Source organism: Arvicanthis niloticus, chromosome 20, assembly GCF_011762505.2.
Source record: "Arvicanthis niloticus isolate mArvNil1 chromosome 20, mArvNil1.pat.X, whole genome shotgun sequence".
Lineage (NCBI taxonomy): Eukaryota > Metazoa > Chordata > Mammalia > Rodentia > Muridae > Arvicanthis > Arvicanthis niloticus.
In genome coordinates, this window is record NC_047677.1 from 12,612,001 (window position 1) to 12,737,691 (window position 125,691).

The 125,691-nt window shown below is 38.6% G+C and overlaps 1 protein-coding gene across 1 annotated transcript; it reads left to right on the forward strand.

The window, feature by feature from the left end:
- Nucleotides 1-24,409: 24,409 nt before the first annotated feature.
- Lin28b (lin-28 RNA binding posttranscriptional regulator B) lies at nucleotides 24,410-115,375 on the forward strand. Its single transcript, XM_076916553.1, has 5 exons — nucleotides 24,410-25,326; nucleotides 32,484-32,665; nucleotides 72,579-72,763; nucleotides 74,120-74,191; nucleotides 112,733-115,375. Exons 1-5 carry the CDS (start codon nucleotides 25,290-25,292, stop codon nucleotides 113,097-113,099), a joined length of 843 nt encoding a protein of 280 aa, XP_076772668.1. The 5' UTR covers nucleotides 24,410-25,289; the 3' UTR covers nucleotides 113,100-115,375.
- The last annotated feature ends 10,316 nt before the right edge of the window (nucleotides 115,376-125,691 follow it).

A 125,691-nucleotide genomic window follows, 5' to 3' on the forward strand; every position in this document is an offset into this window, starting at 1 on the left:
TGTAGCAAGCAGTTTCTTTGGCTGCTCATCAAATCCATCTGTCTCCTTTCTTTTCTTTCTCTTTTTTTGAGTCAGAGTTTCGTGTGTTCTAGGATGGGCAGGCCTTGCATTCACTATTTTGCCAAGAGTACTTTCTGGTCCTTCTGCCCCCATCTTCAAATCCCTGAAAGTACAGCTGCACACTGCCACGCTTGTTTTAGACAGTGCAGAGGGTTGAGCCCAGGGCTTCCTGGGTGCTTGCTCCCCACTGAGCTACTTCCCACATTATTAATTTCTTTCAAAAGTTTTTAAAACAGGGTCTCATGCAGCTCAGGCTGGCCTCAAACTTAATGTGCAGCCCAGGCTGGCCTTGAATTCTTGATCCTCCTGCCTCTACCTCCCACGTGCTGGGAGTACAGGCATGCCCCATATCATCCAGCTTCTGTAGTTTTTACCAAAATAAATAAGTAAATGAATAAATAAATAAATAGCATTTTACCAAAAAAAATACCACTTATACTTCGAGACTTTACAACCCTGAACTTCTACCCATAGATGGTGTGTGCTTTATAAATATTTATTAAAAGGACAATGGATATGTGAATGTCCTAACTAACTCTCTTTTGTCAAGTCAATTCAAATAATCCTAAAATTTTAGAATAGAGATTGTCCCTATGCAGAGATTTTTTTTAATCACTTCAATAGTCTACTTTTCTTTTTAATCCTTTATGAAAGTGTGTTCTATCACATTGAATTATAATTGTCCTGCGACATACTTATTTTTCTTACTTGATAATTGTTTAATCACAAGAATTCTTTCTTTGTTGCTAGGTCTAGTCTGAGAAAAGCACATGCCAGGGAAGTGTGTTTTCATTTTCAGTGTTATAGTCACCCAAATGGGACTTCCAGGAACTTCCAACAAATTTAAGTATTACTATCCAGTGATGCTGTCTGTCTTTATACAGACAGTAAAGAAAAACTTTAGATCCAGTATGGTTTAGTTAGGGGGTATGTGGCTCAGTTGGCAAAGTGTTGCCATGTATGCACAAAACCCCACCTTTTACTTCTAGTACAGAATAAACCAAGAATGGTAACAGGGGCCTGTAATCTCAAGTACTTGCTAAGAAGAAAGAAGAAAATCAGAAGTTCAAGTTGACGGACCTTCTTCCCCCCAGACATCAGAATATGGAAATATCTCCCATGCTCATGGATTGGGAGGATTACATAGTAAAAATGGCCACCTTACTAAAAGCTATGTGCAAGTTTGAAGTAATCATCAACGTTTCAGCAGAATTCTCCACAGACCTTGAAAAGACAAGTCTCAACTTTATATGGAAAAACAAACAACAAACAAAAACAGTTAAAACAACCCTGAAGAATAAACAAACCGCTAGAGGTATCAACATCCCTGATCTCAAGCTGTAGTGATAAAAAACACATGGTATTGGTATAAAAAAGCATTCAAGGTTATCCTTACCTCTAGAATGGTTGAAGGACAGCCTGAGATATAAAAGGCCTTCCCTATCTCAAAAACAAAAATTCTTGTTTCAGGGACAAAATATCTATCTCCTGGGAATTCCCACCTTTTTTCTATGCTTCTACTGAAATCCAATTATATATTTCAGGATGGTACGATGGACTTGTAAGTGGAACATACACAAGGGGAAACAAGTGAACATTTGGGGGTTCATGTGTATCTCAGTGGCAGTGTGCCTGTCTAGAACATGGAAGGATCTGGGTTTAAATCCCAATCGCACAGAAAAGAAGAAAAAGAAAATTTTGGTTTATTTCAAGGTTTCAAAATTATTGTCCCTAATAATTACTTGAGATGTATAAGATTTCATATGGAGAAATAATAATACGAGCTAAATTTAGAAATACCTTTTACTTTCCCAAAGATAAGAGAGACACAGTTTTATCAGATGCCTAAAGTATGGGAGTATTAGATGAACATGCACGTGCACACACAAACACACACACACAAACACACACTCACAAACACACACACACACACACACACACACAAATATAAGTTTGTTGTTGTTGACAGTGTCTGACTATGTAGCCCTGGCTAACCTGGTACTCCCTATGTAGTGCAGGCTGGACTTAAATTCCTGAGATCAGCCAGCCTCTGCAAGGATTAAAGCAATGTGTCTCCACTTCTTGCTTAGTTCCCTGTGAATTTTGTAATCCATGTGTTGTGATGCAGCCAGATGAAGACTATCTGAATCAACAACTAACAGCAACCACTAGATGTCAGCATTTATGAATTATAATTTCAACAATATCCTTATGTTGCTGTAGTCTTTTATCAAGGTTTAAATCAAGATTATGGTTTATGTTTTTTTTAAAAGGCCAGAGAGCAAACATGACTTGAAATAGATGAAATATTTAGATAGCAATAGAGTAAACCCAATTCAGTGACAATTTTTGTTGTTTTGTTTGTTGACACAGGGTCAGCCAAGGCTATACAAGAGAAATCCCAGCTCAAATAATAATGATAAGAAGAAGAAGAAGTAAGAATAATAAATAAAGGTGTGTGCCACCACACTTGGCAACAACTTCTGTAATACAGATGACATTATTGGACTGGCAACATGGCTTAGTGGACAGAGACACTAGTCACCAAGCCTGAAAACTTGAGTCTGATTCCTGGAACTAGCATGATGTAGAGAACCAACTCATACATGTTGACTGTTCACCCCCTTACGTGTGGCACTTCACCCATACATCACACAAATGCATAGAGTGAACGCATGTAAAAAAGAAAGAAAAAATAATTAAGATCTCATTTTAAGCAAAAAATAAAACTTGGGTTTTCTTTGTTGTTGTTGTTGTTTTTAAATCACCATTTTTGTAGGAGGTCCATCTACAAACTGGTACTTTGTCACAACAGATCAAGGACAAAATTCTCTACATGAGGGTTCTTCATAGACAGTGCTTTATCTGAAAGGCCAAATAAGTAGATATGGAATCTATGATTTGAAATATTCTTCACACCGCCAAAGCCAGGCATTCCTCTTCTCAAAAGGACCACCATGTGAGCTCTCTATGCTTTCTTCCTCGTGTGGGTTATCATGTTGGAGTTTCTTCATTTAAATAAATGTCTTTGCTGTGTCGTGCATTGGATTTAGGAGGTTGCACACTGCACAGGAGCTCCACCACTGACTACTGTTGGGGTCCAGGAGTCGCCCCACAAACCACACAGACCCCAATCTCAGTCAGACAGGGATGGTTTGTTGAACACACACCTAAATACTGATCAACCAGGGCAACAGCTCAGGCTCGAGAACTCAAAGCTGGATGCTGGACATTTCTCAGGGCCAGTTTATAAAGGCTACAACAGCAAAAACCACAGTGAGTTTACACTCAGGTGCTGGAAGTGCTGCCTAATGGTTAGTCCCGACTCAAGACATTTTAGACATAACAGTTCATACTGACCTTCAATTTGATGGGTCCTATATGAATCTTATAGTTGTGGAGTCTCTTAAGATTAGCAAACCTTATAACATACAAAACAGTATATGACCCTGCTTGGAGTCAAGGTATTTTTCTGTGTCAATGGCTGACAGGCGTGTCAGAGAAACACTATGAAATAGCTGGTGGGCATGGAGTCAAATGACTACAGCTAGACCTCAACAACTACATCTCCCAGCTCTCATTATTTTTAATTTCTTTCTTGAGATAGGACTTGCTACTGTCTAGGCTGGGCTCAAGCAAACCCTTGCTTCAGTTACGCAGGTATCCTGAGATGCCGACACCCAGGCTTTCCTTCTAGATTTAAGCTGTGGGATTACTAGCTTCTATACTACTTTATATTGAGGCGCTTTCAGCAAAACAAATAAAAATCAATGACAGCATGTCTAAATTACAATCTTCTCTCGCAAACACAAGTATCCCTCTAGTATCTCTGGAGAGTAGTCATTGCGCTGAAGGATTTCTACTGGGTGGGGTGGTAAGCATGAGGCTGCGAGGACTATAAGTCTAATTAGCTACTTGATGCACAGTTAGGAAGCTGTCTGTGTTGCAGGAGGAATGTACACGCTGGCCTCATTTTCATCAGCATGTCAAAGAAATGACGTGATTTGTTAAGCCACTAGTTACTTCCATAGGTAGCCATGTTGCCCATATCTGAGGGTTGTTAATATCCTGAGGCTAAATGGCTTCAGTTTCTTCTACCACTTGAACTTGGGTTTAGAATAAGAAAATGACTTTTATTCTGATTTTTTAACAAAAAGCAGTAAAATTATATCATGGAGTTGTGATATCCGTGCAAACAAAGGGAGAATTAATATTCCTTTCCCTTGCCCCCAGCCTTTTTTAACTCCCTCAACTTTTGTTTGAATGTTCTGAGACTTTTTTTAGACTATTAGTTGGAATGGTTAAGATTAGCATCAAGATTCTTCTTCAGCAGTTACAGCATGTATATTCTGCTTGCTCACCATAATTAAAAGAGCTAAATTCTGCTTAAACGCATCTACTATGTACTACTGATCTGATCCTGTATAATTCAATTATTTCCTTTGATTTCATGACAAAAAAACTGTTCGTAAATGTTTCATTGATTTTCTTCTTTCAGAAAAGATGATATGAATGAAAATGATCAAAATTCATTACATACATGTATGAAATTGTCCAATAATTTTCTGAAACACATGGGGCGGATCACTGGAGGATGTTTGTACTGTTTTAAGGTCCTGCTGACCTCCAACTACTAATATTCTGCCTCAGACTTTCATGTGCTGGAATTAGAGAAGTATCTCACCATGCCCAGCTAATGTTACATTTGTTTTGTTCAATAACATATGTACAACCGACATTTCAGATCCCTCTAGAGAATTTCCATACTTGTTTAGTATGGTTCCTCCCCCCAAAAAATGTTCCAGTCTCATCTCCCCTTGCTTCTGCTAGATACAACTATAAACCCTGGGAACCCTGAAGATAAAGTGGGAGGGGCAAACTGTCGCGGGGTAGGAAAGAGGAAGGGAAGCACAATGGTCAAGCATCATAAGACTTGCCAACCAATAGAGGCAGCTCACCTCTCATTTCTCCTGAACCTTCGTCTACTAGAAAATTCTTTCTACAGGCTGTGGCTATAACTCAGGACAAGAGCAAAGTCTCTGAGATCCTATGTTTAACCCAGAAGACAGGGGAGGAAAGGGGTAAGCTGAGGCAAGAGAAAAGAATCTTCCTGTCACAAATGGTAGGAAAGAGCTGGAGAGTTGACTCTGTGGTTTAGAGCTGCTCTCCTGAGGTCTCAGGTTCGATTCCTAGCATTGATGTGGCAGCCCACAGTGGTTTATAGCTCTAGTTCCAGGGAATCTGATGCCCCTTTTCTGTCCTTCAACAGGTACATATAAGGCTCTCTCTCTCTCTCTCTCTCTCTCTCTCTCTCTCTCTCTCTCTCTCCTCTCCCTCTCTCTCTCTTTCTCTCTCTGTCTCACTCACACACACAGGCAAAACATCTACACACACAAAGATTTTTCTTTTTTCAAATTTAAAAATAAGTATCAGTAAAACTGCAACTTAGATGAACCAAGCAATTAAATGACATCAGTACTGAGATAAATCAGGTGTTGAAATTGTCAGATATGAGTTTTAGGGCAGCCATCATGATAAAAAATATGTCACCAAGCAATTATGAATTTACTTGAAATGAATGGAGTGACAGGAGGGGGAAAAAAGACAGCAAAGAAATAGAAGTTTCAGCCGGGTGGCAGTGGCACACACCTCTTGATCCCAGTACTCTGGAGGCAGAGGTAGGCATATTTCTGTGAGGAAAGAGAGAGAGAGAGAGAGAGAGAGAGAGAGAGAGAGAGAGAGAGAGAGAGAGAGAATATAAGTTTAAGAATCAATGGATGATGGTTTACAAGTGTAATCCCAGCATGCAGAGGCAGAGGTTAGTAGATCTCTGTGAGTTAGAGCCCAGCCTGATCTGCATAATGATTTCTGGCCAGTCATGGCTATATAGTGAGACTCAGGTAGATTAGATAGATAGATAGATAGATAGATAGATAGATAGATAGATAGATAGACAGATGGATAGATGGATAGATGGATGGATGGATGATGGATAGATGGATAGATGGATAGATGGATGGGTGATGGATGGATAGATGGATGGATAGACAGATGGATGGATGATAGATGGATAGCTGGATAGATAGAGGATAGGGAGGGAGGGAGGAAAAGGAAAGAATAGAAGAGAAGAAGGGAAAAGGAAGTCAATATAAAAACAGAAAACTGGAAAATATAGTAACCAGCCTAAATCAAATTAAACAAGACCAAAACAAGCAGCATCACAGCAAATACCTCACTGAATTAGCTCAATCAGAGCAGAGACCAGTAGGCAGAAGAATTGATCTTGAAGACAGAGAAGATACAAGTTATGGCACTTGAACAGCTACAGAAAATAACCCATTTCCTTGCTGACAACTAAGAACTCCTCTTATTGTACAGCGAATTAAATCCCATCTCCATCTTCTATAGCGGCTGGGTGGGTTTTTGATATAACATAGTAAATGAAAATGAGGATGGCCAGTCCTAGGTATGGTTAAGGAGGTTTGGATTGTAGATATGAGGGACAGAACAGCCAGAGGCATCTGAAACAGTCCAGAGAAGAGAGAGTGGTAGGCTGAACATGGCTAGTAGACTGGACATGGCCAGGAGACGGAGGGGAGCAAGAGAGGAAAAGAAGGAGGAAAAAAGAAGGGACCAGGAGAAGGAGAGGAACCAAGAAAGGAAGAGACAGAGAAGAGACAGAGAGACCGAGAGAGGTGGATAACCAGGAGAGCACATGGCCATGTTACATAGAAAAGAGAAGCTAGAGGGAGGGAAAGGCATCTCAGGAGCTGGAGGAGTTTAGGGCTGGGGGTGAGAAGAGCTGAAAGGAGCCAGGTCTCTGTAGCCAGCATTTGCAATACTGTGAGAGCCTGGGGGCCAGTGCCTCCTTTGATATGTTAATAGGAACTTCAGTAGCCCTTTGTCCTGAGTTGTTATTGTTTCTTCCTCCTCTTCCTCCTCTTCCTCCTCTTCTTCATCTTCCTCCTCTTCTTCATCTTCCTCCTCTTCTTCATCTTCCTCCTCTTCCTCCTCTTCTTCTTCCTCCTCCTCTTCTCCTTCTCCTTCTCCTTCTTCTTCTTTTTCTTTTTACTTATTCACTTTACATCCCCCTCACTTCCACTCTTCTGTTCATACCTCCTACAATCCTTCCCCCATCCCCCCTTCCCTTCTCCTCTTCTGAGCCGGTGGATGCCTGCCCCTCCTTCATATCCTTGGCACAGCAAATCTCTATGAGGCTAGGCATATCCTCTCCCATTGAGGTCAGACAAGGCAGCCCAGCCAGAAGAGTATCCCACAGACTGGCAACAGCGTTTGGTATAGCCTGTGCTCCAATTGATCAGGACCAAGCTGTACATCTGCTATATATGTGTGGAGAGGCCTAGGTCTAGCCTGTGTATGTCCTTTGGTTGGTGGTTCAGTCTCTGAGAGCCTCAAGGGTCCAGGTTACTTGATTCTGTTGGTCTTCCTGTGGAGTTCCTATCTCCTTAGGAGTGCAATCCTTCCTCCTATTGTTCCAGAAAAATCTCCAAGCTGTTTGGCTGTGGGTGTCTGTATCTGTCCGAGTCAGCTGATGGGTGGAGCCTCCCAGAGAATAGCCATGTTAGACTCCTGTCTGCAAGCATAAGAGAGCGTCATTAATAGTGTTAGAAATTGATGCTTGCCCATGGTATGGGTCTCAAGTTGAGCTAGTTATTGGTTGGTCATTTTCTCAGTCTCTGCTTCATCCCCCATCCCTGCATTTCTTGTAGACAAGATAAATTTTGGATTGGAAGTTTTGTGGGTGGGTGTTCATATCACTCCACTGGGGGTCCTGCCTGGCTACAGGAAGTGACCTCTTTGAGTTCCATATCCCCAGTGCTGTGTGTCACAGCTAAGGACACCCCTGTTGGTTCTTGGATGCCTCCCTTATCTCAGGTCTCTGTCTCTTTCTGGAGATGCCCCACCACCTTCCCACCCCCATCACTTGCAGGTTTCCATTCATTCTTATAGCCATCTGGCCATCCCTCCTGTCCCTCCCCACACCTGATCCTGAACCCCCCTCCATTTCCCTCCCCTTCCCTTCTCCCACCCAGTTCTCTTCCCCCATCTGCCTCTTCTGACAATTTTATTCCCCCTTGTAAGTGAAATTCAAGCATCCTTGCTTGAAACACTGCTTCATTACTAGTGGGAGTGCAAACTGGTACAACGACTTTGGAAATCAATCTGGCAGTTTCTCAGAAAACTGGGAATAGTTATACCTCAAGACCCAGTTATACCACTCCTCAGCATATACCCCAAAAGATGCTTCCCCATCGCACAAGGACACTTGTTCAACTATGTTCATAGCAGCTTTATTTGTAATAGCCAGAAACTGGAAACAACCTAGATGTCCCTCAACTGAAGAATGGATAAAGAAAATGTGGTACATCTACACAATGGAATATTATTCAGCTATTTAAAAAACAAGGACATTATGAATCTTTCAGGCAAATGGATGGACCTTGAGAATATCATCCTGAGTGAAGTAACCCAGCCCAAAAGGACATGCATAGTATGTATTCACTGATAAGTGGATATCAACTATAAAATACAGGATACACCTGCTATACTCCACAGACCCAAAGAAGCTAAACAAGAAGGAAGGCACAGATGAAGACGTCATGAGTTTCTGTGGGACTTAGCACATAGTAGGTCTTGCTGTCAGTCTCAAAGCTTTATCTGCCAAATCTTAAGACTCAACAAGAACAGTTTTGTAAGCTGCCTTGAGCTCTTCATTAGGTATTTTAAACACCAAAACCACTGGCTGGAGAGATAACTCAGCATTTAAGGGCACTGACTGCTGTTTCAGAGACCAATTCCCAGAGTTCAATTCCCAGCAACCACATGGAGGCTCACAACCATCTGTAATGGGATCTGATGCCCTCTTCTGGTGTGTCTGAAGACAGCAACAGTATACTCACATACATAAAATAAACTTAAAAAAAAAAAAGATGCCAAGACTACTCTACATGCTTCTATCCCTCAGTTAACAGATATTTGTTTCGCACGCGCACACACGTGTGTGTGTGTGTGTGTGTGTATTTTGTTTTTGTGATAGGGTCTTACCATGTAGCCCTGGGTTGTCTGGAACTTTTATTGTAGATCAAGCTGGCCTCATATTTGTGGTAATCCTCCTACTTTCACTTCTGCAGAGGTAGGATTATAGGCATGCTTACCCAGGTCACTCGGTATTTCTTATGGTTCCTCATATAAGCTAGTGCTACTTTGTTCTATTGGGACCTGGAATTATAGCCTCCAAATTAGAATCTGTTCATTGTAAAAGAACCCTAGATCTTACCACAACTGACTCCATGACAGAAGTACCATTCAGGCCATAAAACTCAGAGTGTAGCAGTACCACCTGCCAAAATGAAAAACGAGACCTAATCCATCAAAGTGCATAGTTCTGAAGGTCTCTAAATATACTAACTTTGCTTTTTAGCATCTGTAGTTCTGCTTCTGGGTACCTGTTCTTGTGAACTGAAGAATGTCAACCCAGGATATGGTTTTTGGATTTAATAGGTCATCCTGAGAAAGGCTTGGAGCTACACTGGGATTCTGAGCACCTCATATAGTTGCTGGCCAGTTTAAACCCATGTCCAAGTCATCTTCTCTGGTGGATACCTTACAGTATTCATGACAATCCTTTGAACTTCTGCTACTCTGTCAGTTTTGAGAAAAAGTTTTATTATAACTGTGTAATTCTGAATATAATAGTTTACTGGAATTCATACAAAATGGAAAACATCTTTTGAAATGATTTTCTTTAAAAACCATCATTTTAAAAGCCCAAGTCACATTCCTGTCAGAGTAAATTAGAACACTTCACAATGACTAGGAAAAATAGAAATCTCCTGCACCTTCTTGGACCAGTTCACAATTATATTTTTATGGTTTCAATTTGTACACTCTACTTTGGGAACAATTCTGATACGTAAAGTCTTAGTTTAGCTGCTTCAACTACTTTGCAACTTTAGACTTCCAGTGTTTAGACTGTTAACTAATTAGTTTAAGCTAATTAATCTGCATATTCTAATTGCCCTAGCCAGCTATGCTTGGATACACACTAATCTCTAAGACCTGGGTTTTGGCAGGTCTTTCTCTTGGCGACATTGCTTCCCTGTTTTGTAACTTGGCTGCTAAGGCCCCTCACTTTAGACAGGACAACAACAGGACAAAACGCCATGGTTACCACTTCCTCCCCGTGGACTCCTGAGCTCATCGTGACTAACCCATACACAAACACACACAACCAAATTCTAGGCAAGGCGCAACCTTTGAAGAAAGGTAATTAGCACTGACCACACTTAATCAGCTCCCTCAGTTGAGTCTAATATTTTGAATGTTTTTCTGAGTATAAATTCTAGCTTGAGGTCATGCCAGTTTTCTCCATGTTCATGAACAAGTTATTTAATATTCATCTTTCACACAGCCAAGTCTGAATTTCTCCATATAAGAATTATATTAATGCCTACATTAGGATTCTATGGTAAGAAGCAACTGCAATGTTCAATAAATATTGACAGTTGTCATTCTTATTTGTGTGTGTGTGTGTGTGTGTGTGTGTGTGTGTGTGTTTGACAGGGTTTCTCTGTATATCCCTGGCTGTCCTAGAACTCACTCTGTAGACCAGGCTGGCCTTGAACTCTGAAATCTGCCTGTCTCTGCCTCTCAAGTGCTAGGATTAAAGGTATGCGCCACCACTGCCTGGCTTTATTCATGTTTTTAAAATATGTTATTTTCATCTCTCTTACCTATTAAATTCTGCATGGACAAAATAACCTTGTTAACCTTTGTGTATCATTTAAGGGGGCTGAAAGTGGCTGATTCTGTTTCATAGCTGTGGAGATTCTTGAACAGAAAAATGAGGACGTGACAATTCCAAGGTATAGTTGAAGAGAAGGTCTTTACTGTAGCTAATAAGACTACAGCCAGAGGCATCTGGAAGAGTCCAGAGCAAGGAGAGAAAGTGGTAGACTGAACATGGGCCCAGACTGAACAAGACCATAAGAAGAAAGAAAGAAGGGGGTGGGGGGAGAGGAGAAAGAAGAGAGCCAAGAGTAAGCCAAGACAGAAGCCAAGAGAGAAAGACAGAGAGAGAGAGAGAGAGAGACAGACAGACAGACAGACAGACAGACACAGAGAGACAGAGAACCCTTGACTCCAGTTGCAACTTCATACTACCCCTACCTCAGCCTACTCCAACCCCTGACACACACCTGAAGACCGTGTGCTATCTTTCACTGGCCTCCAAATAGATACCTCCACTTTGGCCACCACTTTATCTTGCCTAAGGCTATAATAGGATATAGCCTTTTCCAGAGAGCCCTGCATTGTCCTGAGCTCCATGCCACCTAAGGAGTAGCTGGGAAGCCTGGGAAGCCTTCCACAGGATTCTGAGGATGGGTGGTGACAATCTTCTAACTCTACAGAAGGTGTGCTCCCTGGCTCAAAAGCTGCACCTAGCCTTAACTGAGCTAGGATCATTCAGATACCAATACCGAGGACTTGACAGGAGTTCTACAAGTTCTGAAAGACCACAGACTATAAACTCAACAAAACCATCAGTCACTATTGCAGAAAAAAGGAAACTCCACAATGAAGACAGATTTAAGGAATTTATGACCACTAAAACAGCTCTCCAGAGGTTATTGGAAGAAATACTTAGGTCCTAAACCCATGCACATAACAGAGAGTACTAAGTGGATTCCCTTTGTTTAGAAAAAAATGGAGCACATGAAACTGGGAGGTAGAAGTGTTGGAGGGCATGCGGAGCAGTTGCAGGAGGGGGAATGGGGATGGATTTAGGCAGAACACATTATGTGTATGTATGAAAGTCTTAAGCAATAAAGGAGAAAAAAATAAACAAACCTCACAGTCACAATACTCTCATAACTTTGAGGAAAACCCCTAAGTTCTCTAATCTGAGGCCATCAAGTGGAACAGGAAGTTATAGAGGTGTCCCCGAGCTCTTGTGTTTTGAAGATCCCAATTGAGAGAGTCAATGAGGGTTGGCAGTATAGCCTGGACACCTGCATTCCAACTAGTCAACATAAACTTCTGGAACCATATTATTATTTCCCATTGATTAGGTCTCCAGAATTAATTCATACAATTAATCATGCCTCTATGTGATATAGTGTATCTCTTCAGGAAGGTGAATTCTTAGTAAAGTGAACAGGGTAAGGAAGCTGCTATGATGTTATTTTACCTGTATACCTACTTATTATTATTGGGAGAGAAAACAGAAATTAAGAGCAGTACCCAGAGATACATACTGCTTGTACATTTATTCTCCCTAGAACAACCTTCCTATAGAACTAAAGTTAATCTAATTTAGGTGCTCTTTTATAGAAATAGTGACTTCAAACACACACACACACACACACACACACACACACACACACACAATGTATAGGTGCACACACACATGTATAGGTGCACACACACATGTATAGATAGGTGCATGCACACAAACACAAACATACACACACACACTTTCCTAGTCATGTTCTCATATACACTAATACCCCTTGTTGTAGTAATTATTAATTTCAATCGGGTGTTTCTATCCTAACTTTGATCATTCAGTTCCCAGATAAAAGATACACAACTTTTATATTTCTAATAACCTTTAATGCACCAGAGTTTGGCAGAGATCTATCCTCTAAGCTATTAAAGTCTACTTCCCCATCAGGAACAGAGTTATAACTTGCCATATTCAATCTGGGCGTCTCTTGTTTTGATTGACAGAAAAATTTCCCCACATCTGAAAAACTGGCCAATTAGAGTTAAAAGCTTGTTGCTCTTTCAGAAGATCAAATGCAGTTTCCAGCACCCACCTGAGGCAACTCAGATTGTTTATAATTCTAGTTGCAGGAGATCTGATGCCATTTTTGGCATCCACACACATGTGGCTCACACAAATAAAAATAGATACATTTTTAAAAATGTAACTTAATTATATTAAACAGCATAGAATTATGATTCAGGTAGTTATTACAGGAAAATTTCACCAATAAACTCTTATTACAATTCTAAAGTTGGGGCTGGGCAGTTGTGGCACACACCTTTAATCCCAGCACTTGGGAAGCAGAGGCAGGTGAATTTCTGAGTTCCAGGCCAGCCTGGTCTACAGAGTGAGTTCCAGGACAGCCAGGGCCACACAGAGAAACCCTGTCTCAAAAACCCAACAAAACAAATCAATTCTAAAGTTGAGATGCCAGGTGTGTAGTGCATGCCTTTAATCCCAGCAGTCAGGAGACAGAAGTAGTTGGATCTCTACGAGAGTTAGAGGCCAGCTTCTTTTTTTCAGTTGGGAGACTTTTAATAACTGCTTCTATTTTGTTAGGGGTTATGGGACTGTTTAGATGGTTTATCAGATCCTGATTTAACTTTGTTACCTGGTATCTGTCTAGAAAATTGTCCATTTCATCCAGATTTTCCAGTTTTATTGAGTATAGGCTTTTGTAGTAGGAGCTGATGATTTTTTTTAATTTCCTCAGTTTCTGTTGTTATATCTCCCTTTTCATTTCTGATTTTGTTAATTTGGATACTGTCTCTGTGCCCTTTGGTTTGTCTGGCTCAGGGTTTATCTAGCTTGATTTTCTCAAAGAACCAGCTCTTGGTTTTGTTGATTCTTTGTACAGTTCTTTTTGTTTCTACTTGGTTAATTTCAGCCCTGAGTTTATTTCTTGCCATCTACTCCTCTTGGGTGTATTTGCTTCTTTTTGTTCTAGAGCTTTCAGGTGTGCTGTCAAGCTGCTAGTGTACGCTCTCTCCAGTTTCTTTTTGGAGGCACTCAGGGCTCTGAGTTTTCCTCTTAGCGCTGCTTTCATTGTGTCCTATAAGTTTGGGTATGTTGTGCTTTCATTTTTATTAAATTCTAAAAAGTCTTTAATTTCTTTCTTTCTTTCTTCCTTGACCAAATTATCATTGAGTAAAGCGTTGTTTAGTTTCCATGTGTATGTAGGCTTTCTGTTGTTTTTGTTGTTATTGAAGACCAGCCTTAGTCCGTGGTGATCTGATAGGATGGATGCAAGGGATTATTTAATCTTCTTGTACCTGTTGAGGCCTGTTTTGTGACTGATTATATGGTCAGTTTTGGAGAAGGTACCACGAGGTTCTGAGTAGAAGGTATATTCTTTTGTTTTAGGTTGAAATGTTTTAGAGATATCAGTTAAATCCACTTGGTACATAACTTCTGCTAGTTTCACTCTCTCTCTCTGTTTAGTTTGTTTCTCTGATCTGTCCATTGGTGAGAGTGGACTGTTGAAGTCTCCCACTATTATTGTGTGAGGTGCAATGTGTGCTTTGAACTTTAGTAAAGAAGTTTCTTTTATGAATGTGGGTGCCCTTGCATTTGGAGCATAGATGTTCAGAACTGATTCATCTTGGTAGATTTTTTTCCTTTGAAAAGTATGAAGTGTTTTTCCTTATCTTTTTTTTTTTTTTGGTAACTTTTGGTTGAAAGTGGATTTTATTAAATATTAGAAGGACTACTTCAGCTTGTTTCTTTTAATGTAAATTACATACCCCACTGACTCATGGGAGAAGTGGACAGCCATCCTGGTTATGAGTTCAAAGGAGCTAATTGGTTAATTCCTAGAGGAATCACAATAGGATTTAGATTCTGATCAGCTTTCTGATTTATCTCACCCTTTAAGCCAGAAATGCCCTTTCCTGGAAGGCAATGCTACAATAGTTGAACTAAGCTCTGAATCCTAATCCAGACATTCAAAGACTATCGCCATCTTTACATAGCAATGCTGTGGTGATTTAAGTGAGAGTGTCATGAAGCTAGACAGCCTTTGTTGTCATTTTCAAAGTTTCACAATTTTAGTTTGCTGCTATATCCTGTAATTTTAGTTTTGAACAAGACTGGTTTTGTGAAATATTTAATCTCCCTTTTCCCCCCTTAATTCCAACCAAACGTGTATGGTTTTTGCGGCTGGCTATCACCGTGAGAGCGGAATGAGGACTTGTTGACAACAGAGAACTACAAAATACTAGAAATAAAGCAGGAGCGACAGCAGTAATGTGGGAAGCATTACCCGGACTACACCGACAGCTTCGTTTCTGCCCGCCGACGTCACGGCTTATTATGGGACAATTATTAAGTCTAACCGAATTTGGGGTCGAATATACATTTTACTAGGCACAGCGGATGCCAGGTCCCTCGAAATTGTGACATGCTGGATGCAGCTCATTGGATTCAGATGCACTTTCCCCTTGCTGCCCCAAACTGCACGGTTAGGTAAGCTCGCGGCCGCCCCTGCGCAGCCGATCCGAGGCGCCCGGCCGCAGCCAACGCACATCCTTATTCCCGGTGCACCAAGTTCGGGGCTGAGCCGGAGAGCTCGCCGGCCGCCGCCATCGCGCGTGCTCCGTGCGACTCACGGGGGCGCGCGACCGACAGGACGCGGAGAGAAAGGCCGCGGCCCTGGTAGCCTCGGGAAGAACTGCGGAGCCGCGGGCCGTGCGCGCCCCAGGCCCTCGGGGACGCGCCCGAGCGGGTCGGAGGATGGGATGGAGGGGGAGGGCGCGCGCGCGGGGGCCGGAGTCCCCTCGCGGGCGGCGCGCGCACGCCGGGCCCCAGGAATGAATGGAAGGTTCAATCTCGCGCGCTCGGCGCGGGCAGCCAATGACGCGGCTCGGAGCGGCGGTGGGCAGGTGTGCGCGAGCCTCCGCCTGACGCAGGGCTCGGGGCGAGCGGCTCGGGCCCCCACGCCGCCCGGCCCCCCTCGGCCCTCGGCGTGCACAGCCCCTCGGGCTTGCGATGTGCCGGCCCTCGCGGCCGAGCTCCGTCAGGAAGTGACAGGCTCGCGGACGCCGCCGCTCGTCTCTCTCTCTCTCTCTCTCTCTCTCTCTCTCTCTCTCTCTCTCTCTCTCTCTCTCCCCGCCGCCAGCACCGCCGGGCGGCACGACCATGAGGCCACGGAGGTAAGCAGCCGGCCGCGCGGGCGCGGGCGCGGACCGGGGTGCGCGCGGGTGCGGGTGTCGCACGTGAGCAACGTCGAGCGCTGAGCTGGGAGCTGAGCCGGGCGCTGAGGCGCCAGCGTGGGGAGGGAGGGAGGAGGGAGGAGGGCGGACGGGCGGCGCGGCGGGTGGGACCGGTCCCGCGACAAGTTGCCGTGCGGGACGGAGCTCCGCAGCCCTCCGCCGTCCGCCCGCTCTCTCGCCCCAGGCGCGGGCCGCGCTTGTACTTCCGGGTTCACACCTTGGGGGTTCCCCGCTCGGCGCGCGGGTGGGCGCGGTGCGGTCAGCGCGGCCGCCCGGGCTCGCCGTGCGCGGCTCGGGCGGGCTCGGCGCGGGCGGCGCGGGCGGCGCGGGGGTCTCGGTGGCTCGCCCCGCGGTGCGGGCGCCTGGGTTGCGGGCTCCCGCCAGGGGGCGAGCGTACCTGCCCTCCGCGCTCGCCGCACGCCCGGCCCGCTTTGTACCCGCGGGCGTCCCGGAGCCTTCCCGCTCCTGCGGTCCCGGTGACATCAGTTTGTGACTTAGAATTCAGGATATGGAGAGATCCGAGGAAAACAGATGTCGGTGGTGTTTGAGAAAGGATAAAATCGGGGAAGAAACGCGGCAGCGTTAACTGCGAGAACTGGATGCGGGTTCTTGATGACGATTTGTACTCTGAAAACTTTTTTTTTTTTTTTTTTAAATTGAACGTTGATAAATATTAAGGGTTTCCGAGCAACATCTTGCAATATGTATTTAGTTCCTTTATTGGCAAATATCTCAGATGTAAGTAATAGCAAGTCCGCCATTTTGGATTGTTTCACGTAACAGGATGAAATCTTACGTGCCAGTGTTTCCTTGAGGTCCTTTCTATGGATTTGTTTTTATATGTAGGTTTTAAGGCTGCCGTTCACAGGCGTAATTTCTCCCGTAAGGATTTTTAATGCTTAGAATTGTAAACGCAAGAGAAAATACATCGTGTTCCATTATTGTAGGGATTTTTTTTTTTTGTCAAAAATATTGTAGTAGTCAGGTGACAATGACATCTGGTATTATAATGATTTAAAACATTTTACAATATTGCCGGAAAACTAAAAATATTTTTTTTCCTCACCTTTCAGGAAATTGTCATGTTTTATTTTTGTGTGTTTAACATTTAGCTGAACACTAATAAAAAAATGGCCTTTTAAAACAAATTTTCAAGTCTAACAGTAAATTATAAAATGTCACAATTTTATCAGATCTTTAAAGGAAACCTTTAGCAATTAAAATCAGGTCCTTGGAAATGTGTCAATTTTGTAATTTCAATAAATGTTAATTTGTGAGATGACATCTTCCTCCTGAGTATTTGAGAAGATTTGATAGAGCTGAATTAGTCTGTAAGTTAATTCATTTCAAAAGAATGATATAACAATCTCCATTTAAATTAGTAATATGTTTCTATTCATCTTGGGAGTTCTGAGAAATATTTATTTTTATTAAGTATTAATATTTACTTTTTATGGGTATGAACTCCTGAAGTCTAATGTGCCTGGTTTCTTAAAGATCTTGATGAATTAAAGTGCCACAGGCTTTTAACAAGGGAAGGAAGAAGATTCCCTTGAGTGAGGAATTTTAGACTTTCCTTATTTACAAGTAGGATCAGCTGATTTGTTTCTTGATAATAAAATACCTTAAGTGTTTAAGGAATTTAATATATTTAGTGCAGATTGCTAATATGAACGAACTGTTTATGAATACTTAGCAATAGATTTGGGACCAATGATCTGTTGATTATATGACCACAAATTATATTTTCAAATAAGAAGAGTGTATTTTTGTATATGTTCTGTGACCACACTTCTTTGAGAAAGAATGAAAAATTAGTTGTGAAATTAAACTTGAGGTAAATACAGAATGTACTGGGCCAGGGTCTTCGTGAATAAAGCACACTGAGATTTGAAACACGTAGGCTTAGTTTTCAGGATGATTTATTTTAAAGGGCATTGCACATGTAACTTCCCAGCCCCACCAAACTTTGAGTAAAGCAGTGGATAGAAAGTATTGGTTTTTGTATTGACTCTAATGAAAGAAGAGGTCAGTGGGTCTTACCTGTTGGAAACTTTAATATTGATTGGTATCTGATCTTGTCACTATGATTCTTTACAATACATTAATAGAAGAGAAAACATGCTCCTAAATTAAAGGTCTATACATGGCATTCTATGGTGCAGGGACTGGGATCTTTAAATAGTTGAAGTCATACCACGTTTTCCCAGGCTCTGATCAGGAGATGATTTATATACATCTTAGTTCATAGTTGACTAAGATAAAACTAGGAACATGGAGATGAGTCAACTTAGAAGTAATTAAAGCTCCTTATCATGAAAGGAACATTAAAGTATTTCAGTAGGTAACGAGTTATTTGGTCTATTTTAGAATTTTCTTTTGTTTTAAAATTGCCAAATGGTTAAAGATGTTGTATTTAAATGCTTTAGAACAAATAGTTGCTTTTCTTGCCCTTTAAAGGTAATGTATTTTCTTTATAAACAATCACTGTTTCTGATGAATTACAAGTTAAGCAAGAATTTCCTGCTTGCCAAGCAGAACAATGGGAATTCTTTATATCCAGATACATAAAATTGATTTACTCATACATATCTAGAAATGTGATTTATAGGATTATATTGGTTTGAAAACTTAACATGCATATGCTTAGTGGTATTATGCTGGATCTCTGACAGGATTAGGCTACGAAGTCGCTGACCACAGTGCTGAAACCAGACAGCCATATTGGTCCCCATTCAATTTACCTGAAAACTGTACACAGAAATTGTGGGGAGGTTCAAGGAGAAATTTGTATATTTGTGTTATATATTTTCATTTAATTAATTTTTACCCAGTTGTACTAAATCATTCAGAAGCTATGATAAAGAAAACTTATTCCCAAAGTGTATTAATTTACTGTTCTGCATTGGTTTTGAATAATAGTATAAAATAAATAGAATCAGTGCTAGAGATTTTCTCATTTTTTGAAAGCTGTCACTTCTTGGCGACAGGATTCAGCCAATGAATTTAACCCCAAAACTGTGATTTTAGTTGATGCTGATGCAAGTTGATGATGTATGTCAGTTTTTATTTGTTAAGTTTTGATTGAGGTTTATATTTTGACATTATGAAAAACTGTATCAAAATGTGTGGTTATCAAATACCAAATTATGAACTACATGTGAAATAAATTCTGTTTAGAAATAACAATATGGACAATTTCCAAAAGAATATAAATTTTGAGATTGTCTTGATCTAGCACTTTGGGGAGATTTATGTTGTTAGAGGCAGGACAGAACATCAGGGCTTAAGTGTTCACAGTGAGTTCTACATTGTGAGGCAGGAGGATGGATGTAAAACTGTCAAAATTACCTGAAGAGGATTGTGTAATGAACACATTCACCATTGTAGTAAGAAAAGTACTATTTTAAGCATAGAACTTTGACATTATTTTCTAAAAATAGAATGGATTGATATGCAGGACCATCAAATTAAGGGTCAAAGGTGACAAACCAGAACAAAGGGCATGTGGCTCATTTTCAAGCATTCAGCTTCTAGGTTTTTTTTTTTTTTCTTCCATGTTTGAACAAAAGCTTAATTATATAGAAAAAAGACCTGGTGTTGGATGGCTAGTTCCAATGATGGCAGACACATTTCAAATTGTTCAGATATTTCCAATTAGTTGCTTTTTACTTGTGAATGTCAGAGCTACAGTGCTACTTTTTTGTTTTTCAGGTAATCTCTTTATGCAGTAGTGGTCAAATTTTTCAAAAACATTTAAATTACAATGTTCTGAACTACATATGAAGGTTAAAAAATATGTTTTGACAGACTAAAAATTTTAGAAATCTGTAAAGGAAGAAAAGTAGTCCTGGTTTCACCTCTGTTAATTAAAATGCTATTGATTTTTATATAATGTCTTTTTATATAATATGACATTATTACAACATTAGTTCATTGTCAGTGATATAACCACAAGCATGTTTTTATTAAACTAGAATGTCTCTAATAGTCAAGCTCTTTAGAAGATGCTAAAAGTTCTATTCTAGTATTTAATTTTGTCTCTGGTAACATAAAAGTTTAAGCATTTACAATGTATATTAAAACTAAAAATATGTCAAATAAAATGTTGTTAACATTATAATTTCTTAGGGCCATTCAGTTTTACTTGGAATCACCCTGTTTACTCCATAAGAAGCTATTTTAAAGTCAATCTGAGCCTTCTAAATCCTGTGATTAGCTTTATGAAGATAGAAAGTTTGTTACTGATTTTCTCTTTGATCTAAAACAAATTTTGCTATTTTTTCTTCTTTTAATGTGACTTTTGAGTTGTTATATGAAACTATTACTTCAAGTGTTAGAAAGTACATACATTTGCATTAGAAAAACCATTATGTGATATCATATTTCTATTGTAACTCAACTGTATTGTTTACATTTAATTTAAAGTTAGCATTTAGCAATTAGCATTTGTGACATGACCCTACCTTTACGTAGGCTTGACAGTACGCTGGTTGGCTGAAGTTTTAATTTCTACATTGAATTGTTTATTTATAGCATTTGAGGAGGTGGTGACATGAAGCCAGTAAAGTTTCAGATTGCAAAATAACTGAAAAATTAAATTCACCTTTCTGATTTAGCAATATTATAAACATTGCTCTCATGTGAGTTAACTTGGATACCTTTCATATTTAAAAAATAATGTGACTAATTTTTTTCAAAGGTAACAAAATTCTCTACTATCAGCTTAATTTTTAAATGTTTCTTAACATTTTCTTGTCCGAAGATTTCAGTAACCTAAGATTTTTTTAAGCTGTGAAACTGCATGTATTTGTGTTTCATTTTAGAATGTTAAAGTCTTTACCTTTGTATGATTAATATATAACATAAATGATGTGTCCAATTATTGCTAAAATTAGAGTAAGATATTTAGTTGAGTTACAAGGTAGTCTATTCTGATTTTAGGTAGGACTTGAATTTAGTCTGTTAACTAAATTTGTAACAAATTATTAAAGTATGATTTTCACTACTATTAAACATTTTTAGGAGTATAGCCTAAGAATATTTTGATAGAAGTACATCTTGATAAAATTCTTCCATTTTACATCTATTATTTTGTATGTATATGTTGTATTTGAAGTTATTGTCAGTAAGTATTGTGCTTTAGATTTTTCTCTGGTGTTACATGCTTGCTATATTCTTTTTACCAGTGTTGTTTAAAAATGTTTTCTGAGCTATTTTAAGAAAAATCATTGTTGCCTATTTTGCTTTGTAGAAATCTATTTGATGCAGTAAAATAGACTAATTTTTGTTGTAAGATGTAGGTTGAATATTTACTGTTAATATCTTTATATCAGTTTAGTCAGTACCAATACTTAAAAATATCTAGTATCTCTTAAAAGGTTGGGGAATTGTGGAATAATACCTCTATGGTGAATATTCTTGATTGCTAAATCACTTTTTGCTGACATAAAGCTAATTAGCATTAGGAATAAAAGTTAACAAGAAATAAAATTCAGAGTAATATGTTTTATACTTGTATTTTTAAAATCCATTACTTAGTTTTGTAGGCTTGTTTGTTAGTATTTGAATGAATGACTTAATTCAAAGTAAGAATCATTTTCTTATGCAGTAAGTTACTATAGTGGATTTTAACATATAATAATATTTTTATATATTTTAATGAGAAACAAAGTTTAGGAATATTTGTAATACAGAATGATTATAAGTAAGGTAGTTTAAAGCAGAAGTGATGTATGTGTGTATATGTATTTGTCTGTATGTTTGTCTATGTCTACATGTAGTGCTGCGTACTGAACCCAGGAACTCATGCATGCTAGGCAAAGTCTACCATCTAAGCTACATTCTCAGCCCCTGTATATTTAAAACAAACAAAAGTTGAAATTACATATGAATTTTATAGGTTCAGTACTCACTAAACTCACTTTCTTTTGAACATTTTTTTTCTTTTTTGGTGAAGTGTTTTTTTTTTCTTCCTGTCATAAAAGCCACTCTAGACACTGTTATAGGAATTATTTTTTCAAACTACATATCAAAACCAGGTGGTGGTGGCACATGCCTTTAATTTTAGCACTTGGGAGGCACTTAGGAGTTTGAGGCCAGCCTGGTCTCTATTTTTCAAAAAGGTTCCAGGACAGCTAGAGCTACCCTAGAGAGACCCTGTCTCAAATGAACAAACAAATCCTCAAAACAAACAAACACCAACCAACCAATCAAAAACCAACAACAAAAACAAATTAATCACTAAAGTCTAGAGGATGAGTCATAATGAGCTAAGTATCTTACAGTCTCTGCTGCCAAGGGCCAGGGAAGCTGGGAGAAAGAGCATCTTTTCATGAGGCTGTTCCAGGAGGTTACAGATCAGTATTCCATGGTAGAAGCATCGGACTGATAAGAAGTATAAAGGAGAGCTTCAAGTGGAAATCTAAAAGAGTATTTTAGAAAAGTCAGATATTAAATAAAAACACCCATATGTGAAATATAGATAGCTATCTTTTGTACTATTACTGTACATGCGCATTTAAATAACGTTTTAAATTAATTGCATGTAACATTTTGTAGTGGAACACTAAAACATTTACCCATCAAATTCCAACTGTAGTCATTCAGTAAATAGTATACGGATTGATTGTAATCCATTTTAAAACTTCATTCTGTTTACTAACTCGTAATTTGGAAAAATCTTACGGCATATTTGTAATTCCAGCAGCCCGAGTGAAGAAGATAGCAAATCCCGGGCCAGGATGAACCACAGAGTGATGCCCTGTCCTCAAAACAAAAGGAAAGAAAGAAAAATAGAGAGAAAAACTGAAGCCATACTTCCCTTCTGTGAGCATGTAGCTTTGAGGTAGTGCCTTGTACAAGGTTCTGGTTCTAGTACAGCAAAACAAACAAGACCCAAGCATTAGTCAAATATGTGAATTTTATGTAATAATTTTATTTCCTGTTGAAAGAATGCTAATATATGAAATTTATAATCCAAAATTTCTTATATGAGTTTGCATAATGCAAAATCCAAGTATTATTCAACTTGCTTAGCTTCTTTTTCCTTTTTGGTTAGTTTGAACTCTGCATCCTCCCATCATAATTGAGAATTTTTGTTTGTTTTTCAGACTGGGTCTTATGTAACTTTGACTGTCCTGGACCTGGCTGTGTAGTCCAGGCCAGCCTTGAGTTTACAGAGGCAGGCTTTCTCTCTCTCTCTCTCTCTCTCTCTCTCTCTCTCTCTCTCTCTCTCTCTCTCTCTCTCTCTGTGTGTGTGTGTGTGTGTCTGTCGTCTGCCTGTCTGTCTCTGTTTCTCTAATAGGGTCTAGGATGTCTGGCAGTTTACAGCTGCCTATAACTGCACCTCCAGGGGAGTCTGACACCCCTTTTTTTGCCACTTCAAGATACTGTATGCAGGTGTGCACACCTACATTTAGACACACATAAATAGAAAATAAAATAAATGGAGTCTTGTTTAAGGCTGCTCTTGAAATCAAGATTCCTGTCTGTGGTGTGTGTGTGTGTGTGTCATGGCCCCCCCCCCCCCCACCACCACCACCTGAGTGCTAGGATTAAGACATACCATTATGTCTGGTTATCATTGTAAGCCAAGGCTTTACTGAGATAATAACACATACACATAAATCAGTTGAGAAAAAAAGACCTGAGAAACACCTTATGTAAAAGAGAGCCAATTTGAATAACATTTACTTAGTTTGTTAAAGTTATGACCTGTCATTACCTTGTTTTTGTTGTAAACACAGAATAGCTGAAGTTGTTAAAGTGCAGACGTTTCTGTATGTTGAATGAACATAGAGTAGAACCATGTACCGGGAAAGCCTCCACTTCCTTTGGAGAGGACAGCAGACTGTACTTCAAGTATGTGCACCTCTTAGGCTTGTTTTCCTTTCTCTTTCTTTTGTTCATTTGTTTGTGTTTTCTTTCTCCTCTCTCTCTCTCTCTCTCTCTCTCTCTCTCTCTCTCTCTCTCTCTGTGTGTGTGTGTGTGTGTGTGTGTGTGTGAGTGAATTTATATAGTAGCTACAGAATTTTAAACTTAGGTAGGGAAAGACATTGTTTTTTCAAGATAGGGTTTCTCTGTGTAGCCCTGGTTGTCGTGGAACTTGTTTTGTAGACCAGGCTGACCTCAAACTCAGATCTGCCTGCCTCTGCTTCCCAAGTACTGGGATTAAAAGTGTGTGTCAATACATCTGATTTAATACTTAGATTTTCTTTTACAATTTGAGTTAATAGGAATTTGATGTCTTTAAATATAGCTAATTTTTAATTAATTAAATATATTACTATTCAAGTAATTTTATCTTTTAAAAGTATTTGAAATTGTGTGTTTGTGGCACCCAATACTCCAGAAGCAGGCAGATTTCTGAATGCAAGCTCAGCCTGTTCTATAGAGTGAGCTCTAGGACAGCCAGTGCTCCATAGTGAGCCCTTTCTGCCCTCACCCAAAAGTATTTGAACACAGACACAATGAATCACACCTATAATCCCAGGATTTGCCTGTAATCCTAGGACTTGAGAGACTGAGTCAAAAAGATTCCTCTCTGTTTGAGGCTAGCCTGGGCTACATAGTTGAGACTCTGTTTCAAAAAATTAGAAAAAAGAGTGTTTGAGTTAACATATCTATTAGTCAGTGGTATAGGGTTTTAATTAGTTTGTCAGGAACATGATTAATTTCTTACGATTTATCTTCTAAAATATATCTGACTAGATAGTCAATTTTATCAAGAAGCATTGTAAGTTAGCTAGATTTTTGAGTGAAAAAATTGATATCCTTGAATTAAACTATAAAATTCAGTATTAAAAATTTAGCCATATTTGGTGGCTCCCCCATTTAATCCCAGAAGCATTTGGTTCTCTGAGTTAGAAGCCAGCCTGGTCTACAAAGAGTCAGGATGACCAGGACTATTACACAGAGAAACCTTGTCTTGAAAAAACCAATACAAACAAAATATTTAAAGCTACATCATAAAATTGTGATTACTACATCTAAGTGTTCTTGTTCTATTTTTTTAAGCCAATGTTCCTTGATAGAAGTAATAGATAAGTTTATGGCAAGTGGTTATCAGATCATCGAGGTGATTTTGTAAAGACCAGTTTGCAGGTGTCTTCACAGAGTTTAAATATGGACTCTATTGTTTCTAGTATGTCGTTGCAGAAGCAGACATTAAGTAGGCGACTGCCGTAGCACTGACTTGAACTCTCTGATTTTAGGTTCTTCAGAAGATGATGAGGTCATTCAACCAGGGTTCATCAGCCCCAGGTTAGTCTGTTTTTTAAATTAAATGTTTTACTTAACTTAGTGCCTTAAATGATCAGTAGAGGCATATGAGAGGACTTGGCTGTCCCTAAGGATTTGTCCATTTTGAATTTTCCACACGGGCAAAACTGGCTGGCATTGCATCCTAGTGTACTCCATCCAGAATATCCCATCCATAAAACCGCTCTTCCTACCACAGTTGTGTGGGTGGCATGCTCTACTTACCACGACCTTCTGTTTCATAGTTTCTGGCTTTGTGATGTTCTTTTCCATAACTTTTCCAATGCAGATAGCACACTTGAACACTTACAGAGTCAAATCCATTGCTTACTTATTTCTCTGATTCCCAGTAGGCACTACCAGTGTCTGTTGAATTAAGTACAGATGTAGTAGTGTTTTCAAATAATTCCCGATATGTAGAGTGGACTTTTGAGGAGCTTCCACTTCACTGATGCAGGATGGGTAGTTTATACTGCTCTTCACTATGGTTACTAAAATCTGCTCATTGTCCTACTGTAAAATGGAGTTGTTTGAAGTTAACCTAGACTTCAGAGTGGACTTTTATTATTTATAGTATTGATTTTTTTTCAGTAGTACTCTTATTGATAATATGTTACTCTGGCATCTGCCCTAATGAGTTAAAAACCTGTCTTGTTTTTTGAGAGAGGGTCTCACTGTGTGGCACTGCCTGGCCTGAGACTTACCGTGTAAACCAGGCTGACCTGGAACTCATAGAAATATGCCTGGCTCTTAAGTTCTGGAATTAAGTGTGTGTGCGCCTCCACACCTGGCTCTGACTGAGTCTTAGATTAGTGTACCTTTGAGAGCACTCTGTAAGAGTTGTGAGCCACAAAATAATAATGATTTATAATGAAATGATACTTTAATGCTAACTTTACTAATATGGATTGTATAACCAGAGTAAGGATCATATATCTTAATGGAAAAGCTATAGTCAGTGCTGCCCTTTGGCAGGCACTATTTTTGTGGAATTAAACTTAACATGTTGATGATACTCTAAAGTTTCACTGTTAAAAATTGCTACAAATATTATTATATCACTTTTTTCTTACTATTGATTGCAGAGTTTTTCTGGAAGTAAATTGGCATTTTTAGACATTTTTTTGGAGGGGGGAGTTGGAAAAGATGTTAACACCAATGTGTTAAATGACTGCAATAAAGTTTCTTTTCTGTTTCTTCTTGATGAAAAGGAAATTGGAGAAGAGAGGTACCATTTTTTTTTTTTTACCAAAGGGAGGTTGTTTCTGCAGGCTGGGCTTTAAACAGAAAGGCTCTGGCTATCCATGGGAACTTCATGCCCTTGTTGAGGAAAGTGAAGCCCCAGCCATTTGGTTAGGAACCAGAGACTGCTAGCCAGGTTGGAGGTGGGGCTGGAGCCCCAGTCTACAGATTTGAGCTAGATGATTTTTTTTCTCAGGATTTGTTTCCCCGGCCTCTTGTTTTCTGTTCCCCACCTTTTTCCAGCTTCCTATTTCTGTTATGACCAGTAAACTCTTCAGAGTAAACATTGAAATAATCCTAAGAGGTAGAACATACTCTTTTCATCTGATTATTTGTTTTTATGAGATGAACTTTTAAATAATTAATCTAAATGATTTTATGGGAAGGAGAATAAATGTGTACATTGTGTTTTTTATTCTATAGATTCAGACATTTCTATTTACTGTAAAATAATCTGAGTTATGAAGCATACACATACAAGTAACACAAGTGAAAATAGTGCCTATTATTTTTTCAAATTTATGTTCTTTTGTGCTATTCTGAATAGTTATGTAAAGCTTATTTATTACTAGATGATTGTTTACAAAGTTACCATCTTAACTAAAATAATTTACACAAATATTTGTTGAACATAGAAAATATGTGAGAAAAAGAATACTCAATTTTTATTTTCTTTTATTGCAAGAGAAATGCTATAATGGAATTTTGCTAGATTTTCAAAATAACATTTTATAAATAGTGGCTTTAAAATAATGCCTTGTTTATGACTTCTATTCTTCCAAGTTTTGTTTTACTGCAAAAGTACCTGACTAAAGCCCAGATACAAATAGCTTGTTTTTAAAATGTAAAAGTGATTTAAATGAAAAATTTCAAATTTATAATAAGTTCCTCTGTTTCCACACTAGTCTTCAAACAATATAATTCAGAAGGCGTCTCAAAAATGTTTTAAAGAGATTTTTGACAACTGAAGAATTCTAAGAAGAAAAATTGCTTGAAGTCAGGGTATTTTTTGTTTCCCTTTTTTTGTTGTTTGTTTGTTTGTTTGTTTGTTTTTTTTAAATGAACGAGACCGGAATTTTGGTTTTGGAAACAAAAACAGAACTCCTTCATTTTCTGGGTACCTTTGCTAACATGCACAGACTGGGTCTCATTTCTATGACTCCCTGTTTTAATCCACCAGGGAGTACTTCTCCCAAAACACAGGGAATGGCTGGAATCTGATCAGTTTCCCCCGACACAGGTCGATAGCCTTTGCCGGTGTGCGGGAACATACAGGGTCCCCAAATTCACAGTCTCCTCCCACCCTCCGCTTTCTAGATCCTTCAGAGAAAGGCACTGCTGATGTGTTAGCTACTTGCCAAGCTCCCAGCTGCAGGCTCGTAGCTTGCTGATTCTAAGCATGGCTGGTGGGGGCGGGGGCAGTCACTTTCTGAGTTTCTCCTTGCTTAGATTTAGGACATTCTGGAATCTCAGAGGTAAAGAGATCAAATTATAAATGAGATATGCTTAAATTAAGTAAAAAAGGTCTAGATCGGGGCTAATGTTCTGTCCCAGTGGTGAAGATAACGGCTTCTTTTGTTTGTTTTAAAGAGCAAGATGACAAATGTTTAAAAGTCCCTTAGTAAGACAACAGCCTTCTGTGGGATGACCGAATTTCTAGAGGGAAGATGGTGGAATAAGAGGTAAAGGGTAAGGGGTAGGAGACAGAAAGGTGAGGAAGTTGCTGGACCAGAAAGAAAGGAAAGGGCCGGTATGCAAACCCCAGAATCCGAGACTGGGGGCATTGGGACGTGGGGCCCTGGAGCCTTGGGGACTCTGGGGGCAGAAGCTGCACTGGAAAGTGCTAGCTGCTGACCTCTGCTTACTTGCTGCCTGAACAAGACAGGTCGGGTCTTAGCTGTGCTACAGCTCCTCATGGTTTTCACAAGAACTGAAACACTGTTTCTGCTTAATAGCTTCTACGGTGAGCAAGGCGGGAGGTTTTCACAGAATGCAGTTTCGGAGCGATTCAGTTGAGAAAAACGTGACCACCTTTAAAAAAAACTGGGAAACCCAAGCCTCATATCCAAAGGGCTTGGGATAGATTGCTTGTCATCCCCTCCCTCCGGTATTAAGTTGAGTCAGGGTAGGACTGGGCTAATTTTAAAGACATTTTGGAAGAGCTATGATAAATCAAGCTATGAAACATTTGGCTTTTGAAGGTTTAAAACATGCATTTTAGTCAAACGCGGGTCTTTCTGGCACTAAAACCAAGTAGGAAATGAGAAAAAAATTAAAACCAGAAGACTTCAGAAGGTGACAAATTGGAAAGCATTGTAGGAGACTCCTAAGAACCATTTTATGTGTTAGAAGCACTCTGAGCCTTAAGAGCTTATGGTCAGTTTATAAAAAGGCTCAAAAGATTTGGGGAGGGGGCAGAATCTATTTAAAAGGCAGTGCCATAGCCTTGAGTTGATGAGAGTGTGTCTTCAACTCCCCCTCTTTCCAACTTCCTTCTCTCCTTCCTTCCTGTTTCTTTCTAGCCTTCCTTCGCCGCTATTTCCCTTTCTTCTCCCCACCCCCAAGGTATGTAAATGCTTGTGCCTTACATTCTTTGTCAATGAAGTTTAGAGATTTTCTCAGGGTTCCCAATTGGAAAAAGCTCTATAACTTGAAAGGCTGATGTCCCTCTCAGGAAATGAATGAATTGATAACCTCTGACACCAGTGACCAGCCTGGTGAACCCTACCTTAATACTTTGAATCCCAGAGGCCCCTAATCAGGTACAACTGTGAATCCTATCCAGTGTGGCTCAGCAGCAGCAGTCTTCCTGTGTCACACACACTGAAGTCTATGTGAAATTTGTTAGATTGAAGAAGACAAGGACTCAGAAATACATTTACTGTGTGTCTGATTCTTACTAGTAAACTTTTATAAAGAAAAACAAACTTGTAGGTAAAATAATTCACCATAAACCAAAATTTACAGACGGGTTAATTTTTTGAGACTTTTGCATAAATAACCCACAAACGATCCCAATTTACACGAATACTTTTCTAGGTTATTTGATATTAGTTTTTTTTAAAGGTAATTTTTTTAATTACAAAAACTATCATTTAGAATTTTTTATCGTTTATACTGTATAATGTAACAAGTGTGGTAGTAATCCATTTCTACTATTAAGATAATGTTTAGTAAATGCTTGGTTAGCAAACAGCTTCTTTAGAATGTGGTACTTGTTACACTTGGAAAATCCGTTGGATTTTAAGTTTTTTTTTCTCTCCACCAGCTGGCACATTGTTATCCTTCTCAAAATAAATAAAAGCTTGCCTCCTTTCTGGGAACAACAAAAGAAAGAAACAGATGAAAAATCTTTCCAAATTGATCAGTTTTGATTGACACCATTTATCACAAACAGCTGAAAATAATTTATTTCTTTATGCATTCATTATTTTTAGATCTGAGCCAATTATTTTTAGGCTTTCAGCATGAGAAGGAGTGTTAATAGGTGTACTGTGTGGACTTTTCATAATCCCAGCATTTTAGTTCCTGTGAAGCACTGTGTGGGCTGGCTAGAGAGATGGGGTGAGGGGTGTGGGGCATGGTGGGGGAGGGTCAGCTGGTAGCTTTGAAGAAGGGAAGTGGTATCTACAGTTTTTCTGTAAACTGCTTGTTTAAGAAAATGGGGGGATGGGATAGTGAAAGACTGGTGGAAGCCTTAATAATGTTTCAAAAACAGGTAATTTGTTTTAAAGAAACAAAGCACTTCTAGTTAAAATATAATGCTTTTTAAAATATTCCATAAGGTGGTTAGTACCCACGACAAAAACAATTTGAAAGGCAAAAAGTGTCTTGATGCAGAGGGCTAACAGGAAGGGACGGGAGGAGCCCATTGCGATATTACGGTCTCGTGTGTTTCACCGACTTGCTTGCTGGCAGTAGACTTCCAAGATGTCAGGGTCCAGTTAATACTACGCGGATTTACCTTTCCCCTACGTGCCCTCTCTCCTGACCCCAGCAGTGGAGGCTTTTTTCTTCTACAGTCGCCTCCTGCATCCCTCCCTCTTCACCTCCTTGCGCCGCTCCCCTCCCCCCACTGCGCTGAGTCTCCTGCTCTTGGGGAACAATCGCCACTGATTGAGGTTCGCTCTACGTTAGGCTGGAAAACTGGGCTGTAATTTAGGAAGTCATTAATCACATCTCCTCCCCCGGAAAGAGATGGTGGAGAAACCTGTGAAGTACAAGTTCTTACTATACCTCTCAAAAATGTTCTGGTACGAGCAACACTGTTTGATAGGAAATTAGTAGGGATTTTTTAAAAGTAGGATTTTATTTCAACTTTAAAAAATTCAGGTTGAAATTAGATGTGCTTTTGCCTTTTGTTAGGTTTATGTCACCAATATCTGAAGTTAATTGTTATATAATTAAATTTATATTTGAATTTAGGAATTGCGTATTTTCCTCTTCAAATTAAATATTAATGTCCCTAAGGTGGTTTGGTGCCCTATAGAAAAATCCCTATGGGGTGTATGTGGAGAATCATAACATCAGTTGTTTTATTTAAATGGCTCCCGTATGAGATTAGAGAAGCTTGTATTTGTAGAGCAGGCGTGTGTACATATACTGTCTGTCGCCTTTCTAAACCAGCGAGTCACAAGGGCCCTTCGTTTAAATAGTACAAAATCAGCATTCTGATTAATCATAAAGAAGCGTCCCAGATTGTCTTTAAGATAACGTGCTTGAGTTTTCCGTGCTCATTCATAAATTATTTTGATGTCAGCGCAGATGAAATGGCGATTGGTTATCTCTTCCTCTTGCCAGCCCCTTAAGGATCCGAGGTGAATTAGTAGCAAGAAAGCATGTAATTGACAGAGTCACGTGTGCTCAGGGGCCAGAAACCGGAGAGAGAAGAGAAAAAAAATCAAAAGAAGGAAAGCACATTAGACCATGCGAACTAAATTTGTGATCGCACAAAATCAAGATGTTAGGCTGATGCTGAAGATCACTCCGGTCCACAGGGAAAGTTTTCATCTCTGGAGTTGGAAGCTGAGGGCCGGTGGGGCAACATGGCCGAAGGTTAATTTTCTTTTCTATTGTTTTACTGTGATTCCTCTCTTCTTTTTTCCCCTGCTTCTCCCCACCACGCAGTTTCTCACCCCTTCTCTCCTGTCCCCCTTTACCCTAATACTGGGCATTATCTCCCCACCTCTTAGAGTGCGGCGGGGCTTCGCCACTCTAACCTATTGTTACAGATCTCCAAAAATGTTTTGTACCGCCCACACCGATTCACAACTTGGAAGGCTTTCAGAGGGCTATTGTTTGAATTGTGGTGATTACATGTAGTTTCAGTTAGTGAGTTTTCTTGGACTCACTTTTATACACCTGCCCCCTCCCCCATTCTACCCTAACTTTAATTGAAAGTTAGGGGGAGGGGAATGCACATTGCAAATAACCCGGGATTCCTGTCTGCCGCATGTGTATTAACCAGCAGCCAGCCAGCCTACGGACCTCTCCCTTTTTCTTTCTGCTTGTTAGAAAAATCAATCTCGCTGAAAAATTACTCTTTGTACATTGGAATAGTATTAGGTCAGCAATCTGTGCGTGAAGTGTCAGAGCTGTAACTGTAGAATGTTACTGAGGACAGGAGCCAGATGAAAGAAAAAGTGTGCGGATGTGCAGAAACGTGGAAGCTGGTGTGAGCGGGGCAGCAATGTGGCTTCCCCTCCCTGGCTTTGCTTTTAACCCTTTTTGTTTCTGTTTCTCTCTCTCTCTCTCTCTCTCTCTCTCTCTCTTTCTTTCTTTTTTTTTTTTTAGAAGAAAATGTTTGCCAACCTTTTGTTTTCCATCTTCATTTCTTCTTTTCACAAGCAAAATTTTTTGTTTAGATGAGCACTGTATAGAAATACAGGCTAACTGACTTTTGTCCTCTTCCATGTCAGGCGGGGCACGCAAAGGTGAAGAGCCAGAAAACCTGCCTGAGCTGGTAGAGGATGAAGCCCAGGTTCTGCATGGAACTGGCCACTGTAAATGGTTCAACGTGCGCATGGGATTTGGATTCATCTCCATGATAAGTCGGGAGGGAAACCCCTTGGAAATTCCAGTGGATGTATTTGTACACCAAGTAAGCCAGACTTTTAAATCCCCTCTTTACCCATTTCCATGTGTGGGAGTTTGTGTGTAGTTATGTTAATAGACAGAAAAATGTGCTCTTAAGTATATTGAAATACAGAAATATTCCATAGAATCTGGTGATTGTCCAGTTTTTAGATGTGTCCCTCCTAGGATATATTTTTCTAAATAGAAAGTGAAGTCTGGTACTTACTTCACTGACTGGGCTTGGGTTGGTGTTACTTAATAAACCTTCCCTTCATTCGACAAGGAACTGGCATTGAGAAGCGCCCCTTACTATTGGCTTACATTGCCTGTACTTGGTGAATGAATGGGAAGTGCAGGAAGAAAGGCTGTGGATCCTTGAAAGGTTTTCAACAGCCAGTCTGCTTGTTGTAAGAAAGTATAGGCAGCCTGTATTTTGGATATTTCTAATGACAGTACCACCTGTACTAGTTTATCACTTTCTGTTCTATAGTCATTGCAGGCTTATATAAAAATAATTTGGTTTTATAGTAAAAATGAAATATAATGTCATTAATTAAGAGTGGGTTTAAATCAATGCCAGAGAAGATTCTTAGTGATCAAACTTTTAGGAACTATTTCTTCTTAGGTCATTGATTCAGGGATATTGTCTCTTTTAAGAGACCCTTTTTTTTTTTTTAAATGCAGCCAAACCCGGCTGTTTAAAGCCTGATAGTTGGTTACTTGGTAAATTTCTACAGTTGCTTATATTGTGTTATAGTTTTAAAAAAATACTTAAATACCAAATGGACAGTTATTGTTTTCCATTTTAAAAAAATGTCCCCAGGAAACAATAAATACCTTTCCTCATAAATCCCTTTCTATTAACTAATTGCTTTAGGGTTAAGAAGAGTTTACATTCTGCAAGTAAAGGAAATAAAAATTTTCTAGTGAGTTTCTAGACATGAAGAGGCTCATGAGGAAAGAGGGTTATTTTGGTTTACTAAGTTAAAAGCAGCTGAGTGAGTTTTATCTTGCATGTTGACTGGCATGGTCCATGTCTGCAATACTGAAGTTTCTCCGCTAAACAGTGTGATGCCGTCTTACTTGTTCTTGGTAATGTTTACACGCGTTCCCCAAGGAAGGTCATTTCACATTAGGTCTGTAATAGGAGGAACTAGGAAACCATTCTGTTTTCCTCCACTGCGCTCTGGGGCTTGCTAGCTCTCTGACTCTGCTGTGGGGTTTGCATTTGTCTTTCCTAAAGGCCTGGCTGTCATCACTGGATGTTCACAGAGGAAGGATAAGTGTCTGTGAAATGAAACAATGTAAATAGTAAATAGGTACTTGGATAAAGCCCATTACATTTATGTTGCATATTCTGGTGTATTTTTTTTTTTCTTTTTTAAAATTTCTTAGATTGAATGACTAAAATTGAGAAATCTATTTTCTCAGGGCTCTTGCTTCCCTTTGAACCTTTTTAGGTTGTTAAATTGTTCTTTACGATGTCATAAATTTGTTTTATAGATGATAAATGAAAAAAATAGAACCTTTTTCTTCGTTTGATCACACCTTGTTAAAATTTTGTTGTATTTGGGTTTTTAAAATATACTTTAGAAAGCTAAAAAATACTGAAATACTAGCTATTTTACTAACCAGTGTTAGTATTTAGACCTATGAAGCATCTACTTTAAACTGCTTAATAGAGATAAGATTAATAGTCCTATGTATACTGAATTAAAAATATATTGTTGGTAAATATCATATAACTACTGCAGTTTCTATAGTATAAACATTGTTTTTTTAATATTCCCTTTATTCTCTGCACATGTGATTAAAGGACAGTGATTAAATGAAGGCTCTTAGCTTTTAAATTTGAGATTGACAAGTAAATTATGCATTATGTGATTATTACATGGAAGAAGGCAGGGTTCCTGCTGATTCTAGTCCAAGTAAAAGTTAGATGGTTGTAAGGGAGGTATTTAGGGGTCTTTGAACATCTCTGTACAATCAGGTTTGGTTCAGAATTATTCTATAACATTTTAAAAATGCTTTTTAACCTAGCTATTATTTTTACTTCATAAGCAGTTTTGCAAGACACATACGTTCAGGTTGCTTATGTTAAATGTCTTTCATTATATTTCTATACTAGTCTACTGTAAAGAATATGTGTAAATCATAATTAGAAAATTGAAGTGTTCAGCTAGGCCAGTGTTTGTGAAGTATATGTCAGGTTGGCTTTTTAATGTAATACATTATTTTGTATATCTGGGGTGATGTGTGTATGGTTGTATGTGTTGAGTAGCTCTTGTGCAGACTAGAGGACAACTCTGTGGAGTTGGCTCTAGTTCCACCTTGTAGGTGTTGAACTCAGAGGCTTGGCTTGAGGGACAAGTGCTTTCCCTGTTACATCGTCTTGCTGGTCTTGTTTGTATCCAAAAGTACATGTGCCATAGAATTCCAAGCATTTGGGGTTTTTTCAAGGGTTTTTCTGTATAGAGCTAGCTGTCCTGGAAGTCAGAGAGATCTGTGTGCCTCTGCCTTTGGAATGTTGGGATTAAAGGCATGTGTGTATGCCTCCACTACTACCTGCTCTGGGCACTTGTTTTCCCCCAAGATTTTTTTTTTTTTTTTTTTGGTTTTTTGAGACAGGGTTTCTCTGTGTATCCCTGGCTGTCCTGGAACTCACTTTGTAGACCAGGCTGGCCTCGAACTCAGAAATCCGCCTGCCTCTGCCTCCAAGTGCTGGGATTAAAGGCATGCGCAACCACCGCCCAGCAAAATTAATGATTTAAAAAAAATAATTTATTTTTATTTTATGTGCATTGATGCTTTTTACCTGAATGTATGCTGTTGGGGACCGACTTTTAGCAGAAAGCGGCTATCAGCTTTGCAGCCATCTTGAGCCATATACCCTGACATGAGACTTGGATTACAATAGCCTACAACAGCTGAGAACACTCCGATAATCTTGGTTTAGATACCTTGAGATTAAAGGTGTGTGAGATTAAAGGTGTGTAATTTAAGAGTATGATTTAGAAGTATAGAGATCAGAGTTAGAGACAAGACCTAAGGGCATGATTAAAGGTGTAACTTAGAGGTGTGGCTTAGAAGTAAGACATATAAAATGCAGAGGCAGACAGTAGGCAGCAGACATTTGGGAGACACAGCAGAGAGAAGACATTATTGAGACGATAGAAGACAGAACCAGAGATCAGAGAACATAGACGGAGATCAGAGACTATAGAGGGATCATCAGAGACGAATCTCAGACATTAGGTAGAATCTGCCGTCACCCTCGCTCTTGCTGAACCCCCGACCTGAAGACCGGAGCGGCAGCTTGGGCCGGGCTACAGTGGCCTCCCAAACGTGGGTCGGCCCGGGCCTCAACATTTTGCTCAGGCCGAGACATTTTTTGGCCACCCCAACGTGGGACTAGTGCGGTCCCCAACAGTATGCCTGTGTGAGGATGTCAAATCTTGGAGGTCTAGACAGTTGTGAGCTGCTATGTGGTTGCTGGGAATTGAATCCATGTCCTCTGGAAGAACATTCAGTGCTCTTAACTGCTGAGTCATGTCTGTAGCCCCAGGATATATTATTTTCAGGGTATTGAATATTTAAACTTATGCCAAGGGACACACATAGTTTTTCTTTCTTAGAGATATATCCTATAAAGAACTGCATATCCTCTTTATTTCATAGCAATTGAGTTATTTTGATAGGTAGTCCTTTGTAGTAAATTTTATATGTAGCTCTGTGTATTGGTTATATGATTGTATTTAGAATTTGGTGGCATTAGTGTAATTAAACTTTGTTATAGTTTTGGTGATATCTAAGTCCTCAAGTTGGACATGTGCTTCCCCTGTTTTGAGATTACACAGGTAAAAGGGATGAGATTCAACTGTTGGAAATAGTGACCATTGCTGGTTTAAAATGACAGTCTTCTTGTGATTTCCATTGTTAGTGTGATTTAAGTGATCATGTTTTTATGGTCAGAAAATCAACATGTATTCTGACCCATGTTGTTAATGACTTAATGATCAGTGATGATGTTCAGTAATACACATTTTATAAAGAACTACTACATTTATGAATTTTGTCGTATTTCTTTTAGCTTATGCATGCTAGGTAAGCATTTTGTTACTGAGCTCTGTATGACTGCACGTCATAGGAATTGCTCACGAATCCAATGCAATGGACAAAGATGTGTCCCAATTGAAGTGCAAGTATTCCTGGTCAAGGGTCTTACCAAAAAAATTTCAACAATTATTTTGTAAGTGCTAATAACTAATTTTCCTGTATTAGTAACTTAAAACAACTGTAGCTACAATCAGATTGTAGGTAGAAACAATCTGATTTAGTTGAGGTTCAATGGCTTTTTTTTTTTTTTTTTGAAATACAAGTTTTTAATAAGAATTATATACAATGGAAAATTTTTAGAAAAATTATATACTATTTAAATAATTTTATATTGGGTATGTACATTTTTTAATATAGGTTTTGATACTAAGACTTTATCTTACTTAAGAAAACAAGGTATTTTTTAAATATGGCAGACAGTTCTCACTGACCTCTTTGTACCATATTTGCCTGATGATGCTTTTTCATACTTTGTGTGTTTCTATGTTTGGGATTCTTTGCCATTGAATATGACATAAAACATTTTAATATAAACTTTTTGTTTTTTAGCTGGAGACATGGCTCAGGGGTTTTGTTTGTTGTTTGTTTGTTTGTTTGTTTGTTTGAGAGAACCTGGGTTCTGTTACCAGCACTTACATCAGGCAGCTCAAAAATTGCCTGTAACTCTAGTCCCAAGAGGATCTGGCATCCTTGCAAACACATACAAAATAAACCAAACAAACAAACAAAAAATCTGGGCTGCAGAGCTGGCTCAGCAGTGAAGAGCACCGACTGCTCCAGAGGTCCTGAGGTCTTTGCAATTGCTGGTCTTTTCCTTTATAGAATTTGTATTTTTGTCTTCACAAAGAATACAAATATCTGAATTACAAAGCTTTTATATATTTCATGTTTCTTTTTATTATCTTAGAAAATATCCCAAAAAGTAATGGGAATACAAAAATTAAAAGTTATTATGGCTGAGTATATGAGGCACACCTGACATCCCAGTTCTAGGAGCGTCAAGAGTTTAACATCAGACAGAGAATCAGCATGAGTTATAGGCTGTCTAAAACAAACAAATAGAAAAAATTATAGTCTAAATTTAAAGTTATTAAATACTATTAGATATTTATAGGTAACTACTATTTAAATAAATGAAACATTTAAGTATTGTGCCAGGTTAGTTAATATTTTATTTCTATTTTCAATATTTACAATATTTTAATATTAAACTGTTGGAGAGAGTGCTTATGTGTTAAAAGAACTTGCTATTTTTGAAGAGGATACAGGTTCAGTTATCAGTATACACACAGAGGCAACTTTTACAACCCATCTTTAACTCCAGCGTCAGGGGATCAGACAGTTTTTTCTGCCCTTCTGGCCCCTGTATGTGTGCATGCACACACAAATAAAAATTTAAAAAAACCAAAAAAGTAAAAAAAAAAAATGAAAAATTAATAACAAGCTTGGCATGATTTCATCTCAGAAGCAGGAAGGTCTCTGAGTTTGACTCCAGCTAATACTGCATAGTAAAACCGTGTCTCAGTTGATATTAATAATATGTGAAGATATTTACTTCAGTGTATTCCTATTTCAGGGTGTATTCCTATTATTAGATTGCTAGCGAGCCATATTTAGCTTTTATCATACACATGTTAGCATGATCGCATTCTTCACATGCTGAATATATGTGATTATTATTGTTCTCAAGGCTATTTAACATGCTCTTTCCCCTCCTGATGAGAAGGATCAAATTCTGACCTTTGGGCACACTAGGCAAACTCTACCACAGAGTTAAGTTTCCAGCCCTAAGTACCAATTTTAAAAACAGGCTTGTGATCCCAGATCTGACACAGGGTGATGGTAAGCTTGAGGCCAGCCTGGCTACATAGAGAAACTGTCAAAAAAAAAAAGTTTAATTTTCCAAAATTTTAAGATGAATTTTCTTAGTTTAGCGATTGAGAAAACTGGAGTAAGCTACAATTCCTTAGAGCTGTGTAGTCATAAAATTAATTTAAAGGGATTTAACTCAACATTGGCCCGTTTTACATTTAACATGAAAGATACTGAATACTTTCTTTTTGGTTTTGAAATAGTCTTAAAATTTTTAAAAAGAGGCTGTTAGTCATTCTCATTTTAAATTTAGAAATAAGTCCCTATTTAAACCATGCTTCCGTTTCTTCGTTTTTTTTTTTTTTCTTTTTGTTTTCCCTCCTTTGCCCACTGCCTGCTTCCACTTTCCCATCTCCCATCTCTTTTAAACGAACTTGTGCATGCCAGGCAGGAGGTCAAGCACTGAACTACAGTCACTGTGTTTAAGAATGTCTGTCTTCAAGAGCAGTTTTAGGTTCACAGCAAAATCAGGAGAAAGTACAAGAACTTTCCTGTATACCTCCTTTTCCTCACATTCATAACCGAGCAGTGATCCCACCGTGGCACTGCTTATGGTAACAGCTGATGAGCCTATATTGACTTTAACGCCCAGGAATAGGTGAGGCTTAGTCCTTAGTATTATCTACTCTTGGTTATGTTCTATCCAGCTAACAAAACAACAGTTCAGAACAAATGAGGACAATAAATATTTTTAAATTAGGTAGATAACAACTGACTTTATCTAGTAGTGTCTAACATGCCTTTCACTTATCTATGAGCTTTTGGATTTCATGAAAACTTAACAACTTTAATAACACATATTCAATATAGTAGTTAAAGAATACAGTGTTTTACAAATCATAGTGGTTCATGTCTGTTAACGCTATACTCAGGGGCAAAGGCATGAAAAGTCATCTCTCCAGCTCCCAGGTTAGTCTTTTTAAACTGAACATTTTTTAACATTTGATAAAAGTTGCATAATATTGATAGCTTAGTTTTTATTACAGTGAACTATAGAAGTTTTAATTATAGTTTTATGATAAATAATATTGTTTAGTGTATAACACACCTATAGGCCTAGCTGTTTAAGAGGCTGAGGTAGAAAGATTGCTTGGACTTACAAATTCAGGCCTAGCCTGAAACCTTATCTAAAAAATACATAAACTGTCAGAAGTATCAGGGTGTAAACTAAGGTTTGGGAATAACTTGGCATATAAATATTCTTGTTTTAATAATTTGTTGTTCTGTGTGAGGTTTACCTGTTTTTCAGGTGTATATAATGTTTATTCTTTAGTGTAAACTAAGGAAAGATACTGTTTTAATCAATATATTTTGATAATGCTGTTAATAATTGTTTAATTTTGTGTGTGATGAAAACATAATAGAATGCTATAGACTCTGGTTAACTAAATTGATTAATCTTTTGGGGAGGAAGTTATTTGTAAATGTAGTATAAGTAGGGACACAAATGTACTACTTTGTATGGCAATATTATGTAGACTCAATACTGTCATGTATGAAAGACTTAATAGTTTGACACATATGAAAGGACCCAGCACATGTTGTTTATTGTGTGGCGTAGTAAGGGGGATCACTGAGTTTTGGAGTCTTGGGTCACTTTCAGTCTTTTGGCTAGTCACATCTAGAAGTTTCAGTATTCACACAATTAAAATATGGTTGGTGTGATCTATTTTAGAGAGGTCAGGTTAAGTCCATTGAAGTTGACATTGTATCTATAAAAATAATTTAAAGCCTGTAAACAATGCCAGATGACAGTTTTGATCTGTATTTGAGGACTATTTTTTGAAAGCTTATGTCATGAACTTTTTTTGTTTAATCATTGTCTTTGAACTGCAGTTTATATATTCACTATATTTATGGATCCTTCCCTCACAACTAACTAACTCTCTCTCTCTCTCTCTCTCTCTCTCTCAATCTCTCTCTCTCTCTCTCTCTCTCTCTCTCTCTCTCACCACTACTCCCCTCATAATATGAAACATTGTCCTCATTTCGGGGAGGCCTCTTTTGCCCATTTACAATCATTTTTGAAGAGGTTCAACTGACCAATTGTTCATCTCTGTGTTGTCTTAACTGGCTAACTGACCAGGTTCTTTTAGCCTGTATATGTGTGTGTGTGTGTATATATATGTATATTTATATATTTCAGTATCCTTTGTCTAAGAAGGTCATATTGCCTTTCACTTTTTGCTTAGGTATTTTTCTTTAGTTCAATCTGCTTGAAAATTACCATCACATGAGGAGCTTTTGCTCTTGGAAAAGGAGAGATCAGTTGTATGCAGTTTACTGATCTTCCTCTTAACTGGCTTATGTTCTTTTCCTATACAACATAAACTCACTTCATTAACACAACTCAGGTTATTATTAGGCTTATTCATACTGAATTAAGAAGATTGCTGTGTCTTTGTTACAGGCATGTATTTCCTTTTTAGAAAGTAAGTACTCTATGTGGTGATTGGAATAGGAATGGCCCTATAGGCTAAGAAAAGATAGTTGAATGCTTAGTTGCCTGGAAGTGATATGATTTGAAAGGATTAGAAGGATTAGGAGGTGTGGCCTTGTTGGAGGAAGTGTGTCACTGGGTGTGGGCTTTGAGGTCTCAGAAGCCCATGCCAAGTTCAGTGTCACTCTATCACTCAGTCTGAGGAACAGAACTTATCCTGTAGCTACTGCTCCAGTACCATGTGTGCCTCCTGCTGCCTGCCATGGTAATAGTGAACCAAATCTCTGAATTGTAAGGAAGCCTCTAATTAAATGCTTTTTTTTTTTTTCATATGAGTCACATGGGGAAAGTGGGATTTGAACCGGGAGAGAGAGAGCAAAGGGCGTGGGCTTGCCCTCTTCAGTCGGCCACCTAAGCCCCTGCACCACCGCTGGCTTGCTTAAATGCTTTGTTTTTAAGAGTTGCTTTGGTCATAATGTCAATTTATAGCAATAGAACAGTGACTAGGACACTAGGACACTGACAAAACATTGTGATTCTTTAATTTTTCTATTCCATAGTCTTTTCTAGTCAATAAATGTAAAGCATTCACTGTTGGGTGATGTATTAAAGGATTCTGTTCTCCTTTTTCTTTCTCTCTTTCTCTCTCAAGTTTTAGCACATTTTGGGGCTGGAGAGATGAGCTAGTAGAACAGGGTGCTTGCTGTGCAAACATGAGAGCCTGAGTTCTGATTCCAGCATACACTTAAAAAGCCAGGCATGGTTATGTGCACCTGTAAGCACAGTGCTGTGGGAAGCAGTGTGGGAAGAGGATCACACTGAGGCTTACTGGCCACCAGTCTAGCTCCGGGTTCAGACACAGACTTTGTCTCAAGTAAGGGGGATGTTGACATAGCAGGATACCTCAGATTCTTTTCTGGCCTCTGCATGTTTACATATACTCAACACACATCTACTATAGTCTCACCCATACATGCACACATATAAATTTAGCACACTTTTCAATAAAAGGATTTTTTTTATTATCGTTACTCATAAATGACAAAAGTTTATTTTTTTTCCTGTTTACTATTTATTTTGATATTTGCAGAGTCAAATTATAAGGCTCTATTAATTTTATTTGGGAATAACTGATAGAAAATAAATCTTAGGATAAGCATATTAGTTCATGCGTATAATCCTAGCACTTGGGAGGCAGAAAGATCACCAAATTCCAGGCCTGCCTTGAATACAAAAATGAGTTTTAGGCCATTCTGAGATGATACATAGTGAGTTCCAGGCAAGTCTGAGTTATACAGTACAACACTGCCTAAAGAACAGAAACAAAACTAAAAAATTAAAAAAATATATTCTTTGAAAGCTGTCTACAGGGGCTGGACTGATGAGACGGCTCAGTGGCTAGGAGCACTTGTTGTTCTTCCAGAGGACCCAGATTCATTCCCAGCAGTCACATGGCAGCTCACAACTTCTTATAACAATAGTTGTAGGAAGTCTGAAAGATACAGACTCTAGGCACTTGGAATCAAATACACACACACATACACACACACACACACACACACACACACAAATTGTGTTAAAGACACGCTTCTTAATAGTCTTTTAAAGTATAATTTTTAGATTTTGCAGAGAAACTTGCTCTTGCCAATTTATTGCCAGTATATATGCCAATATACATTTAAAAAAAAATATTTTTGGTTGTGAGCCTAGCCTTTAACGGCTGAGCCATCTACTGTTTTTTCTTACCAGTTGCCTTTTAAGTCTTTTGTTATGACATTTTACTTTTAAATATCAAATTTAACTTAAATTTGTGACTTGTTAAAAGTAGAACTCTATTTGAAATATCATTAATTTGCTGCTCACTCTAAGATTTGTTTTTATATTTGTAGTTTGTTTTATAGGATATAAAAATTTCATGTAAATTTCAAATTACTTTGACTTTGGCTAGACTTGTTCATGACCTTTTCTTTCCTTCACTTAGCAACGAATTCCTTCAATTATTAACAATAATGACGAAGATGTTTATAGATGCTGTAATGCCTAAATTCTTTCATCTTTACATACATTAAATGGATTTTTGTTAGGTCAGTCAATAACAAAAGCGTGCCAACATAGGTTGTTATCTACCATTTTAAACACTTGGGTCAGTAATGCAAAGTTTATATAAGCATTCTTAAGTACGCGTTCAGTGCAGCATAGGAACACTGGTGCTTACAGAGTAGTTATGCTTTTCAGCAACTACTTTACATTAAGTCTTCCTGACACATACCTGACATAGTGCTTCTCGGTAAATCATAAATGTTAAAGTGAATGAGTCCTTTTCATTTAAAAAGGAAAAGATTTCTTTTTAATAATTAGGTAAAACTGTAGTAAAAATTCACTCATAGTGGTGACTTATTTATTTTTAGGTGTTTGACACAAATTTCCTTTGTTACTAAATCTAGGAATTTGCACATTTCTCCTTTTAGCTGTTTCCTCCCTCACACCACTGAAGGTTTTGTATGTCGAGGAATTTGTGCCCTTTGGCTCAGGTTGCAGGCCACTTGATTGAGTCAGAAAAGCCTGGGTCAAGACTATTCTTTGCTTATCTTTTCCTGGGGCTACTTGTAAATCCTGCTTTCTGTCCTAGGAAAATAAAGTAAAACAAACTTTTTCTATTGGATTTAGTATTTGGGGCTTGATTGTGACTTCACTGGATTAATTTCACTGTCTTGTTTTATTGAGTCGCGGTTTATTTGATGCATATAGTCTTATTTAAATAACTTCTGTTGGCAGTAAAACATGTTGTAAGATATTTGCATCTTTGAAATGTAGTGACAACTTTTGGGGAAATTGAGTTAGTTAATTTGGATTATAAAAAGGCCCAAAGTGTTTTTATTGTGTGAAGTATTTAATCTCTAGCATCTGTCCTGACTCTTCTGCTTTACCCAGTCAACGAGTGTATGATTGGTGCCAGTAATGGTGCAAAGATTTTTACATCTAGACTCAGATTTAAACAAACACAAAACACTTTGTTCTTATCTCAGCATCCCCTAAAAGTATACAGCTCTGGTTCCAGCTCAGGACCACCCATTACCCTGGACATTGGATACTCCTATTTATTCAAGAGGTCTGTGAAGTAGCTGTGTGCAGTGGGGGATGGGCATATCTCTGTGCAGCAATCACAGTGAGGCGGTTTTACCCCAGCAAAAGCGTCAGCACTGCTTATAAACTGCAAAAGTTTGTTCTGGTAAATGTAATTTATAGTAAATGCTTGTTATTTTATGTTAGTGCTTGTTGTATTTATTTTCTAAACTTTCAGAAACTTTTAGTGACCTATTTGTAACCTCAGTCCTGTTTAGCTTGTAGCCCATCCATTGGCCTTGAGAGTTAATACAAAGCTTTTGTTTCTCCCTGCAGAAAAGAAAAAGAGAAAAAAGGGAAAAAAAAACCCACCCTTTCTTTCTTTTTGATTGCTTAAGTTTAATGATTTCTCTCTTAGTTGGTCATTGATTGCACTGAAGTGAATTTCAAAATGAGTGAGATGTCAGAGTTTATAGGAAGTGTTTATTGAAATATGCCTCTTAATTTACTTGTTTTGAGTGACTGTATTCTTTAGGAGGACAAAATATTTATTTAAGAAAGTAGATTTCTAAAACAACACTTAAAATATTTATTTGTGTGTGTGTGTGTGTGTGTGTGTGTGTGTGATGCAGTGTGAATGGAAGTCAGAGAGCAAGTGTGTAGAGTCAGTTCTCTCTTCCCACAATTATGTGGATACCTGGGCTGACACGCAGGCTTGTGTGGCAAAGGCCTGCTGAGCTGTCCTGCTGGGCCCTAAAATAATACTTTTTAATTGCTACTAGCATATGCACTTTTCTATCATTTATCTTTTGGCATCATTTGAAGTTTCTAAATTGCAACTTATTTCTCAGAACTTAAAATGAATGATGATAAATGGAAAAAAATGACAACTTGATACAAATGTAAAAATAAATGTATTAGCTATCTGTTGTAGCCAGGTGTTTGAGAAAATGCTATCTCTTTCCGCATCAGCATTTTACTTTTGAGTTAAAAGAGAGTCACTGCCAACCCTAATGTGGTGGCTTACTCATGATCCACAGTTTACCGTGAGTCATTAAATATGTAGATTTTGAAGCTGGTTTTGCTTATATTTAGAGTTTAGATACTTGAGTTGTATTTTAAACATTATCATTATATCACCAAATAATGCATGAAATTTGTGAAACAATAATTTCATTTTTAGAGACAGGATTTCTCTGTATAGTCCTGGCTGTTCCCAACTCTATCTGTAGACCAAGTTGGAACTTCACCTGCCTCTGCCTCGTAAGCGCTAAGCTTAAAGGCACCACTACCCATCCATGAAACAACAGTTTCATAAGAGGTACCTATTGATTTTTAAAATGTATTGTTTTTTGATATTTCTATGTAAGTGGGTCCTTTTAAAAACTTCCAAGAATGGTAAGATTTTAAAGTTGAATATGCATTTCTGTTTAAAGTATTTTGTCTCAATAAAACATTATACAGTCTTACATAAAAAATTTCCTAGTATTTTTATAGACCTATAGTTGTTAAAAGACAATGAATGATATCTGATTGAGTGATTTTTGTTACCAGATTAACCAGAGTTTAAAGTATTTGATTTTGTGTGTGTGTGTTATTAGGATAAATAGGAAAGAAAAATATCCTATTTTTACCACTATGTTTTGTGATATTAGATAAAAACACCTTAAAAGTTAATGGATAGATTGTTATGTTACACAATAAGCTTACATAAATGTCTGTTAGTAAATGGATTATTAGGTTTTTGTTTTTTGTTTCTTTTTAAAAAAAACTCGGATCTGGGGTAAATTTTGTAATTAATGCACTAGTTAGTCAGTGACTTCATCTGCATTGACATTCAGGAAAATGATGTGTATTTTTGTGTTCTTTAACAGTGTATCAGTTTCTATTAATTATATCTTTGTATAATTATGTTCCTAGGGTTGGATTTTTTTGTTTTTGGTTTTAGATTTATTTATGTTTATTTAATTAGTGGAGGCTTTTTGTTTGCATGTGTTTGTACCATGTGCATGCAGTCCCCATGGAGGCCAGAAAAGGGTATCATAGCCTCTGGAACTAGACTTAGAACTGGACTGTGAACTTTCGTAATTGTGCTGGGAACCAAACTCTGGTTTTCTGAAAAAGCAGCCAGTACTCTTAATGTCTGAGACATCTTTTCAGCCACTTGGATTGAATATTTAAAAAAAAAAATTCTAATTTTAAAAAACTCATAGTTTGGGGGCCGTGTTCAGGCCCTAATATACATGTTGGATGGCTCACAAGCTCCTAATAACTGCTGCAGCTCTAGGGGATCTAATGACCTCTTCTGGCTTCTGTGGGTACTTGCACACATGTGGCACACACACAAATAAAAGTCAGTCTTAAAAAAGGAAGTTAGCGTTTTCTGCTAAGTGCTGTTAAAAAGGTTTTAGTGGAGAAAGGGGTATGGGGCAGAGAATATGAGTGTGGACATAAAAGTGTCAGTGAGTAGTGCGTCTGATGGGGCAGGCTCCGAGTTGTACCTTCACAGGAAACAGATGTGGCTTCTGTAGAAAGGCCTAGACTCCAGGATTCAGCGATGGGGACATTTAGGAGAATGTCTGTGGAACGTAAGTTCTTACTTTCATACCTTTCACCAAGTGGAGAGTGCTCTGAGGTAATACATGCTTTTAAGATGGAGAATTCCTGACCTAGAACAAGGGCTATGTGAGCTTGTTTGTTAGGTGCTGACTACACTTCCATCCTGTCTTCTTTCTGGTCACTACCGTGCCATTGTGTTCCTACAGGTCATTAAGAATTTGTGATAGATATTCAAAATCCATAATGGAATAATGCTTTCAGAGTAGAATTTAACAATTTAGAATAAAGGTATGTGTTGTATGTTTGTGTGCTTGCATGAATTTATATGTCCGTCTTGCTTGAAGGTGCTATCAGAAACCAGAGACATTGGATCTTCTAGAACTGGACTCCTAGGCAGTTGTGAGCTATCTAATGTGCATACTGAAAGCTGGAGTTGGGTCCTCTCGAGCACAGAGTAGATTTCATACCGAACAATTGATTATTTTAGTTTATATTTTCAGTTTTAAGTTGTAGGGTAAAAGAATTATTTAAATTATGAATTCATTTTGCTGACTCCCAGTTATTCCCACTTGCTCATTCTGATCTGACCTTCCACCAGGACTTACTTCAGCTGAGTGGTGTCACTTATTCTTTTCTTTCCCTGCTTTCTGTGAGTTCTGAGAAGGAAGCCTTAGGTCCAACTGTAACCACTCAGAACCACAGACCTGTCCTCAGCACACATGCTGCTGCTGCTCCTTAGACAAGAGGTTAGCAGCACATAAGAAATCTGATCAAAACTCACTTACAGTTTACTTTTGATACAACTTCTAATTGCTATTAAGAAAAAAGAATCTTTGTTGTTTGGGTAAGCCCTGTGAACTCAAATCTGGTCCTTTCTTCTTCCCTCTTAGGTTTAGCTAAATAGTTTATTTCTTTTCTGAAGTCTGTGGTCAGTGGCATAAGGTGATGACCGTGTTGTTGAGACTTCTGAAAGGTCCGTTCTTCTGCTGTGCTGCAGGTGTCCCAGCTGAGCAGTTTCTCCTCACATACATCCACGCCCTTAGTTACTTCAGTTGTCCTTGGTGACAGTAGTGGGAGAAACTTAAACAGTATGATCTTGTAGTTGTACAGTCAGCTGAAACGAGATTTTAGATGTAATTTATGTTTGAAAGATAAACGTGAGTACATAATGTTTATTTTGTTAGCAAAAAATATTGGAATTTTTCTTTCTTGTTTTGATTCTTAATCTTGTTAATAAAAAAATTTAGAAACTGACTTGTAAACTTGAAGACAATTTTATTAGAATTTGAGAGAAAAACAACAGGGCAGGCAAGCTGTAAATTTTGACAGCTGCCAGGAAAGGGGAGGTGGATCACAGGAAGAAAGAAAGCTACACCTTTTATTTTACAGTCCTAGAAAGTAGGCAGGTTCAGTAATGGAGGTTGCAAGCAGCCACGTGCTGGAAGGTGAGGGAAAGCTTCAGAGAAAGAGTGAGACAGTCCAAGGCATCAGGAAAAGCAGAGCCAGACTACAGAGAAGAAAAAGAAAAAGCTAGACTCTTCTGAGTCAGACGGTGAACAGACTCCAGAATGCTCGGTGGGAGTTCTGCAGATGGCTACATGGAAGAGGGATTTATAGGAAGGGCAAGTGCACTATCTCATAAGGAGATGATTAGTCCCCCCTCTCTTTAGTAAGGCTTTAGGTACACCACCTTTCCTGTGGGATATAACTTCTGACCAGGTGATTGACAGGCCGAGCTGGAGTAACTTAGGAGGAGACCTTAGTATACCTTTTATCGTCTAATCTTTGGACCTAGCTGATCAGAATCCCTTGTCTCCACCCAGGACCATAGGGTTGATAAAACTGATGTTTACTTTCTAATAAAAGGGAAACTGGAGATAGGGCCTTGCTGATCTGAGGAAGGACTGCTTCCTTAACAGCCTGTATGGCTGCTACACATGGAAAGAAACGGCAGCTTATAGGCAAATAAGTGACAGACAGCTAAGTAGATCTAAGGCAATGTAAAGATTATTGTGGTTCTGGGTTTGGGCCATACCAACTGTTTATAATTGTGAGTGATCTTTTAATAGAATCATAAATAAAAGCATAAAAAAAAAGCAAATTGCAATCTTTCCTAACTAACTCACTCACTACCCCATGTTACTAACCACCAACATCAGCAAATGTGACTTGCTGATCTGGTGTCTGTTCTGGAGTAAGTCACCCTAAAGTTACAGCCAGCACATACTGGGTAATGCTGATAATCATGATGTCAGTGATGAACAATACAATAATAATGGCATGTAACTTATAGAGTGCTCATATATGCATTTTCTTTTTTTCTTTTTAATTTATTTTTATTGGATATTTTATTTACATTTCAGATGCCATCCCCTTTTCTCATTTTCCCTCCCTAGAAAACCCCTCTTCCATCTCCCCTTCTCCTTTTTGCTTTATACAATTTTTTTTAATGTTAATCAAAGGCTTTATAAGTTTGGTAATGATGAATAACAAGATGCCCATACAAACAGAAGTGTAACCCAATACCAACCTACATATATCAACTATCTTTGACTGGCAGAGACACACAAACGTCTGCCTCCATGTTCCCCCCCAAATTCCCCCCCCATCACCTAGCTCCTCCTCTCCTTCTCCTCCCACCTTAGCTCCTCCTACATATCACCCTTCCTGTTAAAATAAAACTTTTCTCTCAAAATACAATTAGAGCATAACTATGCCAATTTGTGTCAGTAAGGTACAAGATAGACTTAATACCCATCATTTTGTTGACTAACCAGAACCTCTGTCATCCCTCCTAACTAAAAGACTTAGTTCTGAACCTGGCTTTTTTCTTGGTTTTAGAATGAATGTCAGCTGAAAACCATCCTCTCAAATCTTTTCTCTCAAAGTAAATAGCCAGGGTTGGCTATTAGATTATAAGTCTTCAACCCCATCTGAAATCCAGAATGACTGAGTTAACTGAAATTATGGGAAGCACAAAGCATAGCTTCTAAAACTTAGCCAATTTATAGAGACCGCTGAACACCTGGACAGTCCCTATACTATAAAACATTGGAGCATCTGATCTTCAGCCTTCTAGCCCAGGATCATCTGACAGACCTAGTGATGCAGAATTATTAAGGGCTGAGTAATCTGTCTTGGCATATATCATCAGTCGACTATTCTGTAAGTGTGTCCTTTTCTGGATAATACTTTGTCTGTAGATGAAAAGAGGCAATTCTTGCCTAGTGGCTGTCTCACCACAACTGGAGTAACTCTAAAGATGCTCAATTTCTTCTTAGAATCCAAGACAGGAAGCTGTCAGGAGCAGACAGGTCTCTAATCAAAATGAACACTAATACAGAAATGTTTGTAACGTCAATTCTGTGGACTTCTGAGGTTTTGAAAACCAACTATCCATGAAAGGCAGTCTCGACTGTTGTCTGTTAATTCCTCTCAGCTATTTCTAAATAAAATATAGAAAACACCCTAACAATAAACTCAGAGCCATGAATTTGCTATAGGCCCTTAACTCACAGGCTAGCCATCTCAAATCTCACTTTATATCAATAATCTCACTTTATATCAATAAGAAGCTCATACCAATGAAAACCTTGAATTTGAAATCAAAGTCAATTTTGTACTCTTTAAGAAATTATAGCTTCATCTTAATAACACTTATACATATTTCTACCAATAGGTTGCGGCTATGCAATAAATCCTAGCTAATCCTCCCTGTTCCAATAAAACCACTAGTTTTCCCTAGAAAGACAGCCCAATATTAGCCACCTGAGTCCCCAAGCCCAGGGAATAGGGGCACCAACTCTTCATAAACTTCTTCAAGCTGATTATGGGTGTTGAGATATTAGAAGAGGGGTGGGGGGAAGAGTAAATTGATAAGCCTCTGACACTGTGTCTTCACTGCATCCAGCTGAAATTCCAGGACATCAGAGGTTCAAGAAGATCTGCTCAGCTTGCTTGATGAGTAGATACACCAAGGCTGTGTATTCTGCAATATACAATTCTTAAAACAAATTTTAGTATCAAGATAATTTTTTTTTTTTTTGAATTGTGGAATCTAGTCTTCTGGCAGCCTGCCTTTGTCATGTCTAATCCATATGCTTCTGGGAGTTTCAATGAGGGTGTGCTCCCACCATCCTCCCATTCCCACCTCCCTGCTCTGGAAATTCCCCAACACTAGGGAATCCAAACTTTCAGGCACCAAGGCCATCCACTTTCACTGATGCCTGGCAAGGCCACCCTCAACTATCTATACAGGTGGAGCCATGAGTCCCTCCCTTTGTATTCTCAGGCTGGAGATTTCAGAATGGCTACTCCACCTTGTTTCTTAGGACCATTTGCTTGAAAAATTGTTTTCCAGCCTTTTGCTCTAAGGTAGAGTCTGTCTTTGTCACTGAGGTGGGTTTCCTGTATGCAGCAAAATGCTGGGTCCTGTTTATGTATCCAGTCCATTAGCCTATGTCTTTTAATTGCGGAATTAAGTCCATTGATGTTAAGAGATATGAAGGAACTGTGATTGTTGTCTCCTGTTATTTTTCTTATTAGAGGTGGAATTATCTTTGTGTGGCTATCTTCTTTTGTATTTGTTGGAAGAGGATTACTTTCTTGCTCTTTCTGGGGTATAATTTCCCTTCTTGTATTGGCACTTTTCTGCTATTATACTTTGTAATGCTGGGTTTGTGGAAAGATATTGTATAAATTTGGTTTTGTCATGGAATATCTTGGTTTCTCCAACTATGGTAGTTGAGAGTTTTGCTGAGTATTGTAGCTTGGGCTGGCATTTGTGATCTCTTAGGGCCTATATGACATCTGTCCAGCATCTTCTAGCTTTTATAGAATCTGGTGAGAAGTCTGGTGTAATTCTGATAGGTCTGCCTTTATATGTTACTTGGCCTTTTTCCCTTACTGCATTTAATATTCTTTCTTTGTTTTGTGCACTTGGTGTTTTGATTATTATGTAACGGGAGGTATATCTTTTCTGGTCTAGTCTATTTGGCATTCTATAGGCTTCTTGTATGTTTATAGGCATCTCGTTCTTTAGATTAGGGAAGTTTTCTTCTATCATTTTGTTGAAGATATTTATTGGCCCTTTAAGTTGGGAATCTTCACTCTCTCATCTATACCTATTATCCTTAGGTTTGGTCTTTTCCTTGTGTCCTGGACTTCCGGGATGTTTTACGTCAAGAACTTTTCGCATTTTGCATTTTCTTTGACAGTTGTGTCAATATTTTCAATGGTATCTTCTGCACCTGAGATTCTTTCTTCTATCTCTTGTATAGTGTATATTGTATCTTGTATATTGTCTTGTATCTATGACTCCTGATTTCTTTCCTAGGTTTTCTATCTCCAGGGTAGTCTCCCGTTGTGATTTCTTGATTGTTTCTAGTTCCATTTTTATGTCCTGGATGGTTTTGTTCAATTCCTTCATCTGTTTGGTTGTGTTCTCTTGTAATTCTTTGAGGGATTTTTGTGTTTCCACTTTAAGGGCTTCTACCTGTTTACCTGTGTTCTCCTCAAATTCTTTGAGAGTGTTATTTATGTCCTTCTTAAAGTCCTCTATCATCATCATTAGAAGTGATTTTAAATCTGAATCTTGCTTTCCTAGTGATATGGGGAATTCAGGACTTTCTTGTGTGGGAGAACTAGGTTCTAGTGATGCCAAGTACCCTGGGTTGTTGATGCTTATGTTCTTATGTTTGCCTTTTGCCATCTGGATCTCTTTAGTGCTACCTGCCCTGTCTCTGACTGGACCCTGTCTTTCCTGTTATCTTGGTTGTATCAGAACTTTGTGGGGTGGGTGTTACTACTGTGGTTAGAGCTGGGGCCCAAGATCTGCTCAGTGCTCAGGTGCAGACAGGAAGGAACCAGTGCTCCTGTCCTGGAGTGACTTCCTGGGTCCTAGTGGGTCCCAGTTACTCCCTGTTGGGGCGGGCGTTGCTGTGTGCTTACCTAAGATACTGCCTGGGTTAGAGTTCCTGGGAGTCTGGCTTTTTCTGGGTTCTGCAATTCCATCGTATTTAAAAGTTTTAATTTTATGTTAATGTGCTCCCTTTGTTCCAGGTTTTGGATGTTCATTTGTGAACACAAAGCAGGGAGGGGACTGAGGAAGGTGGCTCAGGAAGTAAAATGTTTGCTGTGCTTGAGGGTCTGAGTTTGGATCCCTAGCACCCACAAACAAAGTCAACTGGGAGCCAGGAGGTGGTGGCACGTACCCAGGACTCATGTGGGGGGTCAGGGAGTGGTGGATATCTCTGAGATTGAGGCCAGCCTGGTCTGCTTGTTCTGGGTCAGGCATATGTAGAGAAACCCTGACCTGAAAAACCACCACCACCACCACCACCACCACCACCACCACCACCACCACCACCACCAAAAAAGTCGTTGTCTTTGTAATCTTCCTCCTCCACTACCACTACTACTCCTTCTCCTCCTCCTCCTCCTCTTCCTCCTCCTCCTCTTCTTCCTCCTCCTTCTTCTTCCTCCTCCTTCTTCTCCTTCTCCCTCTTTCTCTTTTTCCTCTTCTTTCTCCTTTCTTTCCCTCCATCTCTCTCTCTGTCTCTATGCCTTTCTCTCCCCCTCCGCTCAGTTCTCAAGTTTCTTATCGATCTCAAAGAACTGTCAGAGGCAGATAGTTCAGCCACAATGAAAACAACATTAACCCTGCTATAGTTTGACAGCAAGTCACTACTATCCTCTGATAATAGGATGGTGAGGGATTTAAACTAGTCTTTGGCTAAAAAAAGACTTTATTTATTTATTTTGTTTATTTTTTTATATAGCGTCTCATGAAGCTCTGGCTGGCCTGGAACTCACTATGGAAACCAGGCTGGTCCACTCACCTCTGGCGTGCTAGGATTAAAAGGATGTGCCACAGTGTTCTTTTGGGAGCACAATATTTATGATGAGGGATGAAGAAAAAGGGAAAAAGGAAAGGAAGAGTTGTGAGCAGGGGCCCTTGGCAGGAGGAACTTAGACTATAGTGCTTGGTAGTTGGTTGAATTTTACCAAAGCTTGTCTATCTATGGAGATGAGATAGCAGTGCTCATTCCTAGGGTTGTGAGTCATCAGAGCAAATGTATTTCAGGCAGTGCCTGGAAAAGGAAAGAAAAGATATCCTATCTTTATTATAATTAAAAAAGGGTGTATATGCTACATTCAATATAACAGAAACGTATGGTAAAGGAATGGCAGAGCCAAGACTTTAGACCAGATAGATATAGTTTAATTGGACCTACAAAATTAAATTTAATGAACATGATCCTTTTACTTTTGTGATTTTTAATTGTATCTGCTTTATTCTGTGCCTACTAATAATGATTTCTTGTATGTGTATTGATAACCAAACTGAAGGGTATGCCTGTACTTCACCCTTCCAGTCTCAGCCTTTCCTAAAGATTCTATTTTTTAAATCTCAAAATACCTCCTAACATGTCATGCATCCTTGAAACCTTAGTGATAGAAGCAGAGCTGTGATTGTCAGCTTCAGGATCTGACCAGCTGGGACCTGAGGTTGAGGCAACTCAGATAAAGAAGCACCTGTGTTACAGGAAGGCATAAGGTATAATTTGACATTGAAGGTATTTAGGTGGTGAGCTGGTAGGTAGATGAGTTTCTGAAGAGTCAGGCACTCTCCAAAGACTTAGCCCTGCCTGTTTCCTCAACAGGTAACCACTGAGCAGCATGTATGTGTATGAGCAGAACAGAATGAACGGAATATATGTTCTTATGCATCCTCCACCTCTTATTTTTTGTGTGTCTGGTGTTTAATAAAAATAGGAAACTAGACCAAGTAGGAAACTATATAAAGTGCAGCATCTTAAAAAGAAAAACTCAAACCCAAAGCCTAAAAACCTAACATTTAAATTCTGTAGCCCAGTCTCAAGTGTATTAGAATATGAAGAGTTTTATTTATTTATTTATTTATTTATTTATTTATTTATTTATTTAAGTTCTTTTGATATAGAGTATCTCTATATAGCTCTTGCTGTCCTGGAACTCATTGTGTAGACCAAGCTGACCTCCAACTCAGCTTTGCCTACATCTCCCTCTGGAGTGCTGAGATTAAACTCATGCTCTACCATGCCTTGTCTTCCACTATGCCCATGAAGAGTATGTTTTAAAGGAATATAATTTTGTGGGAAGGATAGACAATTCTAATGCATTCTAAAAATTGTAGTTAAGGTACATAAAGTGGCATTTTTTATCAGAGAGAAAAGTAAGTTAACAATCAGAAGCAGGATTGACACACTGGGTCTTCTTAGACCGTTTGAACCAGATAATTGTGAGGGCTGTCTTGTACCTCGTAAGCTACGTAGTGATTTCCCACTTGTGCCTTAATATGTTGGCAGCACACATCTCCAGCATGACACTCTTACCTCCACAGAGGAACCTCGAGTTTGTAATATCTTTAATTATAAAGATATTAGATCTAAGTATAGTAAAAAATATTTTTGGAAGGTCTAAACATTTAGAATAAGAATTACCATGAAGTTATTTAAGATGTAAGCAGTGGGCCTTGGAGAGATAGCTTGGCATTAAGAGCACTTGTTCTAACAGAGGACCTGAGTTTAGTTCCCAGCACCCATAAGTTATTGTAACCTCAGCTCTAGGTATCTAGGACCCTCTTCTGGCCTTTGTGGGCACTGACTCCTCTCCATGGCATGTACTTGCTTGGACACATACATATCCATGAATATGTTTTTTTAAGAAAAGAATTAAGTAACAGCATGGACTTCTTAGTATGAAACATTTTAATATTTCAATTTTTAAGATATACATGATATTGTTGTAATTGATAAAACCAATTTAAAAAAAACCTCAGTATTTCCTCTACCCAAGAATATCCTTATTCTTTTTCTCCTCTTCCTAACTTTGAAAATAAATGCTTTTTCTCAAATTAGTTGCATACTTTTTTTTTTAACTCAAATGGAGAAAATAACTTTGAATTCTCTTAGTCAAATGATTGTCAATTATAAATTAGAGGAAGTTAAATCAGTCAATCTGATAGGAAAAATGTATATGAATTAATTTGGAAGTTGAAAGATGAAAATATAAAGAAACATGCTGTGCATTTACATCACAGACTCTAAAGCATATGAAGTTTAAATTTTTTAAAGAGCAAACCTAACATTATTTCTTATTTTATGTACTTTAAATATTCTTAATGTACTTTTTTCCCTTCAATTTCACTACTCTGAAATATATGAGCCATATGTTATCTTATTGAATTTAAACCCATGGGTAATAATCATCTGGGTAGAGAAAAATATTAACAGGTAAGTTAATGTCCTCTTCTCTCTTTCCCTCTTCCTGTGCTTCAGGAAGGCTTGTGACCTATCTCCACCCGCTGTTGTCTTGTTTTTATTGTCACATGAATATTTTTGGTATTTTTTTTTAAATGTTGAGGTCATTATTAGCTCTGCAGCTAGCTTGTACGTTTTATTGACAAGTTAATACTTTTCTCCTAGGTAATAAGAATTGAAGTCTGCTATCATTTTTGTTGTTCATTTTGTTTTGTTTTGCCTTTAGTTTTTTTCAAGACAGGGCTTTTATATGTAGTCCTGGCTGTCCTGGAACTCAGAGATATGTGTGCCTGCCTCTGCCTCTGCCTCTGCCTCCTTGTGCTGGGATTAAAGTTGTGCACCTGGTTGAATTCTGCTATCTTTAGTGATGACTTTAACTAGTAAGATGTTTCAACCTCTAATATATAGTTGTTTGTGGCTCCATAAAATGTGGTGAAGTAATTGTTTATCGGCTTTAATGACTTGATAAATCAGTGGATGTAACCAAGACAACATAAGTATCTTTCTGTGTTGAGAGAAGTTTTGTTTAAAGAAGGAAGATAATTTATGTGACTGTAGAACAAGTGGGGAAATGATGCAAGCATTGTGAACTAGAAACAGTTTTTGATGTTGAAAATGTTATATGACATGGGGGAATTTCCAGAGGCTACTGTCGACTTCATCTTCCTAAATTGATTTCAGTGTACACAAGTGTATGTCATCTTTTCCATGGCTGGAAGGTCCTATGCTGGTCTGAGTATAAGTTGCAAGCATATTTTATATTGTCCCCTGAAATATAGAATTTCAAAACCTGTTGAAAGAATAGTCTCCTTAATATTGAAGGAATCCATCTTTATACTGTTTTAATGTTCCTTTTACCACAGTGATTAGTTCATGCTGTTTAGCCTGTCTACATGTACTCATTACTTGATAGACTTCTTTCTTCACTACTACACATTGATATTTCCCCGTCTGCACTAGGAACAATCTTTCTATAACCTATAGTTACTAAGTTTGTTCTTGCAGTATGTTTAAATGTGTTCTTAAACATATTTTTTGCTATGTTTCATGATGTGTCTTTCCTTTCCTGTGGACTTGGCTTCTTCCTGAGATAGTGCCAGACAGGTTTGCTGCTGGATGAGAACAAACAGCAAGCTCTGGAACACTTCTTTTTGCTAGAAAAGCGTGGTATTACAAAGGGTGGAGGATGTAGACATCCACAATGTAAGCCTCGCCCAGCCATTGTTTCCTTTGTGCTGCCATTTCCCATCTCTTCTGAAGCACTGCTATTTAAAATTTCTTCCTTTCAGTTTGCTCCTTAGGCTTCCCTCCACCCTCTACCCCACCCCCACACTTAACGACAGACACTTACCGGTATTCCCTCTTCCTGGTGTAAAAAGCTTCTGTAGGAAATTGATAATCTCTGCCTTTCTGCTTCAGAGTCTTTTAACACTGGTGCTGCCTGCTAAGAGGAATTGACAAGGTTCCTGTGATCCTTGTCAGTTTCTCTGATTAATCAATTTTTCTTTTGTGGAGAAGCTTCTTTTAACAAAAGATCACTAACCTGAAATTTCTATCATTTTCCAGTGCTTCTTGGCTTACATCTGCTGCTCTTCTGGCCCGGGTACTTTAATCTTTTGCTACAAAGTTTAATTTTGGCTTTTAGTGACTCTCATGTAGTAGAGGATGGAAAGCTGTTTCATTGTCATTCATGTATGCTTTGCTGGTTCAACCTTGTTTGAGCACTTGCATACAGCTTATAAAACTGCTATCTATTCAAATAAGCACAAGTACAAATCAAAATGAGGTTTTTTTTTTTTTTTTTGTATTTCTTATTGACTCTCCAGGTAAAACCAAGGAAAAGCAATTCCAACATATTTGAAAGAGAATTATGCTGCCAAAGAAATAGTACAAAGATCTCCAGAAAAACAGGAGCATGCTATTTCATTCAGAAAATTGTTTTAAAAATCATATCAATCATTGTTATACTTAGAGAATTTGTCTTTAGTTCAAGGGCAAGTTGAGCTGCCAAGTTAACCAGAAAATAAAATTATAAGTACAAAATGGGATAGAATATATTCGAATAGTATTGATATGGGTTATAGATACAAATGTGAAGCTAAATCCATTAAATATCTCAAGGAACACAAAGGAGAATGTCACAGCCTTTGGGTATACAAATCCTTCTTCAGTAGGTACCAAATATAATGCTAACTGCAAAGGGAAAATATGACAAATTGCACATTATCAACACTTAAACTTTTCCTCATTACCACTAACAATTTAAAAAGGGATTCCGAAGGTTGGGAGATTTTCTGTGAATGTTCAGAAGATGGGAAACATACTGAGATGTATACTGGAAGCTGGATGCTTTGTTCATGTCTGTAATTTCAGTACTTCAGAGCGTGAGGCAGCATGATTGTAAGCACGGCAATCTGAATTTGATCCTGGAACTTACACACAGGTAGAAGATGCTTGTACACAGTTGTCTTTTGACCTCCTTATGTTTGGGTTTTGCAGTGGGGGTTGGGATTGGGGGGTGCTCTTGTGTGTCATTGGCCTAATGAATTACATCATTAAGAAACAAAACAAAACTGGCTCTCCCAGGCTCAGAAGCTACCCAAATTCTAATAGGTCCTCAGCTAATGCTGGGATTACAAACTGACGTTCCTGCCCTCTACATTGGAGTTCTTTCTGGCTGGAGCTTGCACAGGTCTTGTGTGTGCTGTCAGAATTACTGTAAGTTCATATCTACATGTGTCTGTTGTGTCTGGGAGTCAGTGTTTTCGTGAAGTTATATACTACCTCTGGTTCTTAACAGCCCTCTACCCTTCTGCAAAGATCCTGATTTGGAGCTGAGGAGTCTGCGTTCTTTTGTTCTCTGCACACCTTTGAAAATTTAATCACAAGTAACTAGATGAACAGTTATTCATACACAAGTGTTTGTATTTTAAATCACAATTTTCTTTAATAGTAGTATAAAAAGTAGGTAACAAATTCATTAGTTGGGGACATTTTCAGCTTACAAGTTGAACAGATTAAGTGATAGCCCAGTATAGCCCTACTGTGATATTTGGTGCACTGCTGGTCAGTAAGCTGAGAATAAGCATTTATACAGAGTAATTGGTGTGTGGAGGAAAGAAGAAAGGAAGGATGGATGAACACTTAGGATCACTGCTTCAGAATACAGATTTGCCTCGCGAGTGTGTATAGCTGGTTCCATCCTGTTGTGGAACTGGAGTAAGTAAGTACCTTCACTCTGTCATTGGCTATAGGTCATTCACAGAAGCTACTAACAAAGTGAATTCCTTCCCTTGTTGTTTCTAACTGCGTTTGTAAACCTACTCTGGCCAATTTCAGCTTAACTACACACATAGTATATGAAACCTTATTATTTATTTGTTTATTTATTTATTTAATTCTTATTTTTTTCAGGGTGCACAGAGGTTGGAGGAAGTTTTCCAAACCCTCACCATCACCCCAATCACCTAGCTTGTTGGGATACCTTGATATTATTTATCTTTCTTGTTTTATAAAGTAAAAATATATCATTAAAAATATTTAGAAGGTGTTTATAATACCCTTAGTTTTAAAGTTATCGATTTAACTATGTGCTAAATAGTAATGGTATTGATAAATACCATTGGCCATCAGCTAGAAATTACCCAGTGGTTTACCCAAAAGAATCAGGTTCCATGAGATGATTTTTAAAATGGCAGGGAGAAGCAAGAAACTAAATTTGAAAATATGTGCTGTGTCTGTAATTTAGAGATTAATAGCAGAATGTATAAGATGGTGGAAAGTTACATATAAAATGAAATGTGTATGTCCAAGAATTTCCCATATTTCCTAAGTTAGAAATACTTCTTTTTTAAGAGAGTGATTAATAATATCCTCAGAGCTCCTTGCTCATGTAACGTGCTGTGGAGTATTGACTACCATTCAGGGTCTGCACTGAAGTGAAGGGCATTCAGACTAACTCGCCTTTCCTATGCAGACTCTGTCTATTTCTGTTATCACTATTTATGGACACCTTTATATAATATCTATGTATTTAATCTTTTTGGTAAAGTAATACTTTAATGTCTTGCATCCTGCTTACTATTAAGAAAAACAAATTTTAAAATACTGTCCTTAGGTTTGACAATTTGCTTAACTTCTAATCATTTATAAATTTAAAAATTATGTGTATAATTGTGCCATCTTCAGAAAATAGTGTTTTTATTTCCCATCTGAATATCTTTATTTTTTTTCCTCCTTTTCTTCCCCATCTCTCCCTGCTTCCCTCCCTCCCTCCTGTTTTTCTCTCCTCAGCTGCCTTGACTTTCCTCCCATCTGCTCTGCCTTTCCCCACTAACCACCCACCACTTTTCTATTGCATCGTGCATGTCTGGTAAACATTTACCACTGAGCTATATTTTTGGCACTATTTTGTTGTTGTTGCTTATTAAGACATCAACTAAAAGCTGAGTGGGCTGGCACACACTTTTAATCCCAGCTCTGCAGAGGCAGAGAGAGGCAGAGGCAGAGGAGGCAGAGGCAGAGGAGGCAGAGGCAGAGGAGGCAGAGGCAGAGGCAGAGGCAGAGGCAGAGGCAGAGGCAGAGGCAGAGGCAGAGGCAGAGGCAGAGGCAGAGGCAGAGACAGAGAGAGAGGCAGAGAGGCAGAGAGGCAGAGAGGCAGAGAGGCAGAGAGGCAGAGGCAGAGAGGCAGAGGAGGCAATGGCAATCTCTGGTGTGTTTGAGGCCAGCCAAGTTTCCAAGTGAGTTCCAGGGTAGCCAAAGCTGTATAGTGAGATCTTGACTCAGAAACAAAAGCAAACATACACACACACACACACACACACACACACACACACACACACCCTATGTTCTGGATAGTTTTATGTCAACTTGACACAAGCTAAAGTCATCTAAGAGGAGGGAACCTCAATTAAGAAAAATACCTCCATAACATTGGTCTGTAGGCACTCAACTGTAAGGCATTTTCTTAGTGATTGATTGAGGAGGCCTAGCTCCTTGTGGGTGGTGCCATCCCTGAGCTGGTGGTCCTGGGTTCTATAAGAAAGAAGGCTGAACAAGCCATGAGAAGCAAACCAGTAAGCATCACCCCTCCATGGCCTCTGTATTAGCTCCTGCCTCTGGGTTCCAACCCTGTTTGAATTCCTGTCCTGATTTATTTCAGTCATGACTATGATCTGGAAGTATAAGCCAAATAAACCCACTTTCCCAATTTGCTTTTGTTCATGGTGTTTCATTGCAGCAGTAGAAACCCTAACTAAGATCCCCACATACAGACAAACAAACAAACCAAAAGACAGAAGCAACCCAAATCATGCAAAACCAAACCAAAAAAAAAAAACCCCAAATTGAGTAGAAAATGCTTTATTGTGGCCATTTTTAAAGTCTGGTTCCTAACTCTGGGGTAAAATGTCTAATAACTGATCAGATATTAGCCATAGGTTTTAGATAGATATCAAATTATGGCATTTCCCTTTTATCTATAGGTTGCCGGTAGTTTTTATGAGCAAATGTTTTAAAATGCCTTTCTGTATTTACAGAGATCACAATATATCTTTAGGATTGTGATAAATTGGATTAATTTCTGAATATATAACTTTTTTTCACTGATTAATTGCATATGGTTACGTCTAAGTGCAACTAATTTGCCAGATTCAGTTTAGAATTTTTGTACTTGTGTTTGTAATACATATTATATTACTTGCTTTCTTTTTAGTGTCAGCTTCAATACAAGTTAAAGCCTGAACTCACAGAATGCCTTTTCTGTTTCTTGAAGGAATCTTTCCAAGAATAGTTTTGTCCTTGGGTTGGAAGGACTCACAGGCTACATGGGCTGTTGCTGTCCGGTTCCCCCACTCACCCCCATTTTTTTTTTGAGCCAAGGTTTCTCTGTGTAGCCCTATCTTAGAACATACTCTGTAGACCAGCCTGGCATTGAACTCAGAAATGCACCTGCCTCTGCTTCTTGAGTGCTGGGACTAAAGATGTGCACCGTCACTGCTCACTTTCTTTCTTTGTAGGAAGGTTTCTAAGTAGTGGTTCAACTTTTAACAGCATTATTTAGGTTTTCTGTTTATTTCAAAGTTTCATTTTTTTCAAGGAATTTACCTATTGGGCATTACTTTTAAAATTTTCAACATGAAGTAGTACCTAAAATACATACTGGCCTACTTATTTTCTCATTATTGATGTCTCATGTAGTGCTAGTCCTGCTTTCATGTTTAATATTGCAAATTTCTGGGTTGTTGTTTTTCTTTCTCCTCCCTAGGGCGTCCTGTTACCCTCTCCTCTCCTGTTTTAGTTACTCTTTGGTTTCTGTGATGAAACAGCACATCCAAGTCAATTCATAGAAAGAAGAGTTTACTTGGAGTGTACAGCTCCGGAGGGACAGGAGTCTGTCACCATCCTAGTGGGGAGATGCCAGCAGGCAGGCAGGAATGATAATAGCAATAGCTGACAGCTAACATTTCAATCCACAAAACAAGAAACAGAGAACACGATGTTCAGAGGCTTTTACAGCCTCAAAGCCCATACTAACTACATGTCTCATTCATCAAGGACACACCTCCTAATCCTTCCCAAACAGTTGTAACAATTTGGGACCAAATATTCAAACATGAGCCTATGGGGTCCATTCCTATTCAGACCAGCATACGATCCATGTCATTCACAGTAATGCAGGATCCAACTCAGGAGCATGCACAAGCTAGACTACTTACCTATGCGCATGGTGTCTCTCTTACCTTAGTAAGTCTTCTAAGAAGTTTAAACAGTTTATTTTGAGTTTGTCCCCCAGCTGTCTTATTGTCTGTGCTTATGCTTGCTGTCTCTTCCTAGGAGTCAAGGGGCTAAGGTCTTGGAATGCAATTGGTGGGATGGTCAGGAGGGAACCTGGGATGGATAACTGAAGCGATATGTCAATAAAAAGTGGGACTTTTGGTCTGCATGAGATGAGCTAGCAGAAAGTGATAGGAGTTCTACATGGTTTTTCTCTAGGGAGAGCTGGCCTATCTGGAGATCAGATACAGCTATTCAAGAACTTTTTCTAACAGGATTTAGAGAACTGATACAGCTCTTTTAGAATGTTTTCTAGCAGCTATTTAGAGAAGGCTCTCAGAAGAGCATACACAGCTCTTTTAGAATTTTTTTTTTCTGGGTTTCTGATTTTGATCAGAAAACCCAGGAATTACTTTTAGAATTTTTCCAACAGGATTTCTGACTTGGTCGGAAGATCCAGGAATTTTTTCTGACTTGGGTCAAAAACAAACAAACAAACAAACAAAAAGACAGGCGGATTTCTGAGTTTGAGGCCAGCCTGGTCTACAGAGTGAGTTCCAGGACAGCCAGGACTAAACAGAGAAACCCTGTCTCGAAAAACCAAAAAAAAAAAAAAAAAAAAAAAAAAAAAAAAACCAACCAACCAAACAAACAAACAAACAAAAAACCCATGAGTTATCCAGAGAGCTTTTAGAATTTTTGCTAGCAGAGAAAGCTGTCTCAACCAGAGAGTTTTTTTTAGAATAACAAGAAAAAAAGTTTTCTAGAATAGAACAAAACACACAGAACAGTCTTAAAAGGCTCAAGCAGACTGCAGAGCTGTGAGCTATCTACAGAGAGCTCTCTAGGGAGCCATCTTGAGCAGAACATAGGTGGCTGGCTTGGACCCACAATTTGACATCAAGTCATTTGTTTTGCCACTCTCAAACCCCCTCTCCAAGCTGAGGCTGGTCCTTGACAGGTGCTAGGAGCTGAACTAAATACAGTTCTCTGCAAAGCTCTGTGTGCGCTTAGCTGCTAAGCCATTTCTCCAGCACTTGGGAGGCAGAGGCAGGCGGATTTCTGAGTCCGAGGTCAGCCTGGTCTACAGAGTGAGTTCCGGGACAGCCAGGGCTACACAGAGAAACCCTGTCTTGAAAAACAAAACAAAACAAAAGTAAGAACACATTCTTAACTCTTCTGTAGGAAAATGTTAACAAGGAAAAGTTTTCCATTCTTGTTAAGACTTTATTCTTCAAGAGTTTTCAGCCAGGGATACAACTCACACAATATATTTACCCCAGGAGCTTGAAAGTATTTTGTTTTCTAGTGTCACTTGTTAAGAAAGTAGATTTCCTTCTGATTCTTAATCCTTTTTATGAGCTCACTTTCTGTTTTTTGTTTTTGTAAATTTCTAGGTGGACTTAGGGTCCCAGTCTTACGTTCCCTGTATCTTGATTTGAATATGTCCCCCACAGGCTCATTCATTTGAACATTTAGTCCTGTTTGATGGGACTGTTTGGCACACTTAGGAGGCGTGGCCTTACTGGAGGAAGTATGTCATTGAAGCTGAGACTTGAGTTTAAAGATCCTTAATATTCATCTCCATTTGCTCTCTTTGCTTTGTGCTTGTGCTTCAAGATGTGAGCTTTCGGCTTCATCTTTCTGCTGCCATGCCTGCCACTTGTGCTGTGATGGCCTCTTATCTCTCTTGAACCATAATCCTAAACAAATCATATACAACTTGCCTTGGTTATGTGTTTCACTGTGAAGGAACTAATTCACCTTGTGCCATTCTGACAGTGATCCCCAGTGTATTCAAGTTATTATTTTTTCATGATTTAATATTTTTAAAAAACCCCACCTCATCTGTCTACTCATGGAGTGTGCTTAATGATGTCCTTCCCTGCCGCCTGTCTCTGTTAGAACTCCAGTAATCTTACTGAAGTATATATGTGTGTATACGTTTGTTATCATTTATGTCAGTATTTAAGATTCTTTCATTATAACTCAATTTCCAGCATCTTTTTATTTTTAGTATATCCTCATTTACTTCAGAGATTTTTGAATAATCGTTCATTAATCTCAGATTTGTTGAGTACAGTCTTTTTTTTTTTTTGACTTCTGTTGTTGTGCCCTTTTTAAAAATGATCTTTTCTCATTTTGAAGTGTCTTCTCTGAGATTCTTTTTTTTTATTTTATTTTTACTTTATTTATTTATTTATTTATTTATTTATTTATTTGTTTTAGGTATGTGAGCATACCATTGCTGTCCTCAGACACACCCTTTACAGATGGTTGTGAGCCACCTTGTGGTTGCTGGGAATTGAACTCAGGACCTCTGGAAGAGCAGTCAGTGCTCTTAACCTCTGAGCTATCTCTCCAGCCCCCCTTCTCTGAGATTCTTACCTGTTCCTTTTTCTCTTGATGCTGAGGGTTAAATCCAGTGCCTCTTCCTTAATAGGTGAGTGTTGTCACACTTAGCATTGGGCGTGGATCTCACATATGGCCTGCGTTTTGTTATATGGTAATTTTGCAAAGTGCTTTTAAATACAGTGTGGATCTCCATCCAGTCTAATTTTTATTGGTTCCCATATACTGATCCTAAGATAATGTCAAAAATTTTAAATTTTTTTATATGAGCATTCTTCACTGTGGCCTCCTGTTGTTGTTGGTTTTGGGACTATCGAATCTCAAGTTTTTAAAAATATAGCACAGTGAGAACTTTTTTTTCATACACTGGCAGTACAGGCTGTAGGGCCTTCTCATCGTCCTTAGGACACAGACTAATAGGGTCTCTATCTTGAACTCCCTGAGATTCCTTTTAGCTTCAAATTCTTCAACTTGTTGAAAATTAATGAGTTCAGTAAGTGTAATACAAACATTAAAATTCCGTAAAAGATGCGAGCTATCTTTTTAAAATGGTACTTAAAAATTATACTTTTCATTGAGAGAGGCTAAGAAGCTGAAAGAATTATAGAACATTTTCTTTTTGTGTTGAATCAGTGGTAATATTTAATAATTATTTGCATCCCATTCTTGAATTATAAATGTCTGATTTGGAGATTTTACTTTTTATTTTTAATATTTGTTTTTTAGAAAAACATATGCCGAATATGGTGGTTCATGTCTGTAACCCCATCATTATAGAGGTGCAGATAGAAGGGATGGGCATCTCAAGGCCAGCCTGGTTCCAGAGCAAGATACTTATAATTTTTTTTAAAGTATTTTGATCAACACATAATAATTGTACATATTAACATTTATTATTATTATCATTGTTATTATTATTATTAAAACAGGACTTCACTATGTAGACCAAGCTGGCCATGAACTCATGCCTGCCTTTTTCTTCTATGTCCTGCGATTAAACGCCTTGCCTGGCAACATGTTAGAGATTTTTAAATGACCAAATTCTGCCTCCAATTTAAATGGTTTTTATTGTTAGGAAATACATTCATTTTATTTTTGAAAATATATTTATTGAATTTTTATTATAAGCCATTCTGTTATTAAGATAACTCAATAATGTCAGCCAAATTTATTTTATTTTGTGCTTCATACTTTTGCAGGCATCCATATTTGTAACATTATAACACTGCTGTTAGCTTTTTCTGTTTTTTCCTTCATATTCAATGTAATAGGTTATTTTAAAAGATGGAATTTTGTTTCCCCAGCCATTGGGTTGTCCATTTACCCTGAACAGTGTTTCCTTGTTTTTATTCTGTGAAAGTGACGTTGTCTTTTAACAGTGACCAGACATTTGGCTAACTGTCATTATTTCGTATACATGTATAGTTAATGTAGTTTCTGTACTCACACTGGAACATCTGAATAGCAGGTAAAGGCCATACGACTTCCTGCTATAAGATGATAACTTTTGTGAGAGATTGGAGCACAGTTTTAGTTTGCTTATTTCTGTATTTCATTCTTACTAAATACTTTAAAAAGATAATAGCAGCTTCATTCTCAACCTAACTACTTTTTCTATTCTAAATTTAAGTATGTGGAGATAACCTCTTACCTAAAAACTATCTTTGTATCAGATCTATGTTTTTCAGTATTTATAATTGAAATCTGATACATATAAAATTATCCTAACAGCAGTGACTATCATTTATATCAGCTACCCCCCCCCCCCGTGTGTGTGTTTGTGTGTGTGTTTGTGTGTTTGTGTGTTTGTTTGTCTGCATGTATGTCTGGGCATCATGTGCATGCAGCCACAAAAGCACATTCAAATCTCATACTGGAGTCTTAGACATTTGGTAAGTGCCACATGGATACTGAGAACCAAAGCCAGGTCCTCTGCAAGTGCAACAAGTGCTTGCGGCTGTTGCTATCTCTCCAGCTTCCCTGTTATCTTCATCGGACTCCATACTTATTTTCTCTGTATGGATCAATGGATCAATTTAACCTTTTTCTTTCTTTTTTTCAAATTATTTTATATGTATCAGTATTTTGTTTGCATATATGTCTGTGCCCGGTCTGCCTTCCTGGTGTCCAAAGAGGCCAGAGTGGGTATCAGACCCTTTCGTGAGCCACCACGTGTGTGCTGGAAATTGAATCCTAGTCAATGATTGTAAAAGCAGAGCCATCTCTCCAGCCTGCATACTTTACCTTTGTAATGGATTTCAAAAGAAGTTGTAGAGCCAAAAACAATATTATGTGCCTGTAATTTCAGCTATTGAGAAGGTTTAGTCAAGAAGATTGTTAGAGCCCAAACATTCAAGGTTAGCTATGGCAACATAGGACCCTGCTTCCCTCAAACCCACAACAACCAATACCCTAAAAGTCCCAAATATGAATACATGTCCCCTAAATCCATTAGCAGACACATATTTGTCTCAGCTTCAGAATCTTTTTGAGCTACTTGATATACAGTGAAATTTATAAATTCAATAACTTTGACAAATGCCTCTACTTTTATAATTCATTATTCTGAAGACACAATGTCACAGTCACTTCAGAAAGATTTTTAAGTTCCTCTTGAAGTTAACATATCCACTCAACTAACTAACTACAGGAAACAACTTTCTTTCTTTCATTCAACTATTCTTATGATCTCTTTTCTGTTCCATTTTTGGTTTCATGCCTGTTCCTGTCAGTTTGAAGTTTGTATGATATTAAGTCAGGTAGTATAATGTCTATTCTGCTGCTTTTAATAGATTGGATTGGCTAGTTAGACTTTTTTGCATTCCCATACTAAGTTCAGTACCTGATTCATAAGACCTGTACATGCTCAAGACAAAAATCTTTCTGTCGAGGAGAGGATGTGGGTTCAAAGCTCTTTCACCTCTTTATTCCTGGTTAGTATATTTTTGTCTGATCTTTGTCTCTACTTCAGATACTTTGCTATTGGCATATAACAGGACTGATTTTCATGTTAACTTTATATCTTGCAATTTTGCTAAATTCACTTAGTAGTTCTTACAATGTTTATCATAGAATCTTTGGAATTTTCTCTAAGATGACATTATTTTCAAAAAGTGATGCTTTTAATTTTTCTTCTGTCCCAATTTAAATGCTTGCCTTTGATCTTTTTCTCCTATCTGATTGTTCTGGCTAGGATGCTCAGAATTGAATACAAGTGATAAAAGTAGATATCCTTGTCTTGTTCTAGATCTTAGCAAGGACCTTTCAGCTTTTCCCAGCTTGCTATAATATTAACAGTTATCTTACTAAAAATTGCTTTTATTGTGTTTAACTATACTCTTCTGTAGCTTTGTTCAGCAGTTTTATCCTGTTGAATTTATTAGTTGCTTTTTCTGCATTTTATTTAGATAATTGTGTTTTTTTTCTTCCATTCTATTGATACAGCTGTTGTGTTTGTTGATTTGGCTATATTGAGCCCTATAGACTCCAAGTCTGAGATCAGAGCTTCAGCAGGGTGGGCTCCATCTGTGAGCTGAGGAGATAGGTCTCTGTTTCAGCTTTCTGTTGATCTTCTTTTCCTCTCATGTAGGACCGTGATAGGGTGGCTGGTTTTGGTTGAAGCGCTGGCTGGAAAGCCCGGAGACCCAACAGGTGTCCATTGCCTGTAAGGGACGGGCATCTATTCCGCTGCGCTCCCAGAATCCAGGTTCCTAACACGTGGCGTGGAACTCCATTAACCTGCAAGGTCAGTCACTCAGTCACGTAGGACACAGGTAGAGGGCGTGACTAACAGGCTTCAGCCTTGAGAGATTTACATATTACATATTAATGAGTTATCTAAAGGCCAGGGGCCTGGCTTAAGGAGGTCGGGTGGAGCATGCACCATCTAGACCCAACTACCACACTATAACAATAAAACTTCTGAAATCCCTTTTGGAACCGGACTTTCTCGTATCTATTGGAATCCACCTTCGTGTCACCAGCAAGGAGGACTTTCCTGGCTCCCACCTGCAGCGCGTGGACCCTCCTCGTGTATATGGGACCGGCTGGCGTGGAAAGCCCGCCGGGGACCCACCACTGACTCTCTCGAGACTTGTCCCACACTCTCTGATCTTACCCAAGATACAGTAACTCCCTCCTTTCTAGTTCTCCTCCGGCTGCACTGACCATTCTCTAGCAGCAGGGAGGCTCAGGAGATGAAGTGTATAAAGGAAAGCCAAGCTACCAGGAAGAAGCTCTATCTAAGCAACGTTTGAGAGGTCCTCATTTTTGCTGTGCTATATTCTAGTGAATAAAGTTATTTGGCAATCACCTCTAACCCCTGCAATTACTCACCTATAATTTTATGAGCTAGCTCAATAAACTCATTGGCTTACTTTAAAAAAAGAATTGTTCATATGGCTTTCACAGAGATGATTTGTGGTAGTCATGGCAGCCCTTTCCCTCCCTACATTCCATCAGACAACAGAAAAGGTCTGTCATAGACTTCAGACTGAAAGATTTCACTGTCAGTGACCTGTGCCAGAAACAGGTTTTTCTTTTCTTATACCACATTATTTTTACAATGAATAGTCTTCTTTTGCATTCAATTTTGGAGTAATGCCATTATCCATCCCATGTAATTATTTGGGTTATTTATAATTAGAGTAGTCTCCTATTTTACACGGCATGTGATTCTCATCGGATGCTGGAATAGGATTCAGGAGAAGCAAGTTTACAAATTCAGTGCTCTTCTCATCCTCACTAAGCACAATGCTTTATGGCCCTAACTTCTGCAGTGTGAGATGAAGATACATTTCTTTTTCCTTTCAGGAGTTTCCTGGGTAGACTTTTCATTGTTGATCTTTGTAGCCTTGGCTTTGTAGCATTTGTCTTCCCTTAGTAAGTCGTTCCCTTTCAAGTTAAAGGACTCGCATTATATCGCAGTCCAGCATAACTGCATTGTCAACACTATGACTTTTCCTTGGGGTCATTCTTAAGTTAAATTAGGTGGCTTGAACAGAAGCAGTGCAGCATCTCAGGCTGATCTGATAACCATGATGGCTTGGGTAGGACATGAATACACAGGATACTGTCATTGGTGGGATGACATGGGGTGCCAGAAATTTCATCATGCTACTCAAACTGAATTACATCTTAAGCTTGTAAATTATTTTTGAACGTTTCCATTCAGCATTTTCTAACTACTGTTAGGTAATGGAAACTGGGAGAAGCAAACTGGGGGTAAAGAGGGCTGCTGTATCTAGCAGTCAGTTTACTGTTACTGTAATGTTACAAATAGCATAGGCTTATGGAGTTCACAGTTCCGGAAGCTCAAAGTACAAGCTCAGGTGTTGGGGCACTGTTTCTACTGTGGAAAAGGTCCAGTGGATAGATAGCATCATAGCAGGAATGCACATGAGAGCAAGAGATTACATTACAAAACAGGAAGTTAGAGAGACTGAAGTCTGAGAGCTCTTTGGAAGGCAGAGTCCAGTTGACCTGTGGACCTAATATGCCCAACCCCCACAAACCCTCACACTATTTCCCAACTTTAGGCTGTGGATCCTTGGGAGCCAGCATGGAACAAAGCACATCTGAACCCTTGCAGATGGTTTTAGAATTGTAGACTTGAAGTAGAGATTTTCTGGCCCTCTTAAAGCAGGGCATTAAGTAGTGTTACAAGTTTTGACCTGGGAAGGGGAGGACATTCTGTTGCTGATACAGTAAGGTGAGTGTTTCACTGAGAAACAGTGCTTTGCATGTTCACTGGAGCCCAAACCCTGCTTTCACAGTCATTTTTTGAGGTCCACCATTACTGAGAAATCCAAGTGCATGAGTTTTATGCATCAGCAGAGAAGACAGTTACTGCTTCTTTCTTTTGCCAAACAACATCAGAAGTGATCAGAAAAGTTCTTACAAACTGCAGTCTTCCACATAAGATTAGAAAAGTCCTTACAAATGGTATAGTCTTCCAAGTTGGAGTTTCAAAATACATGAAAAGGAATTCAGCTAGGTATATACAAAAAATGAATAATTTGATTATTTTAGTACATTTTGAATCAGCACAGTCATATCAATGAAAACATTTTATTAGAAGAATGAAGGGATATTTGAAATTCAAGTTTTGATTTTTTAATTGAGAAAAAATTTAAATAATATAACTATAAATTATAAAAGTCAATTGCTTCAGTCTAAGATGCAATTAGGAAATATAGAACTTTATGCTTTAGAACAGAGTAGAGAAAGTTTCTTTATGATTTAGTGTCTTGCTCTATACCCCATCTCCACATAAGTAATTATATGTCTTTAAAGATTGTATGTCTGACCCAATACCAAAGGTTATCACTGAAAACATACATACAAGCAACTGGTTCTCCTGGTTTTTTTTTTTGGTTTTTTGTTTCTGTTTTTGTTTTTTCGAGACAGGGTTTCTCTGTAGTCCTGGCTGTCCTGGAACTCACTCTGTAGACCAGGCTGGCCTCGAACTCAGAAATCCACCTGCCTCTGCCTCCCAAGTGCTGGAATTAAAGGTGTGCACCACCACCACCTGGCTGGTTCTCCTAATATATAGGTGTAATGACAATGAATGAAGAAAGGAGATGAATTTGAAACAGAGCAGGGAGGGGTATTTGAGAGGGTTTGGAGGGAAGAAACAGAAGCGGGAAATGATGAATTATAATCTCAAATAAAAATAAAAGTATTGGTGGCATTGTGACTGGCATATGTTCTTTATTTTTTAGACTTAACAGTATATCACATATTTATCTTCATACATCAATATATGTAATGCTAAATATCTTTTTCTTTTAAGGCAAAGGAGAAGTTATTTAAGAGAACAGTGGGAAAGGCAGTAACAGAAGAATCACCTGCCCAAAGCAAAATAAAAATCTTAATGATAATCTTGATAATAATTACATAGCTCCAGTATAATTTATTTAATCAATGGATTAAGATGTTATTAAGGCAGAGGTAATTTTTCTGCCAGACAGTACTGTAGTTGCTTTAAAAAGAATTTCTGTTAGTTTATGTATAGTAGAATCTTCTTTTTAAAAATAATATTATTGATTTTTTTTTACTTATTGTATGTAAATATAGGTGCATATGGGGAGGTTAGGTTAAGCGCGTTCTCTCCTACCAAGTGAGTAGGTCCTGAGAATAGAACCCAGGTTGTTAGTGTGCAGCAGGTGCTTTACCCACCAAGTCATCTCTCTGCTTCATAACAGAACTTTGTGGTAGAATTGATGGGACAAAGAATGTGGACATTTAAATTTTTGTATCATTAAATTGTTTTTTATAAGTGGTATAGGATTTCATCTGTCAGAGTTGTAAGTTTTATCAAACCTCAATAAAATAAAAACTATTTTGTAATGGGTAACAGAATTTCTTGCTTTGATAATCTTAAATTAATACAGATGATTTATAAAGCAGTGATAATCTTGATCTCTCTCTCTCTCTCTCTCTTTCCTTACTCTTTACAGAGCAAACTATTCATGGAAGGATTTAGAAGCTTGAAAGAAGGAGAGCCAGTGGAATTTACATTTAAAAAGTCCCCCAAGGGCCTTGAGTCAATACGGGTAACAGGCCCAGGTGGGAGCCCCTGCTTAGGAAGTGAAAGAAGACCTAAAGGGAAGACACTGCAAAAGAGAAAGCCAAAGGGAGATAGGTAATTGTACCTGACTGTACTGTACTTGGAAAATATTTCAATTTTTTTTTATTCTTTTGCTTATCGATTTTATAGAGCCTAGTCAAATGAAACTGTCATCAGTGTGTAGCCGGATAGACCGTCTCAGGGAGAAAGTCTTATTTTGCAGTTTGGACTGTCCTCAGAGTACTGAGCTTCAGCTAGAGTGAAGTGTGGGGCAGTGCTTGACTTCTATTCCCCAGACTCTTGGAAGGCCAGAGGAGCTCAGATTCAGAGGAAAAGCCTCTCTCTGAACAGCCTTTTTCATTCTCCACCTGTTTTTTCCAAAGTGTTTTAAAATGACAACTCACACATTAAAATCCAAACATTTTTTAAAAACTGAAGTTAGAGGAAAAGTCATGTGAAATCTTCTTCTGTAGACAGAAGTCATAAAATATATGCTGTTTTGAAATTTATGAGATTTTTTGAACTGACTCTTGCATGTCATTCATTAACACCTGCATATATTCCCACTATCTGAATCTGCCAAAATTTATAAGCAATGCTGTCAGGGCAATTGAATCTATTTTCTGTGCTTTAAGATCAGAGTGCTGTAGCAATTCTTATGTGGACATTTTTGAGATGTTTTCTGATTATATCCTTCAAGTAAATATTTACTACTGAAAATGTGGACCAAAGATTATTTATGAAACTTTTTAGTACCTAGTTCTAAGCTGCTGTCCAAAACCATCTAGAACAAAAACTACAACTAATAAAAATGAGACAGTTTACTGAATCTTAATCTTTTTTAATTACATAGCTATGGACCTCACTTTTTTTGTTTTTTAACATTTGTCTGCTGCAGTTGTAAACTTTGATTATAGAAAAAAATGGAAAGACATTAGGCTTTGTTTAAAAAGCAACATAATCTGTTAATCTAATTTACTTTTTATACTAGTTGGCTTTCTGTTGCTATGACAAAATACTTGATAAAATTAACTTAAAAGAGGAAAAGTGTATTTTGCTCACCTCTTGACTGTTGGAAAGGAGAGAGAGTCAGCAGAAGCCCCCCTTCCTTAAATTTCCAATTACCCATTAAGCTACAGTGGGTTAATCCCACTGTGTTATTAAAGGGAATCACTTCCTGTAGTCCCTACTTATGAGCACTGTTGCACTAGGGCCAAGCATTTAGCATGAGCTTCTCTGAAACATTTATATTCAAATCGTAACATTCCTTAAAGTACCTCCCTGCAGCTGTTTTAGTGTAGTTTGCAGAAGCAATGGCAGCTGAGAGGTCAGTAAAGGATACTTTCTGGTGTACCAGAGAGAGATGGTTGGTGGCTTGGATTGGGGTGGTAGACATAGAAGTGGTGAGCGAAATTCCTATATGTTTTGAAGGTGGAGACGGCAGGATTTACTGATGGATCAGATGTGGACTGTGAGAGAAGAAGAGTCCAGGATGATTCCAAGGTTTGTTTGGCCTGGGCAACAAGAAAGATGGAGGGACCGGTTCCCAACATGGGGAAAACTGCAGGAGTAACAGATGGGCTTGGGGTGTGATAAGTCTTCAAGAGGGTTGCAAGTGTAGTGGATAGGTACATGATATGGACTGCAAACAAAGTTTCAGCAGTAGTTGGTGAAATGATGTTTGTACCCATAAAGCAAGGAGGGAGCAGTGAAAGAGAGTGGGAAAGCAGGGACAACAGGAGGGTCTTCTAGAACCGGTGAAGTCAAGGAGGTGAGTATCAGGGCTGTTTGGAGATGCTGATGATACAATGATCAAAATGACCACTTAGCAACACAGAAGTCACTGATGTACATGACAAGAACAGCTCTGTAGACTGGAAGGAATGAAACCTGTGGGTCTTGTTGAACAGAGAGTGAGAGGACAGGAAAAGAAGCAGCAAATATAGTATTGGGGAGGGGCTGAATTCTCTAATTGTTAAGAAATTACAGTACATATAAGTGTTGATGGGGAATGGTTTAATAGAAAAGAACGATTCAGCATGCAGGGGAGAGGAGGATGGTGGCTGCAGTGACTTCTTTGAGTGGTTGTAAAGAAGGACAGCTATGTAGAAAAGCTAAAGCATAGCTCTGAGATCTGACTGTGACCTTCAAACAGGTAAGTAGACATGAACATGGAATTAGATGACTTTTTGCACCATTTTATACAGCTTGCTTGGTGCAGACAGATTTACCAAGAAAGAAGGTACACACATTGTGAGAAAAAAAAAAAAAAAAAAAAGATTTCAAGGCTGTACTGGAAACTTACTAGATTAGTAGACATGAATTTAGAGTAAAATTAGCCTGTCGTTGTGTTTCTTCTCACCAGCACAGACTTCATGGCTACTGTTCTAGTTGCTGGCATCTATTGTCTTACTCAGGTTAGCACTGGCATAATTGATGTTTGATGACTCCACTCCTTTGTTCTGTTCAAGATGCCATAATCTTTGTCACCAGATTCAGCAACTCTAGTTTTCCACATGTCACTTTTTATAAACTATTAGAAAAACAGTCCAGATGAGGTGTTATATTCCCAGTATTTGAAAGCAGTGTAAATTTGAGGCTAGTGTGATATATACAGGAAATTCCAGGCCAGCCAGGGCTACATAGTGAGACCCTGTCTCAATCAAAACAACAACAAATATAAGGAGACCTCAAAAATGTTCAGATAAGCATGGAGATCCCTAAGTACAATGAGAGCAGATTCAACAGTGTGCTAGCAGGAAGGAGAGCTTGGGATAGGTCTATGGCTGAGGATTTAAAGGGCTTGACAGTCAGAGTTCAGGAGCCCTGGACCCACATAAAGGCTGTGTGTGCAGAGTGACCTGCCTACAGTTCCAGTGCTCAGAGTTAGTCCCTGGAACAATCAGGCTAGCTAGATTCTGAATCAGTGCTCTCAAATAAAAAGGGGGCATAATCAAAAAAGACTCCCTTTCAACCCTGGCTTACACATGGACTCACATATATGTGTCTGCAATCTCACACAGCTGTGTACATACATATGTGTACATACCACACACATATACATAGAAGAGTATATATAAAAGGTAAAGGAATGGGTTTTTGTCAACTAATGGCTATGATAATTACCAAGGCAGTGATTTGTTTCTTCAGAGCTTTGATGACTATTGATTTCTTCATTGAATATTAACCATGTGTACTTTCTGAAACAAAGTAATTATTATAAGACTTTTTAATCAAATTTCATGGTTATTCCAAAATGTGTGACACAGCCAGAAAAGTCTTATAAAATGTCTCGAATTTCATAATGCTTCCATATGCTTATTTCCCTTTTTTATTTTACTTTATTTTATTGTGATGCTATATCTTAAACTAGTTGCTTTGGGATTAATTTGTTATATTGTCAGTAATAACATTCTATGATTATTTCCTTCTGCTTTAATTTTACTTTTTACCATGAACATTTTCAGAACACAGGGAAGTAGAAAAAGCAGTGCAGTCAGCACTTATCCATATTGATGTTACATTCTATAGTAAAATATACTTTATATATGTTATATATTGTGAAATATGTTACAAATTTCAGAGTACTTTCCCACTTAACAAAATAAGTATAATAAGTTTTCTAACAGGTAACAGTCCATGTTAATATTTCTCTTACGGCTGGGGATATGTAGGTATGCAGTGGTAGGGTGCTGGCTCAGTAAATAAATAAATATTCCTCATTTGTCTAAAATGTGTGTTTATGGCTTAAAAAAATAAAAACAATTAAAAACAGACAACAGATAAAGAACATTTATTTGGGAGCAAGAGATATAGCTCAGTTGGTAGTGTGCTTATTTAGCAAGCAGAAATCCTGAGTTCTATCCCCCAACATTGCAAAAATAAGTTTCATGATGTACACTATAATTCCAGCACATGGGATACACGGTCTCTGATCAGTAGTTCAAAGTCATCCTTCTCTGTATATAAAATTTGAGAATAGTCTGGGATATATGAGACTGTTTCAAAAATGAAACAATAACTGTTGAGGCGACTGAGCAGATTAAGGCACATAGGCACCCAAGATTCATCACCGAGACCCACGATGGAAGGAGAGAACCAAATAATCCTACAAGTTGTCTTTGTGCTTTCACACTTGCATGCACACATGAGTCTACAATATATGTGCACACTCACACCTACAATAGCTGAACAAACGTAACTTTAAACACACACACACACACACACACACACACACACCACATGCTTCAGCTTATTTTTATGCCTTAGATGTCATGCTATTTAGAACAGTACCTCCCTGCATGGTTCATTGTTTCAGAAATAGTGTATGACAGTAACTAGGCTAGCTGTCTTTCAAATGGACTCCAAATACTGAATCAATGGGATGGATTCACCCCACGTCCTCTAAACTTGCTTCTCTTACTCTTACATTGCTTATAAACTAGGAGTACCACACTAAGTTTTTTGAAATTGAATATAACCAAATTTTTTTCTGTCTCTGTATTCACTTAAAGTCAATAAAAGAATGAAAGGTGTGAGTTTGAAGCACTGGGCTGAGTCCAAATTGTTGTTTGTGTTTGTGTGGTGGTCCTGCAAAGATAGATTGAGGTTATTCATCTTCAGCAAGGCCATCACGGCAGTCATGTTGAGTGGTATTCTGTCATCAGTTACTACAGTGGCATTAAGTTTTCCTATTAGTGATAATTTTTAATTTTGACTGTGTGACCAAAATGTTATGGGGCAAGCTTCTCCATTTACTTTAGTAATTAGTAAGAATTTTTTTTTGGGGGGGGGGGGGGGGAGAGGAAGAAGACATCATAAGTCCTCCATTCTTCATTGCACTGAAATTTTTTCATTCATTTCTTAGAGCTATTGATTTCTAGATTTCCCCATGATTTATAATCTATAGAATCTTCATTGACTCTGGTGCTCAAATTTCCACTTCTAGCAACATCTCCTTGATAGCTTCTATACCTGTTTGACAGGTTCCTATGATACTTTTTAAAGTATTTAGATACTCCCTTAAGCCACTTGTGAACTTAGAGTTTACAAAATTTTGAAATGATGTTAGAGCTGGGAACACAGATTCACGAGGAAGGAAGCTCTTGCCTTGTCGTGTACGAGGCCTTGGTCTTAATGCTGGATCCTTAAAAAATGACAGCATGTGGTTGATTTGGTTCACTGAAGCAGAAAAAGGCAGAATTCCAGTTAAACTTTTTTAATAGAAAAATTAACATTGATACATTTTTGTATGTTTTGCTTGTTTGGATTTTACTTATCAAATTGTCATAAACAACCATTTTTCCTTTTATGCCCAGTTCTGTGAATGCTTGTACATCTACATTGACCCTCTGACCATCAAGGTTACTCAAAACAGTCAGTTACCCCCCAACAAACAACCTCTTACTGCTGTTTATAGCTACCCATGCCTAATCTATAATCTTGGTAACCAATAACATACTCCTTCATATTATTATTGATCTTGTTTTTGTGAATGGCATATGAACAGATGTGTTTTGCAACCTTTTGAATTTTCCATTTTTCTTTCATCATAATACTTTTGAAATTTATCTGCAATGTTGAATGTATCAGTAGTACATGCTTTTATAGTGTTGGATAGTATTCCATTATTAGACTCTTAACAGTGTCTGTCTAATTCTTCTGTTGAGGTGCTTTGGGTATTTTCTAGTTGTGGCAGTTATGAACAGCATCTAAAAAGATTCATCTATAGGTTTTTTGTGAATATTAATTAGTCTTCCGTTTTGGAGTGGGATTTCTGTGTAATGTGGTCATGGGAATGTGTTTAACTTTGTTTTTACAGAAGAATCCCATTCTCCTGCATTCTTGTCAGAGGTATGTGAGCCACCTGCTATGTATATTTGCCAATAACTGATGCTTTTCAAGTGAACATAAGTTTAGCTACTCCATATATGTAGTAGTCATGGTTGTAATTAAGGTAAATTGTAGTGGTTAGGATTTCATTTCAGTAATGGCTGCTGATGCTGAACATGGTATTTTGATCCTATTTGTCCTCTGGTGAACTGTTTGTGTCTTTGCCCATTTTTTATTGAGTTATTTATTTTCTTGTTAGTAGTCTGAGAGTTTTTAATATATATTGTAGATATAGGACATTGGCCAGATAAATATTTTCCAAATGTTTTTTTTTCTATTCTGTAGCTTATTTTTCCTCTCTCATAAATAATCTTGTAGAGCAAAAGTTTATTTTGATGAAGACAGTTTAATTAATCTTTTTTTAAATTAATTTTTTATTGGATATTTTATTTACATTTCAGATGTTATCTCCTTTCCCCATTTCCTCCCACCCAGAAACTCCCTATCACATCCCCCCTCCTCCTGCTTCGATGAAGATGTACTCACTCCCACCTCCTCACCCTTGAATTCCCCCACACTGGGGCATCCATCCTTCACTGGACCAAGGATCCCCTTTCCCACCTATGCCCGACAAGGCCATCCTCCCCTACATATACAGCTGGAGCTATGGGTCCCTCCCTATATACTCCTAGGCTGGTGGTTTAGACCTTGGGAGCTCTGGCTGGTTGGTATTGTTGTTCTCCCCATGGGGCCTGTAAACCCCCTTCATCTCCTTCAGTCTTCTCTTTAACTCCTCCATTGATGTTATGCCTAAGAATTCTTTCCTTAAAAGTTGGATGTGGTGGTTCATGTCTTTAATCCCAGTACTTAGAAGGAAGAGACAGGCAAATTGATGAGTTTGAGGCCAGCCTGATCTACAGAGTAAGTTCCAGGACATCTAGGGATACACAGAAAATCTCTGTCTCAAAAAAAAAAAAAAAAAAAAAAAAACAAAAACCAAAAAAATAAAATAAAATAAAACCCACAACAACAACAACAAAAAACAAAACAAAACAAAAAACAAACAAAAAGCCTGGTGGATGGATGGATGGATGGATGGATGGATAGAATTCTTTGCTTAGCACCAGATCACAATATACAGAAGGAATTCTATGTTTCTCTGGTAGGATGGTTTGTTTCTTTGTTTTGTTATTCTTATAGTTGTACCTTTTCATTTGTTTAATTATAGTTAGCTTCATATCTGGTGTAATGTTTAGATTGATTCATTTTTGTTTATGAATCATAGGAATTGTTCAGACAGCATCTATATTCATTCTGAACATTTAAATATTCCATATTAAAAAAGATGCATTACAATGTCAGATGAAATAATTGTGTATTTACTGCTTAGTTTGTTTTCTGTTCATCTTCAGAAGAGTAAGGAGGAGAAAACCCTGTACCTTTCTCATTATAAACTGGAGGTGGCTGTTGAAAAATTAGAGACCCTACACTTTGTTCTTAACAACCAACCTAGTCTTTTCTAAAGAACACAGTTTACTATGAAAAAAAAAAGTCATTTTTAACAGATTTGAGGTAGGCTAATAAACTGATTATTTTGTCTGCCATTGTATTTATTATATACATGACACAATTCTGTCAAACTACATTATTGTATTAACTTTTATTATAAAATTTTAGTTTATACTTACAGATATGTGGAATGACTAAACTGACTTGCAGCAGGGAGAAAATTGGTCTAGAAATCTTTGTGCAGATGAAGTGGCGTGATAAATAATTAGTAAATGACACACGTGACTTTTAAGAACATTTGTCATGAATTCATGTTGGGAAGATGTGTCTGTGAGTATAGACATCTGGCTCTGGGACTTGTCTGCTTACGGTTTTCCTTTTTTCCTCTTGTCATCCTGTTCCGTCTCTGGCACAGTGACTGTTTTCTTTGTTCTCCTTAACCCTGTGCATCTTCTAAACCAACCACGCTCTGATAATAATGGAAAGCCCTTTCCAGCAGTGGTGACTTAAATTTTTTTAAAAAGTAATTTAGATTTTAAAAAATAAGAATATTCCAGTGCTTCCAATTAATTTGATGCAATATTTAATTTTTAAACTATGTTAGCAAATGAGTACATTTTTCATCTTCTATATAACTTATAGTAATGTTTTGTTTCTAAAGAATATTAATTGCTAAGGTTTTGTGGAAAGGAAGAAAATTCCTTTCTTACTATTAAAAAGTCTTTAGTTCAATATGCATTTTATTTACTCTTGTTTCAGAATTTGTCATTCTTGGTAGCCTAATATTGAAATGACACATTGTGATATACTGTCTTTATGGCCAAAAAGACCAGGTTGAGTATAAATAGAATCTAATTATATGATAGTTAATTTAAACTCAGAAGAGTTAAACACACACATATACCTGTTTTTTTACATGGAGATGTATGATAGTAATTTTACACAATCATGTGTTTGACTCAGATTATTTTAAATTCATAATAAGATTTTGGAAGAGATTTGGAGTTAGAAAGTTTGGCAGCTCTTGCCTAATGGAGAGCTGTATGTGTTATCCTTCACGTGGAAAGTATTTGCAGGGCACCTCATGCACTCAGAACAGCAGAGCTCTGAGTTGGGTGGCAGTAGCTCTTCCCTCAGTCCATTTCTGCACCGTTAGAATGTTCCCATTCATTATCTCCACGGGATCATTTGGAGGTTTCTAGTTACTTTACGTGGGAAATCTACTGCTATAGCTTTTGAAATCTTAATAGCATTCCTGAAAATAATAAGCCAATGCTTAGACTGTTGTTTTACTCTAAGAAGTCCTTCAGTGGTATTATTTCACATTTACTATATCCCAGAACCTGTTTCCAAAGGAAAATTAAAATGCTATTTAGATGCTGAAGTGTTTAAAAAAATGTAAATCAACGAATTCCAATAAATAACTGTTTCACCCTGATACTTCTGTGATTAGATTTAGGAATTTGCTGTTCAGTAGGTTCCTATTGTGGCAGAGAAATCTTTGAGGCATGAATTGATAGGCCAGATCCTTTGAGGTCTGTCTGTTCTGACCTATGACCCCTATTCTTACAAGATCAACATCTGAGGGCAGGAGATTAAGGCACTTTAAAGACTGGAATGGTAAATGGAATGGAAAAATTAGCCAGCACATTTTGGGTGCAAAACATCAAAGTCATCAAATAGCTTGCTTATTTTAAGCCTGGCTTATGGGTGTAACAAGCTAATTTTACCATGCCTGTTGGATTCGGGGGGAAAAAGTTTAACTTTAGGGTATTATTGTATCATAATTCATTTTAGCTTGTATATATAGATGAGGTTCATACAACTTAACTTCAAAATATCAAGAAATGCAAAATAATTTTTCTTAGTAGCAATGATATTTTAATCTACAACTACTTTGGATATTTATTTTGAAAAATCATATTTTTAAATATTTTCTATAAAATACTTATTAATAATGTTAGATAAATATGTACTTCTACTGTCTCAGAATTTGAAGTTCCTGAACTGTAGCTCTGGGTACACACTGCTGAATTGCAAGGAAAGTCGACTTTTTTTAAAGTTGGATGTAGAAAATAGAAGAAAAAGCATTGATCAGGTAGAGACAATTTGTTCTTTTCTCCTGCTTTGTCTTTGTGAGTGTGCAGATTAAAGCTCTATAGCCCGCCTCTTAAAAAGTATTTTTTAAGCTATCTAGTTGCATGCTTTTCATAGAGTAATTTCAGAATTCTTGTGTTGATCTTTTGTTAGAGATTTCCCACAGCCTTTCATTTCCTATTTGTACCCTGGGTAGCCGTGAATTTGCATCCATACTCTGAACAACTGCTAACGGCTACAGCTGGATAACTGATGTTGCTTCCATGTTTTTGTTAAATTATGGAGTACCCAAGAAAGTCAATGAAACCAATAGTATACCCAAGTCTTTTCAATTTTTGCTTTTTGCACTTTTAAAAATTCTAACCCCAAATGTCTGTATTATCGACCTAATTTTTAGGTGGTTTTTCTGTCCTTTCTTGTGATTATTTGGCCAGCGATCTTTAATGAGGCAATTACCGTCATTTCCTCCATTCACATTCTCTTAGCAGATGCTCTCCCTGCTGTGACCTCTGTGCAGACTGGGCAGACAATGTGCCGTTCTCATCACCCTCAGCCAGACACTGTGTGGGGCTGAGCTTCATAGCGGTGTTGCAGAGGTCTCCCCAGACCTCTAATGGGAATGGTCAGATGCCAAGTGGCAAGCAAGCAGAATTTTAAGTTGATTTTCTGATCATCATTTTGTTCTAAGTGTGATAAATACATAATGTCTCTAAGGAATAAACAAGTGGAAACAACTCTAATAGCATTACAAGGACAATATGGACTGCATTGTTTCAGTGTAAGGTTCTAATGAGAGATGGATAACTTAAACTATGAGGTCATTGCAAAAAGGAATAATAATAACTATGTGTGTTTTACCTCTAGAATGATAGCCCACTACCACTAGACTGTCCTTAGGCATGTTTTACAAACAAGCGTAATGACATTGTTTAAACTATCACGTTTGTTTAAATATTTGAAATTGAATCATAAATTCTTATTATATCATATCTCATAGTTGGGGTATCCAGGTTTTCTTTCTGTGAGAACAGAATAATATATGGTCAGATTGAATGTTAATCAACAAAAATTTCCATATGTATGCTGTTAAATCCCTCCACTGAAATAGTAGTCTTGTATTTCAATTTCAAGAAACACAGGGGACTAGCCAAAGCTCCACTAATGAGAGACAAAGCTAATTCTGTTCCCATGAAGCTAAAGAGCTCTCAAATATTTTGCTACATTTATACTAAAATTTAACATTTTCAGTTTTGTTAAATAGATTGAGAACATGAACTACTGTCAAAATGTTATTTTGTTACTATAAGATAATTTTATATTAATAATTTACAACATGTAACAAAATTTCTTCATGTACTTCTTGGAAGTAATAATTAGGTAAAACAGACTACTGTTTTATAAAATCAGATTAGCAAATTTCCATATAATGTCCTTTTTAAAAAACATACATTATTACATGTTAGATTTTTAAAGTTATGGGTACTTTAAGGGCTAGGCAGAAACCTCAGTCAGTAGAATACTTGCCTTGTAAACCTGAGGTCTTGAATTTGATTTCCAGAACCAACCTACAAAATCATGTGTAGCTGCATGTTCATAATTCCTTGGAGTTAGAGACAAGCAAATAAGTCCCTGTGACTCATTAGCCACCTGGTGGCCCTGCCTACTTGGGAGTTCCAGGCCAGTGAGAAATCACTCAAAACAAGGTAGGTAGGGGGCTGCAGAGGTGTGTCAGCAGGTAAAAAGCATTAGCCATGCAAACCTTGTGATCTGAGTTTGATCTCTTGAACTCAAGTAAAAGGCCAGATGCTTGGCGAATATCTGTAATATTAGCACTTTCAAGGCAGAGACAGAAGAATAACAGAGCTGGTTATTTTGGAGTACACAGTGTGGTAGCAGAAGCAAGAGAGCCCCTGAGTCAACAACATGGAAGGTGGAAACCAGCTCTGAAAATTATACCTGGGTCATTAACATGGCTCAGTGAGTACAGGTGCTTGTCGACACATCTGACTGCCTGAGTTTGATTCCCAGAACCAATGTAGTAGAAGGGGAAAACCCAGTCCTGCAATGTTGTCCTCTGACCTTCACACATGGGCTTGGTACATATGTACCTGCAAACATACACACACCCCTACACACAAAGAAAACAAACTAGATGGTACCTAAAGAATGATGGCTGAGCTTGTCTTCTGGCCTCAACATGTTTGATCTTCACGCACTTGCACATGCATACAGATACACAGTGAAATGTAAGCAGAGAATAAATATTAAAACATCAAGGAAGTATGTTCTATTTTGTTTGTATGGTTTTTGTTGAGGGCCTGGGTTTCTCTGTGTAACAGTCCTGAAACTTCATGTATAGACCAGGATGGTATTAAGCTCAGACATCTACCTGCCTCTGCCTCCTGAGAGGCATTAAAGGTGTAAACTGTTGCTGCTTGGTGAAGAACAGCCATTTTTGAAGTGCTTTGTTCTATTGGTTGTTATTTTAAACTGAGTTAGTAAGGGAAAAAAAGTCAGACATGTCCCTTGCTTTAGGAGAGAAAGCCCCTCATTGATGGGGGAAGCGTGGATAAAAATGGTTAGTATCCAGGCTTGTGGACATGGTGCTGTAGAGTTCTAATGTTTCGTGTGGCCTGCGTGTTTTCCAGCAAATTTTTCACAAAATTTTGATAGACAGACATTGGACCCCATTGATTTAAGGATGTAGGACGAAGCTTTTTAAGTCAAACAAAAAGTGGTCTTAGGCACATAGGGATGTAAGTGCTCAATCACAGTATCAAGAGGGACTTAATTGCCAGCAATTCTGACAGAAGCCCAACATTGATTTTATTGATCTAGAATACAGTCCTCTGATCTATTAAATATGAGGCACTTGCCCTCCTGGTGCTGGGGAGTCACATTAGCCCCACGCAGACCACAAGCAGCAAAGATAAAGTGGGTATGGTTCTCAAAAAGATGGATCATTCTGTGATGAGAATGTAATGGGAGTACTTTTCTGTCATACACATCAACAGCCTTCTCAGAATCCAGCGGCAGGTTATCACCATACAGGAGCCGTCCTGGGGCTTGTCAGCACACCACTTCATCTCACATTCTTACTGCATCTTTTTTTCTGTTCTGTATGTTTATTTCCTTGTGCCTTTAGAAGCTGCCTCATGTTTGTTTCTGTTTTTCCTGTTTTACTCTTTGTTGACTGGTTCACCTGTGCTCCTAAATTAGTTCTTAGTTTTGACCCTTTTCTTAGTATTTCCATAATCTGTCTTGATTTTTGCTGAATTTCTTTTGAATGTTAATTGAGTTCTTCTAGAATATTGGCTGAGGTCTCTGTTTTGATTGTCTTTTATCATGGTTTTTCCAGTCCAGTTTAGCATCTTAAAATCATGTTTTTAGCTCCAGAGAATGTCCTCTATTCCAAACTAATTTTGTGGTAAATTAACTCCACATGCCAATAGAAACCATATTTTCTAGAAACATACAGCTTTCTCCCTCAAATTACTTTGTATGGACTATTGCTTTTCCATTGTGTTCTTTCCGTTAAGAACTTCATTATTTTTAAGTACATGCATGTACATCTATACCTGCATGTGTAGAGGCCAGAGAATGACGTGCAGGAATCAGCTCTTCCTCAACTGAGTGGGTTCAGGAGATTGAACTTGGCAGCAAGTGTCCTGTCCTGCTGAGCCATCTCACCAGCCTGTGTTTTCATTATTAATGTGAACACAGAGCTGGCTTTTGGCTCTCCTTGAAGCTGTGTTTGGAAGGTATGGTCTCTACACTTGTGAGGCCATACATTTTAAGTCAGTGAGTCTATCTTATATATACTTTAAACACTGTAATAACTGTAAATTTTATATACACTGTAAAAACTGCAACAAAATAACTTTCTACTTAAGGAGATGGGGAAATCTGAGGAGCAAAGGAAATAGCTAGCCTCTCTGCATACCTTTGTCCATTGGAAGAGCAGAGTCTCCGTGGGGATAAAGGTTTTTTAATTTGGCTTCTCAGGTTTTATTTCAAGTTTGTGTGTTGCATGTGCATGCATTATGAGCCAGGGTATTATAATTTATTAATAATGCAGTTTAAGTAAAAATTGGACAGTCTACTAAGATTTGGATAGAAGTGGTCAATGATGTGGATCCATAAGGATTCATTAGCTTTTATGAAGTCCAAAAGACATAAGACATGTTAGGGATGTCAAATCTGTATTTAAGTGAGCTTCTCTGAAGTTCAGAATAAAGAAGAAAAGGGATGGAGATACAACTTTGAGAACCATCAGGTTCTTGTTATTACAGCTTTTAAAGTGTATATATAAGATTGACTTACTGACTTAAAATGTATTTTTTCATGTGTATTTTAATATACTGTTTGGCTTTATCCAACTCTTTTAGTTTGTTTATCCAAACACATCTTTATTATTATAGAAGTAATGCAAAAATATTCTGTAAAGCTTAAAAATATTACACACCATAAAACATTGTTTGTTTTACAGCAGACATTTGTTTTTCTCACAGTTGTGGAAACTGGATGTCCATAATTTGGTGTGTACATCCATGACTTGACTTGATGTGTACATCCATGACTTGGTGTGTACATCCATGACTTGGTGTGTACTTCCATCCATGATATATTTCCCTGCTATTTTCATCCCTGCTATTTTCATAGTCTCACATGGCTTTTCTCTGAACGCAAACAATCCTTATGTCTCTTTCTCTTCTTATTAAGTGCTTATTGGATTCCATGTAGTTTTTAAGTGGTCTGTCCACAAATAAGTCACACCAGGATTGGGACTCAGCATATAAACCTGGTGCGAAAAGCACAAATCGATTATTACTTCTTCCATTTTTTTTTGCCAGAGTTTTATGTCTTTATGTTTTGTGTATCTCTAGACAACTTGCAGCTGAGTCTTACAATTTTAAAATCTTCTTTTAAATTTTCATTTAAAATTTTTATACAATTTATTTTTTATCATATTTTCTCTCCTCCAACTACTTTTAGATCTTCACCATCTTCTTACCCACCTAACTTCATGTTTTTTCTCTCAACGGGGGGGGGGGGGGGGAACAATACAAAATACCTCAAAATGAAAATCAAAACAGACAGCCTAAAATAAAGTTGTTAAGCCAAAACAAGTAGTGCACATACAAAAGAACACAATAAAATGATGCTTTGTGTTGGCCAACTACTCCTAGGCAGGGGGCCTGCCCTGGAGTGTGGTTAGTGTACCCAGTGACACATGATTGGAGACAACTGAATTTCCCTTTCCTAGCAGGTATCTACTGCAAGGAGATTCTGGGGTTGGAATTTATGTCTGCTTTTCAGCACTGATTTTGTCAGATTTGAACCTGTGCTAGTGCCTGGGTATGATGTCATGGTCTCTAGGTTGATATTTGTAACAGGCACATTGGGTCTGGAAGACACTGTTTCCTTGGAATCATCTACCACCTGTAGTTCTTACAATCTTTACCCTTCTTCAAAGTTCTCGGAGCCTTGAGGGGAAAGGTTTAATAAAGACATCATCACATTTAGAGATGAATGCTCCAGTCTCTGTTTATTTTCTCATTATGGATCTCTGTGTTAATCAACATCTAGTGCTAGAAAAAGCTTCTCTATTGAGGGTTGAGCAGTGCTCTGCTTGAGTTTGACAGTATATAATTTCAAGTGATTTTATTGCTATTCCTTTAGCAGACTAATAACAGTAGGTTTATACCTATCCGATCTCAGGTTCTTGACCATTTTTTTCTGTATTATATGTGAGTTCCATCTCATAAAACAGGCCTTAAAATTAATTTAAAAAAATTGGTACTTTCATTTGTGCCACTATCGTATCCCAGTATATGTTGCTGTCTTAGTCAGGGTTTCTATTCCTGCACAAACATCATGACCAAGAAGCAAGTTGGGGAAGAAAGGGTTTATTCAGCTTACACTTCCACATGCTGTTCATCACCAAAGGAAGTCAGGACAGGAACTCAAGCAGGTCAGGAGGCAGGAGCTGACACAGAGGCCATGGAGGGATGTTACTTACTGGCTTGTTTCCCCTGGCTTGCTCAGCTTGCTTTCTTATAGAACCCAAGACTACCAGTCCAGGGATGGCACCACTCATAGTGGGCCCTCCCACCCTTAATCACTAATTGAGAAAATGCCTTACAGCTGGATCTCATGGATGCATTTTCTCAAGGGAGGTTCCTTTCTCTGTGATAACTCCAACTCGTGTCAAATAGACACATAAAACCAGTCAGTACAATTGCAGACAGGTCTCTGTTATAGGTGAAAGTGTTTGTAGCTGGATAAAATTGATTATTTTTCTGCTCCAGGGGTGGCGAATGGTAGGGGTGAATTTTCTAGTTTGGCATCAGTTCAACTTCTCTGGCTGGCTGGCTTCCTTCTTTTCTTATTTGCTTGCTTGCTTTCAAATTAATGACATAAGTTGGTTGTGTCTTTAGCAATACCCCCAAATTACCATCAGCTTATGGAGACTAACCAATAGCTTTGACATTAGCCTGTGATATTTGGGGGTTGAGTTGTCTATAGAGTCCCTTTGGCCAATGACTCAACATGATATAACCCATTTCTGTCACTGGACATTTTAATAGGTGACATAAGATACCCAGTTGGGGCATTGTGAACCTTGTTATATTGTGGTTACACTTAATTTTTTCATGTATTTTAGGAAGCTGCTACAATAGTAGGTTTCCATATCACACTTAAAAAGACTGTTGGTATTATTTGTTCTCCCCTTATTTCCTCCTTTACCCTGCTTCTATCTCCTCCCCTTTTAATTCTCCTAATCAGGTTTCCCATTTCTCTGTGTGTGTGTCTCTCTGTCTCTCTCTGTCTCTCTCACTTTCTCACTCTTTGAGAGGAAAGAATTTATTTCATCTTATAACTTACAGTACATTATGAATGGTAGTAAGGACAGAAAATCAAACATCAACTTGGAGGCAGGCACTGGAGAAGGTCATGAAGAAATAGAATTACTGTCTTGTGCAGACTTATTTCTTATTCCAGCTTCCAGGAATGGCACTTAAAATAGTAAATCATCAGTCAAGAAAATATTCAATCATCTTTTGCCTACTAGACAATCTGATGAAGACATTTTCTCAACTGAAGTTTCCTTTTTCCATTTGACTCCTGTTATTTGATATTTGATAAAAAGCAAAGAAAGAAGGAAAAAAGAAAGGAAGGAGAGGAAGAAAAAGGGAAGGAAGGAAGGAAGGAGGGACGGACGGAGGGACAGAGGGAAGAAAAGAAGGAAGGAATTTTCTCAAAGAACCAGCTCCTGGTTTTGTTGATTCTTTGTATAGTTCTTTTTGTTTCTACTTGGTTGATTTCATCCCTGAGTTTGATTATGTCCTGCTGTCTACTCCTCTTTGGTGTATTTGCTTGTTTTTGTTCTAGAGATTTCAGGTGTCCCCTTTATCTCTTTATAATACTATATTCTACTTTCCCTTTCTTGTAAGGTTCCTTTTAGATGTGGGTTACTTCATTTAGGATGATTGCTTCTATGTCTATCCATTTACCTATTAATTTCATAATTTCTTTTTTCTTAATAGCTGAATAATGTTCCACTGTATAAATGTTCCATATTTTCATTGCCCATCTTATTCCTCATATAGTCTTGATCTCTCTATCAGATGTGTCACTGTTAAGATCTTTCCCAGTCTGTAGACTGCCACTCTGGAAGTGATGGTGTCCCTCCTTTGCAGTCAAGAAGCCTTCTAGTTTCATGGGATCCCATTTGTTAATTGCCAGTCTTAATCCTTGTGCTATCAGTATGCTGTTCAGAAAGTTCTTTCCTGTGCCAAGTTCACACCTACTTCCTACTTCTGTCTTATTCAGGGTATATAATCATATCTTGAAGTCCTTCTTCCATTTGGAGTTCAGTTTTGTGTGGGGTGATAAATATGGATTGGGTTTTATTCATTCACAGGCAGCCATCCAAGTTTGACCAGCACCCTTTGCTGATTTCAAGTTGTACTACAGAGCTATGGCAATAAAAACAAAATGGCATTTTAGTTATAACAGACATGTTGACCAATGGAATGGAATTGAAGACCCAGACATCTACAAGCATATTTACAAGCTTGTATCATATCAAACTGACTTTAGATCCCATCAAGTTGACATCAGAATTAACCATCTACTCCTTGCCAACTTGACACTGAAGTGTATCACTTTATAAGCTTCCAGCTCATAATGCAAAATGCATTCATTCCAATCTTAAACACTGCCCCTGTTCTGCAGAGCTGTGTCACCAAGTTCAGGTGGGTCTTCTCACTTCAGTTAATGTACTCGGGATTATTTTTCACAGGCATGCCCGAAAGCTAACCTAACTTCAGGTAATTCTTCACAGGCTTGTCTTCTGGATGATTCCGGACCCCTTGGAGTTAACCAACTGAATTAACTATCATGTTCTTTTACAGTCTTCTGGGGATTGAACTTTGGGCCTTGTGATGTCAGTCATTCAACTGCTGAGCTGTAACTCAGCCCTTTGTATCTTGTTAATGTCTGTAAGGTAGAGCAGTGGTCCAGTTTTCATGTCTGATGCTGGTAATTTTTTCTTTCTCTCTTGTTTCTTATTTCTAGTTCATTTGCATAGGAAATGATCCTTTAAGGAATGGCTTTAATTTTCTAGTTTTCCACATCAGTTGTTTCTGTTCTTACTTGTTTTACTTACTTTGGGCTTTTTTTTTTTTTTTTTTTTTTTTTTGCTATTTCTTTCGACCTTCTCTGTGTAAAACTTAAACTGCTGATTTTTAAGGTTTTAAACTTTTCAGAGATAGAAACATTTAAAGCTCTAGATACTGTCTTGGGCATATGGCACCAATTTTAACATTTTTGTATCTCATGAGTTTTAAGGTTTTTAATTTTAATATCTCTTATGATTTCTTTTTTATATGTGTTATTTAGAATGTGTGATGTTCAAATACATTAAAACCTTGTGTGTGTTGTTTATTTCTGAATTAACCTTATTGGAGTCAGAAAACATGTTCTGGTAAGATTTCAACTTTGAAATTTGTTGACATTACTATTTTTTTTTTTTAGATGTAGTTTGCTCTGGGCAGTGTTCTATGTATATTTGAAAAGAATATTCAGCAAATATTGAGTACATTGTTTTATTGTGTTAGTTAGATAGTATTGTTTGTTAGTGCAGTCTAAATTATCATCTTACTGTGTAATATCTTCTTTATTATCACTTACAGAAAAGGGGATGTTAATTTTCAACTGTGATTGCTGTTTTCTCTGCCTTCCTGTGAGTTAAGAGTGTCTGTTAAGTGTGTTTGGACTTTCCATCAGCAGCAAATATATTTTATTACATATTTGGGAGTTTCATATCTTCTTGATGAATGGGCCTTTACATTTATGAGATGTTCCATTTCTCTTGTAATCTCTTTTAAGTATATTTTAATTTATTCTTTGATACTTTCTTACATGTACCCAGTATCACTTGAACATATCTAAGCCAAACTCCTTCTTCTATGCCCTGGTAATAAATCTTGCTTTGAAGTCTTCTTTATTATTTTCCAACTTTTAAAAGTTGGTTAAAAAAAAATAGCCTAGTTTTTTTTACTAGCTCTTCAGAAATTCTACTTCAAAAAACCTGGCCATTTCAGTTGAATGTGTGCAGAGACAGACCATCCATATTTAGTTATTGATGGTGTTAGAGTCAAACCTATCATTTTACTGATTATTGTTATTTCTCTGGCCTTTTGTTTTTTATCATTCATTTTTCCTGCTTTTTTTGGTTAATATTATTCCATTTGAGAATTTTACAGAAATATAGTTCTACTCATCCATGTTATATTGTACTTCTCTGTCTTATTATGTTTAAAGCATGACACAAATACTGCAGAGTTTTAATGCATTAAATTAGTATTTTGCATATATATCTTTTAAAAGTTGCACTTCCTCATTTATTGTTTATGTTGTGGGGGTGGATATGCATGAGAGGCTAGAAGACAACTTATGAGAATTGGTTCTTTCCTTCTCCATGTAGATCCCTGAGGATTGAACTTGGGTATCACAGGGTCTGGCTTGATGGCAAGTACCTTTACAAATTGAGCCATCTCCCTACCCTGTATATACACATCTTTTGTTTCTAGTTCTTTTTTTTTTTTTTTTTTTTTTTTTTTTTTATTTTCTAAATGTTCACAGGGTAATACGTCTGTTAAATCCTAGAAATGCTTTTGTTTTTTGTTTTGTTTTTTGAGGTTTTTGTTTTGTTTTGGTTTGTTTGGGGGGTTGATTTTTGTTGTTGTTTTTCTGGCAAAAATTCATTCAGATATTTTATATTTATTTCAGAAGATATTTTAATAAATTTAGAATTTGCCTTGTTTACCATGTATGAGGCTCTCCCTGAATTTTATTTCCAGTGGCATAACAGACAAACAAGTCCATACTCTACCCGGCCCTGGAAAAAAAGTTTTGTCTTTGTTAGGTTTTCTATTGCTATGCTAAAACAGCATGGCCAAATCAATGTGAGAAAAAGGTTTAATTTATCTTACAGCTTGTAGTCCAGCATTCAGGACAGGAAAACAGGGCAGGAACCTGGAGGTAGTGGGACCAGAAGCAGAGGCCATGGAGGAGTACTGTTTGCTTGTTTCTTCTTCCTGGCTTGTTCAGCCTGCTTTTCTTGTTTGTTTGTTTTCATATTTATTTGTTTAATATATATGAGTGCTCTGTGTTCATGCACACCAGAGGAGGAAATCAGATCCCATTTCAGATGGTTGTGAGCCACCATGTGGTTGCTGGGAATTGAACTCAGGGCCTGTAGTAAAGTACCCAGTGCTCTTAGCTGCTAACCCATCTCTTCAGCCTCCACAACCTGCTTTCTTATAGCACCTATGACCCTACCCAAGGGTGGCACCACCCACAGTGAGCTGGCCCTCTGAGAACAATCATCACTTAAGTAAATGCACCACAGGTTTGCCACAGGCCAGTCATGGCTGCATTTTCTCAGTTGAGGTCCCATCTTCCCAGGTGTGTCCAGCTTGTGTTATGTTGACATAAAGCTGATAGCTTAGTACATTTGGGGGCAGAACCTGTGACAGCTCCAGGCTGGTATACAGCACCCTGCCAGGTCATCCTCTGCTACTGCATCTCCCCTCAGAGCCTCCAGGCGGCTCTCAGGTTTCTTGGTACAGGCAGCTGCCATCATAGAGGTCTTGACTCCCCTACACATGAGTTTTTTTCTGTTTCATAAAAATAATTGGATCTTTCCCCTATTGTTCCTTTATTTTGGTTTTAATTATTTTAATTAGAACATGACAAATTGTGGTTTTCTTTGAATTCGTCATTCTTGAATTTTATTGAGTTTTGTTAGTTTGTTGATCTAAGATTTTTCATAAAACTTGGGACATCTTGACCATTATTTCTTCAGGTGCTCGTGTATGTCTTCTGTGGCTTTGTTGTTATTTTGAAACAGGTTTTGCTGTTTAGCCCTCAGCCTAAAGACTCCTGTGCTTTAGCCTGCCTGCATGCATTACAGATGTGTGGCATCATGCCCAGCGTCCCCGTTACCCTTTCTGTCCCTCTCTCCTATCACCTCCCAGTTGCTAACGGCACGGATCAGACTATTTTATAGTTGTCTCATTCATCACAGAGATCCTATTTGGTTTCATTTGATTCTTAATGTGTTAATTAGTTCTTTGAGAATTTTTTACAAAGTATTTTGATCATGCCTCCTTACTTCTCTCCCTGAGTCCTGCACCACTACACTATGTGTGCTTTTTTGTTTGCTGTTTAAGTAACTAGTTGAGTTCAGTTTGTGCCATCCATATGCTCCTAGGTGTGGGGCTGTCTACAGGCACATAATCGACCTCTATTTTTACTTTTTAAATCATAATTTTCTTTGTACTGCAGTTTCTGTCATTGCTTTTGTCAGGAATCCTTAAGTTTGCTGACTTATAGAAAATCCTCTTTTATCTATTTTGTTTGTGCGTTTACACAGGAGTACTCTGGCGTATGTGTGGAGGTCAGAGGACTTCTCAGAAGTCAGTTCTCTCCTTCCACCATGTGAGTTCTGGAAATCAAAGGCATGTTGTCAGGCTTAATGGCAAATACTTTCATCAGCTGACCAATCTTGGCAGCCCAGGGTTGCCACTTCTTCACTTTCTTAGATATTTTAGTAAATTTGTTCATGTTAAACATTGTAACTTTCAAGTCTAAAATTTCTGCAACTTTTCTGTCATAATTTTCCTTCTTTTAGGTTGTTGAGCATATATATGATAGCTGTCTTGGGATGTTTTTGTTTATTTGCTTGCTTGCTTCGTTTCCTTTCTGTTTAGAAAATTCGAGACCCTTGAATGTTTCCCCCTTGAATATGGCTTACTTTCCCTGCTTTTTATGTCTAGTGAGTTGCTGTTCTGTGCAAACTGTTGGACTGATCAGTTTGTAGACTGTATGGGTTATTTTAACCTTATAGGGCATTGAGTTTTGTTCCGTATGCTGTAGTATCACTGCATTTTTATTCTGCCTATACTTTTGTTGTGGGTTAAGGTAAGTCTATTTTGATTTTGTCGCTGTGTCCTAGAGAACAGCCCTTCCTTTCTTTAAAGTGTGGTTCATTTTCCATAAGGCAGAAGGTTCCTGTGATGGAGTAACTTTCTGTTTCTGGATTTAAATTTCAGTGTGGTTTCTATATGCTCTGGCGAGTCAGTATTTCATACCATAGTCTGATCTCAGGTATCTCTGTGTTTATCTGTCTTCAAATACTAAAGCCTTTCTTGCTCTGTTTTGCCGAGCTCTTAATCAGAAGTATTTGTGGCTTGGGATGGAGATGCCTTTGCATATAGCCCTTGTCTCCAGAAACCTGGTTCATGAGTTCTGCTGCTGCAGGAATCCTGAGTTCAAGTGTGTCTGTAACCTTTGTGGGGTTATCCGAGGATATGTGAATAAATGTCTAGTCATCCCAGGGGCAGACAAAGGATACATCCCACCCACGTTCAGCTTATTGGGTTGACTTATAGGAACTAGGTTGAGGAGTTATTTACAGGACCATGGCTGACTCAGAAGTAGCTGCATCACTGAAAAGCTCACAGTAATATGGCTGACAACCTGGGAAAGCTGTATCCCCAGGTTTTCTGCCCAGCTTATAGGCAGCTTCTATGATAGAGTATTCTCACCCATTGTTTACAGCTTATGTAGCTTTGGGGGAGGGCCTAGTGATATGATGAGCCTCCTTCCTCCCTCTAGAACAGAATGTTTCAATGCAGAGGAACTTGCTGCACAGCAGTGCATGCATTTGTGTTTCGAGAGTATGTGTTTCTGCATGATTGTAAAAATGAGAGGCCTCCCTCAGGTGCCATTTCCTCAAGCACCTTCTACCTTGCTTTTTGAGTCAAGTTTTCTCAGTGATCTAGAATCTGCATCATAGGCTGAGCTGGCTGGCCTGACACGAACCCTAGGGATGAACCTGCCTCAGCCTTCCCAGTGTTGGTTACAAGCACACATCACTTCACCTGCCATTTTGATATAACTTCTGGAGATTAAGCCTAGGTGCCGATACTTGTATGGTGAGCACTTTAATGACTGGGCTATCTCCTCAGCCCTAGTCTCTGTTATTCTATTGGACTCTGGAGATTAATGTTTTTTTAATTTATTTTTTTATTGGCTGTTTTATTTACATTTATTTACATTTCAGCTGCCATTCCATTTCCCCATTTCCCCATTTCCCTCCCTAGAAAACCCCTATTCCATGCCCCCTTTTCCTTTTTGCTTTTATACAATTAATGTTAATCAAAGGCTTTATAAGTTTGGTAATGCTCAATATCAATGAGAAGTCTAACCCAGTACCCAACCTAGATATATCAACTATCTTTGACTGGCAGAGACATGTGAACATCCACCTCCATGTGCTCCCTGTCTCTCTTCCTCTCTCCTTTTCTCTCTTCCTCTCTCTCTTTCTCTCTCATCATCTAGCTCCTCCTTTCCTTCTCCCCCTCCTCTCCTTATTCACCCTTTTCTTCTCCTTACTCCTCCTACCTTAGCTCCACCTACATATCACCCTTCCTGTTAAAATAAAACTTGTCTCTCAGAACACAATTAGAGCATAACTATACCAATTTGTTCCAGTAAGGTACAAGATAGACCCAATACCCAGTCCATCATTTTGTTGACTAAGCAGAACCTCTGTCATCTCTCCTAAATGGAAGACTTAGTTCTGAACCTGGCTTTTTTTTTTTTTTCTTGGCTTTAGAATGAATGTCAGCTGAAAACCATCCACTCAGATCTTTTCTCTCAAAGTAAATAGCCAGGGTTGGCTATTAGATTATAAGTCTTCAACCCCATCTGAAATCCAGAATGACTGAGTTAACTGAAATTATGGGAAGCACTAAGCATAGCTTCTAAAACTTAGCCAATTTATAGAGACCACTGAACACCTGGACAGTCCCTATACTACAGAACGTTGGAGCATCAAATCTTCAGCCTTCTAGCCCAGGATCATCTGACAGACCTAGTGATGCAGAATTATTAAGGGCTGATTACTCTGTCTAGGCATATATCATCAGTTGACTATTCCACAAGTGTGTCCTTTTCTGGACAGTGATTTGTCTGTAGATGAAAAGAGTCAAGTCTTGCCTAGTGGCTGTCTCACCACAATTGGAGTAACTCCAAAGATGCTCAGTTTCTTCTTAGAATCCAAGACAGGAAGCTGTCAGGAGCAGACAGGTCTCTAATCAAAATGAACATTAATACAGAAATGTTTGTAACGTCAATTCTGTGAACTTCTGAGGTTTTGAAAATCAACTATCCATGTAAGGTAATCTGGACTGTTGTCTGTTAACTCCTCTCAGCTATTTCTAAATAAAATATAGAAAACACCCTAACAATAAACTCAGAACCATGAATTTGCTATAGGCCCTTAACTCACAGGCCTGCCATCTCAAATCAGTTTAAAAAGTTAAAGAAGGACTGGGTCAAAGTCTAGTATTCCTTCCTAAATGTGTTATCCAATATATAATTCTTAAAACAAATTTTAGTATCAAGATAATTTTTTGTTTGAATTCTGGAATATAGTCTTCTGGCGGCCTGCCTCTGTCATATCTAATCCATATAATTCTTGGAGTTTCTATGAGGGTGTGCTCCCACCATCCTCCCATTTCCACCTTCCATGATCTCAAATTCCCCAACACTAGGGAATCCAAACTTTCAGGCACCAAGGCTCTCTACTTCCACTGATGCCTAACCCCTAACCCCATCCCCCCTACTCCAATTACTATGAGGGTGGGCTCCCACCATCCTCCCATTTCTGCCTCCCTGCTCTTGAAATTCCCCAACACTAGGGAATCTGAACTTTCGGGTATCAAGGCTGTCCACTTCCACTGATGCCTGGCAAGACCACCTTCAACTACCTATACAGGTCTCGGAGCCATGAGTTCCTCCCTTTGTGTTCTCGGGCTGGAGGTTTTAGAATGGCTACTCCAGCTTGTTTCTTAAGGCCATTTACTTGAAAAATTGTTTTCCAGCCTTTTACTCTAAGGTAGAGTCTGTCTTTGTCACTGAGGGAATGACCAGCCTGTTGTGGTGATGACATCCCTGGTCTATTTTAGGGATGTGTTAAAAGAAAGCAGGAGGAGGAAGCCAGTAAGCAGTGTCCACCCCTTTTTGACCTTTGCATCAGTGTGTGTGTGTGTGGGGGGGGAGTGTGGGGGGGTGTAAGTTATGAAGCAGGGTCTTCTTGAATTGTCTTCAAAATGTTGTCCCCCCACTTCAGCTTTCTGAGTAGCAGTAATAACAGAAATGTATCACAGTGCCAAGCCAGAAGACTCTTAAGATAGCTTAAAGTAAGACTACAAATATTTATAAACAAGATGATGCCCTATTAAAATATTGAAAATATTAATAAAATATTAATAAAATGTAAATGGAACAAACCCAAATTGTTATTCCACATTACTGTAGAATGATGGTGATATACCTACAATCTTGTAAATACTGATCCAAAACTAAGAGAATGGACTCTTGTTCATTACTTCTGGTTATTCTCTCATGACCTCAAATGGAATAGTTTAAGTTGTTTGTGAGCTTATGGTCCTATTGAAGAGGGGTCAGCTGCTTCTGTTGGTCTTATAAAACATTCGTATCTTCAACATTCGTCAGAGTCACCAAGTCAGTGGATTTGGTTTTTTTTCCCTGTTCTTTTTTCCTTTCAATCTTTCCTTCTTTTCCTTTTTCTTTTCTTTCTTTTTATTTTTTTCTTAATTGCTGAAACAGAATCTCACTGTATCTCTGGCTGGCCTGGAACTTGCTGTGTAAACCAGGCTGGTCCTGAATTTCAGAGATCTTCCTGCCTCTGCCACCTTTGTTCTCCCCTTCCATCTCTGCAGAAACTTCTGTCTTTTCATCCTTCAGCCCTGTCAAAGTGACATTTTCTTATAAGGATACTGTTGAGTTAAACGGGATTGCATGGATGAAGGGGCATTGGAAACTGAAGGTATAGATAACCCTCTTTATTGTCTCAAGATTTGTTTACCTGTGGGCTATGCCACACAGATTTCCTTACACAAATATAAAAAGTGAACAAATACTGTCATGTCCTTTTGCCAAGTTTTTGTCTAAATGTATCGCATGATAGTTTTTTCTAGAATTATTAACTAGAATGTAGATTTTCCTTTTGTATTTAGAAATATATTTTTTTATTGATTCTTGAGAGGATTTTTATGGGTGGTTTCTTATGTAAAGGTATATGTCTTTCTCATGAGTAATGTCACCATGCTGTTACTGTGAAGTGCTTGTCTCTTTTTGTATTTGCTCTTATTTGTCTAGCAGTTGTGAACATCTTTAGTGAAGTCTCTACTTGTATGAACAAAAAGTGAAGGATTTTAAGTTCTTAAGTGTGTTTAGTGGAAGGTGAAAAAATTACATCTTTTACACATTCTTAGGAAGATCAGAGAGTGCTTCAATACGTGAATAAGAAAATGAAACTTGATGATTTGTATCTGGGTTACCTTCTGTCTGGATGATGTGTCATCTTGTCTTTTTTCCATCTTCTTTCCATAGCATCTTCTTACATTATTAATGTTTTAATTGTACTTTTAGAACTTAACTCATTTAGTTATATTGTTGTTATAAATATAATGCTAATATAATATTTTATAATTTCCTTTTAGCATGTTAGAAATAATTTCCAGTAGTATTAAAAACAAAGCATTTCAAATTAAGAAAAGAAGGATCACAGGGAAAACCATAAAAAGTAAATTGGTCAGGGGGTGGTGGCATACCTTTAACTCCGGCTTTGAGAGGCAGCGGCAGCTGCATCTCTCTGAGTTCCAGGACAGCCAGGGCTACACAGAGAAACCCTGTCGCATTAAACCAAACCCAAACCTAAAGGTGGGCCCACAAGGTTAAAGTTAGTTGGCCTTCTCTGTCTAGAGTCCATGTGCTTGAGAGACTTTGACTGTTTGCGTCCCACATCATGGCTTCTGTGGTGCATGATTATTATATGGTAAGAACAACAATAGCATGAGTTATATGGATACCACAGGAGTATGCATTAAATATCACTTAAATGAGACCTGGGCAGATGTTATACCTGGCTCAAAGGAGAATCTAAAGAGCAGTGCCTTTGGAGCCTAGGAGAGCTGGCATGAATGTGCTGGTTTGAATGTGCGAGTGGACACAACATGAGCATCAAGGACGGAACAGACACAACTGCCACCTACCCAGGGACAATTCGCCACTCAATAGAGAAGCAAGTTACTATTGCTGGTAGTTATCAAGCCATATAAAGAAATGTAAGGTAGCCTTTATGGAATCAAAACCAGACCATCTAGAGCTATGTGCCCTTGCCCTAGACTAGACCAGTGAAGCACAACTTTTCCCTTGTACATGTGTTACATTCATTCAGATTATAAAACTTAAAATTTCACATCCATTGTAGTAAAGGAGAACACTTTACCATTTGAGATTTGTTTGTTTCTTCCTCGGGGTTTGTATAAAGTTACTTGCACCTTGTTTTAATTACCATCCTCCTGTCTCAATTTCTCAAGTTCTGGGGCACATGTACATCAATATACCTGACCACAGTGACAAGACGCCGCAGTGACCAGGACAGTTTGTAGAAGGAAGAGTTTACAGGGGCTCACAGTTCTAGAGGGTTGAAGTCCATAACGGTAGGGACATCATGACAGTATGTATCGGGCATGGTGCAGGAGCAGGAATTTGAGGTCTCACATCTTAAACCACTCTCACAAAGCAGAGAGTGAACTCGAAGTACATGAGATGTTTTACCTTCAAATCTCACTCCCAATGGCATCCATCCTCCAGCCAGGCTGAGCCACCTAACCCTCCCCACGTAGCACCATCAACCAGAGACCACCTGTTCAAATGCCTGAGACAATATGGCCATTTCTTATTCAGCCATCACACTATTGCTATTACATTAAAAAAAAATCACTGTATATGTACATTGTATGTGATATTGTTACATAAGGACACTTTCACACAGCTGTATACTGTATGCTCATATTCTTTCCATATAGTCTTCCCCTATCCCACTGATCCTTTAGACAGGTTCACTTATTCATATTCTAGTATCTATAGTATCTATATAAAATTCAGAAACCACTAGAGAGAACAGAAGATAGTAGTCTATCTGAGGCTTCTGTAATTCACTTAATATGATTATGATTGTTTTTAGTTATATCCATTTTCTTTCTTTTTCATATCTGAAAAATTCCATTGTGTATATATAATGCATTTTCTTTATGGCTTCTGTTATTAAACACTTGCTCTGCTTCATAATCTATGTATTGCAAATAGTTGTAACTCTGACAAGAATGCTGTTCTTACCCATCATAGAATATGCATTATCAAAAGCAATGCACTTATGTATTAGGATGGCAAGGCTCTGTGCAAAATCTTACCCGTTCTTGGCATGCCAACCTGTTAATTTAATAACTCTGTCTGCAGGTCCATTTTCAGTTTCAAGCCATGTACTTTGACTGCCAACATGTTGATGTTGTTACAGACAAGCTTTAACACGATGGGCAGGAATAAAAGCATTCCCAGGACAAAAAGGGCTAGCATGATCAATATGCCACTCTTGAAGCTTGACAAAAATGTAAATACTGACCTCAGGCCATGGGTAATTTTACCAGCAGTATCCACCCCATCAACGCTCAGCAGAGCAGCATTTTTGAAATTCATAAGCTCACTATGCAAAGTTAAAACATCCAGAGAGGTATTAGAATTATGCCAAATACACTGCATCTTTAAACTTTTTCCTTATTATAATGACTACCACTCTAAATTTTAGAACTAACATGAATCCAGTGGTATTTGGCATGACACTCAAGATGGCTCCTTACCCTTAAACTCTGAACCTCTTTCCAATAATTTGAATAGGATAAAGAGCATCAATTCTTTATACCAAATGCCTATCCAAATCCTCTTGTATATTCAACACATTAGTAACATTTTTTGCTAAATGATTAACAAAAGTAGCTGTCTTAACTTTTCGTAGCAAAGCAATTGCAGAAGCAGTGCTGCTAGCAATTAATGTAATTAAAGCTGTTATACCAGCAATAATCAAGCACACTACTACCCTCTTGCTTCTGCTTAAAGCCTGACTCACTTCTTCCAGTACTTGCAAGCTATTTTAACAATACTAAGGTTCTATGATACTCAGGGCAATAAAACAAAAGCTGGTTGATAGAGACAGGCTCAGTCTTGTTAATGAAATAAAAAAGGGGAATAGGTGGGGAGCCTTTGGGGCTGCTTGGCAAGAATCTGAGATGGGCCAAGGACAAGGAAGTGGGCTTCAGGCAGGAATCTAACATTAGGCTAGAATAAAGAAGTAATTCCAGGCAGGAATCTAAATCTTAGGCTAGAACAAAGAAGTAATTTCAGGCAGGAATCTAAATTTTAGGCTAGAACAACGAAGTAGGCTTCAGACATGAAAATGACTTGGGGCTAGGACAGGGAAGTAGGCTCAGATACTCTGGTCATCCTGATAAGCCTGTAGAAACAGTGATCACATCACAGGAGTGTTCATAGAATTTTGTTTATTGCCTTGCTTGTTCTTTGACTATTTATGTTTATTGTCTTGTTTGTTCCTTGACTATTTGCATCTATTGTATTGCTAGTTCCTCAACCTAGAACTGACCTTAGTACTTGCATGTAATTAAAATGGTATAAAAGCACAAAGGAGGAGGGGAGGATGGGATAGGTTGGTTCTAGGGAGAGGAAATGGGGAAAGGGAATGACATCTGAAATGTAAATAAATAAAATATCCAGTAAAAATAAACAAATAAATAAATACTTGTAGCTATCATATATTAAAATATTCTTATAGAATATCACTTTTATTGTGTCAGGAATTTTACATTGTTTTATTACAACTAAAAGATTTCATTATCATAATATACCTAGTGGCTTTGTCTCTTCATGTAAGTTTCCATCAGCCAAATCCATAAGATGATTGAAGGACAAGAGATCATTCTCATCTCTGTAGAACTGTCCTCATTAAAGCCATTGTTCCTTTGACTTAGGAATGTATATAAATCAGTGTGTTAACCTATGTCATTTAACCCTAATCATTAGCAATTATTAAGAGGTTTTGGACTTATGTAAACAGTCTGACACCACCCAAGAGATTTCAATGTCTTCACAGAGTCAAAGAGCGAGGCATAATTCTCTAAGGATTTATTTATTTATATGTGCTTGCATGTCTGAATGTATGTGCATCATATGGCCTGCAGAGGCCATAGAAGTGTGACAGATTCACTGTAACTGGAGTTCTAGGTGTTCATGAGCCACTTGGTGTAGTACTAGTACAGGTCCTCTGCAAGACCCGCAGGTGCTCTTCCCTGCTGAGCCGTTGTTCCAGTCCTGAGACCCACCTCTTTAAGAAATCAGTGATCAAAGAAAAGATTACAGGGATGTTCAGCTTCATCAAGCTTAGTCCCATTTATACCTTCCTGACATAAAGCATCCCTGCAAGATCAAGACACAGAAGTGATTTCACCTTCAACTCTCGGTTTTCAAGATGAGACCTACATAGAAGGAAAAAGTACCTCATTTAACAGAAGTTATCTGAACATTACAGCAATTGAACTTGCTCGATTTCACCTGCCTACATGGTGAGCAATTTTACAATGCTCATTCTTGGCGAAGGATAATGTGCAGTCATTCACAAGAGAACCAATTTGGCCAGGAAAGTAGGATGGGTTATTTCCTTCTCATCTCTGCCCTGTCATTTTCCTCAGCTGTGACTGGGCTGCAGTGAAACATTAAACTCACCAAGCATTGGAAATATCCTAGTGCCTTAAGCAAAGCAGGCAGTCTTAATTCTGTCTTTTCTTTTTTTCACATTTTATTTCTGACTTACGTGTACTGAGGCAGGTGTGTGCCCATATGAGCGGGTGGCAGCAGAGATCAGAAGAACTTGGATCCTTTAGAGCTGGAGTTAACAGGCAGTTGAGGGCTGACAGATTTGGGTGCTTGGAGGCAAACTAAGGAATTCTAGAAGAACAGGAAGCATTCTTAGCCTCTTAGCCATCTCTGTAGCCCAAGTTTTTAATTCCTTCAGATTCCCATATAGTTATTAAGACAGAATATGGTTTGGCACAAGTTTCTTTAGTTTCTTGTTCCCAAGGGCGCATTTTAGATAAATCATGTTGATCCAATGCTCCAAGCCTAATCCTCTATAAGTAAGTGTTACATATATAAAACAACTCAAAACTATCCTTAAAAATTCAGCAATATAGTTCTAATTCAGTAAAATGTTGCAGTACAGAAAGGAGTATTTTAATCCTGTCTTCAGAAAAGCTCAGATCCTAGCAGCATTATTTGTATCAAAGGTAACTCTACTCAAATGTAATGCCAAAGTTCTGCATAACACAGCAGATATACTATTGGCTAAACCCGGAATAACATCTTTAGTTTTCCTGCTATGGACGTTGCCTTGCAGAGAAGCAGCACGGCCTGTGTAGCTTTTCTAGCTGCAAAGTTAACCAAAAGTTGACTTGTGATTTCTTTACTGCTCTTCCTGTAAAATTTCTGCCCTCTCTTTTAACAAAGGGTGGGGGGGTGGGGCAGAAAGAGAGAGGGAGAAAGGGCAAGAGAAAGAGAGCACTGATACTTTTCAAATCTGTTTTATATACCTAATGTTTTTAGAGTATTGTGTTATTTAAGTTCTTTTATTCATTGTTTAATGTTTATATCTACTTGGGAGATTATAAATTATTCCTTTATCAAGTAATGATCAAACTCTTTAAAATTTTTTGTATTCTAGTCTAGTATTTTATTCATTTATTATGTAATTTCTTGTATTTCTTGAAATTAGTTCTCACTATGTGCCCTGGCTAACCTAGAACTCACTATGTGGGCCAGAGCAGCCTAGAACTCCTGCCTCTGTCTCCCAAGTCCTAGGATCACAGGAGTGTGCTCTCATGATTAGCATCCAGTCCAATGTTTAATATTAAAACAAATTTCATGTTTTAGGGGATAAAATTTCAGTGCAATCATACCAAAGCTTAAAAGATATCAAGAATAATAATTGTAAAAGTTGACACAGTTCTGGTGGAACTATGTTCCTTTCAGCAAATCCTTGTCACATCTCTGACCCTAGAGAATTTGGCATGGTCCCATGAGAGGCACTTCTAGACTTCTACATTTCTAGCCATGCTACGGAAATAAATTAGTGAGCAGACATTACCAGTAATTATACATTTCTCTCAGATTCATCCATGCATGCAGCTTCCTCCTATCTTAATCATTCTAAGGGAAGTTAAATATATGTTCTTTCTGTATGTAAAATACTTTATTCCTAAAGATGTGTGGCCAAATGGTAAAAGAAAAGCTAAAAGCTTTCAGAATGCCAGCTTGCGATTGTGCCACTGCTTCTGCAGAGAGGCATTTGGCTTCTGTGAGTGCATGAACGGAAGTCACTTCTGACCTAGACACTCCCTCCTCATTGTCTGGTACAGGCAGAGGGGCCACTGTGAGTGGGATTCCGCCCTGTTTCTAACAAGCTGCTTTTACTCCCAAGAAATTGGAAAGCATTAAGTTATCTGCCTTTGAATACACCTTTCCCTTAAAGAACATTAACAAGCATATCAGCCTTTTCCATGAGCCAGAACAGATTAACTCTCCGGGACGTTGCTCATCATCCAAAAGAGAGAGAATATTTTTTTCAAATAAAGGTTTAAATCAAGACCTAAAATTCATTATTTTGCTCTTCAGGTTGTAATACAAAATAAGCCATTCTAAACAAATGGTTATTGTTTCGTGCAGTTGCTGCAGAATCTAACAAGTGTTTTTAAATGTAATGAAATAAACCTCAAAATACCTGGCTTATAACCATCCCTAAATGAATTGTGCTGGCCTGAAAAGGGTTCCCTTTGGCACCACCCCTCCCCACGGGCCTCTGCTGATTTCTTTCTTCTGTGATCTCTTCCTTTTTAAACCCACTACAACATTTTCCATCTCTCCTTCTTAATGACCCACACTGCAGTTCTTCTTATATCTGTACCGCATTTTCCATTCTGTTCTTACAAGATGAAGAAAGCTTGCAAGAAGAGTTCTTGGTGTATTTTTGTTGGTTTCCAAGGTACTTGGGTACATTTTTAGTTGCTGTTACAAGCCAGACCACATCATTAATCAGAGCCAAGGAGCTAATAAACTCGGAAGCAGGTCAAAAAAAGAAGACATCAAATAAGGTGACCACATAAACATGTAAATGTCATTATCTAGTTCATTATCACCACACCTGTCACTAGAGTCGAATACAAAGTTTTGCACATAGTATATATTTTGAGTACTTTTTTTTCTTGTAGGACAATGATTGGATGGATATTCTAAACAGTTGACCCTACTAATCAGTAAGAGGTAGAGATAATTTTTTCAATATAACCAACTAATAAAAGAGGTCAGCAGAGGAGTTGCCAAGTAAAGAGCCTCTGAACCTCTTACAAAGCCTGCCTTAGTTTAAATAGTCTGAAACTGGGGTTAAACGATAGAGAAGTCATTTCTACTGCTACAAGTTTTAGTTTCAAATTGAATTTTGTGTCCATACCAACCAGAACTGGGAAAAAGCTATGCAAGCTCCTACCTTTTATTGGGCACTAAAAAGAGCTGATTGGTAATTGTATAGTTGGAATTTCACTTTCCTAAGAATATTGCTGAGAATCTAGTCTGAGTGACTTAAGAGAAAGAGTAAGCTGTTGTTACTTAAGGATATTGTTTTAGAGGGAATACAGTTTAAATATTAAAGTTGGTTTTATAAACAGCATGGAAAGTAAACTTTCTCATAAAAATCAACCACATTTGCAAGATATTTCTAAACTACAGTAATCTGAGTGATGAAGGATCTCCATAGGCGCAGGGGTTTTACACTTTCCCTTCAGTTAGTAGCACTGTTTGAGAAAATACAGAATCTTTAGGAGATACAACCTTGCTAGAGGAAGTAGGTTAGAAGCAGATGGAGAGGGTCCTTTGAGAGTTCATAGCCATATTCCACTAACAGTTCATTTTCTCTGCTTTGGTATTGTGGGGAGAATTGTGATCTTTCAGTTTCCTGGTAAAGCTTCATACTGCCACATCTCCCTCACCATTGTAGACTCTGCCTCTGGAACCATAAATTAAAATAAATTCTTTCTCCCACAAATCATTTTGGTCAAAGTGTTTTATCATAGCAATAAGAAGTGACTAATACATAGACCTAACAAATGTATATGTGTGCATTTCAAAATTATTTTAAATTTGGGCAACTAAGTATAGCAAGTTAATTACTATAGGAAATCTTAATAAGGTCAGTAAATGTTAATTCGTAATCCTGAAATTCAGGGCAAGTAGCAGTTGATTGAGAAATGTTAGTCCTCTCCTCCATTTTGATGGTACAAGTCCACAGTTTGAATCTGTTAATGATTGATACACTCATAATTGCATTATGGTCTCAGAAAAGCCAGTTCTAAAGTTAAACTCAGGAAGTTTATATAGTGTTTTTCTTCTGTGGTAGTGAGAAGTTGAAATCTTTTCAACTACAGCAACTGGGAGCAAGGAGTCAGTTTTGTATCTCTTGAAAGAAACAAATTAGAAGCACTTAACCTCTTCCTGCCTACCTTCCCTTCTCTCTCCTATCTCTGCTTCTTTGTTTTCTGAGTGAGTTGTTGAAACAGTGTCTTGAGAAGTCTACTTTGTTCCTGACCATATTTGTCACAGTATCCCTCATGCATTCATTATCAGTATAGAGATTTGGGACTCAAATAAGTGCCAGAAAGCTTTGAACACAAAATACTGGTGCCTGCATGATCAAAGTTTTGACTTGATGGGTCTGTACCTACATGTTAGTGTTTTAAAAAGAATTTCCAGGATTTTAGGACTACCGTTTATACAGTAGTCCTCTCACCACTGGGAATAATAGTGAAAGTCAAATTATAGAATAAAAATCAATTTCTATAATTTTAATTGCTTTCTTATTCATTATATAAATATTCTTTGGTTATTTTAAAAGGGAAGTATAGCATCTCATGGAGGAAGGAAACTCTGGCTTACTAACTCTGCTTTGGCAGATACGGATACTGTTTCTTAACCGTTTATTCTTCAGCATCTTGCCATTCACTTAAAGATACAAAGTTATTTAATCATGTATGATATGTATAAAGCATATTTTATTGTTTGTATTTAATTTTTTAATGAATTTGTCTTGGCGATGTCTCCATATCACTGTATATAGATAGATCTACTTCTGTATTTAAATATTCCTTTCCTTTATACTTATTAATATCTGAAAAATATTTCTTGGTATTTGTGGGCCTCAGTTTTTAGTTTTATGTATTTTATATATAGCTTAGCAGTAAAGATATAGACTCTAGCCAGACTACCTGGTTTTCCTGAAAGCATTTGTTCTTCTTACTGTTTGCTTTTCTAACTTTGTATGGACAAAGCTTTAGTTCAAGTATTCACTCCCACAATATTTGTGCTTCTCACTATGGCAAATGTGGGGCCAGTTCCTATTGCTACAGTAGCCAGCTCGGGTATATGTATTAATTGGCTGTTAAATTGTTATTCAAGAAAGGCAGTCCCAATTTGTATTTACTCTGGCCAGTTGATTGCAGTTCCTTCATGTATCACAGCATGTCAGTCTCTTCTCTGGCCAGAATTGCTGAGTCAGTCTGACAGCGTCAGTTAAAGCACATCGTCCTAGAGCTTTGACTTACAATCTGTTTTTAATCCATAAGACAGGGTTTATTTTTGTAGCCCTTGCTATTCTGGAACTTGCTTTCTAGATCAGACTGCCCTCAAACTCACAGAGATCCACCTGCCTCTGCCTCTCAAGTGCTGAGATTAAAGGCTTGCATACACATAGGTAAAAACATCTTTTTGAAGATGTTCTTTTAGTTATATGTGCATGTATGGGTCTGTGCAAGTGAGTTTAGCTGCCAGTAGAGGCAGCAAGTGTCCCGCCCTTCTGGAGCTGGAGTTCCAGGAAGTAGTGACCCCCCTCAGCATGGATGTGGGGGACTGAACTGGGATCCACTGACCCATCTCTTCAGCTTCAGAAATTTAAAAAAAATACAATTTTCTTATTAATTTATTTTGATGAAAAATAAATTTCCTAAGAGTAATAAATAGTTATATCTGAATTCCAATTTTTGAATCAAAGTTTTAATTTTTAAACAGAATCACCAGAAATTTGGATATGCTTTTAACACCCACATATACACATGTATATACATATATAATTGCTTATTCCATAATGCAATGAAATAAATAATTGTAAAGGCTTAGGAGATTTGTTTGGTTTTTGTTTTTGCCATCTTAGGTCTTTCTCTACTGATACAATTATTTCAGTTAGAAATTTTAATCTTAATTTTGTAGTCTTAAAAAGTTGACTCTATATATATCTTCCATCTTTAAAGTTGTCTAAACTATAATAAATAGTACTTAAAGAATGTGTGCTAGCTCATTGGAATTAAAGCATCTGTCAATGATTCCACAAAGAACTTAGTTACGTTCTAAAATTAAAGTGGTCATTTTTGGTAATCTTTATGTTTAGTGTGGGTGAAAGTCTACTTGGTGTCATTGGCTCACCATTTGTAACGTACTGGACATAGGTGATTTGTTTGGTTGATTTTGTAAAACTCTGGTGAGATCTGTTCCAAGACCTGCATGCTGGACAAACAGAACATTTTAATTTTTAGGCCAAGCTGTTGGAATTTATAACAAAGTATGACTACAGTTTTCTTATTATGGTCCTTTGATCATGACACATTCTATCCATCCCAATGCTTGTTAGGTGTGTAGCTGTATATGGTACATTTAGTATTTTGATACTCACATTATACAAACTCCATTCAAATTAACAAAAACTGATTGGACAAGTGTAAAGTATGAACAAAGGGGTCCAGACGCACATACATACATACACACATACATACAGCACCGTGTGGCTCTGGTGTCACCTGTGAGCTGAGCATCAGCAGTTTGGTTGGTGTCCATCTGTTGGGATAGAAGGTTTCATAATGAACAGGGATCTGCATTCTTAGTAAGAGCAATTGATGTTGAATGATTAAATAGAAGAGGAGAATAAATAATGCTATCTGTACAGTGAGTGCTAATCTTCAAATGTGAACAGAAAGGAAATGTTAACACAATGCTAACAGTGTGTGAAAAGTCACACAGGTGAATATACACATTGAAGTACAGGGAAACTAAAACGGTTATTTTTCTTTAAAATCACTTTCACAACTAGGTACACAAAACATGATGATCTAATGATGATTTCATGTGTAAACATGAAATTCTGATGTGCAGGCCCTTGTTCAGTGAGCAGGGATTAGTCCCTGGATTGGATAAGGCAGTTTGTACCACAGTGACTGAACTGGTGTGTGTGTGTGGGGAGGGAACAGCGCTGGCTCCTCACCTATTGGCTGTCTTTGAAAATAAGCTCCTGGCTGTACACTGGCCTCAGCTGTGAGCGCACTGCCAAATAAGATGCTTTATGAGTGTGCAAAAGGCAAATTCAACTTAAGAATTTCAGTGCTCATTATAGAAGAGAACTATGTGGGAAAACAGTTCTGAAAATACTGTGTTCATATTCATAAGTGACAATTTCCAGAGTATTTTTGAGGGTCTGAATTTCAAGCATTGGCTGGCATTTGTATCATTTGTTTTTTTACTCTCAGAGCATATGCTGAGGTACTTGTATCTAAATTGCAGTTATTGTTAATTTACTATAGTGTGTGTTTGAGCAGCAAATAATTGGGACACTGTATTTTTTGGCCATTCTCTTTACTTTTGAAAATATTATGCAGTCTATTAAGATAAATAAATACCCATTGATTATTACAAAGAATAGAAGCCCATCCTTTGTGTTCTGTAAAATAATACTGAAAAATAGCGAAGCAGACGATAGTTACCTTCTGCTAGAAGAGAGCCTTCGTTCTTTATATCTAACTCTAGGAAATAAAACTCTGAGTATCCTACATACACTGCTTGTTTTACTAGTGACTAGTATCTTTGAAATGTAAACTAGTATACGTTTTAAAGTTTGGAGTTCTCAAACATACAAATATAATTAGTCATAATTTTTGACATTACATGGTCTTAAACAAATTTTTACATCTATCACTTTTTTCTTTATTTTTAAAAAAAACACTGATTTAGAATTGTGGAATCCTAAGTTGTACTTGGAAAGGGATTTAAAATTAAAAACCTTAAGACAGTTGATTTGGAAACAAATTACTACGTAAATGCTGCCTTTAAAACCCAGAACAAAACTTTTTAAATTAATGCCTCCATTTTCAAACTGTTTTGAATAATGGGAAAAGCAGTCCTGACGGAAGCTGAGCAAACAGGAGTCTCTGCTCAGTTCTTAGAAGCTGGGTCTTCTAGCATCTCCTGTAGAGCTCAGCCGTGTCCCCAGAGTGCTTTCAGATTTAAATGACAAAAAAGAATGATGTTTGGGCTCGCTTCAGATTAGGAAAATTTACTCTAATGGAAGGGTTGTTTCTGTAGAAAGAAAAGTCAACTTTTCTAGTCACCAAACTAGCTTCAGACCAAATTGATTGTACCTCCGTCTCTGGGAGGCTTCTCAGTCCTCAAGGAGGCTCCTTCTCAGCAGTGTTCTGTTTGGACATTCAGTGTCTTGCCTCTCACTAGCTAACCCCCCTCCTCTTCCTCTCCCTCTTCTTCCTCCTCTTCTTCCTCCTCTTCCATTTGAGTAGACAGCTTAGGTATCAAATTTCCTTGTAAATTTTATACAAAGGCAAAAACTTTCAGTTCTATTAGATACTGAAGTCTTTAACTCATAAGACTCAATTCAGGTTGTACTTTTTCTAAATGCTGAGTCAGTTTCTAGCATGGTAAAGATTTTATTCTTTAATCTTTTTTTATAATCCAGTCATTATGCCCCTCCTGGTCCACCCTCAGAGAGTTCCTCATCCCATTCCTCCTCCCTGTCTCCAACAGGATGTTCTCACCCCACCCCCAACCCACCAGGACTCCCCACTCCCTGGGGACTCAAGTTTCTTGAGGGTTAGGTGCATCTTCTCTCACTGAGGCCTGACCAGGCAGTCCTCTGCTGTTTATGTGTTGGGGGCCTCAGACCAGCTCATGTATGCTGCCTGGTTGGTGGCTCAGTGTCTGAGAGATCTCAGGGGTCCAGGTTAGTTGAGACTGCTGGTCTTCCTATGGGGTCGCCCTCCTCCTTAGCTTCTTCCAGCCTTTCCCTAATTCAGTAACAAAAGCCCAGCTTTTGTGCATTGGGTGGGTGTAAGTATCTGCATCTGATGCTTGTTAGGCCCTACGGAGGGCAGCCATGTCTGTAAGCACTCTATAGCCTCAGTAACAGTGTCAGTCCTTGGAGCCTCCCCTTGAGCTGGATCCCACTTTGGGCCTGTCATTGGACCTCCTTTCTCTCAGTCTCTTCTCCATTTTTGTCCCTGCAGTTCTTTTAGACAGAAGCCTCTACTGGAGGTAGACCCCTCCCCACTGTAGAGCACTTTATCCAAGGTCCCTCCCTTCAAGTCCTGAGAGTCTTTCACCTCCCAGGTCTCTGATACATTCTAGAGGGTCCCCCTACCTCCTACCTCCTGGGGTTGACAGTTTCCATTCTTTCTGCTGGCCCTCAGGGCTTCACTCTTGTTCTCCTCCCACCAATACCTAATCATGTTTCCCTTTTCCCTTCCCTGTACCCTCTCCCACCCAGGTCCCTCCCTCCATCTACTCCCAGTCCTTGCTTTCTTCTCCCTCAGATTTAAAGCCAACTGGTGGATTTGGGGTTTATTGTTGACTGCCATCTAGTGGGTTAAACTATTCTTTCATGATAGCCTGTTAAATTTTAGTGACTACTTTCTATATGGAAACACTATCACATTGCGCTTTATGTGTTTTCATTGGTTGTTGTATTTAACACAGCTAATTTATATAAAGTTGCTAGAACCTTTTGGTGATGATAATCCTTGAAGCAATCGGTATAAACTATAAATAATACATACTTTTAAAAAGTCACATTAAAATAAACTGATCTCATTAATAGTTTTTGAGCTCTAGTAATTTAAAATTTCATATATGTAAATTATTTCAATAATTACTATTTTTTTTTAAATTAATGATACACAGTACCAACTTTTAAGATTTTTTTTTTCTTACTTTTCTTTGCAGATGCTACAACTGTGGTGGTCTTGACCATCACGCTAAAGAATGCAGTCTACCTCCTCAGCCAAAGAAGTGCCATTACTGTCAGAGCATCATGCACATGGTTGCCAACTGCCCACACAAGCTTGTTGCTCAGCTGCCTGCCAGTTCTCAGGGAAGACAGGAGGCAGAATCCCAGCCATGCACTTCTCTGTCACCGAGAGAAGTGGGAGGGGGGCATGGCTGCACAACGCTGTTTCCTCAGGAGGCGAAGTCAGAAATGGCGGACCGGTCAGACAGGTCACCCCAAGAAGTTTCTTCCACGAAAGCATTTGCAGCAATAGGAGAGCAAAACAAAAAGGGGCCTTTGATTCCGAAACGGAAAAAGACTTAGTAGTTGTCAGTGCTCTCTTCACCTGGTTGGGAAGTCTACCTCATGCAAGCACAGGGATAGTGTGTCACAGAGAACAGCTGACCGGGGTTTCAACTACTGCTGAGGAACTGTGAAGTTCTTAATTAGACAAATCACTCTTAAGCAAACTACATTTAAGCAGGGTGTCATGTTTTATAGAATTGAGAAACTACATATAGTATGTGCATAAGTGAGAGGGGAGACCTGAGTCCGTGTGTATGTGTAAGGATTTCACATAAGAGTGGCACGCACACACACACACACACACACATATGTGTGGTTGTCTTACATGTGTATGTGTGTGTGTAGGTATGAGCACATACTCTTCCTCAGATAATTGGGTATCTCCAAGCATTGAAAATCCATGTGAAGCATTTGAGATGGTTTCAGAGTTAACCCTTGGAATTTTTCCTAAATACTACTTCTTTTATATTATGTAAAAAATAACCACGTGACTGTTACCTTTCATGTGAACCAAAGCATACTTTAGACCTCAGAGCTGCCAGTCAATGGTACTAAAGGCTTTTGGGATACTTGGTGCCTCCCAAGTCTGTATTCATAACTCTGTCTTCATGCTGATGGAGTGTTTTGCTGTTGTTGTTATTTGTCTTCTCCTATTTGAAGATAGTAACTTAACCCTAGATGCCTCTGACTGCCATAAGCTTTTAATTCTTGGATACGTAACTCCAGAAAAGACAATGAATGTGAAGTTTCTATGCTGATATTTCAGTGTCTTTTATTCTGTTTTGATTGTAAATTACATGCCTATTAAGAAAAATGAAGGGAGGGTAATGTATATAGTAATATGATTCTTTTCAGTGGGATTTTGATACTAGGTCTTTTACAAGTGTTCTGAGGTTTTTAAGGGATTGTGGCAACAGAAGCCTTCTTTGACTAAGTAGCTTTTGAACCATCGCTTAGAACAGGAAGGTCTCTTACTTACTACTGAAGCCTTAGAGAAAAACTTAATTATTTGGGTATATTTGGGTGGCTGTTTGTATTTCCCCTGGAGAGTCCTCAGACCTGTTTCTAAAACAAACAAAAGCAGCATAGAAATAAAATAGTAGGGCTTAGAATGAAAATTAAGTTGCCCAATAGATACAGCCCATGGTTGATACTAAAAAGAATAGTGTTTGGTGGCAGGCAGACTGAATGACAGGCCAGGAGTAGAGGTACCAAACTGCCCACAGTTATGTGGCTAGAAATGCTCTGTGATAGCACGGATGCCATGGCAGTTTCCCTGAGTATAGAAGCTGGAGTAACCTATGTGACAGATTCAGGATGAGCGTTCAGGGCGAGTCACAGAATCTTCTCAGACAGATTCTCAGCTTGCCAACAAATTGACTAGGGACCGATCAGAGTATTGGGCTGTTTTCCATCATGTTTTATTTTGTTTTATTTTTTTAATGGAGTTAGCCTGGTTCTAAATGCGATGAGCAAACTTTTGAAACATCTTCAAGAAGGTACCAAGGAATTGCAGTGCAGATTTTGGCTGTAACTATAGCGGCCTGTTGGTATAAGCTCAGATAATCAAACAAGAAAGCGCTGTGACTCGTGTGAGACACATTCTACGGAGGAGTCCCTTCTCCTGTGTCTTGTCATGGGAGGTGGGTGATGCTAAGGTCTCATCAGGCCACTAGAAGAAACTGTCTCCGACTAGCTTGCCGGTCCTTTCCAGAGTAGCTTGAGTTTCTTGACAGTATTTATGAGAATTCCCATAGTGTTTTACTGACGTATCAGTGTGCTGTAATACAGAGCTTACCTTTGACGATATTGAATGTTATGTAGCCATAGAGAAGGCTGCCTTGCCTTAACGTGAGGATTTCAAGCTTATTTAAATTATGTAGACAAATCAAAGTGTCATCCAAGTATAATGAACAAGGTTACAGTTGTACAAGCAGAATATGATAGGTCACTTTGAACGTTCAAACCAAAGTTCCTTAACTATAAAAGTAGGAAATAGTGGACTTGAAAATTGGACATTCTGTTTACATATAAAAAGTTCAGAGCTGAAGTCATTTTTAAAAATGAAAGTAGAAAATTCAGAAACACTTGAACTATAGACCTTCTGGGTGCAGTTGACTTCTTTTTCAGCTTCTGACCAGACTGACTTACTAAAAGCACATACCAAACCTATCTTATGGTTAAAAGTTTATTTTTTTATATGAAAATATTGTCACTGTTACATACTCAGGACAAAGAACTTTTTGCTCAGGGAACATACCATATAATGTTTTTATTGGTTTTTTTTTTTTTTTTTTTTTCAGACTAGTCTATAATCCTGTTTTCTCAGAACAAGCCAAATAAATTAAGTCTTTATGTACGTACATGTACAACTACCTCTGAGTTTGACATTGATCGTAATTCTGAATATCATATATTAGTCCTTTTTTTATTTCATGTCAGAGTCTTGTAAAGCAAAATTCCACTCCCTGCACATGTGAATTCACTGATATGAGCACTTGTTCATTCACACAAGTGAAACATTCTGTTTACAGCAGATGGCTACCTCCTAGCTACTACATAGCACACCTTGGTGCTGCTGCAGCCTACGGGTTGCTGATAATTCTCTGGTACAGACACATTAATCTGTAGCACAGATAGGCATTTTCAACTGCATGTTTCTGAAAAATGCCTGTTTTTCTTATTGACTTCTCATGTTAGGTAGCAAAGTCTCCAAGCATTTTCTTAAAGTTATCATGTATTGAATTTAAGGAAGTATGGGCACTCTTTATCCTAAGCAAAATAGAATACAGAAACAATCTTGAAAATAGATCTGTTACCTAGAGGCGAGGGGCAGGAGAGTTAACAAAAGCAAGCTCGGTGTTTATATTTTGCTGACAAGTGTTACAAAAGATTCCTACCCACTTCACTTGTATCTCTACTGTACTGAAGGCAAAGGGTACTGCAGCATTCCAGGCCCCGGGCACATAACTAACTAGCACCAGCTTGCCACGGGGGAACTTAAAGTGCAGTGCTGCTTTGAGCCAGGAGGCAAAGGGGTCTTTGCAGGGATTTCTAATAGTGGAGTGATGGCCCGTGTGTTGAACCACTTTTTGACCTCCCCCTCATATCGGCACAAATGTAATTCCTAAAAATTGATTCACTACCAGCCTTTAGCCTGTGAACTATTCATTCTCTACACAGCAGGTCATAGTGGAGACATTTTTGTATGTGCATTTCTACTCTTTGGATGTATTTTTACAAATGAAAGATTTAGGAAGATTTTTATCTGCTTATAACTTGGAAATGTTAGTGTGCAATCTAAAGAAAAAGATAAAGACACCACGTTATTAGCATCAGTCCACCTCCCAAATATAGGATGTTTTTATTGCCAATTATTTTTGTATTCTGGCTGAGATTTATTTTGCGCCAGTGCAGGCCTAACTTGTCTCTGGTTGTATGTAGTTTGTGAATAGAAGCCCATAAGTGTTAATAGACCTTGTAACATTCACTGTAAGATGAATTATACAGGATGTGGGGAATCTCATTAAGTCTTAAAGTTAATTTAAATTAATTTATCTGTTTTCTCTAAGAAATGTTTATCATAAATATATATGTAATTTCCCATGTTGGTATAAAATCTAGGGAATGTGCAAGTGGAGTTGTGCTGACTTTAATTTTCTAGATGTCTTAATGAGATTTGTTTGTTTTAGAAAAAGAACAACTTGTTGAAAGCATCCAGTTCTGTCTTACATACTGTCAACAGCCTCTTGAAGATGTGCCTGTGTGATCTGTGACCTACTGTTCGTTTAAAGTGAGGCTCATTGTTGACCTTACACTTGGACCAGAACTATGGCATTATGGTGAAGTCCTATACTGTGAGAAAGTACCCGGATATGCGACACACCTGTGGCTTACCCCTTGACGGTCCCAGTGTGAAAATGATGGCGTTGACTACCTCTTCAGTCACTCTGGCTGTCAACCACAGGCACCTAGCACCAGGCTGGCTTTAATTAGTGTGTGTTATTTTTGTGGTGATAACACCTCTATCCATATAAAGACCAAAGTGAACCCTGGTTTCTCTATGTCTTTAATACAGTGTTTTATCTAGTATTTGAAAATGATCTTGTGTAGTGTTTAGATTACCTCACTCCATTTCGTTTCATGTTGTTTACAAGTGAACATTTTTTAAAGATACACTTGAACTTGCGTTAGAAAGAACAAAAGAGGAGTTGATAGTAGACTGGCAGGCTGCATCCCCGTCCATCGGAGGACTGTTCTCTGCAGACATGGGCCTAGTGCTATCTCTGTACCGAATGTCTTACTCTGTTGGCTGTTGATGTTTTGGGGTTTAAAATTATGTGATGGAAAAATAAAAGACACAATGTTGGTGTTTAAGATGGGTTTGGAGATATTTTGTGTGTGGTTTCTGTGATTAAGTAAATGAATAAAGGGCTCTTTCAGAGGTATTTTTGCCAATGTGAGGATGAGTTAAAGGTTTCACCATGGTCTGGTAGAGGTGGTAAACATGGAAGGTGTTTTTTGGGAGGAAGGGGGTAGCTTGTCTTCATCTGGATTGTCCAGTATTATCATCAGGAATTGTACAAACTTGTAAATCGAGACCTATACCCTTTGTGTGGCCAGAAAGAATGGCATGAAGCTTATAAAAACTTCCTGGAGAAATCATTTTAGAATTTTCTTAACAGGTTTCTCCTAGTAATGATGAGGATTTTGAAAAAACAAATGAGGAGACAACAGTCCCAAAAATGTAGAGTGTTAGTGTAGCTTGGTCAAACCATGCAGTAGTAACGCACTGTCAAAATAGATTGGTGAGTTATTAAATGTTACACCCTGCCCTGTCCCATCAGACTCCAAACTCACTCTTCTCTGTTCTGGGCTTTATTATTTTGTGTCCTATGACCCCTCTATCATTTATAATTTTTAAGAGTTAAAAACAATTTTTAAATGGATACATGTGCTTAGTGCCAGTGTCCTTGGTGGCCAGAAGCATCAGATCCCTGGGAAGTGGAGTTGCAGGGGTGTGAGCCACCTGACATGGGTGCTGGCAGCTGAACTCAGGCTCTCTGTAAGAGTGACACTCACTGCTAGCCAGGGAACCTTCTCCCCAGCCCATGGGTTTTTGGGTTTTTGTTTGGACCTTAGCCATTTGAAGTGACCACTTCGATAGTTTCAAGCCACACATGTGATCATATAGCAATGGACAGATTGACTTTGCCTATATGAAGAGCTTTTTGTTATACAAAGATTGTGTTTAGAAATGAAGTATTGTACTCTAGGAAATGTGAAGGATGGGCTGTAAAGAGAAAGCTAAGGGGGTGGAGTGATTGAGAGCACTGCTCCTGCAGAGGAACTGGGTTGGGTTTGCAGCATCCATGTGCTGGCTCACAATCATCTGTAATGCCAGTTCCAGGGGATCCAGCGCCTTCCTCGATCCTCTGGGTACCAGGTATAAGGGAACACACACACACTGAGGGCAAAACACTCGTATGTAAATAAAGATAGATATTAAAAAAGAAAAACATGTAAGAAAATATACAATACCACTACATGCAGATAACTTGACAATACTTTGATTAATTTTAAGATGTAAAAAAAAAAACTTAAAACTATAGTCTTATGATCTAGAAATAACTGTTAGTGAGTGGGTTTTGTTGACTTTCTTGCAGTCGGATAGATGTGCATGCACACACACATGGGGTCTACATTAGATTAACTTTGGAGCTCTGCTTGACATTGGACATTTACTCGCTATTAGATATAGTTTGGAGCTACTCTTGTCATATAGTGTTCTGTTGTATAGACAAACATGGTTCAGGGTACTAGAGAGGTGGGTGGGTGGCTCTGCCGTTGAGGACACTGAGGAACTGGATTTGCTTCCCAGCATTCATTCATACGGTGGCCTTAACCATCTGGTTTCCTGTTACATACTGTATGCGTATGAGTGTCTTCTTTGCAGTATGTACATGTACCGTGTTTGTGCCTGGCATCCTCAGAGGACAAGAGAGCGTACTAGATTCCCTGGACCTGGAGTTATAAGTGGTTTGGGAGCTACCATGTGGGTGCTGGGAACCTGTCGCTACCCACGTCCGACCTGCGGAATAAGGCAACGGCAACTGTGTTCTTCTTCAAGCAGTTTATTCAGCTATCCCTATACAGAGAGCTTCTTCTCTCTCCCTCTCCTTCTCCTCTCTTTCTCTTCTTCTGTCCCCTCTCCCGCAGCCCCTTATAAGCATTGCCTTCATCTTATCAGCAACTGCCACAAAGTCACTGGTGATTGGCCATTCTCAATGATGTGAGGTGGGGTGATCGGGTAACCACACCTCTCAGCACATACAACTCCATATATAGAGTTGTCTTTTCTTTCAAGCAATGCCTATGCCAAGAGCCACCTTGTAATGGTGAGAGCAGAGCTGCTTCCCACAGCTCCTCCTTTTTTGTTTTATGCAAGCAGAAGGACATAGAGGTCTGACCCCCTGTATTTGAAGGGAGATTGTCAACCCCATTTTCACCACCTGCCGTCTACAGTATGGTTACCATGGGCGACCCAACCCGACGCTGTTTTCCAGGGGACAGGAACTATGGCAAAACCTGTATGCAGTCAAACATATGTCCAAGGGCGTACAGTTCCCTCTGCGGTGCTACGCCCTACATCCTGCATGTTATAACTCAGAGGTCTTCAAATAGCTTAGCCAGATTTGTGGGGACTGGCCTCCTTCAAGAGCAGCAAATGCTTGAACAATCATGGCATTAGTGTTGTGCTGTTGCATACGCATCTTCAGAATGGACCATAGTGCTAGTCAACTGACAAGAACAAGGCAAAAGCTAAGGGCTGCAATTCCCGCCCATTCTTTTAGGTGGTTCATTGCAGATCGGATCCAGGAGGCCAGGCCCTCAGCAATAGACAGGTCAACATGGGTGGAATTCACGTGCACCATGGCTAGCCACAGCTTCTGCATCAAGCCATCAAAATCTTCAGTCCAATTTCCTGTAAAATACTGAGACAAATTTCTAGACAAATGAGCTGCTTGACTTGCATTTTCATACCTTACAGATGTCACACAAAGACCTGTATACTTCCACTGACAGCCCAACTGAGCTAATTCCATGAGCACGTCTACTTGCTCCTGGACTAGATCCACTCTTTGATTAACCAGCATAATGCCGGCTTTCAATTGAGAATTAATCTGCCTCTGTGTATCCAGGGCTGTAGCCGCGTTGGCCTGCTGCAGTAGCAGCAGTAGCTGACACTGCAATAGGTGTCACGATGGTGGCAGTGATACCAAAATCCCTGCATGTCCTAAACAGGGTCATAGCTGATGGTGCCGCCAAATGATTTCCCTTTTTGCACTTCGGGTATAAACCTGGAATTCGGCTTCTTTGATCCTGATTACCCTGCAGCTGTGGGCAGTTTCGGTGGTTCCTGGGTTTTGGCCCCACTTGTCACTACCCACATCTGACCTGCGGAATAAGGCAATGGCAACCATGTTCTTCTTCAAGCAGTTTATTCAGCTATCCCTATACAGAGAGCTGCTTCTCTTTTTTCTCTTCTCTTGTCTCCTCTCCCCAGCCCCTGCAGCCCTTATAAGCATTGCCTTCATCTTATCAGCAACTGCCACGAAGTCACTGGTGATTGGCCATTCTCAATGATGCGAGGTGGGGTGATGGGGTAACCACACCTCTCAGCGCATACAACTCCATATATGGAGTTGTCTTTTCTCTCAAGCAATGCCTATGCAAGCGCCACCTTGTAATGGTGAGAGCGGAGCCACTTCCCACAGGAACCAAACCCAGGTGCACTTACCCTCTGAACCATCTTCAGCTCCAGGGGATCCCATGCCCTCTTTTGGTCTCTACGGGTACCAGGCACACATGCAGGTAAAACACCCATCACATAAAGTAAAATTTAAACAAGTGTTCAGAAATAGCACTTCATAAATGTCCATTTATTTGAAGGCTGAGCCCAGCCAGGCTCATCTGAAGGAAGGGGAATCCCAGAACAAGCATAAAAAGACCAAAGCCAGGTAAGCAGTGCACAGGTAGAGAGAACATTGACTGGACTCTCTGTATGTCTGCATGGAGGCAGCTGATCTGACCATGGGCCTGATGAAGTTTGCTGACCCGGCACCCCCTTTATTAGTTCCCTAATAAAGGAGTGTTTCCTATTTGTTACCCAGGAGCTGTGAGAAGAGAGGACCAAAGCAGGAGTTGTATTCTGAGCAGTGGAAAAGGGAATTCAGGGCTGCCAGAAGAGCACATTTAAAAGACAGATGTCAGGAGGAGGCTTCTAAGGGAAGGAGGCTCCCAAAAATTTTCAGAGAATTAAAAAAAATTAATGCATTTAAGTAGGGTGAGAGTGTGCCATGACACATTTGTGGAAGTCATAGGACAACTTGCAGTAGTCTTTTCTCTCCTAACATGTAGGGCCTGAGACTCCAACTCAAGGCACTAGGTTTGGCAGCAGGTGCCTTTACCCACTGAGCTATCTTCCTGACTCTGCAGAGGTTTCTGGGTTTTTTGTTTTTTGCTTTTTGGTTTTTTTGTTTGTTTGTTTGTTTGTTTGTTTTTTTGTTTTTTTTGTTTGTTTGTTTTTTGAAGACACTTACTGAATCTTAAGACTTAGTAGAAGGTGTCGTCAGTGTTCAGGGGCACTTGCTGCTCTTTCAGAGGTCTCTGGTTTCCAACCATCTACTCTAGTTCCAAGAGATTTGATGTCCTTTTCCGGCCTCTACAGGTCACCCCCCATCCCCCCACCACACACAAATGAAAATACATCTAAAACAAGAATTACACTGAGGCATACACAAGAGAAACAGAAGATGGGTCAGTAGGAAGCTTCCAGTGCTAGGAGAAAAAGTGGGTGCCGTATGGCCACATAGCCGAAGCTTGAAAAAGCGGCACGGGCACTTATCTGAAATGGGAGTGCAGAGGAAAATACAGTATAGTCACTAGGAAATAGAAGCATTGAGAGTTCAAGATTGGGGCTGGAGAGATGGTTCAGTGGCTAAGAGCATGGGCTGCTCTTTAAGAGGACCCAAGTTCAATTCTCAGCACCCTCATGATGGCTCACAGCCGTCTGTATCCCAGGCGCTTTTCTGGCCTTGCTCTTTTGTTCAGTTTTAGTTCATTATGAGAATACATGGACGAGAACTTCTGTGGGCACATTGAGTTCCTCCATCAGACACACTCCCTTAACTTCTTAGCTCTGCTTCCCTGTTTGTCGCTGGACTGTTAGCTACAGGCTCACGGGGCCTGTGCTTTTTTTGCTCTTCTTGAGTATGGATGTCTCTTCCAAATCCTCACTGTGCACCGGAACTCAAGAGAACAGAAGACAGGGCCTCACAGCAAGGGACACCAACCCTTTGCCTTCTTTCCCCACAGGTCACCTCAGGACCTTCTGCCTTCCTCCTTAAGATGACCTAGTAGGTGTGTGAAGGCAGGAGATGAGATCAGAAGAGCAGTGGTGTATGTGCCCAATTAACACGGAAGAAGGGTGGAGTGGATTCTCACCTTTGTGTTGTTAACTAGCTGCCATGTGTGGTGGGAGTTTGTACACTAGGGAACTATAACATGTCCCTGTAATTAATGTTTCTGGTGACAGGAGGACCAGAAGCCTGGGTCCTTTGAACACGTTTGCATTATCTGCTTCTCTTCACCTCTAGTGCACTGTGGTAACTGTCAGAGTCAAAATGGACTCTCTAGTGTCAGGCCCTAATGGAGGAATCGAGGAAGCCAGGCATATGTGGTTGATACAGTAACTACTGCAAGTTTTGTAGAACCTCCAGTTCTCTGCCTCACCCCAGAACAAAGCAAAGAGCCACATTCAGAATACTTAGAGATCCCGTTTCTTAGACGCTCACGCGAATAACCCACACTACTTTGGTAATTGTTTCCGAATGGATTCCATTCTCCATGAAGCTTTTCTTGAGGGAGTATGGGATACACAGAATAGTGTATCAGAATGCAGTTCATTCACAGTAGGTCTCTGGAAGTGTAAACGTTCCTAGTGATGTGGGAGGAATATGGAGAGTTCTGCTACAGTATTGCATACAAGGGTGACTAGAGGCAACAATTTTAAGATGTATGTCTCAGGCTCAGTGGATGAAGATGCCTGATGCCAAACTTGATGACCAGAATTCTGTACCTTCTGGCTTCCCATGGTGGAAAGAGAGTGGACACAGCTTGTCCTCTGACATTGTAGGCCCTCCCAGCACACAAAATCAAAAGTTATAAAAATTAAAGATATTAAATCTTTTCTGATGGTTTCACTTAAGTAATGAACATTTGAGGAGACATGATTAATTAAAGCATCACACCATGTATACATGCAATACATCATACAAATAAAAATACATTTTAAAATAATTTTTAAAATAAGTTTTGACCTTATAGGAACTATAGAAAAGACTAGTGGTGTTGTATGCCTTCAATCCAAGCACTCAGGAAACTGAGACAGGAGGATCATGAGTTTGATCCTGAGATGACTAGCAAATCTGGTCTCAAGATGGGGAGTGGGGAGGAAGAGAGAGAGAGAAAGGAATGAGGGTTGGTCTGAAGTTGCACGTTCTGGCTGGAGGCCATGCTGTACCCCAGCAGTACCAGCAGAGGGCGCACTACCCACACTCTCCAAAGTGATTATATCACCTCAGCTACAATGTGAACATCTAAGTGTTTCATATTACTAATAAACCCACCTATGAAATTTCCTGGTTGTCATCTGGCGAGACTTGGTTTTAGTACCCCAGCCGATGTTACAGTATCTTACATGAGACAGAAAAAAAAACAAACAAAATCTGCAGTAATCCACATACTTGAATCAGCATTTATAATTATAATGCCCAACACAAAGCAAATGCTGTATAAAAAACTGTTACACTGTGTCTTAGGGTCTGATGTAATATGGAAAATCTTTCACCTATTCAATAGAGACATAGTTTCCTCCACTTTAGAAAATTTGAGACAGAATCTCACTATGTATCTTTGGTCTAGGAACTTACCTTGTAGAACAGACTGATTTAAAGAGTTCTGCCTGCCTCTGCCTCTCTTTATCAGGATTAAAATGTGCATATCATCACATCCAGCCTCAAATAAATTTGATTCAGGATCAGCTAGGTTTCCTAGATAATGGAACTACACACACGCAACTACAACCAGTTATAGTGTATGTGAACACATGACAGCAAACTGGCAAGGAAGGGTGCATTGAGTTTCACAGAGGATACAACATGGCAGCTGGGAGCTACTGTACATTACTGAGGGCCCCACTCAGGCATCACAGCAGGTGATGTACCCTGGCAGAGGTAAGGGTAGACAGAACTGATGTAGGAAGAGCCTCGGTGACTGTGTTAACAATAGCAGCATTTGGTGAGTGACTGGAAAGATGGCTCAAGGTTAAAAGCACTGAATGCTTTTCCAGAGGTCCCAGGCTCAATTCCCAACGCCTACATGACAGCTCACAACTGTCTGTAATTCCAGTCCCAGGAAATCTGATGTCCTCTTCCGACCTCTGCAGGTACCAGGTATGCACACGGTACACAGACATCGGTGTGGGCAAAACACCCAAAACACACACAAATAATACACAATTACAAAGAAACTATTAGCATTTTCCCCCTGCAGGTAAAGAAGTTCCATCAGAGCAGTTTTTATCTCAGTGTGCAAATTCTCTGATTACTTTGATGCTGGGACCCGAAAGGTTCAGCAACTGGCCTGGCTGGGATGCTGAGGAAGGACAGACACACAGACACGTGTACAGAGGAGCTAGGCTTGGGCAGCCTGGATGTTCTGATGGAGACACAGCAGCAGCAACAGCTTAGTTATTGTATACATCTGAGCAGGGGAGATGGGCTTAGTGTATACAGCTGAACAAGAAAAAAGCGGTTTAATCTCTGCAGGAGGTGTCTACAGGGAACAGTGTTACGTGACAATCATCCAGGAGGAAGCTGTGTGGCTGGCATTTCCTATATCCAATGGTCAATTGTTTGAGAACACTTGAATTGGGACCACAGACAGGCTTTGCAAATTTCCAGAGACCTAAAGTATCGGGGTCCCTTACATGCCTATGTGAATGCCAACAGTCCGCATTCACTCAGGAATGACTCTGTTCCTCACACTTGGACAGCAGCTCAGATGTTAACTGTACACTATGAGCCTAGAGTTGTCCTGATACAGGAAATGCCGCACGTAAGGAATTAAGGTGTGTATTTCATTAAAAATAAACTTGGAGCTGGAGAAATGGCTCTGTGGTTAAGAGCACTGGCTGCTCTTGTAAAGGACCCAGGTTCATTTCCCATATCCACGGGGCTTACAACTGTCTGTAAGTCGGTTCCAGGCGGCTCAACACGCTCTTCTGTCCTCGGTGGGCACCAGACACACACATGGTGCACATGCAGACACTCATACACAATCTTTCTAAAAACCTTGGAGACATGGTGAAATAAACTGAGATGCTAAGAGCAAAAATGTCCTCAAGGTCCCAGGGAAGGTGGGAGGCCCCTGACTCTTTCAAGAGACCCCTGAGTTGTTGGACTTTTTGGAACTAGAGGGGAGGGGATGCTCACGTGTAGTGCTCTGTCCCAGTAGGGAAACTGCAAAGGGTTTGGAGGTGTCCCCG

Bases quoted from the DNA above. Each gene is read 5' to 3' on its own strand.
- Lin28b (XM_076916553.1), top strand. From the start codon at position 25,290: ATGATGAGGTCATTCAACCAGGGTTCATCAGCCCCAG. The intron at 72,764-74,119 runs GTAATTGTACCT...TATGTTTTGAAG, and splicing joins AGAAAGCCAAAGGGAGATAG to GTGGAGACGGCAGGATTTAC. The intron at 74,192-112,732 runs GTTTGTTTGGCC...TTTTCTTTGCAG, and splicing joins GAGTCCAGGATGATTCCAAG to ATGCTACAACTGTGGTGGTC.